This window comes from Pyrgilauda ruficollis, unplaced genomic scaffold, assembly GCF_017590135.1.
Source record: "Pyrgilauda ruficollis isolate IOZ18807 unplaced genomic scaffold, ASM1759013v1 scaffold142, whole genome shotgun sequence".
Classification (NCBI taxonomy): Eukaryota; Metazoa; Chordata; class Aves; order Passeriformes; family Passeridae; genus Pyrgilauda; species Pyrgilauda ruficollis.
In genome coordinates this window covers 648,882-792,063 of record NW_024512766.1, presented here as the reverse complement: position 1 = coordinate 792,063, position 143,182 = coordinate 648,882, and the positions used below count along the sequence as shown (strand labels likewise).

Below are 143,182 nucleotides of genomic sequence, written 5' to 3'. Positions count from 1 at the left end.
TCTTTAGTTTGGTGAGGGGAAGAAAGCTTTTCCAGCAGAAGGAGTCATTCCCCACACGCCCACCACCACCCACTGCTCTGTGCCTCTCTGTGCTTCTTAGCTGGTCCTGTGCAGCTTTTCCTTCATCCACTCAGGGAGAGGGGTGAGGGAATTTACCTGGCAAGGGCAAGGAAGCAGTGCACTGCAGTGCAGAGACAGGAATGGAGCAGAGAGTCAGTAGGCAGGAATCCCATAGACTGGTATCCCTGCCAGAATTCCCCATCTGGTTCTACCATACTTAGCTCTAGACGACTAGGGAGGGGCAGAGGAGCAAGGATGAGAGTGAAAATGAAGGACTCTGTACCCTGTTCCTTCACAGAACCCAGGGCTTGCTGCAACACTGCCGAGAGCTCGAACCCTCTGTGTGGCAGCTCCAGCACAGGCCATGAACTGTATTTAGTCACCTTCGTGAAGAAGTTGGTGTGCAGTTAGCCAGGCTGTGAGTTCACAGCATCCTAGCAAACCTGTGCAGATTCCCTGCATGGAGTGTCCTAAGCCTTATTTCCACCGGGGACTTCAGGAAAACTAATCCGAATTAATGAAAGGTGTGCATTTAAAGGAGATTTGTTGAACTGCTTTAAAGCCCAGCATGGACATTCTGTTGCAGTTTTAAAGCAACCTTAATCTGATTTGGAGTCATTCTTTTTTAAAGGGAAGTAACCTGAATTGAATTAAGGCTGCTTTAATTCCGAACACAATGGGGCTTAATGCAGTTTACCTCATCTGCCTCACAAGCTCATTCAGACAGATAAGCCTGTAGTAATCATTACATGTGCTGTAAGTGACCCCATTGTGCAGGGGGTGCCCATGTGCACCAAAACTCTGGGTAAATGAGTGCTGCAGATTCACAGCCTGGCTTACTGAGGGCAAAACTAACACTTGATCGTGGTGCTAGTTCTGGTGAGTCCCTCCCTTTGTTGCTGGTTTACACCTTTGTGAGGATAAGCCACCCTGCTGCCTTCAGGGAAGCCGAAAACAATTGTGGCCGAAGGAAATTCATTTCCACTTTACAGAACTGCACAGGTGCTAGCCTGATGTACTGTTAGTCACATGGACAAGAACTTGTGAGACAGAACGAAGCACTGGAGACAGGACAAAATTCAGCCGAAGTCGTCTTGTTTGCAGCAGTGGTTTTTGCCCATGCAGAGATTTCAGAGATCAGACCCTTCTTAGCAAACCAGCTGTGTGTCGTTCATTGTAGGCTGCAGCTGCCCAAACTGGCAACAGGAGCAGTGGCAACTTGTATTGACAGGGTTTTTTCTATACCAAGGGACAATAGTTTTCATTAGGCAGAAGCACAGGAAGTTAGTTTCTCGTTTGAGAGAGCTGCAGCCCAAGTGTAACCTCAAAACCTGCTGATTTTAAGGAGCTGAGGGCAAGTTTCACTTTTTCCACAATCCACACTTAAACAGTGCAGTTTCTTATATGTGCATTTATTAAACAAAACACAACAAACACTATGTCAGAAACATCTGAAATTTATTAGAAAAAGGTGGAAAGTTGTATTTTAGAAAAAAATCTTTGCATACATATGCAATACATAGACAGAATGTATTCCTTTCCAAATACTACCTTGGTAACTGTTGCTTGAGGGGTGCCATTCTGGATTAATCTTTTCCTCTAACCTGAAGAAGAGGGAAGTACTGCAGCTTTTCCAGGAATGGTCTGATCCTGTAGGCTTCCAGCAGACTACAGTGATCCTCAGAGTAATTTCATGCCAGTGACCCTCAGAGTAATTTCAGACTCACAGGGATGCAGAGTCAGCTCCAAGGTGTGATTCAGCCTCAGCAGCCACAGAGCTGGACAGAACTGGAAAGCTGTCCTTGCAATTGCACAGCAGGGCAAGTTTGTCCCAGACCCACCTCCTGCAAGTCTGGAACAGGCTCCTTTTCTGAGATGCTTTAACCAGGGACCTACATTTCAGTTTTGGTTGGACTTAATTCAGGCTGGGTTTCTTTTTCTTTTTTCTCTTGTTCTGGCTTTACTTAATCAGGTGTAGGGAATTTCTTTTTCCTGAAATGCTTATCAAGTATTCTTAAAGGTGTCAGTATTTGTATCTGCAAAAAAATAAAAAACAAACTTCAGGGTCTTCTACAGTTTCACTCAGTACAGGTGAACTTGCCACCGGTGAGGTCAACAATTTATGCTGTCAAGGCATAGCATGCTTTGATATTTTCAAAGGAAATAAAATGAAACTGAGGTCTTAATTTAAATTTGTCTCAAGTTTTCTGTTAATATCTGTGTAATTCTGTATATTTCACCTGTTCACAGGCTCTAGCAAATGTCACTACAAGTTATATATTAAAAAAATCATCTTCCATTTCTAATTTCTATAATAAAATGAAGACACTGCATTAAGTTCCTTTAGGTGCATCAGTCTTTGATCCATGTTATTGTTTCAGTGGCATTTCTACAATGTAATTGGGATCAAACATATATTTTACTTTTGTACAAAAGTAAAAATGATATTTTTATGACTAAATTCAGCAAATCCTTACCTATAACCTGCTATGATGAAATATTATTTTTCCTTTCCTTTACATGTAAAACATTGGGTTTTTTGCAGTATGTCGGTTTGAAATGAATAAATAACAGCTGTCAATAGAACTGTAAATGGCCTCTCAGACATACCTCTGACTTTAAAGATCAAATATTGCCGATGTGAAATATATAAACTGAATAGTCTCCATATGAAAGTGCACCATCAGGGCAACAAACCATTTAAGCTGACACAGCTGTACTTATTTCCACCATTTACCAATTGCTTATACTTTGGGTCAAGTATGTACTTCATTGTCACATTACAGCTCAGTTTACTTCCAAATAGTGAAATTGTTTGACTTAACGTTTTTAGAACATCTGATGTTATGAGTTCTTGAACTATTTGAAATGCATAGTTTTCACCTATGCCTTCTGTACTCGTTCATCTGTTCATACTTGGCATCAATTAAAGATAATTTTTAAGGATCTTACCCAGGTTTCTTCTGTCTGGTTATTTTCTGGAGTCTGGTTTCTCTGCTGTCACTATTGGCCAGTTCTGTCTGAAATGAATGGTTGCTTTATTGATGTTTTTCCTACCAAGTGATATAAGAAATGGCAATGTAGTGAGTGGGAAATGTGACTCTGGGCTTTGAGAGGCTTATAAATGATAACTCCAGCTTTAGAGTGCAATTAATTCAAAGGTTTGGCTTGTGCAGGCTTTGGACCTAGCCCTGCATAATGTTCTGGGGCGAAACTGTGCCGCCCTCACTTCTGAGACATCACTCAATCCCACCAAAACTCAAAATCAGGTAAAACCAACTGGCCATGAACACTGACTGCACCCTCCATAGGTTTGTGGGTATTAATTAACATTATCTGAGTCCAGATTTGTAACCAGGTTCAAACCGCTGTGTGACCAACCATGGGCTTTGGGTTGGGTTGAATGTCAGCAAATCCAAATGAGTTGATGAGTTGATGTTTTCCATGGAAAATTGCTTTATCAAGGTGTATTTCATGCAGAGCGCGCCGAGAGAGCCATGCATGCCGTGTCCCAGTGCTGTGTTTTTCACAAAGAAGGCAATGACATAAATGCTTGTTATTTTGTGCCAAAGCTGTTGTGTGTTGGGAGTCCATCTAGAGATGGGTTTTTCAGGAGATAGGGGCAGTTTTCAACAGTGGGATGCACACAGAGCGTTGATCACACACTGGTGAAATGAAGTGAAAATATCCTTATCTTACACGAGGCAGAACATTTTGTGTGGCCTGTCCTGTGATTTTATTGCCTGACTTGTTTTGCCTTCTTGGTCGAGAAAAGCTTTTGTCAATGAAACCCTCATTCATTTGATAGCCTGGAGTGTTTAGTCAGTTGATTGAATATCACTTACAAACTGTCTGAAATTGTTTTGTTGAGTTGTCAGTAAGGATTTGCAGTGTTCTTAAAGGGGTCTGGTCCAAGTTGTTTGTCTGTTGTTGGCTGCTTTGTGGTGGTCAGGGGGGTGATCACTGTCATTGAGTTTTGCTGGCTCTAGGTGTGTCTAAAGTCTCATTGCTTCTTTCTTTTCTCTTTTTTGTGTTTAGAAAAACCAAACCTCAACCAAAAAAAGTTTGTTTATCATCTCTACAGCAGCAATCTTCTCTCATTTGCTCTTAGCAAAGCTCCTGTTATTTATTTCCTGTTGAAACTTTGTGCATTCAGAACCAGGTCCTAGGACATGATTTTGCCCTCTAAAATCACTCCATAAAAAAAACAAAAACAAAAACAACAAAAAACCCCCACAACAAACTAAACAAAAACAAATTTAAAAAAATCCAACCAACCAACACTGTGTACTGGGTTAGTTGAATCTCTGTGTTAACTCCTTACTTAATCTCAAAAGTAAATGTGTGCGATTTTTTACCCTAAAATACAAATCCTCCTATGTTCTATTTTGTACTTCATAATTTACAAGAAAGTTGTATGTTGAGTTCTTCCTTTGGTTACACCAAACCACCTCCTATATAGGTTCTCTCTAGAGCATCCTACACTGAGGGGAAAAAAATATGTCTCTGCAGGTATAGCTTAGGTAACAGACATGAGGATCCATGGAATAAGCTCCTTTTTTCTTCAGCTGCTTTGGCAAGTGTGTTCTAAGAGGAGCAATAATTCAGCAGACTTTCAATACAGAGAGGGACTGAGTCCATTCAGTAACAAGGTGCAATTTTCCTGTTACCTTCTTTGTATAATATTGTTGATTTCAACATAAATTTGATTTATCTGTCAGGTAATCTTGGAAGTTGGTCAGTTTTTGTGTATTGTTTGATTAATGGCTACAAAACAATCGCTTTATGGAATCCTGTGGATCTCAGGTGTGAATATGCACTCTCTCGCCGTGCAGAAACCAGGTCTTTCTTCTTCAGTGAATAAGAATCCTAAAACTCCTCCAAGCCATAAAACAACTTTTAGCTCTGAAAGCAAAACCAAACTTTTCTGATGGGTGCACCCTTCCCCAGTGTTAGGGTATTGCCCATCCCATCCTCTGCAGCATCTGGAGCAGGTGCCTTCAGGGCTGGCAGTTTGAGTCAGATGGTCTGACTGCCAGAGCAGATCAGACATCTGATTCAGGGCTGTGCCCAAGAGCAGCTGCTCTGGCCTGCAGCAGCCAGATACAGGCTCTTGAAGTCACCCAGAGCCCACAGGAGTAAACAGGGTTGTGTCTTTTCCCCTCAGAAGGCTGCAGAAACACCACGATTTCGTGCTCTTTCTCAGCCTGTGGAGAAAAGGAGATGAGAAACATTCTGTGCTCAAGGCTTCTACTGGGTACTTTTGGAGTTGAATTATCTCCCATGGCTGGCCTTGCTATAAAAATGCTCACTTCACAGAGTGTTAGATTAAGCGTTGGAAAATCAAAGAAGCTTTAATTAGCACAACAATGCTTCAATCCACTCAGCTCCCCTAAGAGCTTCCTAAAATACCTCACATCTTATTCCAAGGAGAAGACAATTGCAACTCTTGAATAGAAACCTTTTACAGCTAGCAGAAGAAACTGTAATTGTAGGTGGTATATTTGGTGACCTCCTCTCACTAGGTAGGAGCAACAGCACATTTGGCTCTGGAGCAGGGGAGCCTGTAGTTGTCACTGTTACAGGGAGAGTTGCAGAAAAAGCACTAGTTGATCCTTAGGAGGAGGACAAGTCAAGGACAGGTGCATTTCATAGGTCACCCTTTTCATCCTACCTCATCTGTTTTCAGTTCACATAAGAATTTTGCTGAGTGAAACCCAGGTGCAGTGGAAGTGGCATTTAGAGTCCCACATCTCCTAGGCTGCTACCCAGATGGATCCTCCAGTTCATTTGTCATGAATACTGAGAATACACAATAGCTTTGAACTATTTTTTTTCAGGTTGGGGGGAAAAAGAAGTTTTTTAATTTATTGAATGTTTAGCTCATTGCTGTGTGGCCATTCTGAACACAAATCTGCGTGCAGAATTCTGCACTAAACTCTGAATGAAGGATTTTTTAGTTTCCTGTGGCAGCTGGGTCATGACACAGTCTGGATTGATGGTGGGAGCTGAGACTGGCAACAGGGTCCTGCCTTCAAGTGGAATCACTAAGGCAATGATAGGTGTTTAGATGTATCTTTGCCTTCTTCTTTGAGTCTTCTGGTTTGTTTTCAGTGTGTTCCAGTATTCATCTTCAGCCCCAAACAAGCCAATTCCATCTTTCAGGGACGTAGCTTTCCTTTGGTGCTTTTCTATTTGGCCAAACAAACCTGATTTGCTGGACTTTGTCTGTTGTTGTGGCTTTTAATGCAAATAAATCACTTGCAAATGTTCTGAACTACTCCTGGATATTCTTATCCCTCTGCCCTGACACCTGCAACTTCAATTAGTATCATTAAGTTTGGCTGTTTCAGTTGCAATATAAAAAAAAAAAAAAAAAATTTGATGGAATTTGGAAAGTTAGAAGGAGAAATTAAAAATGATCTGGCTACTTGGGGTACATACCCTTGTTATGATTATTTAGATGATAAAGAAATGGCTTGAATTGCAAGAGAAGAATATTTACAGCTAATGAGGCTCTAAACTCTTGTGGTATTTAACATTTAAGTCCTGAAGAGGATAAGATGTGAGTACTGCAGGGTTTGTGCAGTGACAGTGTGATGTTCAGAGGGCTGTGCACTTCTGGGGTTACATTCACAATTGCTCACTGGAGTGCAGGGATGCAGCTGGAACTGGGTGTTGCCAGCTGAGCTGAGTCCCCAAAGTCACCCTGGGGGGTTGGTTTAGTTCAACAGAAGGATGGATTAACTTTAAGGCTCCAAACACCAAATGGGAAATCTTTTTGCCTATGAGGAAAACACTGCTCTGACACAAATTTTCTTGTCTTGAACAAATTTGTGCAATAAATCACAATGGGTTAATGTCGTCCTGTGGACTTCATGCCATATTGGCTTCTGGCATTTTCACTCTTAGCATTTTGCACCTTTTTCCTTTATGTTTTTATTGATCCTCCAGTGTTTGAGACATAAAAGTGGCATGAACCAGACCACTGCCTTTTGTTGTCCTGTGGCTAGTCTGTCAAAACCACAAAAAAAGTTTGTGTGAAGCTTTTGCTGAGTCTCCAGCAAGTCTGTATGTTTGGTGTGGAGATTTTGAACCCACTGCTTTCGTCTTCCTGGGGGTAATGTTCAATTGATCTCCAGCACGGCACCTTGTTGCCTCTTGGGATGAGAAATGCAATAAGATCTTGGTGTTAGTGCAAATTGTGAAGCCTTCCTTGGGTCTGGGCAGGCCTGGATTCTGCTGTGATCTGCTTTGGCTCTGTGTCTGTTTGCCCTGTGAATATTTCATGTGCTGCTCTCATCCTTTGGTAGATTTTCAGTGTCAGAGAGAAACCATGTTGTGTCTTGGGAGTTTCAGAAATAGGAAGGGAGCTTTTGTGTCAGTCCCTTAGACCAGTCAAGGGTCTGGGGATGCTCACGCTGTGCTATGTTAATCCAGGGTATCAATCTATTTATTGAGGATCCTGAACAGCAGCTGGAAACAATGGGACCAATACCTTCAATTATTAATTAAAGGTAGCAAATGGAAGCTGGATATCTTATCAGGGTATAGAGCCACTATTGCTAATGACTATTCAAAGCCTGCATTCTGTCTGACAGAAATGGGATGTTCTTCTCCTGGCCTGCAGGTGTCTGTGATCTCAACCATTTGTGACACCTTTCAAAGGCTGCTGAAATCCCCCAAGACAGAGAGCAGCCCAGAACAGATCAGTGTATCCACACAACCTCACATCCTGGCTGGAACATTTGAGACTGGCAGACAGGTAGCAGAGTTGGGGAGTGTTGGTCTTTTGATTTCTGTGTCTCTTTTTGGTAATACTTAGTTCTTACTCCTGTGACTTGGGTACCAAAATGAGTGTGAGGAACATGGGAATAGAGATTTCACTGGCTGCATTTGTGCAGCTCATTGCTTCTATATAAAATGAAAAATGCCCTGGTGCAAGTCAACATAACTAATTTCTTCTGAACTAACCAGCTAAGGGTCTTCCTTTCCTATTCACATCTGATAAAGTTTTACATAAATAAGAGCTTCAGTTTGGCCAGAAGGAAAGAATCTTGCCTATCAGTTTCCACTGTAATACAATATATGGGAAAAACCCACCTTTTTTAAAGGAGAGATGTGTTAAAGTGACAACAAATATATTTTCATCTGTTGGTATTACATGACTGAACAGTGTTCTATGATCACACAGAGTATATGCTTTAAGATAATAAAAATTAAAGCAAATAAAGACATGAGTATCCTTTATTTTGCCCATTTTGCTGTTTTAGTGAAGACAAATTGTTCTCTTTTCCTGTGCATAGATTTGAACTTAATATAGAACAGTTTGTGAAAAACATGAGTGAAGGATGGAGAAGTAATTTTATACTATTTAAGATACATGGGAAAGGTCAGTTTTCATGGAGACATCTACAAAGCAAGCAAACTTTTTAATTCCTGCTCTTCTCCAGAATTTTTAACACTCCTCTGATAAAGTTACTGTAGCAAATATCAAAAAATGTGATTTACTGTACTGGAAGTTAAATATGTGTCAGGCTTTATTCACTTTTACAAGAGAACCTAAAACCTCCTGCAGATAAATACTATCTGGAAGTGTAGGGGAATGAAGTCTTTATTTCTCTCACAGTAATCTCTGTTGTGATACTTTAAGTCTGTTTGTGTATCTCACCTTGTGCAGACCTTGGTTAAAAACACCAGATTTTTTTTTTCTGCAAACATAATCTACACACACTTTGGAGATGAGTATCCTCCATTTAAGTGTGAATTGCACCAAAAGTTATACCCAGCTCCAGGACTTCTTACTCTTCAGGGTGAAACACTGAAGTAATTAAAACAGCTGGATCTTTTCAGAGCATTGTGGCTGTAGACTCCTCTACATCACATTGAGAGTTATTAAATACATCCCAGGGGATTTTTGTTTGTTTGTTTCAGGGTGGGAGAGGATCACAGAACGGTCTGGGTTTGAAGGGATCTTAAATTTCACCTCCCTGCCATGGGCAGGGACACCTTCCACTAGCCCAGCTTGCTCAGAGTCCCCTGGAACACTGCCAGGGATGGGGCAGCCACAGCTTTTCTGGGCAACCTGTGCCAAGGCCTCAGCACCCTCACAGGGAAGAATTTCTTCCCAATATCCAATCTAAACCTGCTCTCTGTTGTTGGAAGCCATTCCTGCTTGTCCTGTCACTCCTTACAGGTAGTTGCTATGGGAGGGAATGAAGCCCCTACAGAATGTCTCTGTAGCAGGAAAGGAGACTAAGGACCACTGAGAAGCTCAGCTGGTTGAAATGGGCTGGGTTCTGGGGAAGCCAGTGTCCCTGTGAGATTATCAGTGTGAAGTGAATGAGCACAAAACAGCCATGAAATTGTAGTACAAAAGCCGCTTATGGCAGCAGGGAGCAATTGAGGGCATTTGTCTGTGAGTCCCCGTGCATTTCCAAGCTGATCTTTCCAAGTGTCCTAAATTCCTGTGGAGTTCAGCACCTCTTAATATGTTACTGAGCAGGAATTACATTAACAATGACATGTAGGAAGGCAGTAGATGCTGTTGCTTGAATGATGTTCTGTGGTTATTCCAAATGAAATTCCAGTGCTTTGTCACCCAATCACGACAGGAACCTCAGGTAAAAAGCACCTAGAAGAATGGAGCCCTTGATCCCAGAGTGTGACTACACTAAAAACATGAGTAAAACCATGTTTTTTTCATTTTTTTAAAATAATATAATCTTGGTGATTAGTGTTTTAAACAAACCCCTCTCTGATTATTTCTATTCAGTAACATCTGGAGTGAGGCAGGTGTTTTGTGGCTAAATGAGAGAAAAGCTGTATGACTCATTTTATTTATAGCTTGTGTGAGCAGTATCTCTGTGGAAGATGAGATTGTGACTGATGGGGAAACTGAGACATAAAAAGGTCTTGCAATTTCCATTTGTTTTAACTTTTCCAGGCAACACTTTTTATTGCATTAATTGAAGACTGATTCACCCTTTGCTGCACTCTTTCTTTTAGGGTTTCTGTTGAGCCACATGATGTGAAGCTCAGTAGAAGCAGCAAGTATATGGGCACGCTAGGAGATGCCTCTCAGGTGAATGTCTCCCTGCTCATAAATATGGTGAAGGGACATTATAATCCACTGATGCTGTGAGCAAGTTCCAGCCTTCCAAGTAATTGTCTGAGCCTTCCCAGTCTTCAGGATAAATAGCTGTGTAAAGAAAAGCCACATCTACAAATTCACTGTCCAACACACATGACAATTTGCCCTGAGAAAATCTGAGTACCAACACTACCTTCATCACTACCCGACTCTGCAAAATCCCTGGGCATAGAGGTAGAGAGAATTCCTGGTGTTCTGGACTCCAGGACACACAGGAGATGTTTGAGGTCTGTGTGGTTGCTTGGACTTCAGCCTTTAGAGCAGAATCACCATGAGGGGTAAGATGAAGGCCTCTCCCAGCGCTCCCCTTCTCCACAGCTCTCCAAGGAATATGGTACTTGTCCTGCAGCCCTGGGCCACATGGACATCTTGGTTTGTGGCTCATAGAATCACTTTTGTCTTCTTAGGAGGGTGAAGAAATGTTACCATTACAGTTTAAAGAGTAGTTAAAGTGCTGGGCATCCTGATCCTTGCCCTCCTGTCCCCTTGCCTCCCTCCCCACCCTTTCCCTTGTTATTCCTTGTGTTCCCAATTTTAGAATGGATGGTATCTGTAAATAATTCATCTTTGCACTCTTTAACAAATGATTGTAGTTGTCAGGTGATGTTTTCATTTGTGTTGGGCCAGGTACTGAAGATTGTTATTTTCTTGCTCAGCAGTAGCACAGAACCACAGAAATGCTGAGTGTAGAGGAAATCTCTGGTGATTTCTAGTCCAACCTCTGTGCCCAAAGCAGGGTTTCCTGGAGCCAGCAGCAAAGGACCATGTGTTTTGAGTAGCCCCAAGGATGGAGATTTCACAACCTCTCTGAGGTGCTCAATCACCTTCACAGCCAAAACCAGTGTTTTTCTGATGTTTCTGTGGAATTCCTTGTCGTTCAGTTCGTGCCTTGGCCTGTCAGTGGGTACCACTGACAAGAGTCTGGCTCTGTCTTTACACCCTGCCTCATCAGGGATTTGCCCACACTGGTGGGGCCCTCCTCAGTCTTCCCTTCTCCAGGAACAGTCCCAGCTCTCCCAGCCTCTCCTGGAGCATATGGCAGACTTTCTCAGTCCTTTGATCATCTCTGTGGGATGTGTGATCACAAGTGGGACAGTGTGATCATGCGGAACTGTGGATCCAGACAGAGGCATTCGCAGGCCCATCCCTGCACATCCATGCCAGATGAGGAGCTTGGAGTTTGTCCCATGCTGGTGTGACTGGCAGCCCTGTTGTCTGTCCTCTAGCACTGGATGCCACAGAAGGCACAGAAACCCTGGAGAATTTATATGTATGGTCATCTAAATCACCTTATAGATATATTCTCATGTGCAGCCTGGTTTCTGGTACATAGAGTTTGCTTTAAAACTTAAAAGGTGATGGTCAGCATCTCTTTCAAAAGTTAAAAAGTAGCTATAGAAATGAGAAATACCCTTGATATCTATATATAAATACACAAGATTCTTTTTCTCTCTTTCTCTCTCTCTTTCTTTCTCTCTCTCTCTTTCTCTCTCTGTCTGGTTAAAAGGCCTTGGTCAAGGCAGGTACCAAAATGCAGTACCTGGAAGCAAAATCTTTCATATTTCTTGTCCTTTAAGGAATTATTCACATTAAGGACACCTGTTTGAGCTGCTACTGATTCAAATCACTTGAATGGAATCAGTTCTGTGCAGATTTACACACATAAAGATTAAAGCAGAGATTTAAATAAGATTCTGGGAAGAGAGGTTCTCAGGTCTGGACTTTACTTGGTAGACTACTGGTCAAATGAAACCTGCTTGGTTTATAATAGGGTATGATTAAGAGATCTTGGGCCATGGGAACTGCTGTATGTCCACTGATATCCTGTAAGCTCTGCCACTTTACAACAGCTCCAAATGGGAACGGGTGATTTCAGCAGCAAAAATAAGCTGGAGAGAAGAGAGGGGAGCTGGGTGTGTAGGCTTTTCAGCAGACATTCCCTCCCATTCACCATGCTCTCACAGATCCACTGATTATTCCTGGGAATTTGAGATAAGTACACTTGAATATGTAAGCGTGCTTATGTAGTACCCCTCTAATTGTAGCAAGAAGAAATATTACAAATTAGCAAAAATAAATCCCCCATGTCAAAGTCAAAGGAGCCCCTGGCTGCAGTGCATTACAGAAATGGAAGCTGGCTGAGGAGCCCAGACCTGAGCTCAGCCCAGGCGGAGAATCAATACAAGAGAGACTGAAATCTCTTGGGTTTGGACTGTATTTGGGAGAAATTGGGAGTGAGGGGATGAAGGACGCTGGTTGATCTGCCATAGCACCTATAATGATGTCAGACACTAAAGGTACCTGGTGCTGTTACATCCCCTGTTTGGGCTTCCCCATGTTTACAAGGATGATTATGGAACAGAGGGTGTCACTTTTAAGGCCCTTCTTCCTCTGAAAACAGAAAATCACTTGGATGCCTCATCCACACTGTTTTGCTTGAGTTGGGGTCAAGACCTGGAGATGAATCTGCCCTTCCCCTCAGGGTTTCTCCTGGATGGTACAGATAACATTTTTGGCCATGACAGTGTGAGGCACACATCCCAGTGAAGACTATGCCTGCATGCTGTGGAAATATCTTAATTATTTGTGTTTGCTGCTTTTGATAATTGCTGATTAGTGCTGTGTGGGATTCAGGCAAACATTGGAAAATTACATTCATCATAGCCTGAGGAGAGAGTGGAAACATCACTGTGATTTGATGGCAGCGTGAAACAGATGCTGCCACTGTAACAATCCAGGCACAAAGGACAAACTCTGTGCTGGAATGCGCTGTTAAAAATCACTCATATACCCGTTCCAGTCAATCATTGTCTATGAAAAAGAACATGGACAAAGTTACAGGCTGGGGGGTCCTCATCTAGCACTAGCAGTTTCTGCAGAATCAAGGGACAAAAGAGGATGCTTAGATTCTTCTGGTTTAGGGAACCTTATGACCTGAAGTCTGATTTCCTGAGGAGTGAGAGGAGGGGTGATGGGTTTTGTCCAGTTACAGAAGTTTTGGGGTGAGTAAAGAGTCAGGGAAAATAAAGAGGTCTGGAGCCACACAAAGCAGTTGTGTCACAGAACAGAACTCACTTCCCTGCTTGTCAGATGGAAGAGATGTGAAACTTTGTCCTGAAGGATATTCCATCAATATTCTGGAAATAGTAATGTTTTCACAAACCACCAGCTGAAGCAGAAGAGAGAGGAACTCTCCTCATTTTAGTTACTTTCAACAATATGAAGAGTCTCAGCTAGGAAAAAAACTAGCTGAAAAGATTTTTCAAACATGCAAAAACATGATTTGAAGTAGAAGCTTTCTCTTTTCTCCATAATTTTTCAGCAACATATCCAAGAGTTCTCTTGTTGGCAGAAGAAAACATTTGGCTGGCCAAAGTCAAGGAAAAAACATCCCCTAACAAAAAGCTATTTTGTCTTCTAGTCTATGGACAAATACCTTTTTGGTTTTGGAGGGAAAAAGGGAACTGAAAAAACTGTTCACACACTTGGTAGGCTTCATTCTAGTGAGCTCCCTGATTTATTAAACCATTACCTATGAAACTGACTGTTTTCCTGCCAGAAAGGGAACTGTGTAGAGCTGCTGCAGCACAGAGTCAATTTTTCCAGAGGGTACCACCTCCCACAGCTCCAGTTGAGCTATATCTTTCTCTGCTTGCTGTGGGGGAGAGAGCAGAACTTGTCAAGTAGAGAGAACAGAACTCACTGGGGGGTCAACAGAAATTCCAGTCTTTACAGACTCTCTGAACATCAATGTTTTATAGACAAGATAACTCAATTTTTATCCCATTTTTTCTGGCTGAACAAGGCTTTGATGGATAATTTTCAGCCAGACAAAATGATTAATACTTTGATCCTTTTCAGGGTTTACATGGATTGTAACCGTAAGTTTCGAGTAATGGGAATCCCATCAGCATAGTGATTAGGCCTAAAGAAATTCCCTGCTCAATGAACTCATTCTTGCTCATTCTAGAGAGCATTTTAATTTTATCTCAGAGTAACTCTTGATTAATACGTCTGAAAGATACAAATCCAGTCCTTTGAGCATGGGACCTTTGAGTTGAGAGTTTTATGTGAGAGGCAAAAATCCTCAGCAATCCTTGTTGCCATTCAGACATCTTCAGAAAGGGTTTAATCACTGGAAAATGTGACATTCGACATTTTCTTTTTCCTGTGACTTTTCACTGTAGTGACAGTTAAATCCCCACTCTTCTCCTTGGTACTTCCCAAGTGCATGGCAGATGTCAGTCACTCCCCTTTGCTTTTTTACCTGAACTCAAAGTAACATTTTGTCTGGGAGAGACAGGGCAGATCTCTGAAAGCAAAAGGGAGAGTAAAATTAGGGCAGAAATAATTTCTTCATAAACAGAGCCCTTGAAGTCCTTTTTGTCACACTTGAATGGAGTTGTTCCAGGTTCCTTCTACGCTTGCAAGAGAGATGATCCCAGAAATCAGTGCAATAATTTGAGGCATGGTCTCTCTCTCTCTCTCTGTGCAGTTTCTCTACATGGGGCCAGCTGGAGAATCCATAATGTGTGCTATTTAAGGCACTGTGTAGACATGGACCTTATGTCTGCAGAGGAGCTGTAGCTTAAATTAGTTCATTGACTTCTGGGCACTTCATTTGTGATGTGGCTGTAAAGCTGTTTCTGTAGCTCCCTGGCAAAGTGAGGCTCTCTACCCACTCTCTCATTTCCCCACGTAGAGAAACCCTGAAGAGGATTTAGACAGCTTGGCCATGTCAGGTAACAGGGTTCATCCATGTTTTCATTGTCTGATTTTGCCAGATTGTTCTGGCAAAGCATGGCTCTCCTTTAGCGTTGATGTCCTGGTCAGTGATGAACACGATTTTGTCATTACTCTCTGAGTTTTCCAGGCCGCTCCTTTCCATTCTGATTTCTCTTGCTTCCCTCCTTTGAAATCCAGGTGTTTACATGGATGTGATTAAAGAGCTCTTATCACCTCCAAGGCGTTGGTGCTCTCTGATACAATTCCATTTATTATGTCCAAATTATATTTCAAGCGTAATTTTCAAAGTGCTGTTAAATGCTGGGCTGAGCATCACCTACACTGCATCTCCTGCCTCCTTATGCCCATCCATCTTGTTCTTCTGTCAGAATGCACAGTCCAACATGGATTTTAGGGTTTGGGGCATTTTTTTCCCTCCAAAGCAAAGCAATGCTCCAAGAATCACTGCAACGTCTCCAAAGTGTTTTCCCCTGTGGTCCTGCTGGCTTCAAAGGGAGCTGCACAGTGTGACCAAGGACAGTTAGAACATCACAGTTTTCAGACTGCCTTTGATTTTTTGTCTTCTACTGAGAATGCAGAGACAGGATTTGCCAGGTTGCTTCTTTCATACTTGGAAGGGCTGGCATTGCACTTGGTGCTCCTGGGACTCAGATCTCTTGACCTTTTTCTCTGTGATGCTTTTGAAATAATGCTGGAGGTGTCTGACAGCTCCATGGGGATTTTTGATGCAGGCAAGCCTGAAACAGAATCATTTGGCTGTGTGAAACAGCCAAATGGTGCTTGGTAACTTTTGGGACCATAGAAACCCTGGAAAACAGTGATCCCCTGTAAATACCCTCCTCTGGAATGCCTTTCTGAAAATGTTGCACTTGAATGCCATTTCATAAAATCACATGGCTGCACTGCCAAAAAGCCCGTGAAATTCCCATCCCTGAAAAATGTCCTGGTAATGCTAAACTTGGAACTAAATTAGGTCATATTTAACAGGAGCTTTACAGCTGTATGTCCTATATAAACCTTTGAAAATGTAAGGGCAAAGCAGCATGTGTTAGTGTGGGAGTTCAGTGGATAAGGCTGGGAGTTATCTGAAAGGGGAAACATTAAATTGGAGAGAAACCCCTGTGTGAAGTCTCCAGTGAGATTACTGAGGTTCAGAATGGACATGAGAAAAAAATAAAAGTCACCATGTGGGTAGTTTAGCAGTGGAATGAGTCATCTGAAGAGCTGTTGGGCAACTCCAGCCTTTGAAATGCCCACAATTTGGCTGGATGAAGCTGCAGGTGGCCTGGTCTAGCATTGATGGTGATGCTACTCTGAGCAAGAGGTTGGTCTAGATGACCTTTTGTCATGGTTTAGCCTCAGCTGGCATCTGAGCCCTACACAGCCACTCACTGCCCTGCAGTGAGAGATGGGGGAGAGAATCGGAAGGTGAAAGTGAGAAAACTCATGGGCTCCAAGCAAAGCAAAACATGGAATTCATTCACCACAGCCCATGGCTCAGCTCTCTGCAGGAAAGCAGGGCTCCATCACTTGTAACACGGACTTGGGAAAACAAACACCATCACTGCCAACATCCCACTTCCTCCTCCTCACATGTACTGTGGTATGACAAGTCCTTTTGTTCAATGGGGATCAGCTGTCCCAGCTGCGTCCCCTCCCAACTCCTGGTGCACACCCCAGCTCCCTGACTGGAGAGAAATAGAGAAGACCTTTGCTCTGTTCAAGCCCTTTTCAGCAAGAACTAAAACATCCCAGGGTTATCCACACTGTTTCCAGCAAAAATCCAAGACATAGCCCCATACTAGCTCCTGTGAAGACTATTATCCCAATGCAAACTCCCTCAATTCCAGCCAGCACTCCTGTGTTGAGAATAGGTGCTACATGAGTAAAAAGGGGCAGGGGAGATAGCAAGGTATCACAGTTTGTTCTGAGAGCTGCAGGCTGGAGCTCAAAAATAATCACCTTTCCTATCCTTCCCATGCCAGAAATGAAGCAGGAGAAAGGTCACACTGTGGGATCTGCCAGGGACAGGGGAATGCTGAGGACTTCAAGGCTGTGCATCATCTAGTCATGCTGGGGAGAGAGGCTGTGCCTTGGCTTGTGCCAACTGCTTCAGCCCAGGGTTTGTAGTCCATGGCTCTCAGCCCTCTGGAGGTTGGGGTGTGCGAACACAAGGCAGGAATTTTGCCCACCTGTAGCAATTCTCTGTGTCTTCATTTACAATTTGCAGCTCTCCTCCCTCCTGCTCTTGGTGTCATCATCCTGAGAGCAGTAAGGAGACTAATTAACCTAATCACCCGATTACCACAACACACCTCATACGGACTGACAGCTCTCTGTCAGCTCCGGCTGGAGGCACCAGGCTCAGTCTGACTTGTGTTGCAGGTATGCTTGTGCCTTATCTTGTGTTTTACTCTTCTGGGTGGATTTTGGATGTGTGCTGTCAGTAGCTTTGGCTGTTTTGAGCACAGGAGTACTCCTAGAAATGGGGTATGGACAACTTTGTGCTTGTTAACTTATATCAAAATGCAGAAGGGGTACCTGTCATAAAATAAGAGCTAAACCTCAATGTCCTCCCTGTTTCATTCAGCCAAGTTGTTCTTTATGTTTTAGGAACTGGTAGGTGAGGAAGGATTTCCTGGTTGATGGTGCACAGCATTTAGGTTTCTAGCCAGCTCTCTGTTGTTGGAGAGAGGTGTTCAACACTTTGGGCTCTGCTCTAGAGCTCACTGAAGTCACCCAAAGCTCAGTTGCTGCCTTCATTGGAAATTAAATGCAAAGTCAGAAGAGACAGGTTTGATTGCAGTTAGCAGGACTTCACAAACAGTGTGAGAAGTTTAGGCTGAACTTTAATTCACAAAACAATTTGTATTGTCACATAAACAGCACCTGAACAGGAGATTCCTAAGTGAAACTTGAAGAAGTTGTAGTATTCGTAGCTCTGGTTCATCAGATGCACTGTGACTGCATATGGGCACTGCAGTGGTGCAGCAGTGTGATATTTGTGTTATCAATGTGGTTTTGAGACAAAAAAAATCCCCAGAAGGTTTTGGCTCCTTGTGGTCAACAGACCTCTCAATACAGAGTAGCTGTTCATTGTGGACACCTGTGTTTCCTTATTTAAATGTGCCTCTCCCTCCTCTCTGATGCTGCTTGCCCAGTGGTGTGCTCATCTTAATGTGGTTTTCTCCCCAACAGCCTGCCTCAGCAGCTGTCAGCTTACCCTGTGAGGACCTGAGTTTCTGGGGTGGGCGATATGGCAGCAACTTGGAGTACATGAAGTGCAGTGAGCTACTTCAAGGTGAAAAGCTCTCCTGAAACAGCAGTTCCTGTGCTGCTGAGTGTTCTTCAGCCTGCAAAGGGTCCCTCTTCCTTGATTTCACCATCCTTTAAGACCTGGGAGCTTTGTGGCTTTGGTGGGGGTGAAGAAGACAGCTTTTCTACCCATGTTGATCCTTGGAAAAGAGGGCAGTTTTCCTCTGCTGAGCAAGATGAGGTGCAGAAAATGTGTCAGTCCCCTCCCAGGCTGGGCTGGGGTTGCCTGCAGGATGCTGCCCACCACCAGGGAGCTTCCATGGCATTTTGGATTTGTAGCGATGGTGGCAAACACAGGTGAGCTGTGCTGCTCCAGAGCAGGGTACCGTCACGTGGGAGAAGGGTCTGCTACAGCCTTGGCAATAATCCTTTAAAGCTCCAAAATATCACCCTCAGGAGATGTTGTCCCCTCCCTTCCCTGCTAAGCTTTGGAGGACTTGTGCTGAGGTGTCATCAGTCTTGGGAATACTTCAACATAAAAGATGTTTTTAGTTTACCTTGCTATATTTAGGATTCACTTACAATAGGAGCACTAAACTTGGAATGTTTGGAGCATACGGGGGTGTTGATATCTTATATTTAGCTTGATCTGTCAGTTATACAAGCATCTGTCACAGACATAGCAGATGGCAGAAAGCCCTGATAGGGTTCAGAGGGAAAAGAATCAAGATCTTGGTTATTAGGGGCAGGGTATGCTTAGGAGTGAAAAAAGCTCATAAAACATATGTCTGTTTTCTGCAGGGAAGCAAGAGCTGGACTCTGATGTGGCATGATCAGCGTGATTGCAATAAAGTTTGAAAGCTGAGCTAGCTCAAGAATGTCACTGGAGTTGGGTGCCTTTTGGTTCTGGGGGCTATACAAAGACAAATGAAAATTCGGTCCTTAGGCCAGGGAGATTTGCAACCTGTTGGCTCTGTGGATTTTGCTCTGTGGCTGCAGCTGTTGGAGCTGAGGTAAAAGAAGTGTTTGACTGGGAATTTGGCTTCACAGCCAGCTCCCCCTGACTGAATTGCGTGTGATGTGCTGCCAAAAGGAGCAGCTCCCCTGCCTGCGCTCAGCTAACCCTCCCAACAGGCCCAAATCTACTTGGGTGTTCTGGAAGCTGTGCTGTGACTCACATCAGTTCCCCGAGCTTGGCCCTTTGAGCATGTCCAGAGGAGGCAACAAGCCTGGAGAGGGGCTTGGAACACAAGCCCTGTGAGGAACAACTGAGGGAGCTGGGGGTGTTTAGCCTGGAGAAAAGGAGATTCAGGGTGACCTTATCACTCTCTACAACTTCCTGAAAGGTGGGTGTAGTCAGGTGGGGTTGGTCTCTTTCTCCAGGCAGCAGCTGACAGAACCAGAGGACAGTCTCAAGCTGCGTCAAGGGAAATATAGGTTGGATATTAGGAAAAAAAAATTTTATTGAAAGAGTGATAAAGTACTGGAATTTTCTGCCCAGAGAGGTGGTGGAGTCACCATCCCTGAATGAGTTTAAAAAAACTGGATGTGGCACTCAGTGTCATGGTTTACTTGAGGTGTTAGGGCATGGATTGGACTTGATGATCTTGAAGGTGTCTTTTAGCCTAGTGATTCTGTGAATTCTGTGAATACAAAACTCAGCTTTCAGCTTCATCAGCCTGTGGATGCAGTCACCATGGAACTGGAAGATTGGTGGTGCTGGTGGAAAATGGGGGAGTGGGAGAAGAATGGGGTATCTGAAATTATGGGCTGGACAGAAAGTGAGGCCCAGTCCTTTAAGTGGTAACAGGGTTTCAGATGGGTCTCGCACGGCATTCTCCTGTGGCTGCTGGGGACAGCGGCTGAACACAAGCCCGCTGTGCCCAGGTGGCCAAGAGGCCAATGGCACCTGGCTTGGATCAGCAATGGTGCGGCCAGCAGGACCAGGACAGTGATTGTCCCCTGGGCTGGCACTGCTGAGGCCCCATCTCAAATCCTGCCCAGTTCTGGGCCCTCACAGCAAGATGGACATTGAGGGGCTGGAGCATGTCCAGAGAAGAGAATGGAGCTACGGAAGGGTCTGGAGCACCAGGAGGGGCTGAGGGAGCTGGGGGGGCTCAGCCTGGAGAAAAGGAGGCTCAGGAGGGACCTTCTGGCTCTGCACAACTCCCTGGCAGGAGGGGACAGCCAGGGAAGGGTCGGGCTCTGCTCCCAGGAAACAAGGGACAGGATGAGAGGAAACGGCCTCAAGCTGTGCCAGGGGAGGGTCAGGTTGGACATCAGGAAGGATTTCTTCACAGAAAGGGTGTTCAGGCATTGGAAGGGGTTACCCAAGGAAGTGGTGGAATCTCCATCCCCATCCCTGGGGTGTCCAAGAAACAACTGGATGTGGCATTTAATGCTTTAGTTGACAAGGTGGGGATTATTCCAAAGGTTGTACTCAGTGATTGTGATCCTGTGGTTCCATTCACTGATTCTAAAAGTGACTGAGATCTTGGCAGGGTGTGTTATGTGCTAGGATGAGGCTTGGGCTCACATTGCTTTAGCAAAAGATGAATAACTGTCCTAGGAATGCTTTCCCCACATCACACGAAGATGTGTTAAGTGGTTCATTGTGGTCATTTTACTTTTTCACTAACATGCACTTGCTTAGACAGATTCCTTGTACCATCAATTAGGATGAATTATGAATTAAGTTGAATTGGCTTAAAACTACCCATTTTTGTAGACCGTACCAAGTGGATTTTCTTCCTCACAAAAATGCTTTCATTCTTTTTGCTCAAAAAGCAGGCAAACAAAATCCCCATGATAAACTAATTGATGTAGCAGATGTGGTATGGAGTCACCATGCAGGAAAATCAACCCCATCTGAAATGCTGAGGCCAGGCAGTTCATGTCACCACTTCCTTCTGATTTCAGTGCTGAACCAGAGCAGGGGCACCAAGATGATCAGAGGGATGGAGCAGCTCTGCTGTGAGGGAAGGCTGAGGGAATTTGGATTGTTCAGCCTGGAGAAGAGAAGGCTTCGGGTGACCTCAGTGGTAGGAGGAGGTACCATTTGCAAGCTGCTGAGAGAAGTTTAAGGACTGGGGGAGGTGGGAAGGAAATAGGGAGAGAGGGGAAAGGATGAAGTCCTAAAGCTTTCTGTGTACCTGTTTACTTCAAGTGTGTGGTGGGAATGAAACGTTTTTATACAAACCACTTGGCAGCCAATAGAAAGGAATCAGTGACTATAATTTTCATAGAAGTGCTTCATTTTCTATCTGGCTTGTCTCCAGGACTTAAGGCTTTCTTGGAAATGTTGGGTTTGCAGTCAGTGTGAATGCATTTCAGAGGCAATTTTTGGTTTGCTGCTTGCTTTCTGTGCATCTGCAGGGATGTGTTTGAGTAGGATGCTGCTCTCTGTTCTGTTGATGGCACATAGCTTTTCCATATATAGGTTAGTGGGAACCTGCTGAATCTCAGGAGTAGTATTAGCCCCTCAGAGGCAATTGAGCTTTTGTGCAAGTCCCAACTGTTGGTTTTGAGAGCAACTTCTCTTCTGAAGAGGTGAATGAAGCTTTAGGTTCTTTAGCAGTAAAGACAAAAGTTGTTCTGGTATGCAAATAGATTTGCAGTGAGTTATGTGACAGGTGACACTTGATACTGATGAAGGTTCTGCCATGAAGAAGTAAGGTTTTCCACTGGAAGGACTTAATGCAGTGCCCTTTTCCATTTTAATGGTCTTTGGAATAAAAATGATTAATCGGCCTTTCTTGCTGCCAGTCTGGTGATAATACCAGTTAGATAATGCTGAGTGCCATTGTTCTGATGCAGACAAAAAAAACAGAGCAACACTTCACTCTCCATACCCTGACGCATGAAGCTGTCATCTCTGCTGGTGATAAATAATGCTGCAGAAGTAGCTGTGCCATTGCTTATAGCTGCACCTTGCAGATAGTAAATATTTGCCCAGCAGCAACTGATTGTGTGCACATTTCCAGGTAGATTTGAAGAAATGCATCATTTAAGTTGATACCATCTGCTAATTCAGGTGCCTAAGAGAAGTATTTAAAATGTCATTTGATTTGAATTTGGTGTGGACTTATAAGCAAAAAGAACTCCCCCCATGAAACCCCCCACAAAAAACCAACCAAATGCCAAACCTGCCACATTCTGTAATTCTGGCTTGTTTATAGCAGCAATTAAAACACCAACTGATGATAATTAATTTTTCTTTGTTTTCTCTGGGTTTGCCTCCTCAACTGATAGAACATGGCTCCTTCTTCCAGAATATCTTCTTACTGAAGAAAACATTTTTGGCTGACCCCAAACAGATCAGCCAAAGGAATGTTAATAAAAGGAGTTATTAAAATCCTTGCACTGAATAGACTTTAACTTCAACAGGAATACTATTTCAAGATGCAGCAGCTCAGCCTAAGGACAACAAGCCATGTTTATTTTGTAGCTGATTCAATGGTTGGAGTTCAGTTACCTCCAAATGCTTTGAGGAAAATTAATCAAGTAATGGGGGATGGAGGCAGTCAGGGGGAAGTCTGATTTTATTTCAGACTCCAGACCATCTGCTTTCAAAAAAGGCATTGCTCTTAGATGGAAGATACCTTTTCTTAATTAATTAACTTTCTAGGTACTTTTTTTGTTTGTATGTTGCCCTACCACAATGTGTTATCAGCATGTACAGTTCCTTGTTTTCCTGAGGGCTGCTGGATGCCCGTGGCAGACATTTTTGGTCTCATGGAGGGAAAAAATAGTCACTTCTGGGGCAGTTCAAACTGAAGTAGGTTATTTAGATGGCACTGAAGTCCCCAAGTTACCAGTGGAATGCTGCTGAGGATATAGCTGGACCTAACAGTCTCTCCTTTGGAACACAGGGTGGATGCCACACACTTGTCAGCTTTCTTTTCTTGAAAAAAAATATCCTCATACTCTTCCCACTCCATTCCATGAGCAGGCAAGAAGGAGGAGCCCAGGAAACTTCAGGGTGGTCATGCTCACCTTGATCTCTGGAGAAAGTGATGGAACAACTTGCCCTATTTCCAAGGCATTTCCAAGCACAGGAAGGTGACCAAGAGGAGGCAGCATGGGCTTACCAAAGAGATGTCATGCTTTACCAAGCCGGACAGCCTTTTGTGATGAAATGAATAGGTTGGTAGATGAGGGGACAGCAGTGGACATTGCCCACCTGGACTTTAGTACGGCTTTTGATACTGTGTCACTCACAGCAGAGCAAATGGAGGGTGGGGTAAATAAGACAGAGAACAGGCTGAAGGGGATGGTCAGTGGCACAAAATTTAAATGGAGTCCAATCCTGTCCTTATTAATGATGTGGATGATGGGCAGAGTATTCCCACAGCAGACAGAGAGAGAACTGGGAGTAGTGGCTGGTGTCCTTGGGGCTTGTGCTATCATCCAGGGACGCCTGGGCAGGCTGGAGAAATAGGTAGCAGGAACCTCCTGGAGCTCAGGAAGAAGGAGTGCAAAGTCCTATGGACCTGGGGAGGAAGAGGCTCCAGTATTTGCTGGGGACTGAGTGACTGGGAAGCAGCTTGGCAGGAAAGCACCTGGCAGGCACCAGGATGGATGTGAGCCAAGCGTACTCCAGTAGCAAAGAAAGTTAAAAGTATCCTGAGCTGTGTTAGAAGGATCATTGTCAGTGAGTCAAGGAGGTGATCTTTCCCCTCTGTTTACAACTGGTGAGGCCACACCTGGAGAATTGTCTGAAGTGCTCTTACTGGGAACCCAGTAAGAGAAAGACATGGATGTGCTGGAGAGAATCTGATGAAGGGACTGGAGCATTTCTGCTGTGAGGAAAAGCTGGGAGCTCTGTAAATCTTGAGAGCTCTCAAGGGGATCTTACCAAGGTGTAGAAATATCTGATGGGACTAGGTAAATAAGGTGAAGCCAGGCTTTCTTTCCAAGATGCCCAGCCACAGAACCAAAGGCAATGAGTACAAACTAGAACACAAACTGGTTTTTTGGTTGTTGTTTGGTTGGGTTTTTGTTTGTTTGGGTTTTTTTTTCAAGTGACTTGAAACAGAGTAGAAATTTAACAGAGTAGAAATCTATTTCAGATTTAGGTGCCATTTTGAATTATTTCGTTTGTAGCTTGCTTGCATAGATGAAATATGCTGTTTTAACTTGTTTAGTCTGTTAACTCTGCTGTGCTCGAGACTACCCGTTCTCGCAAAAAGCCTGTGTTCGCAAAACTGCCTCAGCCAAGGAAAAAGAATGCAAACTTCTGAGCTAAAAGGAAGATAAAGGGGGCCCCTTGAACGTTAAAACAAAGACAAGAGACAAAGCTAAAACTGCAAGAGACGGACAGAGTAACTAGCAAGTTCTCTCTGTGCAAAGACTGATAAGAACTAGTTGCAAATCGCAATATGAAAATGCACGTAAAATGAATATGCATGAACCTATTGTGAAACTCAATGCATACGTACAAGTAAGGGGGATAAAAAAGGTTCGAGAATTCTCAGGGGTGCACATGTCCTTTGAAGGGAACGATCCCCACGTGCACCCAGTGCTGGAATAAACATACCACCTTTATAACGTTTACAAGTTGTGGAGTTAGGTTTTTTCCACAAATCATTTTGGTAAGACCAGCCAGGAGACAGTCTCTGTCCTCGCAGGGGCAGAGAGGGGTGCGGATGTCCTAGGTGCGCCCCCGCCCCGGGATTTTCCCTAGAGGAGCTCCGCTTTGTCTCAGCTTGCCTCCTGCGGAGACAGACAAGGACCTGCTGGTGTGCAAATGAACAGTAAGTATCAAAGGGCCCTGGGGGGCGGAGATAGGGCTGCTGGTACGCCGCTCAGACGTCTGAGTGCACAGCCTCGTCCCTGTGCCTGCAGGCGGCCATCGGCCAAGCGCAGTCCGCGGCAAAGGTTCCCTAGCTGATAGCACAACTAGGGACAAGTTCCTTCTTCAGTACAGCAACTGCTAGTGGCTCTGGGGCTGAGCGAGTGAACCCGAACTTTGTGTGCTTGTGGTGTCCAGACATTGTAGTTAATGTGTTTATAATCGTGTGAGTGCGTGGTGTATGAAAGAGGGAGCGAGTGAGTGTGCCCACGCCACTGGGGGTTCTAGCCGCATCTGAAATGGCCAGGTGAAGCCCGGGATGCCAGCTGGGACAGGCTGTGGGGGGACAGGGAGCGCCCCGCAGAGAAGTAGAACAAGTGGAGAAATATGAGTGAAGACATTTATTGTGTTTAAAAGTAGTAATTTGTGTAGTTTGTACACATTTTAACTGTAGCTAGACAAACTCAAGAGGTTCCTCTGCCCCAGTAGTTTAGACTTGATCCCTGAGGGTTTATGAATCCTGTGAGTTATTAGATAGATAGAGGAGAGGGCCGAGTTCATTTAGAGGAGCTTTATCAGACTTCAGCTAGTAATATAGTAAGTCTAAACTAAGAACAACCCACCATAGAGGATTTAGAAATCCCTGAAGTGATAAACAGAATAGCCTAGCTCTGTGAGCAATTCCCGGGAACCTTTAGTGCATCAAGAGGCTGGCACCCTACATGGGTACTATTGCAGTGCAGAGTTTGTAAGAGGCGCTAGTATTAGTAAGTGCCAAAGCATATGCCCCAAGGGTAAATTGAAGTTTCATAATCAAGCTGATTCAGAACCTAAGATCTTAAAGCTTGTTTGTAAAGGATCACATCTGATACCTATCACCTGGGGTGTATGTAAGAAGAAAACTGAAAAAATAGTATGAGACTCTGTGAAGAGAGGTTTGGGTGAAAACGAGATAGAACAAGGAAAAGGAGATAATGAGAACTAACCAAAGCAAAGAAGTTCCCTGAGCTAGCTCCTTAGGGTGTATCTTACCCCACTAGAAAGAAGTCACCAGTAGGGTTGGCATCAATCTATTGTAAAACTCCATACATAGGTACAAGAGATAAAAAAAGTTCAAGAATTCTCAGAAGTACGCATATCCTTTAAAAGGAACAATTCCCACATGCTCCCAGTGCTGGAATAAACATACCAGCTTTACAACTTTTACAAGGTTTAGAGTTAGTTTTTTTCCACAAATCATCTGAACACTGGCACAGGTTGCCCAGGGAGGTTTTGGAGTTTTCATCCTTGGAGATATTCCAAAGCTGACTGGTCATGGTTCTGGGCAGGCAGCTGTGGCTGGCCCTACCTGAGCAGGGGGTTGGACCAGGTGACCTCCAGAGGTCCCTGATAACTTCAATCTTTCTGTGATCAATAGTGAAAATAACACCCTAAGTTTCTTCTCAGTGTATTGACAGAAGGTCTGATTTGGGAAAAGCTTCTGCTGACAGTGACTGCATTTAACTCTTGAACTTCTTCCTAATTTCTCTGTGCAGTTCTGCAGAACAGGAGCCTGAAGGGACTCTTGTACCATTCACTCTGCTGTTGTCACTGATGAAAGATAAAGTTCAGGAATACACTGGAAAAAATGACAGGAATCACCATTTTATAAATAACAACATGACCTATATTCCTGCATTAGATATCTCTTTAAACATCTTTTCTTCCTTTTAAGAAAAGACTGCTTTGTAGAATGCTTTTCATATTACTTCATACGTCTCAAGAGGCTGTTTTCCACATCTTACTATTGGGACATTTTTATTGACATATGTGCCACTTTTTGCACTTAAATTCATCACTTTTAGCTGTAGATTCCCATTTAAATTCTCCATCCTGTGTCTGTCCTGTGAGAATCCCAAATGCCTGGAGATGGTCATTATTCTTCCTCGCTTGAGAGTCTGCCTGTGTAATGCTGCATGATGTAGATAGTGGTGGGTATGGTTTAGGATCTTTGTGGTGTTTTCAATTTTCAGAGCTGATAAGGTACTTATACCCTCCTACACAACCTGGCTGAAGAGTCATTTGGTGGCTGCATAATCAAACTGGTTGCTCTGTGTATTTCCCTTTTTGGCTTTCAGTACTGTTCTTCAGCAGCACCATGATCCACTTCTTCCTGCTACCTATCTACCTTTTTAAGAATCCAGCTTGTTAAAACAATTTGTGAAAGCATTTGGTGACATTCACTGCCTTCTTGAAGTCTGATAAAAAAAAAAAAAAAGAAAAAAAAAAGAAAATTCATAGTTACAGAAGCAGTCGGAGCTACAGTGTGGGTAGGAAGTTATTTGTGTATATATTTGTATTTATCTGGCTAATGGCTAATATACAATATCTGAAGATCTGAGTTGACCAGGGCAGCACAGTCATGTTAACTCTTTTGTTGGGAGAATAAATGACAGAGAAAGCATTAATCTTGCTTATATTTCTCTCAAAGACTCTCTGAAGTCATTTTTGTATCCCTCTTTGTAATACTTGGGTTTTGGGGGTCCCATTTTTGGGACTTGGTTGCCCTGTGAATGGTAATGGGGAGCCAGATACAAATTAGCACTCAACTATTACAGTAATTAACATTACTTAATAATAGAATCATGGAATGGCCTGGTTTGGAAGGGATCTTAAAGAGCATGTTGTTCCAGTGCCCCTGCCATGAGCAGAGACACCTCCCACTGGACCATCTTGCTCAGAGCAAAGGATGATCTCCTTCCTAGACCATGAGCACTGCATTTAGCTCACTCTGGTTTTTCACAGTCAGTTGGGAAGAAAAGGAATTGCTGGGTGTGATTCATGGACAGCCTTAAATGTTGCCCAGACAGTAAGTGGGTTGTGCTGCAGAAATATCAGTTTGCCCTCAGTGACTGTAATGGGAGTTTAGACCACTGGTTGAGTAGTTCAGTGAGTCTATAAATCACTGGAGATAACCAGGGTAAATCCAACCCCTAGTTTTGAAAATCTGTGAGAGATTAGGTACAGGTTTAATGCAGATTTTCAGCCTTGTGAGGAATGCCAGTGCCTTTGAGCAGGCCCAGATGATCCACGAAGTACCTGGGAAGCTCTAGAGCAGAATATTTGAAACATCTGCAGAAGAGCCTGTGATTCAGTTGATGTAGTGGTATTTCAGAATCACCTTTTAGGTTTCAAGTATATTTTTCATTTTTTTGGTCTCTGTATAAATATCAGAGTTCTGTTTGGCTTGTGCTTGATGGTTCATTGCTAACTTAAATAGATAAATTAATTCATTGCTTGCTGTATGGGGTTTTTTTGGGATAGATCCACCAAATGATGGGCACTGAAGTGCTCAGTTACTGCTTCAGCTGGGGCCACAGAAAGACCTGGGATGGAGTGGGTGGTGAGATGGAGAGGATGACATCGTTTTCTCTGTTCTCTAATTCCCTTCTCATGAATTGTGTTAATATTGGATCTCACATTTTGCATGAGTCAGGAGTGCTGTAGTGGTAAACATGAGTTTCTAGTCAAGCACAACTGCAACAAGAGAGAGGATGAAAAGAAAATGTGGAAAAAAACCACTGACGACTCAAGTGAGGATGGCAGAAGGGGAGAGTGTGATGGTTCTGTTCTCTGGCCTTCCAGAGATCTCCATGGAAATGAGTCTATCAAGTTAAAAAATAAGGCTGAGCTTTATTAAATGCTTTATTAAAAATACACCAGTTTGAGGTGGAAGAGAACACTTCCCTAAAAAAAAAAATATAAATAAAATAATATTTTTGTCAAAGAGAGGGAGGTGGGAGGAAAGTCCACTAATGCTTTGCAACTTGGTAGTAACAAGCACCCACAGGAGCAAAATATATCTGAGTGCCACTGTGCCTGAGGAGGAATGAATGTGTGAGCGTAGATGTGGGCTAGCTTGTGTATGGAATGGACTGGTTATATCTTTGAGCAGTTGGATGGAAGGGGTTGTTCTGCTGCCTATGAATGAGCAAATTGGCTTTCTAACCTTCTGTAGGGTTATTTTTTTCTCTTGCCCTTTGGAGCACCAAGCCTGATAATCACCAGTTTCTGCTGGTGGCTTCTGTGTGTAAGGTGGCCTTACATAGATGAAAGAATTAGAATAATTGCTGGCACTAATCTCCTAAAAAAGGATCGGGAGGGCATTAAGAAAATGTGTCTGGGGAGGTGTAGTCCATGTGCACCATCACAGCCATGAAGGTTAATCTGAAGTTCTTGTTGTGTAAGAGCTGGATGTGATTGGGCAACCAGAAGGACACCCCTGTATGTGACAAACAAAAACCTGCTGGGTTTTCTGGTGATGTAATATGAGTTCACAGCAAGTAGATTTATGTGCAGTCAGTCCCTATCTCCTAAAGCATGCAAAACAGATGGATGCGGACACCCACTTCCCCAGTATTTTCAATGCTCCTACAGAAAATCAGTATTTCTTCAACAGTCACAGAATCACAAAATGGCCTGGGTTGGAAGGGTCCGTAATGACCATCCAGTTCCAGCCCCCTGCCATGGAATGAGGCAGCCACAGCTGCTCTGGCCAACCTGTGCCAGGGCCTCACCACCCTCACAGGGAACAATTTCTTCCCAACATCCAATCTAAACCTTTTCTCTGACACTGTGAAGCCATTCCCCCTTGTCCTGTCACTCCAGCCCTTGTCAAGAGTCTCTCTCCATCTTTCCTGTGGGTTCCCTTCAGGCACTGCAAGGCCACAATGAGGTCACCCCAAAGCCTTCTCTTCTCCAGGCTGAACAATCCCAATTGCCTCAGCCTTTCCTCCCAGCAGAGCTGCTCCATCCCTCTGATCCCCTTGGTGTCCATGCTCTGGCCTGGCTCCAGCAGCTCTCTGTCCTTCCTGTGCTGGGCCCAGGGCTGGATGCAGCCCTGCAGGAGGGGCTGAGCAGATTCCCAGGCTCTGTCGCTCATGTACTTCCCACATATTTGCATCACTGGGTTTCCACTGTTCAGGGTTTTCCTTCTTATCTCATCAGTGAAAATAAACTTGATGTTTATCCTCTAAGCTCACAGTGCTCAAGGTGTATCAATAACAGCTGTGAAGCTGCTTGAGTAGTTTCTGTTTGTTGGGTTTTTCTTTGTTGTGGTTTTTTTGTTTGATTGGTTGTTTTTTGGGGTTTTTTTTTGTTTTGGTTTTTTTTTTTTTTTTTCTTTCTGCCTTAAAGAAAAGGAAGGTGCTGTGTTGTGGAATAACTAAAAGGGGCTTTTTTACCTAGCAAGGAATGCTGCTGTCCTCCACTGATGCAGAGAGGTAGGAAACAAGTGTGGAAGGAGAGGTACTGATGGTTGGTTAGAATGTTTTACCTGAGAAAGAGCCCAACTCTCTGTTCAGCTGTCCCTACTTCTGCATCACTCTGAAGTCTTAAGGATCTTAATGTTTACATTTTAAGTCCAGGAGTGTTTTTCACTGACGTTTGCACTTGCTTTTGCCTAATGATGTAAACAGCATGGTATTGAAGTCCTCTGTGCCAACAGAGAGCCCAGCCCAGCAAATATTGATCCCAAGAGAAGCCTTTGGATGCTGCTGCACAGCAATACAGGAACAGGAATATCAGCTCCTCTCATGTCTCTTCCATGGTGGGAGAAATGTGGAATATTCCTTCTTGCTGTCTTCCCAACAGATGGAAAGCTCACAAAGAGAAAAGCATGAATTTTAGATTTGAATGGGGGGCGGGGGGAAGTAATAACTCGGAGGACAAGCCACAGTCATTGTCACTCCAGGACTTTACATTATTAATTGTCAGCTTCTGTCCCTTTTTTTTTTTCCCTAATAAAGACTCCAGAAGGCTTTTCCACTTAGTGAACAACCTGTTCTACACAACAGGGAGTAAGGAAGATGAATTCATCTCTATCTCAAATTTGGATGAGGAAAGAGTGGAACATTTGGTCTGTAGTGAGGGGACACAAGCTGCTTTTTCAAAAATGATCTTCCACAAACTCCAATTAAGTGGAATGCTGTGTTTTGTGAAGTTGTCCCAAGGCTGGAAGTGTGTGTGTGTGCATTTTTTTTTTTTATTTTAAAGCTGTGAGTTTCATGCCCAAAAGCACAGAGTCTTAAAAGCAACATTTAAAAGGTTTGAAGCACTGTTTGAGACACAGTCTTTGTTCAAGCTTCTCTTGTTCTTGCTGTCTAGGTTGTATATTTTGACCCTGCTTGAGCACAGAGGTGGGACCAGATGACTCACTGTGGTCTCTTCCAAATTTACCTATTCTGTGATATTTATCTATGCTGGTGACATGACTTCTATTTTTTCATAATTTTTTGATGGGTGACCTTAAGAAAATGTGCTGCTAATGTTTATATCACTCATTTATCTTAGTCTTTAAACAGCAATTTCCTTCTCTACTACTTTTTCTGTCTGTCCATTCACATCCCTTGTGATGCCTATTTGACTTGTGCACCTTTCAAGGAAGATATGGTCCTAGGGCAAATTCAGCTGCTCCAATAATCCATTAATATTGTAGTCTTTCTGTGGGCTATAGTGCCATGTCTTCATGAACAGAGGGGTGTTTTTTTTTTTTTCCTTCAAAAGCATCAGCTGTGTTTTCTGGTATATCAAATTAGCAATAATTTACTTAGGGAAAATAGTGAGTTACAAAGCAGGATTGTGTCTAATTGCACTGGCCTTCTTCCATCTGGGATTTCACCAGCCTTTTGCCTGTGATCCTTGTTGGATCAAAGCTTTCCTCTGAAGTGGGAAGGACTGGAAAATGGCAAGAGGGAGGAGGATGCCATACAATTCCAGCACCCTGGTGGCACCACTCTGGTATCCTGAACCTGACAATCACAGGAGTCCTGTCAACTTAAAGGGCAGCATCAAATTCCAGATCTCTGGAAGGCCAGGCCAGGCACCCAAGTATTGTACCAGGGTTTAGAATAGGCATCCAATGCGTTAAATTTGTCTATAGAGTGATGAATGTCCTTCCACTGGTCTGTTTTGCACCATAAATATAACTGATTCTAGCAGTGCCCAGAAAACAGCCGTTGGCTGCTCTTTAGACCCTATTTATGCTCTAAATACCATGGGCAAGTGCTAGCCATTAACAGGAAAAATGTACTGTGGTTTCTCTGAGCCTTTAGAAGTGTGCCAGTGCTCCACCTGCACCCCCTTCCTCCCTATTTTTGAGTCTCTCAGCATTTGAACTTTTGTGTGCCCTGCTATAATTCATGTGTCCTTCTTTCTTAAAGGCTATGGACTCCTACATTTCCAGTCCAAAACAGTGGAGTCCTTCTTAAGAAAATCCAAAAGCATTGCTAAAAGTAGAGGTAGAAATGCACAGGAGTCCAATTCTAGTCCAGCCAATAATATTGCTGTAAATAAAATTTATCCAGTAACTATCAGGATATCCTTATATAAGCTTTAGAGATCTCCTGAATTAGCTGTTTAAAAACCAACCAAACCAACCACTGTGGTTCCTTCTAACCTACCTATCCTGTGATTCTGTGAGCTGGTTTTATTTCCAATTCATCACAAAGCTCAGGATTTTGGGAGGAGGGTAGGTGAGTTAAGGTGAGTTGGGCTTGCCCGCCTGCCCCCTGTGGCACCTGCAAGCCCTGAGCCAGCTGACATTGTTTCAGTGCAGAATGCTGAGACAAAATCAGAGGATGAGCAAACCCTGGCCTGCAGCCTTTGTATGTAATCCACCTGTCCAACAGCACTGACATCATCTCCTGGAGAAGGAACTGGGAGGAACTTCAGTGTAGAAACCTCAGAGTTCAGTATAGCTCTGTTGGATTGGGTCTCCTGCCCCTTGACAGGGGCTAAGATCAAGTTCTTTCACATATTTAATACCTTTTACATACACAGCAGAAATTATGCTTCGAGAGAGTCTGTTTTTGAAATGTGACATTGGCTTTTTCAGCGCTCAGTTCCATTTTAGTTCCTACACTGATCCTGCCCTCTTCCCCACATTCTCTGGCAAGATGAAGGAGATCAGTGCCTGGCAGTGAGTGTTTTATTGGCTCCAAAAAAGGTGGGCTGAGGGAATGCTGGGGAGTGCCTGGGAGATGCCGGGAAGTACAATGGGAATGCTCAAGGAATGTGCAAGCACTGCAGAGCTACATGCGTGGTGGTGGTGGTGATGCCTTGTGAAGGCTGACCTAGAACAGAGGCTAGATGGAGTTAAAGAATACAGTAGGTATTTATTAAGAGGCCTCAACAGATCCACCTTGGGCAGCACAAGAGCCCAGCCTGGGCTACACCCCAGGTAAACCCAAAATGGTCACAAAAACGAACAACCAGTCACGGGGTCTCACACTTTTATAAGTTTTGGTCTATTAGCATATTGGAGTTAATTGTATAATTACAACTCTAGCCCATTAAGTCCCATCCTTCTTGTTTTCTTCAGTCCACCATTGTTTATGCTCTTGGGCCTGAGATCTGGATTGCCTGTCCTTGGGTCCCCAGCTAGAGAAGGAATTGTTTTGTCTACCTAGTCTGTGAAGAGAGCTTACTATCCTCTTATATGAAACCCAGACTCACACACTAAAGCAGCACAGAATCTGAAAAATAAAAGCTAATACCTGAGGCATCAGTGGGGCAGGAATTTCTGAGAGATCCCACCAAAAATGCTGCAGTAACACAGAATGGGAATATTGGAAGTGGAAGTGAAGTGATTTGTCCTGCAGACTGCAGACAGTGGAGATGGGTCCCACAAGGTCTTGTGGGACAGAAAACCTTGTTTTTAAAATGAACTGAGCATAGCTTGTTCTAAAAACGATCAAGATTCATGCTACAGAATCCAGCAGAAGGAAGAATTTAAAAGCAAATGAGTTAAGCTGGGAAGAAGAAAAGTAGGATGAGAAGGTGTAACAAACATAGAGAAGGGCTGCATGACAAATGTCTGCATCATCTGTCTTTTTGCTTTAAATTCTGTCATTTCTGTGTTTTCTCCTGAATACCAGCATTAGGAAAAAGAGAGTTATGGTGTAAGTTCTTGGAGTGGGTGATTAATACTATATTGCCGAGCTCCACAGGGAAATTTTGCCTTTATTGTTTGCATTACCATATTACCAAAAGGCCTTTGGGAATCAAAACATATTATTTTTTTAGGCCCTACGTGGCAGAAGTTTCTCCACTATAAGCAATAACTCTATAAAGAAAAAGTGCAGTGGTAGGGAAGATAAGAACTGGAAGCAATACTAGGAAAATCTGTTATGCATATTAATATTGCATAGAAATCTTGGTGGGAGATGAAACTGGATTTTAGATTTGGATTTTACTTCTGAAATAAAAAATGCTGTGCTTAATCTGTGGAGATAGCTTTAGATAATTAGGCTTTCTGAGCTCTCTTTTTTTCTTTAATGCAAGAAATATGCTACTAGTGCTGTTCCTGGGCTCTGTGGACTAGGGAATGCTGATGGCATCCTAGAGAAACTTCCTCATGTCACTGGAGAAAACCGGAATTGTGGAATATGCTGGTAAACAGATTTTTTAAAAAGCCAAACAGACTGGGAAAATGTTAGTGACTTACCATAGAGTCACCAGCATTTATATAGGTCAGATTCCAATAGGATACCTGGGCCATTGGTAAAGATTCCTGAAGGGAATGGATGGCAGGTTTTATAATCTTAATTTCAGCACAGCTGCTATCTCTGTGGAAAAGCTGCCTTCATAATAAAAGAGATTTGTATTTAAGCAGCCAAAATTACATACTGTTCCATCATCAAGTTCAACCTTCTCCCTCCCCAGGATTCAGGGGATGCTGGACTTCTGAAGGACAGAGCAAGAGAGACTCCTGAAGGGAATGTGTAGCTCCAGAAGTTGTGGTGGCCTGGCTCATGCCATGCACTACAGTACTTGCAGGGAGCACTGGGTGTGCAGCTCCTAGAATGTGTTTTTTCACTTAAAAGTAGCTTTTTTTTTTCCGTTCAAAAAAGTCAATTTCAGCCATGTCTGAAATGAATCTGAGAGATCTTGGTCACAGCAAAGCATAGACATTGTTCCACCATAACTGAGCCTGCCAGCTGCTGGATTTGGGTTAAAATTCAAGCAACCCAGAAATGACATTTATCCATTTTGTTGATGATATGGCTGTGCATTTGTCCCTGGGAAGAGAGGGAATTGTCTTTCCTGCTTATTCAGTTGAATACACACAGTTCTTTGACTCTTTTCTTTAGAAACAGGGCAGGGCAGTTCCTGTAAATTTAAGTATGTCATTTAAAAATCATGAGGAAGTACAGGCAAAGCTTCATGGCCTGCACTGAGTGGAATTTGATCACTGTTTATTGTACTGGCATATTGGAAGAGGTTTTGTTATCTAATGTGGTTGCTGATTGATGCTGGCATTAGTATATGATTGCCTCTGAAGGTTTCATGTCTCCACAAGATCTCAGAACAGAAAATTATGGCAACAAATTTTAGAGAAACTAAAGGGTTGGGCTTAATGAAAAAAAGTACAAAATAAGGCTGGGGTGGAGCTAGATGGTGATGAAAAAATCTTATGGACTCCAGTTTTCAGGAGCTCCTGTACCTATTTCTCTTGCCAGAAATGCACAAAATAACAGGGAATTGGGGAATCTATTCAAGGCTCTCTGTTTAAACCCTTTCTGGGCATTGCTTCCATATCTGCTTCCCTTGTGAAATCAAGGCTTTTACTTTATTAAGGATTATATCTCGATAAGGCCATATCTGTGGAAGGACCTTTTTTTTCTCTTTCTTCACAGAAAGGTGTTCAAATCAGGAATCTCTCAACAGAGACCCAGGAATAGAGTCTGCTGGTAAACTATTCCTGCTGTAATGGGTTCATAGGCGAAACTTGTTGCCTTTCTCACTGCTGCTCAAGAAAGATGATTTGCCTTGTAACAAGGACTCTGAAAAAATTTAGAATGTGATATTACCTTTATTATAATTTTCTGTTTTGTTTAGGTTTGTTTTTTTTTTTTTAATGCTACCTTAGTGTGTCTGCACTTATAACTATAGAATATATACAGGCTATCTTATAGAAAGTAACATCTGCTGCCTAGGGTTCACCAAAAAGATCATCTATTTTCTCCTTAAATACAGTCTTCACAACTTGAAACATTTTGTATTTAAGTACCTAAATTTGTTGAGAGTTGCTTCAGCAATTGTCACGAGAGCATTTGAAAAAAAATTTTTGAGGGGAAATTTGACTTGCAAAAAAGTAGATTTGAGGTTAGAAAACAAAGAGACATTTCACCCTATTTAACCTTTCCAAAGTGCTTTCTATTTGGTTTTTGTCAGTTCCTGTCTCCAGTAGCTGGCACCTTCTCCTTAGAGCATTCTCACACATGGGACAGACTGTGAAATTGTACAGAAAGACAGCAAAAGGCTTTAAAACACTTTAAAATACCATTTTAAGTGGCTTTAGTAAAAATGTAGGATGCACTGTAGTGACTGGATGCAGGCTTGTTCAGCCAAATACACTGATCAGTGAGGGGTTACATTTGACTGACCCTTCTTTGTACCCTTTCATGTCCTATTTTTAACTTCCCTCTTGTTTTGCCCTGACCCACTAAATGTTCCTTAAGTTCAGTCTCTCAGGCCCACCTCAAATATCCTCAGTTGTCCTGTTCCTCTTGTTTTCTCCTTCTTAGCAGTTACAAATTCTTCTCAAAAGCTGTGCCTGACGATCCTTGGTGGTTCCATCAATGAGTGGCTTTTGTTTTTTCCCAGTGCCCCTCTCTCTCCTCTGCACCTAGCTTGGGTCTCTGCATGTTCTTGTTTACAAATTCCTCCTTCATTTAATATTCTCTTGGAAGTGAAAGGGTTCTTGAGTTGATAAAGAAGCAGAGGCCCTCACCTTCCATATGCCCTTAGAGTGGTGGCTTCTGTCTTGTACTGAAGCTCTTGATGTAGCTCTTGAGTGCTTCAGGGGCTGAACAGCGAGGCAGAATGTGTGCTTCTACTATTTCCCCTTCATCACAACTGATTAAACGCTTGTTTAATATGGCACTCAGAGCACTGCGTAGTATGGGCAGTACTTCAGCGTGTTGTTTGCTTGGCTATCTCAAAACCTATCATCATCCCTGAGACAGAATTAATTTCTGAAGCAATGCTCTGGGCAACGATTCTGGTGCTGTTGCCCTGAAAAACAACAGCCAAAGTCTAATTGTGGTGGGAGCAAACTTTCAAAAGATAGCACCAGGAACTCGCCTGTTTTATAGTTATAATATTTTTATTTCACCTGGATAGAGAGAATCAAGTCCTTATTTCATTCCCTATTTACACATTATTGTTTTCAGCAGAAAATGGCTGCAGATGGCCCTGTTGAGAACAGTGGTGCAAAGATATTTTCTCATCAGCACAAACAGAGCCTTACACTGGCTCTGAATGGGAGAGCACTCCTGAGATTGTTGTCTTTCTCTTCCACACAGATAATAAATCTGAGCTAGAACTGCCAGTGCAAATCAGAGATTAAAATCTGCCCTTTGCCCCCATGTGCCTGTTAGGGGCAGAAGGCAGTGTGTTCTCCCTGTGGAAAGAGACGCAGAACTGTGCTGCCAAGCTGTAACAGAAGAAGAGCCGTAATGAGCATAAAAGAAGTTGGAAGAGTATTAACTTACACAAGTGACCAGAATCTGTAACTGATATGGAACAAAACAGCATCTGTGTCCTCTCCCTGCTTCAGGGCCAGCAAATCTCTTCACACTCATAGCAACAGCCACACTGAATAGACCTGCCGGAGCTTTCATCACCTCTACCAATATGTGACCCTTGTCCTGCTGCTCTTGTTAGCAAGGACTCTATTTTTCATAACCTCTCTTCAGGCAGGTTGGACTGCCCTTCATTCTTTTGATGAACTAATCACACCCTTGGATGACAGGCCAATGAGAGGGGAAGAAATATGGGGAGCTCAATATCATCCTGTGAGCAGGATAAACACATACAAGAGTTGGGAAACTGAAACTGACTTCTGAAAATGTCTCTATTGGCAGGAAGGGGAAGGATTTGACATCCAGCCTTCAAAGTCACGATTCAGAAGGGGGTCAGAAGGGGTCAGTCTTCTTTTCCTTCCAGGGAAGGCTTCTGGAGGCTGGGAAAGAAAACAAGATATGCTCTGCCTCTGGCTCCTCTTGTTGGTTTGGTAGGCTGTGACTCCCAGTACTTCTCCTGCACCAGAACTTCTCTGCTTTGCAGAAGCTGGGCTGGGAGTGTAATTTGTTGTAAATAGTCTCTCCATTTTTCCTGCAGCCTCCCTTCAGGCCCTGAAAGGCCACAATCAGGTTCTTTAGTCTTGCCCATTCCCTTTCAGGATTGGGTCAGAGATCTTTATCTTGGACTAAAAGCATCTGGAAGAATCGGGGTTTATCATAGTCAAATCCACTGTTCCTGTATAATCTCTGTGTCTAATAATCATTCCTGTTCTTATCCCAGTCTGTGGGAACAGAACTTTACTGCTGCTGCCCTTGGTCTTTAGCTAGGCACCTCTTGCACAGAGTAAAGAAAATATGCATTTCTGAAAGTCCAGTGGCTCTGTTGCCCTTTGAGTCTTTAAAGGCATCAATTCCATCAGTAGGATTGGTCTTCAAAAGTGTTTCAAGCATCAAAGAACATAAAATCCACTGCAAGACAAATTGGTTTAAATTTCAAACAGTCCAAGTGTTATATGAAGACTCCAAAGTCTCTCAGATTGCTTAAAGATTGCTTGGAGATAATTGGTTGAGAGTTAGGTGCCTTTGAGAATCTGAAAGTACCTTGACCTTATTTAAGACTGTATTCTGAACTGACACTTACATGTAAAGCCATTTTGGTCTTCACTAGATGGAATTCAAACAGAAAATAACAAAGCAAACTGCCGAGGATGCCTTCAAAGTAAAAGACAGGTTATTTCTTGTTCATTTTCTGAACTGATAAAAAATTGTAATGTTTTACCAGCTCAGCTACAATATTTTTTTCTTGGTGTATTACTGTCCAATCAGAAGTTTTTTGAAGAAGCAACAGTTCACCTGAGTAAAATCTGTTTCATTTTCAGGAAGAGTGGGACAAAGAATTGCTCTGCTTTTGAAGCCTTCCCCTTTTGTTAGTGAAGGGTGTATTTACATGCTAAATCTTTCTTAAATTATTAGATGCCTATATATAGGGGTTTTTTAATATGGACATACCTAGGTCTTGCAGCACATTTGGGCGTAGTAATTAAAAAAAAAAAAAAAAAGAGGGTTTTTTCAAGGGAGAGAATTAAATCTGCATTGTCTGACTTTTATTAGCATAGTACTCTATATCTGGCATCACCTTTTCAGTGATAAGACTTCATGCCTTTGTCTCATTGTGTGCAGCAGCGTGTCATGTGATTTTGTCTTGCTTTAGAGAATCAGAGCTTGCTGGTGCTTCATTTGTACCCTGAGAGCTCTGGAAATCTTTTCCTCCCTTCTAGCTCAAGGTTGCTCCAAGTGCATTGCTGATTTTATTTTGCTCTGTTCAAAGAAATCAAAAGGAAAATTTTGCAAAGATTTCTTGGCGACTCTCATCCAAAGTTTATGCCCTGTTGTGCTCTGAGTGGGTAGATTCAAGTTTTTTCCTCTATAAATTGAACTGAATCACACCTGGCTGAGGTTATTCCACAAAGCTGAACCAGAGTGTTGCTTGTGTGGAATATTGATTCCAACAAGTGAAATGCTCTTCTGGAGCTCTTGAAGGTGATCATCCCCAAACCTGAAGGGTTCAAACTTAACTTGAAATTGCTGAATAAGATTTGTGTGATATCATCCCTTCCTGGGGACTACCAGGAGACAAAGCAGCTGTACTTGCACAATAGTTCTGCAAGGAGGTTAATCTTTCCGGTTGATACATTCCAAGACTATAGAAAGACTGGATAGGATTGACTTCTAGAGTACCAGTAAACAAGACTGTCTCTTCTGATTTCCACACTTATTTTCAGCATTTTTTTCCTGATCAAAATTAGGTACATTCAAATAGAGTCTCTGGGGTGGAGAAGGGAAACAGATTTGTGAGGCATCATCATTATCTACTGTATTTTGTCATGCTAGGAGGGAAGTAGGAAGAAGGAGTGATAAGAAATTTATGTCTTGTATTTTATTATTCATCCAAAGTCTTCAATTATTAGTGCTATGCTAATGAAGTCTTTTTGGATTGTCTGACAGATCTTATGATAATCTCCTTAACAAGACAATAAAACTGGGAGGATGGCAATTGGGTAATTAGCTGATAATCAATATCCAGCAGCTGTGATGAGATGGCAGGCAGATATCAGGCCCTGCTCCAGGCTCTGGGTACTTTGTCAGTTCAAGTTTCAGGGAAGATGTTGCCAAAACAATAATAATTGCATTGTGCAACAAGAGTTGGGATAAAGGAATAGCAGCCTAATAGTGACAATAATTTAAACTGAATATGTAGAAATCCTTTCTCCTACACAAATCATTATGAAGTGATTTATCCTGACAATTTGAGTTTTTTCTTGACATGGGCATTAGACAGGGAAGATCTGAAATGCCCTCAGTAAAACCTTAAACTCCTAAATCTCCAAAGAGCCAGGGATATCAGCCCGTGTTACATTAAACATTTAATTATAACTTCATGGATGCAAAGCTGATTGGACCACTCCTTTACAGTCTCAGAGGCAACTTGAACAGGATTTACTTCATTGATGTGTAGACATCAACAGCAAAGACATAGACATAATTCTGAGCAAGATAACTCCCATGATATCCAGAAAGAAGGAGCAGGGGTTATCTGGTGTAAGGAGCTGTCCCCATTCTGATGGAGATGTGGTGCATCCTGGAAGTCTCTGGTTCTGTTCATTACCTCTAGAGGTTAGGATGGCCACATCATATGCCTGAAGTTCAGAGAATTGAACCTCACTGTGATTAAACACATCACAGACACCAATGAGAATAAGAACTCTTTTGGAGAGAGTCTGTTTGTATGGCAGATCCAATGGCACAATGATGTTTTGTTTAATAATACAAAGCTGGGACATTGCTTTGTAAAATTCAGCTAATTCCAAGTATAACTTGGAGGTAGAAAAGGGAGAGCACAATTTGTCCATAGAATGGACATTTAAGATCATCCGTTCCAGCCCCCCTGCCATGGGCAGGGACACCTTCCACTAACCCAGCTTGCTCAAAGTCCCATCAAACCTGGCCTTGGACACTTCCAGGGATGGGGCAGACACAGTTTCTCTGGGCAACCTGTGCCAGGACCTCAGCACCCTCACAGGGAAGATTTTCTTCCTCATATCCAATCTAAACCTGTTCTCTGACAGTGTGAAGCCATTCCCTTGTGTCCTGTCACTCCTGGCCTGTGTAAAAAGTCCCTCTCCACCCTGCTTGCAGGCCATCTGTTACCTTTCATTGCCAATCCATGCAGATCCCAACATGGTTTCTCTATATGGTTTTCCATTGTGCTCCATTGACCTGGGTTGGTGAGATACATACGGTATTGTGGACAGGATATTTCCTGTGAAAATTAGGACTGAGCCCTATTCTTGATAAACCACCTAAAAATGCACGGGTTTTTAGATTTTGGGTGGGTTTTTTTTGGCAAAATTCCTGAATGTCACAGAATTCCCTCCCTTCCTAGCTCAGGGAAGTTTGGGGGTTTCTGGACTTGTGTGAGGTAAAAATCTGGCTGGAGGAGACAGGGTGGGCAGGCTGTGCTGGAAGCATTTCCCTCTCGTGTAATAGAGGGGGACTTTAAAAATGCCTCCTTCAAGTTTCTGCTCTTGCTAAAACCTCTTCTGAGGACTGTGCTGTGCTGCAAAGCACCTCAGTAACTCCTTCCCTACAGCTTGTGTCAAGCCTAGCTCACACTGGTCAGCTCAAAGCAGAAAAGGATGATCACTGCTTTCACAGAACGTCCCAGAGGCTGGGAGATCCTGGCTTGAGAATCAGCTCAAAAATAGGAAATAAGGATTGGGGAAAATAAAGAAAAACACAAACAAAACAAAACAAAACAAAAAAAAAAAAAAAAAAACAAAAAAAAAAAAAAAAAAAAAAAAAAAACCAAAAAAAAAAAAAAGCAACCTATCAGAAATAGTTGTCACAGCTTCTTGCATAATAAAGCAGGTTAGTGTTCCAGGGTTGTACTGCTGGAAGAGTTTGACAGGTTTACACTGAAAGACACCACTTAGAAGTGTTAACTTCTTTTAGCTTAGCCTTGTGGAGTCTTTTCACTGCAGACTATAATGCTGGCTACAGCCTTCATCATTCATTCTTAAAATGTGAGGTTAATGTGTAGCTACATTGGATATTAAGGGAAACAGATGGAGCAAGGAACACAGTGAATCATAGGGAATCTGTTCAAGAATTTTTCTCACTAACAGATTTTTTCCTTACTGAGCCTGCCTTAAGCATCAGAGCAAGCTCAAATCATCACCTAAATGCCAGTTCCACTGCTCCCTGGTTGGGATTCAAAGCTTCCACTTTAATGTTGGGGTTGTCTGTTTGGGTTGGGACCCACCAAGAAGAAGAAGAAGCAAATTCTTTCTCATTAACTTTAAGCTGGATCTTTGTTCCTTGTCTCTCCTGAAAGTCCCAGGCTTGATTTCCCTGACGACCTGCAGTATTGTGCTTTGTAAACCTCATATGCAGGCCTGCTTATGTCAGCCATAAGAAGGCACTCCCAAGTCCTAACAGAAGCCATACCTCATATCTAAATTTACTGTAATTTCAGACTACCCATCAGCCTTCTGGCCAACTGCCCCAGGGCAGGGGATGGCTCTCTGGTTATATAAACAGGGTTGGAAGCACCAAGGGAGGTCAAACTGGCCTGATTCCCACAGGCAGAAAGCCCAGACAGGATTTCCATTGCTCTTTCATCAGATAGGATGGAGGAAGAATGTCTCTGATGCTCTCAGCTGGGAGCTGATAACCTTCCAGAGCTGGATAAATAATAAATGGCTCCAGTGATAGTTGTCTCTGAAATGTGCTAATAATTTTGGTACAATGTGCGGATGGCATAGGTGTATATCTGTGCCCTCCAGGTGATCTAGAGTTTGTCACTGGTGTGTAAGAGAACAGAAAATGAGGGCCTGTTCTGAATCCAGTGGTTATTCCCTGGAGGACATGATCAAGGGAAGCATCACCACATCTTGATTTTCTTAAAACTGGATGGCTTTCAGAAAGTAGAAGCTTTATCTCAATATCTCTCGTGTTCAATGAAGAAGCGAATGGATGAAATTGGAGTCTGTGGAACACAAAGGGATGGCACCAAGAGATCAAATGGCTCCTTTGTGCTCACATCTTTCAGAAAATCTTTTGCCCGTATTTTCTGTTAAGAGTTTGGAGCAAAACATTTCTAATCAGCTTCTGAACTGGTGAAAAAAAGAAAAGTGATATTTTTTTTTTTTCTTTCTATCATTACCCATTCTGAGAAAAATGTTTTGGCTTGATTTGTTGTCAGCTGGTTTTCAAGTCTTCTTTTTTTTTGGTTGTTTTTTTTTAATTTTCCCCATGGCTCATATTGCAGTAATCTGTACCCTTGCAACAAGACGATCAGAGCTTAGTATCTGCCCTTACTGCACTAATCCTCTTGGCTATGATGTGTGGCAAAGTGGCAGCTCTGAAAGACTTTGATATCTTCTGCCCTCACCCGCTGGGTGGGATGTTGTGAGGAGCTGTGCTGTTTTGCATGGAGTAAGAGCAGAATATTCCCTGCTGTTCCCTCTGCAGGAGGGAAGGACATTGCACCACCCCTTCAGCTGGAACACCCTGCTTCTCTTGGCTTACCTCCACACAGGCTGGGGATGAGGGAGAGAGAATACGTCAGTCTTCCCATCCATCTTCAATTCCACCTACATTGTCTTTGGAGTGCAAGGTACACTCAACCAATTTTAGGACAGGAGATAAAAATCTAAGGCCTTTTTTCTTTCTCTGTAGTAAGGAAAGGAAACCCAGCTTCTATTAAGAGGGTACAGAAATCTGTGTTGGTGTCAAGGCTCCCACTTAGCTGACACAGGTAGTTTATTCTTCCAAAAGGCTCCATCTGGGCTGACACTTGGTGTCTCCTGAGGCAGGAAAAGGCAGAGTTAACAGATTGGCAAAGTCAGAGCAGGAATCCTGTTCCTGTTCTGCATAAGACCACAGGTTTGCAGTGTCAAGTGTCAGGAACAGACTGGGGGAGATGCAGGAAACCTCCTTCCCATTCTTTGCAAGGGGTTGGAATACTGTCCATTTACTGTGCTCAGGTGGTGGCACAGTGGAAAACTGCAGCTCCTGGGCTGGGCAGACAATCCCCCGTGTGATCCTGCATCAGGCTGTGTGTCTGTCTCTGCTTCTGTGGGGTCTTGGCTCTTGCAGTCATAGAATCATAGAATCCACTGAGTTGGAAGGGATCCACAAGGATCATCCAGCCCAACTCCTGGCCCTGCACAGACCCCCCAACAATCCCACCCTGTGCATCCCTGAGAGTGCTGTGCAAATGCTCCTGGAGCTCTGGCAGCCTTGGAGCCATGACCATCCCTGGGGAGCCTGTTCAGTGCCCCAGCACCCTCTGGGGAAGAAGCTTTGCCTGATATCCACCCTAACCCTCCCCTGACACAGCTCCAGCCGTTCCCTGGGTCCTGTCCTTGGTCACACAGAGCAGAGATCAGGGCCTGCCCCTCCTCCTCATGAGGAAGCTGCAGAACTGCTGTGAGCTCTGGCCTCAGTCTCCTCTTCCCCAGCTGAACAAACCAAGTGACATCAGCCACTTCTTTTGTGTCTTCACCTCCAGGCCCTCACCATTTCCCGTAGCCTGACTGGATCCCTCAAAAGGAGTTGGTACTTACACAGGCCTGTGTTGTATTGCACTATTGTGTGGCACTGTTTGAGATCTGAAGTGTGCCAAGTAAACAGCAAAAAAGAAAAAAAATGCCTTGTCCTCTCCCTGTTCTTGCTCCTTGTAGAATAGGCAGTGGCGTTATCCAGTGAGACAAAGAATCGGGCTTTTCTTCCCTTTTCTGTGTGGTGGGTTTTGGTAATGGTGTTTCTGGATCACTTGACATATCTCTGCCACCTTTAAGGATTCATGTCACTCCCCAGTAAGACCCTCTGGGTGCTGGCAGGAAACAGTGCAATACCAGACCTGTTGGTGACCTGGACAGGTGGCCAAAGTCCTTTCTAGACCTGAGGTGGCAGGAACCCTGCTCCTGATATACACTGCTGGAATTTCTGTGGCTCAAGTGGAGGCTTTCCTCACCTGTGAAGTGATTGGAGAGACAGGGTGAGCATTTCTCCCCTTCCCTGGCAGATGGGTGTTATGTGGCATGTGGCTTTGGTCCCCTGTGTCACCGTAGTAACAGCAAGGCATCGTTTCCTGGCAACTGTCAGGGTTGCTAAGAGAAGAGTCGGCAGCTTTGGTAGATGTGACATCTCTGACATCCTCCACTCCCATTACATTGGGAAGGGTTTGATGGAGAGAAGACAACCTGGTGACCAATTCTCATCTCCTTTGACCTGGCTGAATGCTGGATTTCAGAAATAATGGCAGTGTCCGTAAGGCAATGGAACAGCCTGTCTGGGAGATGGGGAGCATGGATCCTGTTGTTTGCCATGCTTGCCCCATTCAATAACTACAATTGATACTTCCTGCCCTCTGCTAGGAGATGAAATGAGTTCTGGGAATAAAAATCATTCTCAAGGCAATGAGTGTTATCACTGGTCTTTGATGCTCTGGTTCCCCAGTCCATTTCAGAGGTGGCTTCACTGAGAAAGAAACTTTCCTCAAGCTGTCTGCTCTGACAATGATTCATTCTTAAAAGAGTTTGCTTCCCAAACCAACCTGTCCATGGGGTGAAAGCTGTGATTGGAGTGGGGCATGTGTGAGTGTGGGTGGGAGAAGGAGCAGCAGGTTCCCTGAGGTATTACTCTAACTCCAGCTCAGCTTGGTGGAATTCAGTGCAGTTGTACCGAGGCAAAACTAAAAAGCAACACAGTGATGAATTGATAAATCCTATTTGCTCACATCTGCCCACTCGGAGCCAGAGCTGGGGACATTACTCGCTGCTGCTGCGTGCCAGAGCATGTGCAGAGGGAGTTGTTGTGCTCTCTGCAGTGCTCAGGAGACAGATGGTGGAGCCCACCCATTCTCTACAGAGAGGAGGATTTCTACAGTGCCATGGTGCTGGCAGAAGATGCAATAGCAATGTTCTTACATTTCACAGAACTGACGGGTCTCAGAAGTGATATTTTACCAGTGTTCTCTTCTGGAACCTTTTTTTTTTTTTTTTTTTGTTCCACAACTGCCTGGACAGCTTTTGGCGCAGTACTGATGGAGAATAGGTACTGCTCTGGCTGGACCAGCTCTTCCATTTAGGGTGAGAGTTGGGCTGCAGGGAAGAAATAATCTCAGCTGCTGGGGTGCTTTTAGGAGGGGAAAACAAATGTTCTTATCCCTTCTAAAATTCCAGCAAAGCCTCTGTCTTAGCACAGTATGGGAGAGCTTCTGTTGGTTGGGAGTTGGGGCAGATCAGATTAATGGAGATGTCTTCTCTTCCCTAAATGGAAAAAAAATTATTTAGCTGCATAAGTAGGACTTGTGACAAGAGAATGAAGCCCAGTGCGATTTTGCAGAGGCCATCAGAAATCCTGGGGACATTCAGAAATGCTCAGTTTCCCACCAATTTCCTGCAGCTGACAGCACATTTGCATTGACCTTGGTGACAGTGCCAGCCTGGCAAATGAAAAGGACATGTATCACTAAGAGGAGAATTAAATTTGCAAGGAATGCCTTGTATTTCATTTTCTGTTACTGACATTTTTATCTGTTCCGGCTAATCCTTGTGTCCCTAGAAAGCCTGCCCTAGCGTTCCACTTTCTACAGCAGGAATGGTGTCTGTGCTCACAGTAGGGGTAGCTTTCTCCAGCTCTTTTGTCAAACGCTGTCATGGACCCCCTGAGCTCCTCATTCCTTTGCCAGCTGTGGGGAGTGTGCAGCTCACTGATGTGGAGCTTTCTGTCTCCTTCTTAGAGCAAGGAATCAGCCCTGACCTGACTGGTGCCTGCACGAGCAGCTTAAGTGGAAGATTGTTCCCAGTTTAGCAGATTCCAACACAGGTTCCTCTGTGGTGGAATAAGGGGGAAAAGTAATCTCTTCTCTTGCAGTCACTTCAGAAATTTTCATCTGTCTTATATAAGCATGAGAGCATCATAGGCACAAGAGGTGTGGGTTACGGGTGTGTGAAATGGCTTCACACAGCAATTGTGAGAAATGTGATATTAAAGATATGTGATATTAAATTGTGATATAAAAGAACCTATCATCTTCTTGATATTTAAAAAAAAATGTACAAGTTTGGCGTAATTACCAGTACAATAATGACACTGTGGGTGCATCCAGATGTCATTAGTGTTTTCTTCTTCTCCTCCCTTCCTTTTTGGTTGTATAAAACATCACTGCAGCTCGTTTTTCAGAATTGTGTGCTCATTATTTTGTAGTGAGTGACTCTGCTCAGAAGTTTCTACCTAAAGTATCCTAGAAGGTAAAGTTTCTTAAAAAGAAAGAACGAGATGACCAAGAACAGTCATCTCTAAAGAACTGGTCCAGTAGTCTGAGCAACCTAGAGCTGTTTGGAGTTGCAGAGACTTAGTGCTCCTGAGTTGTAGGGGAAGTAAATGATTGGATAGCAGACCTGCGTCCTTGGCTTTTGGAGCTGGGCCAAGACAACTTTCTATAATTAAACCGCAGTCGTCATGGGCATGACGACAGCTGGACACGACCAGGTGATCCAGCAACCTCTCCTGTCCTCCCCCAGAGACGAGCAGGGAAAGGGGGCAGAGCGAGAGGGGAATTTAGAATGAACGATGTGACAGGTTGTGCCAGGGAGAGCCTGGGGTCCTCTGCCCCTCTCCTCTCCGGCGGACTTTGCAAGGTCACGGCGAGGCTGCCCGTGCTGCCGGAGCCTGTTCCTGCCGGCAGGAATGCGCAGTGCCCGCGGAGCTGGGCTCCGGCTCGGCACAGCACTCTGCAGCCAGGGCTCGATGACTTTGCAGATGCTTGTGCTGCGCACGGAATGACCTGACCTGAGCCGAGCCACGATGCAGTCCCAGCCCTGGAGAGCTCTGCCTGCAGGAACGAGCCAGCGGAGCTCAGAGCGGAGTTCCTCAAAAAGGATTTGCTTTACAAAAGGCTCGAGACTGATGCAGCTGGCTGAGGTGAGGATGTGTTTGTGTTGCAAAGGCAATGGGAACGTTCTTTTGTTCTCTGTGGAGACAGAGGAGCTTGGGAACCATGAGGAAAATGTCACCAAGAGCTCTGCGGGTAGGAGACATTTTGTAGCTGCAGCTCCATCTCTTTATCCCCAAACAGACCTAAGCCAGGTAAACCTGAGTACAGCAAAGTCCTTTTTTTGGCAGTATCCAGCAGCATTTTCTCTCTGGAGAAGTCCAGGTCTCTAGCTGTGTGCAGACAAAATGCCAGGGCTTCATCTGTCTCTCTCCCTCCTACCATCTGAGAAGGCAGAAAGTACCTCTGTAATGAGGGATTAACTGTGCAGTCAGATCTTCATGCCATCCCCACATCCAAGCACAGTCACACCCTGAGCATAGGAAACATGCTCACAGAATAAATCCAGATCAGGTTTCAGGCTGCTGGCTTAGCTGTGGCCCTGACTTCTTGAAGCTGGAGTTTTGACTTGCTTAGCAACAGTAAAGCTGTGCTGCAAGTCCAAAAAGCAGGACTGGAAAGTGCCTGGAAAGATGACCTTCCATCTGAAGGACATAGCTCCTGCCACCCTTTGTTTCTCAGTTATGATCCACAGAGAATCATCATGGAATCCTAGAATGGCCTGAGTTGGAAGGGACCTTGAAGATTATCTCATTCTAACCCCTGCCATGGGCACAGACACCTTCCACTAGCCCAGGTTGCTCAGAGACCCATCCAGCCTGGCCTTGGACACTTCCAGGGATGGAGCAGCCACAGCTTCTCTGGGCAACCTGTGCCAGGGCCTCACCATCCTCACAGGGAAGAATTCCTTCCTGATATCCAATCTAAACCTACCCTCTTCCAATTTGAAGCCACATGCAGCCTCCAGCAAAAGCCCTCTGGCATTTCACCCCCTTAGTAAGACTGGGAATGTGATAATTGGTGTGGGGTGGAAGAAGAACTAGGGAGGCAGGACAATAGAAGCCTGTTTTGAATCTGTATTCTTGGATGCCAGGCCTAGGCCAAACCTAAGGAAGGGGACATGGTGGCTGGGCAACGTGGGAGCAGAAATGGAAATGAACTCTAGGCCTTTTCTTTTTACAACATATCACCCTAGCAGTAATCCTGTAAGGACTTGTGGGCTCCCTCATCCCAAAAACCAGCATTTCCAAGCCAGGCAGTGCTGATATATGTCCTTGCTTTGCTTGCCACAGGCACGGAGAAAAGAGCCTGAGAAAAACAGTAGCTCCTGCTGCCAGCTCTGGAAGGCAGCAGACATCTCAGATGTCAGGCAGATCTGAAACATCAAAGGGGCTTCTCCTGAACTAGCTGACCTTTTATTACCCATACCCATCCACTAATACCCAGCAGATTATCTTTGCCTTGTTTTTGCTGCTGTGTCCCTGACCTGTGGAAACCCCCATGCTTTGAACATGCTCTGTGATGACAGAGAGGTGGCATTTGCAGTGACTGCTCTGTTTCAGGTGGCTCTTCTGTGAATTTTCTCTTGGATTTGTGCGACTGGAATTACCTCCAAGCATGTGTCACCGTCCCCACACCTCCATCTGATCCTAAGCTACAGGTGAGCACAAGCTCAGCAGACACTGACAGGGGGTTTAGCCCCAGGGGAGTCGTGAATTGCTGTGAGTACAAAGTGGCTGTGCTTACACACAGGGTAAGCTGCACTCCCAGACTATGAAGGATAATTATTTCCAGTGGTTTTCTTTCTCTTTTCAGCAGTCTCTCTGAAATCCAGGGGAGTGCTGGTAGAAACAGGTACAAAAATGGTGGTTTTGGGGAAGATGTTGCTGGTAGCTTCTGGATGTAACCATGTTCATGAGATGAGGCAGTGAAGGAAAGCCAGCACCAAGGAGAGAGACCCTGTGCTTGCAAGCACTGCTCTGCTGTGTCTCAGATGTCAGTCACTGACCCCGTCACATGGTTCCTGTGGAGATGCACGACGCTGCCACACAGACTGCATCTGGCTCTGCTCTCTGGGCTGTCTGCAGCTTTCTCCTTCCTGGGTCTGCTGCTCTGGTCCTGGGCTTTCTCCAAGCACTGCCTCCCACCAGCTTTGTGCTGCTCTCAGTGGTTCATCTCTTGTGTTAGAATCTGGTGGAATAACTTGTACTGCATGAGCAATTCTTGAAATGTGCATTAAATTTATCCTTAAGGCAAAGGACAGGCACTAGCAGAGAATCACCAGATTAACACCAGTCCCTGTAGGGAACGAAGGGTAGAAACTGCAATGTGTGGCTCAGGCCATTAGGAAACCCTGATTTCTAGGGGAAGGGAGGAGTGAAAAATGTGGCTGTGTGAGCCTTGGCAGGCTGGACCAAACAGTGAGGATCAGCTCCAGTTTTCCAGATCCTGGAGGACTGTTGCATCCACTAGCTATCATGTCATGGTGTGGAAACCAGTGGCTTGAGGCTGTGCTTGCAAAATTACATGTCTGGTTCTCTCCTGCTCTCCTTTTGCAGCCCTCAACATCCACACTACTTGAAGCCTTCCAGCACCCAAAGGGAGCCTACAGGAAAGATGAAAAGACTATTGACAGGGGCCTGGAATGACAGGACAAGGGGGAATGGTTTCACACTGACACAGAGGAGGTTTAGATTGAATATTAAGAGTGAATTTTCCCAGCTAGAGGTTAGTTTTTAATGCTGGACCAAATCCTTGAAGAATGAGGTGGAACACTTCTACAGCATCTTTGTTCCAGGAAGGATGGTCAGGTGCTCTATAGACAGCAAATCCATGATGATTTTTATTGTTAGCAGAAACACAGATAACAATGGGTTATAGTTACCTCACTTTTGCCATCTCGTAAAGAATCCGGGAGCTGCTGGATGAGACATAGAAATATCAGGCAAAGCTGTACTTGTAGACATGAACTGCATGAAAATTAGCCTGTTAATTTGGCCTAGTCCCTTAAATATTATTGAAACAAAACTGGAACAATCCAGTTGGGCCATGCAGTGAGATGTGTGATTTATGAGGGTGAAACTAACTCAATATCATCTTAATGACATACTATTAAATACACATTACTAAATTTGATATGTCCAGGAGCACACTGCCTGAGGGCCAGCATTCCCAGCTAATTCACTGGTTTCCACTCTTTTTCAAACATATCTCATCACCACAGAAAAAGAGAAGAAGCACTGTTTTGGAAGGTTTGTTTGCTGGCTACAGATAAAGGTAAAACTGAACAGTCATAGCTAATATAATGTCATCTCACAGAATCTCAGAATATCCTGAGTTAGAAGGGACCACCCACAAGTACCATCAAGTCCAACTCCTGGCCCTGCACAGGACCAGAGTCAGATACAAGCATAGAAATGTTTAGACTTTCCCTTCTGGAGCAAGGAAGGGAAGGAAATGGTGTATGACTTCCTGTCCTTCACTTACCTAAGTTTCTGTGAGATGACCTTTCCAATGCTAATTAAGTTGAGTCAGAGTCTGAGCTGTGGCCGGAATAATTCTTGAAAGAAAAAAAAAAAAAAAAAAGCAATAAACATGTAGACACATTTCTGAAAACTTAAATTGCTCTCCCTGATGCAGAGAAATATCTGTCCCTGAAGGTAAATGCCACCAAACAATGCTGGATTCCTGTCAAAGTGGCAGCTGATGGCCATTCTGGGAGTGCGACTACCAGTGGTTCAGCAGATGCCAGCTTGGCCAGTTTGTTTCTGCAGCATTCAGGCAGCAGTTCAAGTTGGACTCTCTCAGCAGAGCTCAGACTGAGGGGTGGAAAATCCCTTGCCCATTACATATCTCCAGCTCCACAAACTGCCATTTCCTCCTGAAAAGGGAAAGATGTCTTGCACCTCAATTTCTGCATAGGAGGAGACAGCACTTTCCTGTGCCCATAAGGTTTTGCCCCAAAGATCAAAAAGCTCATGGAATGGTTTGGGCTGGAAGGAACCTTAAAGATCATTTTGTCAATGCTGCTGCCATGAGCAGGGACAGCTCTCACTCCAAATTCTCCCATGCTCTTTTCATGGGAATCATATAAGGACAGGAGCTTATAATTGCTTATAATTGTGGCTTGCAGTTTTCATGTTTCTTAGGAACAATAGCCAGCAAGGGGAATGAGCAAGTGGTTTATTGGTATGGGAACTTGGAAAACCCATGGTGTGCACAGCACTCTGCATCCAAGCCAAGTGACATCTGGTAATGAATCAGATGACACCTGAAGTACAGGGGAATTTGTGAGGATCACCACAGCATCCTAGAAAGTGCCCTTGGGCCTGCACAGAGGACCTGCTCCATAACAAAGCCAACTGCAGTTTCTAGGTATGATCTAATCATGCAAAGGGAGACCAGGCTTAAACTGCCAGGTCAGAAGCCATCATCTGGAGGAGGCAGCTGAGGTGTAAGTAGATAGCAGCAGCAGGGTGAGCCAGAGTTCACCTGGGTTACAGGGCTCTGTGCTTGGCATTAACTGGGTTTGATGCAGAGCAGGAGGGATGGGCAGCCAGCAATCCCCTGCAGAAGTGGGATGGCCAGGATGTTGTGTCTGAAGCATGGCAGGAGGTGGTCAGTCTCTAGGGACAAACTGTCAGACTTGCTGGGTTGGGTCCTAGAGAGATGCATAGCAAGGAGGATCCCTGCTTGCTACAGCAGAACTGGTGTGTGATTCTGCTCTGGCAGAGAAACTACAGTAGGGTCCCAAAGCACTGCATTTGGAGGAAGGGGTGCCTTGGTAGGGGTGGGATTAGTGGGATGCTGCAGGGGAGATCTGGAGATCATGGAAATACTGTCAGCATCAGCAGATCTCCATCCTCTTCCTGCTCATTCTTGACAAACACACTCCATCCATATTCTCTCCTCATTCCCTGCCCCTAATGGTACAGAGAGAATTAAACAGCTCTTATTTTATATACCACTCTGCCCTATGACCCCTGAAGGGGAGGCAGTTTGTCTCTCACTAGAATTCTGGAAACATGGGGAAAATGAATTTAAATGCAATGTTTTGGGGTCATGTTCTCTGACGGTGCAAATCAGCACTGCCTCAATTAATTCAATTAGCAGTGCTGACTCTAGAGTCATAAATATTGGTGAGTCTCACTCTGAGCTCTGTGGCAGCAGTAGAAGATTTTTATGAGAGCAATTTTTGAGGCCCCCCGCCCTGAGTTTTTATAGAATTCAAAAAAATGCTAAAAAAAAAAAAAAAGTTGTCAGTCTTTGGGTCAAAGTACTGGAACCAAATATCAGCTGTACTGACTGCCAGTCTGCATCTTAGAGCAACCCTCACTGGATGCACTAGACTGTCTCATTCAAAGGACTTTTTTCACATTAAAAATCCCCTTGAGTTTGATTAACAAATGACAAATAAGCTGCTTCAAGTCCTTACAGGAATCCTGAAGGATAGATCAGTGTAGGGGCATGCAAGGACTTTAATTTCCTTTCTTAGAGGAAATTCTGCCACCTCCTATGTGTGGAGAACTGCAACAGAAGGATTCATATCCACATATCCTGTGCATTTGAGACGGCAACAACTGACAGGATTCCCTCTCAGCATGCACACATCCTCTACAAATGCATGGGAGCCCCAGAAGGTCTTGGTGTCCAGTATTTTGGGAGGTTTATTATTTTGGGGGAGGGACAGACTTAATTTTAGTTTGTAAGTGCAGCAGGTCTCCTCCCAGATGCTGATAGTCAAAATCCATGAGAACTGGATGTCATTTACCATCATTTTTCACAAGAATTTGAGGGCCAGTACAATCAGGGTCAGATACTGAAGTAATAGCAGCTTTCACAGTAACAACCAGTCTTTCATTTCTAAATCCTCATGCCTAGCTTACTCGAGCAGCTTCAGATAAATCCTAATTATTATAGAAAAGAATTCCAAGTCAACTTAGCCAAGTGGCAGAAATCCCAGGCTGGTAAAAGGGTTGAAAGGAAAGAAAGCAGTCATTTCTATGCCATCTTTCCCTCAAATATGCACATAGGAAAAAAAAGAAAGGAAATATGAGAAATTACTGGTCTTCATTCAGCCTTTACTTGGGAGTTTCCTTACTTAAATTTAATAGTTGATCACAACAACAAATATCAGCATGAACGATGGCACAATGGCAACTGTAGCTTAAATATCCAAGTCTGTTTTTCAGAGAAAGGTTTCTCAGGACATTTATCCTTCCTTTTCCCAGTTCTCTGTCTCTGCAGTAGCAGAAAATGCAGCATATTACCCTGCCCTGTGTGATTTTTAGATTGGACGTTGGGAAGCATTTCTTTACCAAGAGAGTGGTGAGACACCGGACCAGGCTTCCTGAAGGGGTGGTCAATACCCCAGGTCCATCTTGGTTTGAGAGGCATTTGGACAATGTCCTTAACTTTTGGTCAGCCCTGACGTGCTCCAGCTTTTGGACTGGATGATTATTGTGAGTCCTTTCCAACTGAAATATTTTGTTCTATTCTGTTCTATTCCATTCTATTCTTGCAGTCATTGTATTCTCTGTGAATAGGGGGAAATGAGGGAATGAGGGTCCCAAGGATATGGCTGTTCCCTGAAGCTGTGGGCAGCAGATTTCAAGTGAGGTGGATGGCAGAGCAGTCCCCACATACCAAGACGTTAAGGAACTGCAGATCAGCAGTGAAAGGCATTGACAGCACTGCAGAGGATGCTGGCCCAGCACCTGCCTGCCTTGAACCTGGCTCAAAACAAATGCATAAGCTGCTCATGAGCTCCAAATCTGAAAGCCAGAAGGAACTTTCCTTTCTCCCTTCCTTCCCCTTCTCCTGCATCCAAGCCTTTTTCCTCAGTGACTTTGCTGTGTGGGCTGGGAGCAGGATGCTGGGAGTGGGAGGTCAGTCTCTGCTTCCCACCCTGCTCCAGGATGGGAACAGGAAGGGTGCCACTGTGATGGGAGTGCCATCACTTCCCTGTGCAGGCTTCCACATCCAGAAAAGACAGAAGTTGTGTTTGTGTGCAGGGCATCTCTGTTTTACGTGTTCAGTAACTGTACCCCATCTGAGTGTGTGTGCTGAACAGAATGCTGGTAAGTAGCAGAACTGCCATCAGCTTCAGGAGGGTTGTCCCTTATTATATCCATAAGCTAAGAAATTGAAATGGGGGGGGAAAAGAAGCTTGGCATTTTTTCCCGTGTCCATATGTTTTATTGCATGGACTCCAGCAGATCAAGGGATGGGATTCTGCCCCTCTGCCCTGCTCTGCTCAGCCCCTCCTGCAGGGCTGCCTCCAGCCCTGGGATCCCAGCACAGGAAGGACAGGGAGCTTCTGGAGCCAGGCCAGAGCAGGGACACCAAGGGGATCAGAGGGATGGAGCAGCTCTGCTGGGAGGAAAGGCTGAGGCAATTGGGATTGTTCAGCCTGGAGAAGCTTTGGGGTGACCTCCTTGTGGCCTTCCAGTGCCTGAAGGGAGCCTCCAAAAAAGATGGAGAGAGACTCTTGACAAGGGTCTGGAGTGACAGGACAAGGGGCAATGTCTTCACAGTGTCAGAGGGCAGGTTTAAATTGGATATTGGGAAGAAATTCTTCCCTGTGAAGGTGGTGAGGCCCTGGCACAGGTTGGCCAGAGCACCTGTGGCTGCCCAATCCCTGGCAGTGCCCAAAGCCAGACTGGATGGGGCTCCGAGCAACCTGGGTTAGTGGAAGGTGTCCCTGACCATGGCAGGGGCATGGAACCGGATGATTTTTAAGGCCCTTTCCAACCCACACCTCAGCCCTGGGTGTCCCTGTGTGCAGGGAGGGCTCCGAGCAGGGCCCAGGCTCTGCTCCGGGGGCCCAGCGATGGCACCAGAGGAACGGGCAGGGACTGATCCCAGGAGGTTCCACCTGGACAGGAGGCAGAACTTCTTCCTTGGGCACTGACCGAGCCCTGAACAGATTGTCCAGAGAGGCTGTGGAGTCTCCTCACTGGGGATATTCCAGAACCAGCTGGGCACAATCCTGTGCCATGTGCTCTGGGATGGTCCTGCTGGAGCAGGGAGGTGGGACCAGCTGCCCCACTGTGGTCCCTTCCAGCCTGAGCCATCCTGGGATTTTGTGATCCTTTGAGTGCAGGTGTTCTCATCATCTGTGTTAAAATCCTAATTTAGAAGCCACTTATAAGTTCAATGTTAAATTCCTGGTGTGTTGTACAGAGACTGAGGAATGAGGGGGACTCTCCAGAGCACAAAAGCTTATATTTGCAGTCTCCAGTGAGACAGGAGGAACACCTCCCCTCTCAAAGAAGGTGTAACAGGATCAGAGAAGGCGATACTATATATATTTCTGTGGTGGTCTGAACTTGTCTAAAGGACATTGGTGTGAATAACCATCTTGCATGAGAAGGTAAGGACTTTCCAGAAGGGCTAAAGCAAGCATTAGAGAGTTGGTGCTGAAAATGAAATTTGGGTGGTGTTTCTCATCCCCGGCCCTGGTTTCTGGATTGTTATCAGCTCCCTTTTTTCTGATGGTTCCCCATACTTTTTGAGGAGCAGAACAATTTGCAATGGAGTCACGCTGAGGTGTTCCACCTCCATTGCCAGAAGGCTCATTTTTGCTTTTTATTAAATACAGGAGTTGAGTGACTGCTTCAAGTGCAACAGTATAGCCCCGGTGTCCTGTGAAACATATGGGCCCAGGAGAAAGGCCTGACCTGAGCCTCAGCTGGTGTCTCCTGACATCAGACCAACCACACCTGCTCAGGGCAGCTGAGGGAGCCTGTCTCTGTGTGCAAAGCTAAGCTGTTTGCCTCAAGGGCAGCTTCAGCCAGGCTGAAGGACTTGTTTTAGAATGAGATGGATGCTTCTGTGCTTCCCATGTAGTTTTTTGAAATGTTTGCATCAGCCTACTGATGTAGCCTTGAGAAAGAGGAGGAAAGCCTTCCCTGATGACTCCAGGGGTGTGTGTACCCTTTAACAGCCCCAGGAAGGGAATGCTGGCTTCCCATGCTGAGAGTTTCCTGGAGGGAGAAGCTGATCAGCTTCCCAGGGTCACTGAGTCCTCTGGCACTTCTGCTTTGTTAGGATGAGTGTGCCAGGGACACCGAGGCTCGGATGATCTCTGTTCCAGAGAGTTACAGCCCCAATTCTACAGCAGGGGAGAGGCAGCATAATTCTGCTTTACTGCCTTCCCCTGTTTGAAGGCTCAGCCCCGAGAATTTGTTTATCAGCTCTTCCACATGCCACATTTCAGCACGAAAATTCAGCGTATTACAATGCCAGCGAGAATGACGTTTAATTTTAGCAGACACCTCCTTGCTGTGTGTGGGAAGATGGACTTTGCTGGGCACTGAAGCGCACAATAAGGCAGTTATCGAACATTCCCATGCTGGTGGGAATTAGAAGCAGCACAGTTTTAAAAATCAGCAAAGCTGTGCCCAGTTTAAACCAGTTTGCTTTCCAAGTCTTCACCAGGGACATTTTGCATTTGCTGTTCCAAGAGACAAGGGAGGACTGAGGGTCATATTTTCTCTGGAGCCACATCAGTTTATATCTGCTGAGCCCGTGACTTGGAATGCTTATTCCACCAAGTGTGTCAGATTTGCTGCCCTGTTCTGCAGTAACTCGTGCAGTGCCTGAAGCAATGCATAAAACCAGGGCTGGATACACCAGTGACCAAGCAAAAAAAAGGCTCAGTTTCTGGGGAAAGAAGAACTTTTTGGATCGCCTCTACAGGGAGGGAGAGGAAGGGGAAGGAAGGGAAGAACAGCGCGTGAAGGAGCTGTGCCGAGAGCGGGTGCAGAGGAGGATGAGTCACCTCCAGGCTTCAGCTTGGGTGGCAAGGGAAGCACTTCCACCTCCAAAATGCCTCCTACCCTCGCTTTTTCACTGCCTTACTGCGCTTAGGCTCTGCAGTGACCCTGGATGTGGGCTCAGGAAAGGACAGTGGCATTGCCCCAGCATGGGAAGGTCAGGGCAGGAAAGCACAGCACCTCCTGTGGGGATGTCACAGCCCTGTGCCATCAGTGGCTGGCACAGGACTGGCCACCGGGCTCTGGGTAAGTCTGACTCCCTCATGTTTTATGTAGTCACTTAGCACTCAGCACTGGGGGAGGCAGCACCAGCAAATCAAAGCATTGCCAGGTCTTTACACTCCATTTTGCTTGCTTGATGTCCCACACAGAGAAATTACCTCACAGAGCCCTCAGCCAAGAGCTTCTCAGCTGCATACTGCCAGTACTGCCATCGATACCCAGCACTGAGGGCAGCAAAAGGGATATTTCCCCTTATTTGAACAATGACACTCAGGCATAAAGTCTCAGTTAATTGTCTGGGCTCTTCTGGGTGCTTTATTTTGTTACAAAACCACAGCACTGCTAACTGGTGATTCCTGGCAGAGCTGACAGGCACGGTGACTCACCTCCCAATACTACTGGTTTGTCTCCAGAGTCTGTAGGGTTGCTGAAGACATCCAACTTTCAGGTGGGTAAACTTAGGTGAGATGAATCTTATCCCAGGAAGCAATTTTTGCTGCCATCTCTTGCCTTCCTCTGCAAACATCTCCAGTGAGAGTTGTGCGGTGACTTGTGAAGAGATGTTCTCTTCAGGATGAAACAGCAGCTCTGAAAAGAATATTGTGAAATGTCAGTGCCTCTGCCCTTGGACCGATGGCCAGCTAGTAAGAGAGTAATTATTAGAGCTGGACTGGGGGATGTCAGGAGTAGAAAACCACCAGTCTGAATGCTCAGCTTGTTTTTACCCACAGAAATTCACTTACAGACAGATCTCAGGGGTTACTCTGAAATCCACAGAAAAGTTGTCTCTATATGAACAGAAAATTTGCCTATCGGAGCAAAGCAGAGTGATCAGGTGGCCAAATCAACATGAAAAATAACCAAACCAAAACAACCCCCCCAACACAATATAAACAGCACTATTGTTTTGGAAATACCCATCTTTTATGACTACTTTAGAATGAAAAAGTATTTATCTGATAGCATTAATCCTTCATGCATAGGTGAGGTACTTTTTCCAGATCACCAACACCAGTTAAGATGTCAGATATGCTATACTATCAAAACAAATGCACAAACACACTAGATGTGAATCTTTAGTCCTAAATTTCTATTTATTCCTAACTTGAAACCAGCTGGCTGGGTGTCTGTTCAGTAAATCCCAATCTAAGCAATATTACACAAGAGATCAGTCCATGGGTTTTAAAGGGAGCTGAAGAAAATTGCTCATACTCATAAATATTAAATGTTTTGCTTATTAAGTGTTTTCTGTTATTAAACTGCTGAAAAGTTGCTTATTTGAACTTATTCTGCCATTGGCAGAAAGTTGTCTTCAGAAGCTGAAACTGAATACTAGAAACTTCTTTACAATCATGGTGCAGATTTGTACTTATGGTACTCTTGTGCCACTGACATAATGTGGAGTTTTCTAAATGTGCAGCACATTACAGGCCTCTAGTGGTGGAAATTTAAAAAAAAAAAAAAAACCCCTAGCTTAGGATCCATCCTAACTGTAACAGTTCCTGATGATACTCAATTCCGCTCTTAATAAATTACATAATGCTTTCTGTTTATAGATTTGGCCTTGTAGTTTGCTCACCTGAGGGAAATGGAAATTCAGCAGAGGTCAGAGATGTCAGTGACAATTCTCTGCTAATCTGAAGGAAAAAAAAAAAAACCAAACAAAAAAAAAACAAGGAAAAAGTAAACCGGGTTTAAAAAAAAAAAAAAAAGAAGAAAGAAAACAAGGTTAAAAAAAAAAAAAAAAAGAAAAGCATATGGTGCATAGCCCTAGTCTTGCTCAACTAATTAATTAATTGCTGTAGTCAAAAGAGGCAGGATGCTGCGAGTCTGGCAGGTTACAATCATGCCACCACACCTGCCTAGGCTCCAGCCTTACCACCCTTTTTTCTGCAGGTCTCTGTGGGCACAGGACTCTGCCAGTCCATCTCAAAGCCTGGTTGCTATCACCTCCCTGTCAGATTCAGGTGACAGTTGTCCAGGAGCATCCTCCTTTCAGCCCTTGCAAAAGGAGCATATCCTCCTGCCAGGGCTGATCTCGCAGCATTTAACGTTTGATTTACTCAGCACAATTTTTTTTATTTTACACAAAGTACAAGGCAGTGACTAGGTAAATCCCACAGGGTTGTTTGGTGATTTGGTTTGGGTGTTTTTGTTTTTTTTTTTTGTTTTGGTTTGGTTTTTTAATTACAATTTTTCACTAAGATTACTAATAATATTCTCAAACTCTTCATTTCTGAGATAAATATGATGCAAACTTACACTACTCAAAACTCTCAGCATTTTACTACATTTTTAAGGAAGTTAACACTGTGGAGAGGAGAACTGTATGAAAAAACCAAAAAGGTGAGAAGTGCCAGAAGTGATTGAAGGTTTTCTTCCCCCTTGGGTGTTCTTTATTGGAAAATGGGATTTGGTGACTGGTCACTGCATTTTGATGGAGGAGCAGGCAAATTTGAAAGGCTTCAGAAGAAGTCAATTGAAATGCTGTATATCTGGGGACTAAAGAGCTGTGGAGGAAAAGCTTAAGGTCATAAAAATCTCTGTATGAACAAAGACCATGGAAGAAGTGATGGCAGAAGAGGGTGAAATTCTGTTGAGGGTGGCATTCAAATCAGAACATCATATTTGGCAGTGAATGCATTCCTTTAAGATGCATCATCTCGGGCTTAAGCATCTTTAGGCCCTCTCTTGGACCTGTGGAAAAGACCTGGTCTAGTGGAAGGTGTCCCTGCCAATGGCAGGAGTGTTGGAACGGGGTGATCTTTAAGCTGCCTTCCAACCCAGGCTATTCTATGATTTACACTTGCCAGTCCTGTCCAGGGGATGTGTGAGTTGGACCACTTTGGTACAAATAGTGCCAACATATCTCAAACATTCCCTCTCATGACCCACAGTGAAAAAAATATCTTTAATTTAGCACAATAGTCCAGCTGCAGGGCATCCTGAGTGACATCTCACAGCAGTTCTGCAGCTTCCTCAGGAGAGGAAGAGGAGGGGCAGGCCCTGATCTCTGCTGTGTGTGACCAGGGACAGGACCCTGGGAACGTCTGGAGCTGTGTCAGGGGAGTATTAGGTTGGATATCAGGGAAAGGTTGTTCCCCCACAGGGTCCTGGGGCACTGAACAGGCTCCCCAGGGAATGGTCATGGCCCCAAGGCTCCCACAGCTCCAGAAGCATTTGAACAATGCTCTCAGGCACAGGGTGGGATTGTTGGAGTGTTTGTACAGGGCCAGGAGTTGGACCCAATGATCCTGGAATCCAAGAGAGTCTATGATTCTATTGCTAAATCAACTTTTAGAACAGGTTTCTTGCAGCTATTAAATGTTCCCAAGTATGGAAGAAGAGACTGTGATGCCTGACTAAAGACTAAATGGCTACATGGCAAAAAAAAAAAAAACCAAAATCAGGTAATAAAATAACTGGCATATGTCCCTAGTCCACAGCTGAACCCTGGCATCTATAGCTGATTTCCAGGTAGCTCAGAGAGAATGAACACTTGCCTGGGATCTACATGATATTCTGATAATCCATTTAATTGAGGTCTAAGGGCCCCAACAGAAGTGACTTCCTCATAGTGCTGAAGGATGTGTTATTCTATTAATTTAGGGACACAGCTGGTCTGTCCTCTCTATGAGAAATTGCTGCCATTCATGGGGTGGAAACCTTGCTGCACCCCTCCCACAGTGCTGAAGGAGTGTCACCAGCTCCCCAGGATACCACTGCGAGCTCTCAGATGTGACATGAGGCCCTTCCCTCATTGTCTCTTACTGCTGGCAGCTGTTTTTTGGCTAAGACATTGTTCCTGGGGAGGGGGCTGGGCAGGTGAGGTCATGAAATGCTGAAGTGAATACTTTTGTAAGCAGATGGGAGGGATCTGTTGGTGACTTGTGTGGAGGGCAATTCTGGCACTGCACAAACCAGCCTGGTGACTGCCTGTGCTGGGACTTAGCAGAGTCCTAAATGCATGCCTTTGGAGATGCTTTTCCAAGGGGCAGCAGGAAACCTCCAAATCTCTCTTCAAATCTTCTTCCTTAGCACAGAGATGGAACTATCATCCTGGAGCTCAGCAAATTATCCTAATTTCAGTGCACAATCCTGTAGTCTTAAGGAAGCCCATGAGCCATGTAGACATTCTTTTACAAAAGGAGGCCCCTTTTTCTTCTGCCTGCTTTCTTTATATCATTAGTTTAGGCCTTGCTAGCTACAGAGTAATTATGTTATATTCTAATTGTCTAGATCTCCTCCTGACAGAAAGTCACTAAAAGGATTCCTTCATCTGCTGTAAAACAGATGAAGACAAATTGTAAACGCTCCATTTTTCTAACAGATAAGACAGGAGTGTGTGACCTGCATAGTCAGAACCAGGCTTTCTTTCCAAGGTCAGTGCCTGCTCTGTACTTCATCACATCTCCCGTGGCAGATATCAGTGTTTTCCTCTCAGAGGGGTGGTTTGTTGCCTTCAAGCTAGGAGAATCCTCTACCATTGTGTTTTTCCCACACTGGTGTGTAGAAGATTGTGTCTTAAAGCACTGTAGGGCAAGAAGGACTAACCCACAAACCAAAGCAGCATGTACAATCCCAAATGGATCAGTTCCAAACTTCTCACAGTGGTCAAGATAAAAAAGGATGAAGTCTACTGATGTACCTTGAGCTAGCCCACATCATCCCTCAGAATTTGGCCTGCAGCCTGGAATTATGACAAGACCAGTGCCTGTAGGCCAGGTTAACTTTCCCTATGACTTCATGCAGTTGCAGGGGAATGGAAAGAAGGAGGAGAGGAAATTCCTGAGTGTTACTCTGGCTCATTTGTTGCCACCTTTACCAGGACTGTACTTGCCAGCAGCAGCGATGATATTTACAGTTCTTGTCATGAACAGATTGCCTTTCTGTAAGGATCCCTAAGAATAAAACAGTAATTAAACTTCATGATGCCTTGGGGAGCTGCAAAGGAGTCATGTCACTTTTATGGTGCAGCTCTGCAGCTGTTTGACTGTGTATGGCCCTTCTATTATTTACTGATTAACCACAGGCTCAAGGAATCTGAACTGGAGGAGTCCCAACCACGTTCTTTTTCTGCAATAAATGGAGGGGCAATGGCAGTTTTTCTCCAGTTAATCACCCATGCTGTTTTCAGAGAATCACAAAATTGTTTGGGTTGGAAGGGACCTTAAAGATCATTCAGTTCCAACCCCCTGGTTGGGTAGGACACATTCCACTAGCCCAGGTTGCTCAGAGCCCCATCCAACCTAGCCTTGAACAGTGTTCATCACTTTGAGTGCAATACATAAAATCCAGCCAAGATCCTGCCCAGTAGATATGTTGCCATTTTTTCTGTGTGGAGGAGTTTGTTGCCTCAGTAAGGATTTCATGTCACTGTCTTTTGTCATGAGTTACTTTAACTCAAGGTGAAATTTTCTATTTTACACAGAGATAGAGATTCAGGATGGGCCATGACAAAATTGAATCTTTTTTGATATTGTAAATATAAGGCAATTTCAGGAAGGTGTCTGCTGTTCTCCACACAGTAATTGCTTTAGAGGGCAGAGATCAGAACACTCTGTGCTGCCTATTGGCTCCAAAATCCACCATTGGAAGTTGGAAAGTCGAACTGCTCATTTTCTGGCTCCTATAAATATCTGCTCTATTTGGCTTCCAGATCACTGGGAGCAGATGTACCAGATCATTAGAGGAGGAAAGAGGATTTTGCATCCTCAGTTTTTATTGCTGCCATAAATTGGTAGTCACTGCACAGGGAATCAGACTCTGCAGAGCCTGCAATCTGCATGTTAGACACGATCCAGTGCTTTGCAGTCATGGGCAGGAGAAAGACAGGAGCAGACAAAATGGCAATAAAAAGTGAAGTGGAAATAGTTGGGGATACATGGTCTGGTTGACCACCAGCGATTTGCAGGCATAATTCGGGATAAAGGTTTGATGATAAAAAGGAGCCATACTAATTTCTCCGGGGAGGTTTCTCCAGGTGTAGGGCAGGAACAGAAGGGGATGAAAGCACAGTACCATCCTAGAGGGATCCAGATAAGTTTAATTTGGTGGACACATCTTTGCAGAGGGAGGATGATATGGGTATCTGCCAGGCAAACAAAAAATAAAAGGAAGAGTTGTCCTAGACTTCCAGAATCCCCATGAGGCTAACAGATGTTGATGTGGTAATTCAGAACATCTGATGTTAAAAACAGAATACACATTATTTTCTTTCAGCAGCAGCATTACAATTACAAGAGCATCTTCTTTCCTACAGTGTGAACCTCAGACATTCGCAGGTGGCCTGCACAACATTTGTGCACCATTTAATGTCTCTCTTCAGCTTCTGAAGCAGCATCTGTTATGACTGGCATGTTTGATCAGCTGAGTGCACATACTGGAGGAATATCAGAAACTAGAGAGAAAAAAAGAAAAAAAAGGAAAAATAATCCCTTCTCCAATGGCAGTAGATGTTCAGTGGCAAGTTCTATTATGTGCTTTCCCTGCAATAGGAACAGCTGGTCAAAATTAATTTCTCAGCTCAGTGCTGTTGGTGGGTTTGTGTGGGAGTGAAATGGAAGAGGAAAGCTCTCAGAAGCACTGAAACATTCAAGTATTACCAAGAGACAGGTACATGGAGATTCTGTATTCCCTTGATTAGATGGGAAAACAAGAGACAGCAGTCATCAGCACTGTACTCTCATTACATGGGTACTGCACTAACTATAGCAGGAATTCAATCTGTCCTCTACCCGTGGCTCCAGCATATTGGAAATGCCATGAGGTCTGGGTTTGGAGATCCACAGGCTGCTTCTATTGGACAATCAAGTTTGTTCTGTATTCTTTGTAGAGCTCTAGGACTAGAACAATATTCCTGGCATCCCTTGGATGTCTAAATGAAGGCTCATCACCTTCTCTTCCTTTTGGCTTCTCACTCCTTTTATGCCAACATCTTGGCATAAAAACCTTGTTGCTACCATGATGCCTAAGGTTTCATTTTTGGTTTGGCTGGTTTTTTGTTTTTATTTTTGGAAGAAGTTTCTATTAGCCAATTGATCAATACATAATTTTAAGCTCATTTCTGGGAGGTTTTTGGATGATGCTTGGGATCAGCATTAAGTCCCTTCTCCTTGCCAGTCACAGTGCAATTTTGAAATAACAATGATTCAAGGCATGCTGAAAAGACAGCAGATTTTGAGATGAAAGCTGAAAGTTTTTGAGTTCTCTAGGCCTAGGAGCTACTTGGGAAGGCATTTTTGGAGACAGGGATGTTTCAGGCTCCCACAACCAAGACTAATGCTTGGTCATAAAAGCACATCATGAGAGAAGGTTCTTATCTCAAAGAACTGATCAAGTAAGTAGGCAAGGCTGGAAAAAGGTGGGTCTAGAAGCAAAGAGGACTCAATTCAGATGCCTGTACATGGATAGGTGTCCAGTGCCACTGGAGATGCCTTAAGATAGCTCTGATATCCACATGGATCTCACAGATATGACACAGAACTTGCAGGAATCCTTTGCCTACCAGAACAGTGGGAGCTCAGGTGAGATACCTTGGGGCACCCTGAATGTCAGCACATTCCTCTGTGTGGACAGCTGGATCAGCCTCTAAAACTCCCTTAAGCCTTGCAGAAGTTCATTAGGTGTAGACACCTACGTTTAGGGCTTTTATTAAATGTTTCACACTTGAAATTAATGGCCCAAGGTCACACATCAGCCCCAGAGCCAGAAGTACCCTAGTTTGTACCCAGATGGGTGGAACATGGCAGATTTGGCTCTCCACTCACTGCAAGTCACCTTCACCACACTCCTGTTGGAGAGACAAGGTTTCCTTCTCCTTCACAGCCCTGGGAACTGAGGCATGGAGAGGCTGAAATTACTTTTCTGAGACCCCCATGGGTTAATTAAACTGAAAAATCTGTGCAGGTAAAATTAAAATACTGGGGTTTGAGACCGTAATTTACACGAGAGTTGATGCAATCTCCCAGTCCTATGCACAGAGACAGTCTGCTCAGTACCTCTGCCAAAAATCCCTTCCTGTAATCTCTTCTAAACCTTTCAAGGTCTGTGTAGTTGATTGCATGGTGCATAAGTGAGGCAATCAAGAAACAGAATCCCTGTGCCAGAAACATCTTCAGCTGCTTCACTGGGCCTCTTAAGGGCTTCTTTCTGCTGTGAGTTTGGATTTTTTCATGCACAAGAGCTTTCTGGACTAGACCCAGATGTACTGGAAAGTTTGGTGAGCTCTTCCGAGTGTTTTAGTGGTGGCTGATTGTCACCTGAAACCACTGTATTTCCCCAGAAACATATATAAACTGGTAATTGCATATTAGCAAAACTAACTCAGCCATTCAATTATTATTCTGTGGGAAATTCTACTGCTGTGAAAACATATATTATTGTGTTCCTCATTGTTGAGAGAGTACTCATATAACCAGCTGTCATTTATTTCTGTTGCGAGCAATTGAAAGCTGAGGTGGTTGTTAAAAAGCATGAATTAGGGAAGATGACATGAACCTCCCTTGGCAATATATTCACAAACATACCATTTCAGGAGTTCAGAGCTTGCTCTGGAGCACGTTTGCCAAGGACCAAGGTAGTGCTTCATTTGCTGGAAGTGTTAACAATACGATGCTTGAACTTCTCCTGACTTGTAAATGTGTTATCCCATAAGCAGCTTGTTTAGCAAGAGTGCAGATGTAGATATGAGCTGAGTAAGAGATCTGTGGGTTTGTCACCTTCTTTCCTGTTCTGTGGCATCCTCAGCTCTGATATTTACCTCTCAATGAAGCCAGTTCCACACATAAGTTACCAGTATTTTTTATTATCTGCATATAAAACACTACATCTGAATATCTGCATGCATCAAACACTTGAGCAGTTTGATGATCCACTTGAATTGCATAGGAAGTGAATTTGATGCCATTCAGGAGTTCCAAGGGCCGTATGTGCAAGTTTTGAGAAGGTATCTGGCCATATAAAATCTTTAAGTGTGTGCTGGTAGCTAAGGTTGTGGTGCCTTAAGTGGTTAGATGTTCTTGACCCAGCTAGAAATTCCTGCTGCTATTATTTGGTGTTTTGTTGATATCATTTGAAGGTGTGTTCTGCTGCAGAAGGGATCAGAGAATCACAGCATGGTTTTGGGATGGAAGGGACTTTAATCATCTTCTTCTACCTGGAGAAGAGAAGGCTTTGGCTCTCCCTTTTTATCCCTGAAGGGAGCCTACAGGGAAGAGGGAGAGAGACTCTAGACAGGGGCCCGAAGTGACAGGACAAGGGCCAATGGCTTCACACTGACAGAAAGCAGGTTTAGATTGGATATTGGAAAGAAATTCTTCCCTTTGAGGATGGTGAGACCCTGGCACAGGTTGGCCAGAGCAGCTGTGGCTGCCCCATCCCTGGAAGTGTCCAAGGCTAAGCTGGATGAGGCTCTGAGCAAGTTGGGCTAGTGGAAAGTGCCCATGCCTGTAGTAGGGGGTGGAACTGGCTGATCTTTAAGGTCTCTTCCAACCCAAACCATTCTGTGGTTCTGTAATGTGCCAAGTCTCTGCTGTGGGGTTCAGAGCAGCACCATGACGTAGCCTGTGTATCCAGATGAGAGTGGTCCCCTGCTCCTTGCCTTTCTCAAGCATTAGAACAGCTGTCCTTTGGTAATTTGTGCTTTTAGTACAGCTGTGGTGGGAAGCAATAGCAATCACAGGACAAAAAACTAAAAGCTGCAGAGTCTACAAGCCCTCAGGATTGTTTTACTGCTGGTACTTGCTATTGATAATGATTTTGTGGCAATCACCTCTAAACTATGCTGGAGATAGCCAGGGTTTTCACTGGTTAATATATTTTTTAATCTCTGATGGAGTTGTCTGAGCTGTCACACATTCTACATAACTGAGTTCCTTATTACTGTGCCTGTCACTCATGTCCCTGCAGTCCCCTTTTTTCTTGCCAAGTCACTGAATGAAAAACCCAATTCATTCTGGCCCTAAGAGCTCCCCCAATACAATTTCAGTGAAGGAGCAATGGCGGGGGTTATTTTTCTACTGAGTTCTTGCTGAAAGTGAAAGCCCTGAAGCTTTTGTGTGCAGTCCCTGCAGAGCTGCCCTCACAGTTGTGCTGACATTCATCAAAGGACATCCATTCCTGGAGTGTAAAAGTACCACGTTGCTGAGGACATCTCTCCATCTGCCAGCCATGCCAGTGAACATCTGCAACAGTACCACTGGGAATACTTCAGGAAGAGGGAAGGTTTCAAAAAATAAAAAAAGTTTCATGATATTAAAAAAAAAAAAAAATCCAGTTTATGTGAACAATGAAATAGTTTGCCCCAAATTAAATTTGTGAAAATTCACTGCAGGTGATTATTTTTTCACTAGGGTAAAAAAACATTTGATGCAAAAGTTGTGTGTCTGTCATTCTGAGTCTTATACATCAATATAAATAACTCAACAAACATTACTTAAACTACCAGATGGATATAATAAAATATAGTCCCATCTACATGTGATAGATAGAAAGGACTGGTCTGATTTATCACTTCCATTGATTCACACAGATAAATCACTGAACCCTTTTTAGGACTGGGGCACCAAAAATATAGAAATAAAACGTACTGGTTCATGAGCATTTAAAACTTCCAGGAAAGGTCTTTATAGAAAGCTCTGCAAGAAAGAACAAAAAAAAAAAAAAAAAAAAAAAAAAAAAAAACAAAACAAAACAAAAAAAAAAGTGTGTAAAGTTCACTGTGATTGTGAAATTCATTATAATCGTAAAGTCCACAATAATTGTCTCCCTCACCCTGGGTCAGCAAAAACCCAGTATGCTACCAAAGGTCAGTCAAACCCTCTTCTAGACTGGATTGCCCTTCTAACCCCCTGAGCCCCCAAATTCAAAACCTTCATCCTAAATCACATTTCCCAAAAATATTTGTTTAAATTTTTCCATGGTTTCCATAAATCATAGAAATGCAGTAGCTGTCCAGCAGCATCAGCACATGATGTCTTTCAATGAAAAACTTCCAGCACATGATCTGCCTAATTCCTAAAGCTGCTTTGAAAAGCTAATCTTTGGTGCTTTGCCCTTCAAAAAGGTTTGTCACGGATCTGGTGACAGACACAACGCAGTGGTATGAGAAATGGTGCTACCCTCTAGTTTATTTGGAGTTTGCGAATGATCTGTGCCCACTGGGAAAAGAAGAGGATGTATCCACACCCCAGCTGGCCCCAGGTGACCAAGCTGAACCCTATCACTTGGCTTTGGGCTGTTTCTTGGAGGGTGGGGGTCCAGGGTCCTGGTTCTGTACTGGTCCCCCAACATGGGACAGAATCACTGCAGCTCTCTGCATTTTCCCTTGATGCAGTTGCTGGAGACAACTCGGTATCTCTGTCACACCCCTCCAAACATTCTCCTGTCATTAAAAACAGTGACTCCCCCAGGGACACAAGCTGGATATGAGGCGATGACTCCAGCTGAGTTTTCCCTGTCTTGAGTGAGTGAGTGTGAGTGAGTGTGAGTGAGTGTGAGTGAGTGTTCCCACTGTTCTCTGCCCCCTCATTTGGTGCTCTGGGCCTATTTTGAGCACACAAAAGGCTTGCTGTCAGCTCCTTGTGCTGGTCTGAAGGAGTGCTCCAAACAGACTGCTTTCCAGCTGTGATCCCTCGTCTTTTACTGGCTGCAAAGCTGTCATGGCATCCTGAAGAAACCTGCAGAAGAAATACTGGCCCGGTTCCCACTTGGCTGGGCTGGGCTCTCCGAGCCTGGCACTAAAGGTCAGTGGTTCACTCCTGTGGAATGCCAGGAATCCTCTGTATTCGTTTCCCTCTTCTTTCCAGTCCCCTAATCCGATAAACTGTGTGGGGAGAGGCAAGGGAGGGCGGGGAGGAGTATGTGATGTAACCTCTTATTCTGGCAAAGTTGCGTGACAACCCCACGGTGCCTGCGGCTCGCGGTGGAGTTTTGGTGGCTGCCGCTGGGAGACTGAAGAAGAAGGCCTGGAGATCCACCACGGCTGTGGGAGACCTCGCAGGGGATGCACTCACCTCCCTTGTGGAGAGGACGGCTGAGCGCAGCCTGCAGCTCCTTGTCTTGCCGGCTCCACCTGCGCCGCGGCCGGCTGGGGACAGCCTGGAGAAAGGGATGCTCGGAGATGGCTGCGCTGCTGCCGTGAGTCTGATCCTCCTTCCTGCCTTTTCCCGACGGTTTTGGGGGGAAGGAAGGGAAATGGAGTGAGCTGGAGTGCGTGTGGATTTTTTGGGGACTTGTAACCGTGTGGAATCCCTGCGGGATTGACTCTGAGCCCGTTGATAATCGCCGACTAATCTGGGCGCTGGCAGAGTCCATCCGGATTACAAGGGCATGTGGCTCCGGGTCAGGATGGGTGTGACACCTCCCAGGGGTCTCCGGCTTTGTGTCAGAGGAACACCCCAAAAATGAGGTTGACTGCAAGGATTAACTGTAAAAGAGAAATTTGGGGGTGTCTGTCACCGACACGATGTTGGGCATGGGTGTCACAGTCTGTGAGGAGGGGGGTCAAAGGAGAAAATGTGCTTTTCTCAGTGCCAGCAGGAGGTGAAACTGGGAGGAAGCTGGTCCTGTGTATTTGCTAATGGAGAGAACTGGATCAGATAGTTCAAGCTGTTGAAACTAACTGCAGAAAAGTGTTTTCTAGGAGAACTTCCAAGTGCCTTGAAAACACCTCCCTGCTAAAGGAAAGAAGGGAAGAGGAGGATCATCATAATATGTATGAATATTCTATTTTATATACTATATTACAGAATCTATACAAGATGAAACAAAATTAATGTATAAACTGGGGCCTCATAAAACCAAATAACCAGCTCTGTTAACCTCTGGAGCTGCAGCAGTGCTGAATGAATCCCTAGCTGCCTTCCAGCACTAGAATATCCAATACTACCTCCAGAAGGATGCAATTAAGACACTTGGTGTATGTCCTCACATTAATGTTGTGCCTACACTGCTTTAGGAAAGAATGCCATGTGACTGATTTCTCAGTGGTACCGGCAGTTCCCTCCTGGATCTGGAAGATCACATGCAGCTGCTCAGAGCATTTTTTTAGAAGTGAAAACTCCATGAAATATCAAAAGCTGGAAATGAAATAATAAGTCATTTAAATTTATAAATAAATAAAATCTGGAAGTTAAATAGCTAATAATTATGGCAGGAGGGGGTTATCTTTCTTCCTTTTTTAAAGGGGACTTTAATCCTAGTCTAAACATTAAATTTTTAGAAAACAAACTATTATCCTTTCATTAGCTGTAGTTCTGAGCCTTTGTCTAAAGAGCCTCCTCATTCCTGACTCAGTCAAGTTAATTTCTTTCCAGAACTTGGGATGGCTTCAACTTGGCAGAAAGCTCAGGAATTCTACAACTGGATTCTTGAAAGTGGAGGTAGGTAGAGATGCTGTCTAAAATGGGAATTTCTGCATAAACAGCATGATCATGAAAACCAAACCTAGAAGGAATGCAATCCTTACACTAGTCCACATTTTCTTCACTAAGCAGATTTCCACTTTTCCTTCTCCATGATCATAAACATTCCTGAAGTCTTGAAAAACATCTCATTCACCCTTCAGTTGGATCACAGTAAGGAACGAAAGGATGGGGAATTTCCCAGTGGGCTCTGACAAGACGAGGAGCAATAAATGTTTGGGATTGCCTGTTGAGTCTGGAGTACTAAAGGAAGTGATTTTTTTAAATGCATATTCATAGGTCATGGGAAAGCTTAGTTGGCCAAAGAGTTAATACTTTGGGGTTTAAACTCTTTGTGATGTCAGGAAAACCTGTTATCAAATGAACTATTGGCAGTAACCACTCCTCAGTGCTTGAGATTTGACAGCTTGTAATGAGGAGGCATCAGATTTTCAGTAGTTAAAGGCTCAATTTGGTCCCAAAGGGCTCTGATGTATCTCTGGATGTAAAGAAAAGCCACAAAATGCCATGAAGGTAGAACAGCAGGCTTGCAGGAGGAGGATGTGAGGCATAATGCTCAGACTTTACATAATGCTCAGTAAACGTTTCAGGACTTGAATTTCACAAGACAGTGTAAATTGGGATTCAGGACTTCTGATGAACTGCTAAATCTAGAAATGGACTACCAAAGAGCTCCTGACACAGCCCATAATGGCTATCATAAAGAACTGGAAGGTTTAGAAGGGAGGGGGATTAACAGAGTTGTCCAGACTAGTATGGCATTTATAAAAAAATGAAGGAGTTCAACAGAGCAGTGATCACACAGGAAAGGAAAGCATGAATGGTAGCTGGGATGTTTTTGCTGACATAACATATCCTGGGTGATAGCAGGATTAGGAGGAAGTAGCATGACAGAAAATCTCTTGAGTTTCCCTTTGCTGTGGGACCAAAGAGCTGTTTCAGCAGGGATAAGTGTATTGGCATTTCCCAGCGAATTCATGCTTCTTAAGAGAGCCCACTGTATGAGCAGATATAAAAATGAAGGAGTGGAGAATTTCAGATATCCTGAGGATTGTAAGGAAGTAACACCAGTGATTGAAACACTTTTATTATTTAGCTGTAAAGATTTACACTCCTGAGGAGCCACTGTTGCTTTGGCTGCTCCTGTGCCTCCCCACACTGTGTCTGGGATCGCTCCTTTCACCCAGGGAGGGCTCCAGCTCATCCCAGGAAAGATCTGCCTTCCAGTACTGCAGTCCATACCCAAAAATTGGGCTAAAGCCTTTACACTAAAGCCTTTTGGCAGAGTCAGAGAAGAAGAACTGAGGTGCAGCTTTGCAGAGACTCAAAGACACCAATTTTCTTTCTGCAGCGAGTGCGCCGAAGGGAAGTAATGAACTACAATTAAATATATCCACCTTGCACTGCGTGGAGGTGCCAGCTGTGGCTGTGTGTTTTGCTTCTCAGATCCAAGGACAGACCCATGGCCACTGGTCTACTCCCCACTTCCAGTGACCCTGGTCTTCATCTCCTATCTCTTCATGGTGGCACTGGGACCGTCCTGCATGCGGCAGCGGTGGCAGCTGGAGCTGAGGGCTCCGCTACTCATCTACAACCTGGCCATGGTGGCATTATCTAGCTACATGTTCTACGAGGTAAGGAGGCAGGATTGGCTCCTAGGTAAGCACCTGAGAAGGGTTTGAATTCCAGAACCTCCAGATTCCAGGGTTTGAACAGTTTTGCTGATGGACTCCGCTGAAGGGAGTAGGAGCTGTCTTGGACATGTCCATGTTTTACCACAAGAGGAGCAGTATTGTCCTGCTCTGCTTGATTTCCTCCCATTTCTCAATCCTCCTTCCATTCACTAAATTAACACGGGATTTCATTCATCCTGAATGAATGAATTGCAAGTTGAGAATTCCCTATTTGGCACAGAGTGTGTGGAGGATGTAGAACTGCCTCATTTCACCTCAGGTCTGGCTGGTGATGGATCCATCTCTGAAGATGAGAACCACTGAACTAGTGGAAGGTGTCCCTGCCCAAGGCAGGGGGTTGGGACTGGGTGATCTTTGAGGTCCTTTCCAACCCCTTAACATTCCATGATTTTCCAAAGTTGGCAGTTTTCTCCTGGAGTGCCAAATACTCTCTGTCTTCCTGCTGCTGAGAGTGCCAAGAACTTTTTTTCCTGCTTGTTCTTAATGCATAAGCCTTTCCACAAGCCTGTTCCCCCTAGTTTATGTAGGCCACTGAAAACTCTTTGAGGGAACATGGCCAAATAGGTTTCAAAAACATTTTGATGCCTACAAATATGCCCTTTTAATTTGTATCACAAGTGTCACATTAACACAAATTGCTTTTGGTTTTTTTTGAACAAATGCTGCTCTATCTGAGGACAGATGTGCAAATTGCTTTTCTGTGCTTGATTGTTCAGTTGTATTGGTTACTTGGTCCCATTTTTGGCTTTACAATGAACAGGCAAATGCAACCTACCAAAACAGAACAGCCTGGGATCTTTGCAAAGGAGAACAGAGTCTCTCAGAAAGACTCAGCAGCCTAGAATTCAGTATTCTGATGAAGTAGTTTTGAGCCCTCCAGTGATTACACAAAGAGTTACAAGTCTTCCCAGGACAAATTTGCTTTTTTTGAGATTTCAACCAGGATGTGAAGCACTTTGTTTTAGGTTTTTACTATTTATCCATGGATTTTCTGACAGCAACTATAAGACTGAGACCCTACCTTAGCATTAATATGCCCATCTTTTTTGGAACACATGGCATTGAACAAAAATTTGATTTCTATTTGCTTTTTGTCTGTTTCAGTTTCTGGTCACTTCAGTCTTGGCCAGCTACAGCTACCTGTGCCAGCCAGTGGATTACAGCCAGAGTGAGCTGGGAATGAGGGTACAGTTCTGGAGAAAGCTTGCCTTAGGCCCTGCCCTCCTGTGGCTGTGCAGATTCTTTTGCAAATAGCAATTTGCATGGCTAGGAAGGCTTTGACTCCAGTTGGTTGTTACCTGTAAATCTATTCCACTAAATTGTCTCCTTCAACAGTTGTTGCACTTTGTTTTAGTTTTCTAAAATTAATCATCTCAGTCAACCCAGCCATCTAAGCTTTTTCTTTGACCACTGCAGAGAGGGTGATCTTACCGTTGAAGTATCAATTTTGCATATTGATTATTGAAATAGCTGTGATTCTTCGCATGGATTAAAACGATTCTGGTTGAAAACTGATTTTTATATCCTCTGCCTTGTATGACAGAAATCTAACTCAGCCCTTCTTTTAGCAGAGGGGTTTAGCTAAAACTATTCCTTGGTCATCACAGGGGTTTAGGTCCCACCAGCGTCAGCTTTCCAAAAAAGCTGCATGAGTTTTTTTCTCTTTGAAATTTGGAATTACGATGCCTTGCTTTGAAGAGATGCAGGCATCATATTATCTTTTTGGTTTTTCAGGGTCTTGCCATCTGGACAAAAAAAAAAAAAAAAATGGAAACCCTTAATTTTACCCCCTTGCTGCAGACCCCGGGTGGGCAGGGATACAGCGTGGTTGAAAATGTGTTGATTTTGGGTAAAGCTCTAACCGCCGTACCTTGTGCTGCCCAGCAGATGGCAAGAGTGTGTTGGTGGTTCTTCTTCTCCAAAGTCATCGAGCTGCTGGATACGGTAAGGAGGGCTCAGCTCCTCAGCGGGACCGGGGCTGGACACAGATACTTCTTTGGCAGAAAGAGGAAGCATGCCAGAACTGATGTCCTGGGTTGATCCTGTATTGATTCTCTGCTTGTCTCCATCCCTTGGCTGCACACATTCCCTCCCCAGCACCCTTCCTGAGGCTGGGCACAATGCTAGGGGAGAGGCTTTACGCCCCTGGCTGCGCCAGGTGGGTCCCCAAAATTTTAGCTGCTGGTGCCACACAGGTTCTGCTATTGCCTGGCTGGCTGATTAACAGTGGGGCAGAAAAGGAGCTGGACAAGTCCTGGCATCTCTGCTGCCATGGATTTTCCCAGAGCTCTGCACTAAAGGTTTGTGTCCTGGGGGAATTGCAAGTCCACCTCTTTATAGCTTGTCTTCAGGTATCCTTCTGCACTGTAAATGAATGAAGTAACTGAACAAGGCCTCTGCTTGGCCAGCAGAAGACAGCTGTGTCCTAGCCTGAAATTTCACAGCTCTCTGAGGTGTAAGTTGACAACCCACTGAAATGTGAATAAACATGTGGATCCTTCCTAGGCCTATTGCCAGGGTTTTGGTCAATCCCCTCTCTGTTTGCATCAGCAACAAAAGCAGGTTTTTGCCAGTCCTGAGTGCCTGAAAAGCAGATTCACTGTTTGTTGTGTGTGTGTATCAATGTGCATGGTGAAATGCAGTGACCCGACACGTATTCATCTGGCAAAACCATTCTCTTTACTAATACAAATTCCAGGAGGATTTGGCCATTCAACAGAGTGGATTTTCTGTGGGTTATTTTCTGGTAGTAAATATAGAACCTATGTCCTGAACAGGAGCAGATCCAAGCAGCTGTGAATTGTATGGAAGCTCAGTCAGAGTCTCAGAAGATGCGTCCTCTTTGGACCTTGGGCCCTGAATCCAGACATAAAAATATTTGGGGCTTCGTGGAAGAAATTCTGTCTTCCAGCTCCCCCTATAATTTCACCAGTTTTTGTCAACAGCAGAGGAAATGGGTTTAGGAGATTCAGACTCATCATTAGCTATTTTTATAACTTTTTACTGTGAAATTTTTGTCTAAACACATTGACTCAAGATTTTACTTTTCGTGGCTTCTTTCAGGTTTTCTTAATTCTGCGCAAGAAACAAGAGCAGGTGACTTTTCTGCATGTGTACCATCATGGGTCTATGCTCTTCAGCTGGTGGTCAGGGGTCAAATACGTGCCTGGAGGACAAGGTATGCTTGTAAGAAATGCTGCTGCAAGAAAACCTTGTGTTTCTCATGGCTGTTTTGGGCCGTGGAGGTAGCATTAACAGTGCAGATGGGCTGACTGGCAGATAGGAAGCTCACCTACTTCCAAAGGTGAGAAAAATGTGCATTTCAGATGATCCCATCTGCTCAGCTCTTGGGGCTATTTAGGTTGCCATGTTCACTGCCTCACCCAGAATAAGAGTGTGCCATCAGAGTGAGTCCAAACAGAAAAAAACAACATCCCACAGAAGGTGTATGTATATCTCCTCCCAGAGCAGTGCTCCCTCACTCCCCGCTCAGCCCAGGTTCTGGCTCTGTTTCCTGCTCTGGCTGTGCCCATTTCTGGGCTGCCCCTTTTTGCTCAACTGGAAGAGAAGCATCTGGGTGCTAAGCCACTCTAGGTAGGCCCTATACAAGATGCTGGGGCATCCTTCTTTTGGGAAATCATTCTGGCTACACGGCCTTGACACCAGAATGGTGTGAAATGCTTAGGTCAGATGATCAAAGTCTCTCCTCTGTCTTTGAAGCCCTAACTGTCTCTGAACACTTGATATGGGATGGGTGTATCATGGATGCCCCAACCCTGGGAGTGTTCAAGGCCAGGTGAGACAGAGCTTTGGGACAACTCTAGTGGGAGATGTGCCCCGGGGGTTGGAGCTGACAACCTTTAAGGTCCCTTCTGACCCAGTCCATCCAACGATTCTGGATGCTGAAGGAAGGGAGAAGCTGATGTGCTTCCATGGTGTCCTGGTTTTGCATGGGAGGTATGAGATCCCAGGTGGAATGTTCATGCACAGAGGTGGGTGTAGTGTATTTTGGAAGCATCATCATAGTGGCTGTGAGCCCTTCACAGGGTTAGCCTGGAATGGGTCGTGTGCCTTGTTCACCCTCATTTCTTCACTCCTCAGCCTTCTTTGTTGGGATGCTGAACTCCTTTGTCCACATCTTCATGTATGGCTACTATGCCCTGGCCAGCCTGGGACCACGGATGCGCCGGGACCTGTGGTGGAAGCGTTACCTGACCATCCTGCAGCTGGTAATTAGCTCCAGGTGTTCACCCCTACCCTCCCACAGCTCAGGTGTGATGGCCCCTGCTGTCTGTCACCTCACTGGCTCCATCTGACTGCTGCCCATGGAGGGCAGCACGTCCCCAGGTGCCTTCATGTGCCACTCTGAGAGGTGAAGCCATGGGTGACCTGCTCCAAATGCTCCTTTCACAAGACTATCAGAGGCCTTCAGTGACCATCTCAAACTGATTATCCACAACTTTGTAACGGGAAGGGAAGAGAAAAATTAATAATTGGAGTCATCCTTTTTATGTTGTATATGGAGCACTGAAAACAGAGCTTGATGTGGAGAGGTGGGGGAATTGATTCAGGGAAGCTTTGGATTGATTCTCAGTAGGGCAGCAGATGGGGGAGCCTTGATTCAATTCCTTCAGAAAGGAAGGGGGTCTCTAACTGCAGGCAAACAGGCAAGTTAAAGAGAAATATGTGAATCTTACTCTTTCTCTAGAAAATCCCTTTGGGTTTTCTTTCCCTCATCTCTGATGAAGTTACAAATCTGGAAAACTCTGTGTTTTTTCAAAGATACAGCATAAATGCAATGGTCCAGAGAGGGACAATGATTGTAGGAGAGATTTTTCCCTCAAAGAAAGGCTTTGCAAATCAAAAGTATGCAGTTACGAGGGAAGAGGAAGAGGATATGTGTAAAACAGTGGTGCAGTGAAGGCTGCTCCAGAATTCTCACTTAGCCTGCATGGCAAAGCAGAAAAAGAAAATATTGCATGAAATAAAAAGGTATTTGTAATGCAAATTATAGCACAGGAAAAAAATATTTAATAGCTCTTTGTTAGGTAGAACTCATTGCTTCAGGGTATTGAGACAGGTGACTTAGTAAAATAAAAAAAAAATATTAATGTTGAATGTTTAAATTAATAAAGGTAATATCTGTAGTTCCTCTCTGCAAGTTAAAATACAAATCAAAATAATTATGGGTATAATAACCTGATTACCACTGGAGAAGAGGAATCTCCCACCTTCAGTTTACATATTCCAGCATCTCAGTTACTGCACTGTGGCAGAGAAATGGGCCAAGGGCAGGACAGGCTGGGTTGGTTAAACCTCCAGGTTTGATGGACATCTTTCCTGGTGGGAAAACACTGCTAAACGTGACAGGAAGGTTCCCAGGGATGTCAGGAGAGACAAGCAGGTGATCCTGTGTGTTGAGGACACTGCTGGGATGTTGTGATAGCTGTGATGGTCTCAATGGCCAGCTGAGGTGTATCTCATGTAGATTCCTTAATCTGGCTGCTTCTTTTTTCCATCTCTTCCAGTGCCAGTTTGTGGCCATTGCTGCTCATTCTTCCTACAACCTCTTCACAGAGTGCCCCTTCCCTGATGGCTTCAACACTGCAGTCTTCCTCTACATCCTCAGCCTCCTGGCTCTCTTCCTGCGCTTCTACTATCAGACCTACATCAGGGGAAAGCGGGAAAAGCTGACTTGAAGGAAATCAAAGAGGACAGAGAGCACAGCCTGATGAACATGAGCATTCTCTGCTGCTTGTGACCTGGTTTCAGGAAGAAAATGTATCTGGGAAGTGTGTGTGAGGCTCATGTCTTGCCTTCAAATCTCCCAGGTCAGGGAGAAGAAAGCAATGATGTAAACTCAGGGACTAAGGAACTGAGGGGCACACTTAATTAAGCTGAGGCCAAGCTAAGTCAAGTAGCCACCACCATTGCAGGCTTTGGGGACATTTGCAAGATAAGGTCTTTTTCCCTTCCATCTTTAACTCGGTGTCCAAGGTCTAGCAGCCAGCTACAACTCCCTGCCTCATTTCTTAGGCTGTAGAGGGTTTCTTTGCATCTACAAAACTATCTAACCTTGGTGTTGTAGGTCAGGCAGGGTCATGTGCCTCCAGCCTGGAAATCAATGTCCAGGCAGCAGCAGAGGCCAGGAATCCATAGGGACTGCAGGATGTACACTGAATTCCACCCTGTTCTGCTAAGAAAGCTCCTACTAGGCCTGGGGTGGTCCTGATGGTTTAACTTCTTATCAGTATAAGCAGCAAGGAAATTGGACATTAGGTTGTCTGGCTGGACAGGTGTCTTCACTGTCCTGAAGCTAAAGAAGGCATTATTAGCACTTTCATCCTAATAAGAAACCAGTGTGCTAAGAGTCACCATGTCCCATTTTCTGGAATGCTTATTTCCCTCTGTTTGCTCTCATAGCAATAGAGCATTTTAATGCATGACAATACTTGGTATTTCTCCTTGTAGGTGCCATATTTGAACTAGAAAGAATAGATTGATGTTCCCTATTCATAACTTTTTTCTCCAATATATTATTTTTAATACTGTTATTTTTAAATTTTGCTTATTGTCAAACATAAAGCGTTTAACAACATCATAAGCAACCACCTCCACTACCTACTTGTATAAGAATTAATATAAAATGTATAAAATCAATTCATTGGGTAGTGCAAAGCTGCACAGCTCCATTGATTTTAAGACATCACTAACTGGTTTCTTTTTTTTTGCTCCTAAATCAATTACAACTAGAATTTGGCTTATATTTGAACTTATATTCATCTGCAGACTGTTAAATATTGTTAAAGTTTTGATGTGGTAGTACTTTGAAGATCCTAATTAAACTACAAAGTGGTAATTATTGATTGAATCCTGCTCAGTTGATTATAACTGGTACTACAGAGTAGTGGTATTTTGTGAAACACAAAGGTGTTGAAGGAGAGGGTTGGAATTGGTGACATGATGTGTTGCCATTGCCAAGCCAAATCCAGCTCAAATATAAGAAAGTCCAACTCCACTGGGAATGTCCAGAGGACTAGAGCTGGCCTGAACCTAGCAAATGGATGTACCCAAAAGACCTGTGTGCTCTACAACAATCTGGAGTCGAGTGGCTGCAAAAAATAAATTCAATTTGTTCGTCGCTGCTCTGTGCTTGTACCCAAATCCTTTCCTTCAGCCCCTCCAGACACGTGTGGAAGATAAAACAATATTCTGCCATTCCTTACTCTCCTCCCCTTCACACACAGACACAAAGGATTTGTTCACACTGTCACAAGGTCACATCATCAATGTCCTTCCTTTGATTTAAGCAGTCTCTCTTCTGGTTGTCACTGGTGAGTATGAGAATCACTGCATCTGTGCTAGTTGGTTTTCTTCCTGTCAGCTATTTTTCCATGCTAATAAATTAATACATAGTGACACTTTCAAATACTGGAGTTCTTCTTCTGTCAGAATTTTAACTAGCAAATCCCTTTGGTGGGTCCTTCATTCCTCCCTTTGTTTGGAAAGACAGGAAAATGGGATCTGCTATGTATCTAACATATTCATGTGGAGGGTTTCGCTTGGGGGCTGTCCAGAGCTGGAGACTCAGTGCAAGTAAAGCTGTTTCATTACTCCAGTCCACCTAATGATTCATTTATGACCCTCTCCTGCTTAAACATCAGTACCTTTGGCCCCCTAGTTTTGTGGTAGAGCATTTCCTGCAGCTGGCTAAATTATCTGTGCTCACAAAGCAATCTAATGCTCTTTTTCCTATACATGAGTAGGTTTCAACCTCAGTTTCCCCTCACTTTAATGTTTTCAGAAAGTAGTAACTAAGTTCACTCATAATTTTATACCAGAATAAGTATCATGTATTTTGATTTTCCTTGATTCATGACTGCTTAAAAATTGGAAATGAGTGCGAAATCTGAATGAGATTACACCTTGGTTTTCCACTCTTAAAATACATTAATTTGTAAATGTTCCATTTACCTTTTTTTACGGCAGCCTTTGCAGCTTAATTTGTGTCCATGTATGACAAAGCAATGGATTCTGGAGTGTCACTGGCCACATAGGTGGTAACAAAACATGAAAGTACAAATCTGTCACCTGACAGCTTGAAGTGACTGATCACCTAAATCAGACACCACTGTCACCACTTGTTCTAGACATGAAACCTTTGATTTATTCCTGTCCCTCTTCCTCACTCACAGCCTGAGTGAGTGGCCTGATCTTGAAAGAGTAAGAGCTTTTTGCTGGTGTGACTTTGATGGCACAAGATGAAAATGAAGTATTTTCAGTTGACTGATAAGGAGGATTGAATTTGCCCAGAAACACCATGCTTTCCATACAGGAACAAACACTGGCATGGAACACAGCTGTTACAGAAGCATTGATGCAAGCAAAATTCACTTGTGAGAATATTTGCACTGGCAGTGAAGAAAAAACTGCAGTGGTATAGCTGAGTGGCTCTGCAGGTTACTCCTTCAGATTGCCCGTGCTTGTCTTCATTCTCCTGTTTTAAAATTGGGTTGTCCAGTTGGAACTGTCCAACTGGGCAACCCTGTTGTGACAAAAAACCTGAGAGCACAGCTATGTGCTTCTGGAATTTAACAGAGAATAAAGGCATCGAATGGGAATTCGCCTCTAAAATCAAGTCCCTGGAATTAAAGATTACACCACAGCAAAGAACTGGAAGTCAAAAGGGGATGGACATTATAAATTGTAAGCTTGGATGGCTCATGCTATCTGATAGAGTCCAAAGCTTTGAGGATGGGTTGAAAATGCCCACAGCTGGATTTGTGAAAAACCTCTGGGCCAAACGCTACTTCTACATATGAGTGACAAAGGCTGCAGTTCCTCTGGAATGAGGCTGGCACAGCTGTGTGGAAAGCAGCACGCTTAGCTCCACAGCCGCGTTTGCTGGGAGCAGGAGTGTTATTCAATCTTAACAGATGACTTTTGGGGGTATGGTGGTGTGTAAGTCTTCCCCTTACAAACTATGGGTAATTCGATGTTCGTAGAGCAGTTTACGTGAACAAGATTTAAAGCATAGTGCAAGTAGGCTGCTGAAATGAATAAGCTTGATATCTGGTAGTGCTCAGCATCTTTCCTGCTGTTCCAGTCAATGTAAATTATGGATGTTCAGATCAAATTACTTTTGAATTAACCAGACCATTTACTCAGTGCTTACTTTCTCTCTGAAGATAAATGAGAGGGATTCTCATTTTAATCAAAACAAAATACAGAAAATAAAATCAATTACTATTTAATGTTTTTTCCATCCCTGTGTGGTGGAAAGTTTCCAGAGGAACTTGGGCTTAAAATTGCAAAGCAATATAAAATGCAGGGACATGGTTGGGTTTTAGCTATTGGATATTTTTATATGCTATCAGAAAACATGGCTGTGTTGTTTTTTTTAAAAAGGCAAAAGAATTATTCTAAACAATTAAACAAGTAAAAGCAGAATACAGTAGATTGCTTCAACCAAAAAATAAAAATCTGTTGATACAGATGTAAACCACCTAGAAGCCAAACATTTAGAAAGATCAGCCAGCCCTATATATAGAACAGTGTGAATGTGCTGAATTCATTAATGAATAGTTTCATGGATTAGGGCTTGATAAATGGAGTGCTCCATCCAGATGTTTACTGTGATTTGTCAATGGTCTGGTACTTAACCCTCCTGGAAATACGAGTCTTTTCTCTAGGATCTCTCCTGGGGACTGTGGCAGTGCCTCTCTCTGGCCTGAATCATCTCAGGACAGGATCAGGCTGCCGAGGAATTAACCAAGTGGCAGAAGCATGGATTTTCCTTTAACCCTTTTGGTTTCCTCTCACCTTCACATGATTTCCTCACCATCTGCCACAACCTTGCCATTATTTAGTCAACACATGGAAAAGGAAAAAAAGGAGTCATCCATGTCACCCCAGGGTCCCTGTAACCACAAAATGTGCCGAGGGACGCACATGGAGTCGCATCAGCACTGAGGAGGAAAAGGGCTGTGGGCAACCTCAAGAGCTTGGTGTGCCCCTCTTCACCGCTCAGCGTGTTTTTATTTTTGTGATGCTACCACTCCCTTTCAGTGACAAGGATGACCCAAGAGGTAGTATTTGTGAGAAGACTGATGTCCTCAAGGTGTCCTTGGTCAGAGTACCAGAGAGTGTAGTGTGTGCAGGAGTGACTTTGGGTGTGGGTAGGTGAATGCAGCCCCTGCAGACCATCCCCATGGCTCATTTCTCACCATGTGGGACCTCTCCATGGGATGGGTCCTTCATCTCGCTGTGGGACACTGAAGGACAGCTCCCAGCAGCCACACCTGCTATGGAATGGCACAGTGGGAGCTGCAGTGAATGCTAGGATGTGGATGTGCAGGACTGTAAAGGACCGATTTTCTGTGTTCAACTTCTGGCTAAATCACAAGTATGTAGACAAATAAATTATTTTCAGGGACTGCCTGGTTAAAACATTAGAAGCACATCTCAACACTATTCTTCCCTAGTCTGCTTGCCATCCTTTCTCTCCAGTACCTTGTCTTTCTGCTGCTCTTCAAGAGCATGTCTTTACACTGAGCTGAAAAAATGAAGGCTATTAAATAAAAATCGCCCTTTAAAATTCCCTGCTTGGAGTAGATATTCCTTCCCCTTTAACATCATCCTCCCACTTTCTCTTGAACCTTTTTTCTGCTCTTCTTTTGTACCCACACATACAGACACCGTAATAGATTCTCGGACCTTTTAAAGCTGCAAAGAAAGTAGCTACAAGTTACTCAAATACTGTACAAGCAGCTGCATTCTTCTGATCTATCAATTAATAAGGTACATTTTCTTCATAAGGTTTTCTGCAAGGCTTTAATCCAAGTGAATTTGGGCAAGTTTTATTTTTCTTTGCACTTCAGCATAATCCCATCTGCCTTCAAATTCAGGATGTGAACACTGCAACTTGATACTTAGAAAAGCTAGAAGCTTGAACTAGAACTTAAATTTGGCATAGTCCCTGCCAGGCATTCCCTTCTATTGATGAAGGAATGAGAGGCAGCAAGTTACTGCTCTTCTGTGCACTTTATTCTGCTCTGAGTGGTGCCCACCGTCACAGATATCTGAGGATGTTTTCTCCTGAAATAATGAATTGTTATTTCCAAGGCAATGTTTGGAGGAAGAATGCCTTTCTGACAGAGCTGGAAAACCAGAATAGTTTTTGAGTATGCAAGGCCTGCTCTACTTGTAATCCCTGATATGCACTGGTAGCAGATCCCTTATTGTGGTGCACAGCTGTATCTGTGGTGTGTCTGTATTTATCATGGGTTTTGCTAGTCTCAGAGGGTGTTATCCTACATTTTGCAGGTTTGATATGTTATCCCATTAAATAGCTGTAAATCAAAGGGCCATTATTTTGAAAGAAGAACTTATCTTCTACATAATTTTGCTTCTTGAAATTACTGGTGTGAGTAAAGCTGTCCTTTATTCACTGGAACAGTGGCAAAACAGGTTGGCAATTCTGTGTTTAGTTCTTGGAGATAAAATGCAAGCCACCACTTACAGAAACCATTTAATACAATTATGGTTTTCTATTTTGGCACTGCTTTTAATATCTTTGGGCAGATTTCATACACAGAGGTAATGTTTTAAATTAGGGGAAAGCCACTAGTCACAGTGAATCTAGGTGAAGTGTTTGATGGAGCTATGAGTAGTAACATAAGGATTTAGGAAAAAATGTCACTGTGATGCCAACTGGAAGGCAAAATCGTCACAATCAATTTTGTTAGAAAACCAGAAACTCCACAAGACTGGAGTGGTGTGTATATACCTATAGGTTCTAATCCTACAGTATTTATATACATATTTAGTGTATTTCCCTGCAGACCTTGAGTAGAATAGATGAGTTCATGGCTTGAATATAGCAAGTAAGATCTTAGCATTGGCTGTATTACTGAACTGTAATTGAAGTCATTGTGTCAAGCTACTCGTTTCTCTCTAATAAAATGTGCATCTACTGAAATGTTTTAGCCTTGGATGTGGGTTTAAGAATGCATCAATGGGAAAGTGTTTGCAAATGTTAACATGAAAATAGCACGGCAGAAATGTCGTTTGCTGGCTTGGGAAGCACCTTTTGAAGCACAGTAATTCAGCGAGAAACTCGAGGGAGCAGAAGCGGGGAGAGCAAACGCAAAGTGGAAAACAAACAAACAACAACAAAAAAATATATATACCCAATCCCTTCCTTTGTTCTTATTCCGCTGGGGAATGGGGAGGTGGGGGACACACACGCCAAGAGGAGCCCGGAATCCCCGAGGCTTTCAGTTCTGATTTTCAATAGAGGTTTGCAGCCAGAAGCGCTCGCTGCGAGCAAATCCACTGGCGGGAGCCGCTCCGTAATCGCCCGGCGCGGCGGGGGCGCGGGCTGCGGAGCGGAGAGCGCTGTGCCCCGCGCCACCGGCCCGGAGGGCAGCCCCAGCCCCCTGCCCGGGCGCACGTACTGCCGGGCCGGCCTCCCGCACCTCCGGAACGGTGTCCCCGCCGCGCATCTCCCGCCCGGGCACCTGTGGGTATCCCCACAGCCGGGCCCCGCTGCCCCAGCACGTCCGCGCCCCGACGCGCAGCCCCTCGGCGGGGCGGAGCGCGGGGGGATGCGGTATCCCAGCTCCCCGGGGGATGCTGCCGCTGCCTGCGTGGGGGCGCGGAGCAGGAGGGATCCTCTTTGACGTCAAGCGACCATAATATAATGATCGCTCGTTCATATCCGGGTCCCCGGGCGACTCCCCCGGGCCGCGCTCGGCCGCGCTCGGCGGCGCAGTGAGGGGAGGCGGGTCAGCAAGGACAGGGCAGGGCAGGGCAGCGCAGCGCGGCCGCCCGCAGGTGGCCGGCGGCGGCAGCGGGGCGGCGAGCGCAGCATGCCCGCCGCCTCAGACGCGCCTGCCTCCCGCCGCCGCCGCCGCTCCGCGCAGCCCCCGCGCCGCCGCCGCGTCCGCCGCCTCGCGCAGCGCGCCCCGCCGCGGACATGGGGCCGTCCGAGGAAGGGGGACACCGCCGGGGCATGGCCATGGCGGCGGCGGGCGACGAGGAGGAGGAGGCGGCGGCCAACCCGGGCGCCATGCACCACCAGCGGGTGCGCCTCCCGCCGCCGCCGCCGCCGCTGCTGCTGCCCATGGAGATCGCGCTGGTGACTTTGGAGAACGGCGGCACCACGGCCATCGCGGGAAGCGACGATCCCGCCGCCGCCGGCGGCCGGGCGCGCTGGCGGGGCCACTTGCTGCACGTCGCCGGCTCGCCCCAGCTGCTGATCAACATCTCGGGGCTGCGCTTCGAGACGCAGCTGGGCACCCTCAACCAGTTCCCCGACACGCTGCTGGGAGACCCCGACAAGCGCATTCGCTACTTCGACCCGCTCCGCAACGAGTACTTCTTCGACCGCAACCGGCCCAGCTTCGACGGCATCCTCTACTTCTACCAGTCCGGGGGCAAGCTCCGCCGGCCCGTCAATGTCTCCATCGACGTCTTCGCCGACGAAATCCGCTTCTACCAGCTGGGTGAGGAGGCCATGGAGCGCTTCCGGGAGGACGAGGGCTTCATCAAAGAGGAGGAGAAGCCCCTGCCCCGCAATGAGTTCCAGCGCCAGGTCTGGCTCATCTTTGAGTACCCCGAGAGCTCCAGCTCAGCCCGGGCCATCGCCATCGTCTCCGTGCTGGTTATCCTCATCTCCATCATCACCTTCTGCCTGGAGACCCTGCCCGAGTTCAGGGACGAGAGGGAGATGCCCGTACCCTTGCCCCCACAAGGTGGAGGTTTGAATGGCACGCCTGGGGACTCCCCACCCATGCAGCCACCCAGTAGCCTGGCTGACCCCTTCTTCATCATCGAGACCACCTGTGTGATTTGGTTCACTTTCGAGCTCCTCGTGCGCTTCTTCGCCTGCCCCAGCAAGCCTGAGTTCTCCCGCAACATCATGAACATCATCGACATCGTGGCCATCATCCCCTACTTCATCACCCTGGGCACCGAGCTGGCCCATGAGCAGCAGCAGCCCGGGGCTGGCAGTAGCAATGGGGGTGGGGGCCAGCAGCAAGCCATGTCCCTGGCCATCCTCAGAGTCATCCGCCTGGTCAGAGTCTTCAGGATCTTCAAGCTCTCCAGGCACTCCAAGGGGTTGCAGATCTTGGGGCAGACTTTGAAAGCCAGCATGAGGGAGCTGGGCCTCCTCATCTTCTTCCTCTTCATTGGGGTGATCCTCTTCTCCAGTGCCGTCTACTTTGCTGAGGCTGATGACCCCGAGTCTCATTTCTCCAGCATCCCTGATGCTTTCTGGTGGGCAGTGGTAACCATGACTACTGTGGGCTATGGGGACATGAGACCTGTCACTGTGGGGGGCAAGATTGTGGGCTCCTTGTGTGCCATCGCGGGTGTGCTCACCATTGCCCTCCCTGTCCCTGTCATCGTGTCCAACTTCAACTACTTCTACCACCGAGAGACTGACCATGAAGAGCAGGCTATCCTCAAAGATGAACACAGTAGTGCTCAGGGCAGCACTGCGGGGGGAGAAGTGAAGAGAAGACCCAGCAAAAACTCTCTGAATAAATCTGTTGTGCACTTGGAAAACAGTGAGGAGTTCAACAATGGCACCAGCTCCTTAGAGAAAGCCAATATCAAAGCAAAAAGTAATGTAGATCTCAGAAAATCCCTCTATGCTTTCTGTCTGGACACCAATAGGGAAACAGACCTGTGAGGAGAGGAGATGGTTAGAGTTCAGAGGGGCAAAAGGATTTTCTGGTGTCAGAAACTTGCTACTATAATTATTCTTTTAGTACCAATTAGTTTTTTAAGTCAGGCTGTATTTTATAAATTGATCACTGTCCTGAGCAATCCTCCAGGAATACATGTTTTTATGTTCTTTTTCCATGACACAAAGGGTCACTTATTTTTAAAATAGACTAAGAATAAGCTACACTCCATGATGCAGGAGCTGGTAAATTATGACAGTGAAAAATCTAATTTGTAGAAACTTATTTTAGCAAGTGGTCATTGGTTTTGAATGGGTAATTTGTAACCAATTCAGTTGCTCCGCGTTTAGTGTAAAGAACTGTGTGTGGAGGGGATGTGTGTGTGGAGAATGAATGGATTGGGGATGGGAGGGGGGAGGTTGAGGGATTTTGTACTGTAGTTTCAAATTGAAATTATTCAAATATATTTTGTATCTGTATGACTGTATTTATGGTTGAAAGGAGATTTCTAATTCCTGTGAAGTATGATATCATTAAAGCACTAGGAACATTAGCAAATCAGCACTTTCTGAGTTTTCCACTTGTAATCAGTACAGATCTGGTTATCTTGTATGTGAAGTGAATTTGGTGCTTTGAACCCTAGAGCAGAAAACTTCTGTTGTCATTGATATGTTAGTTTCTTGTGAGCCTTAAATTATTAAATATTGTAGATATACTTCTTTATAAATAATTTTATTAGTTACCTTCCTGTTTCAGAATTTCCAAGTAATTCAGTCATGTGCTTACTGGCCTCACTCAAAATCAAAAAAGTATGTGCAGCTTTTGTTTTGTTGGTTTTTTTTGGTTTTTTTTGGTTTTTTTTTTTGTTTATTTGGGTTTTTTTTTGTGGTTTTACAGTTTTATATCTTTGTTATATTTTGAGACCTAAAGGAAAAAATACACTGTCTGCTGTTACTGGTTTCAATCCAGTGCACAACAGATCGAAGGTGATCTGAACAGATTTTCAAGTGCACAACAGATCAAAACCATGAGGGAGTGGATAGGCACAATGAGAAAGTAGAGTATTGAGTGCAATACCTGCAGAACTGCTTTCATTGTACACTCCAGATTCCTTGAGCGTGTGTATCAGTCACCTTTATGTATGCACGCACCATTTGTGTACACAGTTCTCTGGTTTTAGTTCTCTCAGACCAGGAGTGGATGGCACTTCAGGAGTCGAACGTGGTGTGCTGTGCTGCTTCAACAACCATCGCATGGCTTTTCTCTTGGACACAGATGGAAAGCACCATCTTTTCATCAAAACACACCCCTGGTTTCTTTTATTTCCAAACAAAACCTTCTCAGCGCTGTGGATTTTGCAGTTGAAGTGTTGTTGAAAGACGAGTGACACACTGCCTTCATCAGGATCACAGCTAACTCTGAAGACTGACACAAAGTTGCTCCTTTAGCTCAAAGAGCTTTCTTACAATTTCTCTTGCAAAGGACATCTCTGTTTCCCCCTCCAACTTCTGTTGTATTGCTGAAAGATGTTCCATTCCTTTCCCACATCCTGTGGCACAGCAAGAGTAGCAGAGAAGGCTTGATTGTCAACATCGCTCAAGGTTTGTTTCTAACAAATTTTCTAATATAAATAAGTGCTAATATAAATAAGTTGGGATTATAATTTACTCAAGTACCTCATCTATATCCTGAGATAAATTGAGATCAGAGCAGCACTGTGACATTCTCTCCCCCAGATACAAATGCTGTTTTCACGTCCCTGACCGTGCTCTTTAATGATAATGCCCAAATGTGTGATGATTTTTTTCTCTCCTAGTCAGTAAAATAACTGCAAAGCAAGTCATACTTTTCATGAACAGAGTGCTCAGCCCAAAATCCAGGGCTGAGGAGGAGTTTGAATGTCATAATAGAGAACAGCATATTTCTCATTAATTTTAGAATTTTAGATGTTGGTTTCTTGGTTGGTTTGCTTGTTTATTTAGATGTGGAATGAGGCTGTAATGTGCTGAGGAGCTGTCTGAAACAAGACTGACGGGAAAAGCACCCAGTGCAGCTGCACTCCAGACTCGGGGAGGTCTCCAGTTTGCCTTGGTGGGAGTTGTTGCACAGGGAAGTGCACAGGGAAGTGCAGAATCAGCTCTTTGGTGAGGCTGAATCTCAGATGAAGCAAAGAAGTGGTGTAACTCTGCTGCACATGCTGAGACCTAGGTCACTGATGGACTTAGAGTAAGGCTTTTTGCTCAGACAAGTGCTTTGCTTTGCTCTCGGTGATCACATCCATCTGACTCGCCTGAATAAGCACCAAACAACTGCAGTGACTCTTTCAGGATAAAGTTTTGGAGTGGTCTTTCTGGAACTACTACCCTCACCTGCCTGACCACCAAACTGTGTGTTCCAACTGTGTGTTGTGTTGGGCTGTCAGCTCCTCGGGGCAGGGGCACTGTGTCCACACAGCCACTTGTTTGGAATCCTGTGTAAGGATTTTAGGGATCTGGATTACATCTCTGTAGTAAGTGCAGCAAGCTGATAAAGGTGAAAGTAGATCCAGGGCTATGGGGCATGCGTCAAGCTGATCTTGGTGACACAAAGGGAAGACCTTCCTCCCTTCTTTTTTACTTTTCTTCTTCCCACCGTGTGTCTTTTTGTTGCTTTCACTGAACTGGTTCTCTCCTCATGGAAGTACAAGTTCAAGTGCTGCCTTCTCTTCCTGAGCTCACTCATCTGACAGGAAATTAAATTCAGCCTTCTGTTTGAATATGCTGTGTTTTTCCATAACAAAACAAGAGAACTTTCCAATAGAAAGAAAACAAATAATTTTCACAGTATGATTAAAAATATTTGCTTGGCTTGGGTTTCTAAGCACTTGCTAAGCACAGTTCAGGCAAATTCAGTACTGACACCTTAAATACATAATTTCTATTGGCTTATAGGGCAGTAAAGGATTTGCTTTCTAATGACAGGTACTGCTGCCAATCACTAATGTGACCAGGAACATGGTCAGAGCCCAGTTCAACAGAGCATTTAGCACAGACACATGCTTAAACCAACACAATTTTCAGCAGGTGTTTTAGATGCACTGATTTTTATGATTTTGAGGTTTGAGATCATGAGTTGAACTTGGATGTTCCTTGTGGGTCCCTTCCAGCTCCAGGTATTCTTTGATTTTCTGATGGTTATTTAAAGATAAGTTATAAACAGGGCTGAAACCTTGGAGCCATGGGTTCCAAATGGATTTTGGGGTAAATATGTGGGTACATGGTACAGTCACATAATGTGCTGATGCAGATTTGTGCTGCAGAAGAGTGTGAGAGTAAGAGAACTGAATCCCTCCAAGAAGGCTCCTGGAAATGTGAGACAGGAAGAGAGTTTTCTCTTCCTGGCCCATCACAAGACGGAAATATACCCTAACCACTATTGATTTTATGTTAGCTGACCTGCAATGAAGAGCAGGCTGAATCAGGCATTTTTGCCATATCAAAAGCATCTATACCAGAACTTAATAGCAAATCATTGCAGACATCAAAACCCCAAACAAACCCAGCCAAACAACAAACCAACAGTTTCTGGTAAACTCTTTCGGCTAGGAGCTGCAACCGAGAAGCTCCCTCACCCCACACATGCTGTAATTATTAATGGCTTGTCCTCTCACGTGGGACACTGCACTAAAATGCATTCTTGGGGGTGCTGAAGTGAATGTTCATTTGGGTCACCAATAATGTAAGTTTAATTTGCTTAGCCTGGCCCCAAGGGGAGTCCCCATTTCCCTTTTACTTTTCCATCATCCTAAAAAACCATAAAACAGTACCAAGCAGTTATATAACACCATTCATCTCCCAGAGCTCTATGAACAATTGCACCACGCACTATATACAGGCAGGGTAAAGAAAAGGCTGTGGAAGGGAAGACAAGCCTTTCAAAGGGGGACAGGGCTCAGAGAGGCACAAATAGGAGTGGGTTTGGCTGGACTGAGAGGTCTAAAATGTGTATCTCAGGGAAGAGAGATTCCCCCCATGGTCTCTTGCATGACTCTGGGTGGCTCTGCAGGCAAGGACTGGATGCCAGCAGCTGTGCGCCATGGTCCATCTGGTGGGGTCACTGAACACAGAGGGGACTTAATGGTGCTCTGAGCAGCACAAACAAATCCCTCTTTTGTGTGCTCTTTTCATTTGGGCTCTGTAAGGAGAACGTGGCAGTCCTTCTGGCTGTTCCCTGGCCTCTCCAGCTGCAGACACTGCTGATTTGTGGAGGTGGTGCTGAAACATTCTCCAGGCACTGCCCTTCACCTCCCATTAGGAAGCAAAGGTTAGGGTTAGGGTTAGGTTACATTCAGAACACTCTCTGGGGGATACGTGTGTGTGCACAAAAAGTCTGGCTCTTCTGAAGCCTACCCCAGAATCACTGAGGTTGGAAAAGACCTCAAAGGTCAGTAAGTCTGACCTGTGACAGATCACCACTTTGTCAACTGAACCAGAGCACTGAGTGCCACGTCCAGTTGGTTCTTGAACACCTTTGAGGATGGTGACTCCACCACCTCCCTGGGCAGCTCATTCCAATGCCTGACAACCTTTTCTGTGAAGAAATTAATCTTCCTGATCAGTGTTAGTGAAGCTGGTGCTGAGGTCAAATCGGGAGAGCGTTTAGTGGCATGTGACAGTGCCACTGAGCTGTGGTGAGGGACGAGCTGCCTAGCTGACATCTGATCCAGTCATTCAGCAAGATGCCATGAACAGGAGTGGAATTTGGCAGGAGCCTCAGGGTGGTTGCTGCCATATTTAGGGAATAACGGAAGGAGGGCTTTAAGCACCTCATCAAGGCTTTGGCCTTCCCACTTGGCCAGCAGGATTGGACTGTTGTGTGGCAGGCAGGGTGTGGGGGAAGCCACAGGAATAATGAAGCTGATCCCCTGCAAGACAGAGGGTCAGCAGGGAAATGGGGAGATGAAGCTCTAACAGCATCTGCCTGCCTTTGGTTCAGCTTTAGCTGTGTCACTGTGTGACCACCAGACTCACTCCACAGCTACAAATGTCCAAAAAATGAAATAGAAAAGGTGTTTATAATAATCTAGCCTGTGACCAATTAAAATCATTGTTCCAAAATCATTCTGCCATGACATTTGCTATATACAGCACCACTAAATATTTTTTTAGATTGTGCCATTTAGTCTTTTCACAGGTTCCGTAATGTTTGGTTTTTGGTTGCTTTGTTTGTAGTTTGTTTCTTTTGTTTTTAGGGTTTTTTTTTTACTTTCTTTCTGTATGCATTAACTGGTCCCCAGTTCTTCTGATCAGCTTGCTAAAGTTCTGTTTCTCTAGCCTAAATTTGGGACCTCAGTGTGCTGACACTCTACAGTGGAACTGAGTCATGCCACCTGATGTCAGTGTGTCAGCTCATTACATGGAATTTCTCCAGTAACTCTGTGGGCCCATTGACCAGAACATACCTAATATTTATATGATTAAATATTGTGAAAAATGTGGTTATAGCAGCCATTGAAATAATATGAAATAAAAAATTTTCTGTTAATTGGAATAGGAAAAAAATGATATGACTAAGGAATTAATTGGAATTAGAAGTTTTGAAGAGAAATACCAACTTGTTTAAAGAAAAAGAAGGCTTCAAACTGACAGGAAGTAGGTTTAGACTGGATATTAGGCAGAATTTTTTCCCTGTGAGGGTGGTGAGGCCCTGGCACAGGTTGCCCAGAAAAGTTGTGCATGCCCCAGAAATTACCTGATGGAATAGTAAAATGACTATCCTTCCTAGATGGCAACAAAGTGTTTTCATTAGAGCTTGTGCTTCCTAGCACACAGTCTTTATGGTTACTGCAGAATTAATAATTTTCCAGATAGAATTTAGAATTTACCAAAAGTCATCTGCAAGTTGTCTTCTGTATAAATAATTCACAGTCATCAGGGGGATGAAATCAGTTTTAACACTTGATTGACAAGAAGAAGAGAAAAAAAATAGATATATCTTATTTCTGTGCTTTAACTGTGGTGTGTCATGGAGATTGTCATTTGCAGTATTCTGGAAAACAGCTGTGATTGTCTTAAAATTGACATTGGAAAGAATGTTGCTGGAGAATCACCTTGGATGAAATCATACAGGTAATAATTTCCCTCTCAAGAGAGTGATTACTCTGACCTTCTCCAGTTTTCTGACAAAGCCAGGTTGGACATAAATGTTGAAATATAAGGTCTCTTCTCTCAAATCCCATGTCCAACCCTGGCCAAGAATGGTGGTTTCCTCACTCCTGTGGGCAATGGAACCTTGCAGCTCTTCTCATGACAGTACAGCTGCATAATAAATACTCATGTCAGGGTTGATGTTTCCATGAAGATGCTGGAGGAAAATACGGGATTTAAATGGACTACATTGGTCTAAGGGTCTGGTGTGTAGAAGGAGTAGGTAGAATTTCTTCCTTTGCATGAGTTTTGACTGGAGTGAGAACTCCAGTGGTGGTGTCCTGGCATGCAGTACTTCCCCTACAAAATATCACAAAATCCGTACCAGGGCTTGATCTCCCTCTCCCTCCTCCCTGCTTAAATATAGGTAGAAATGCCTGTGATTGGAAAGGTGAAAAATTATTGGAATTATTTAAGCAATGTTAACTTATAATTCTTTTTTATGTCTTGTTTAAAACTATTTGAAAGTCTAATGGGGTGTGATTGAATGTGATTCATTTAACAGGAATTTGCAGAGCAAATTGTATGAGTTTCTCCGTTCAGAAAACACAGTAATTTTCAAGGCAGTGCTGCACAAGGGGGCTGTTAAAAGGAAGGCTATTGTGAAAATACATGGTGTTTTATTATGCAAGAGAATGGTGCAAAGAAGCAGGGAGTCTGGAGGGTGACAAAGCTTGTTCTTGGAAGGAATGCCCGCTAGCTTAAGCTTGGCCTCTGTGCTTTGAAGGAGAGAGCATTCCTTGAGCCACAGAGGAAGCAAAGGGAAGAGCAGGAATCTGCAACTGAGCTATCCGAACATTTGACTGAGAAAGGGATGGTGGCTCCCACAGTTGTCTCTGGGGGAGAGATTTCAGCCACTGGGCAAAATACCTGCACAGTATCTCTCAGGATCATGTTTTAAAAGTCTGTCCAGTGCATTGAAAGGATACAGGTACTTGCCTTTAGGACAATGTGCTGAAGTGTGGATCTAAGGCCAGCACTGGCATCTTCCTGCAGGCCTGGTGGAGTAAATTCCAGTAACCAACAAAATTTGGGTCAGATTCCCCTTTCCCACTTGTCTCCTAGAGTATCTCCATCTCAGTGATACATACTTAAAATGGAGCAGAATCTGAGAAGTGCAGAATTCTGGAGCCTGAGAGAGAAATCCCTCTGGAAGGCTTGGAAACCCTGGGCATTTCAAAATAGCATTTGCACTGCTTCTTGCTAGTGGAAAACGGGGTAGCTCTGTTCTTAAAAAGGAAGCTGGATAGTCCACTGAGGGGGAGATAAAAATTCTCATAGACATCCTGACTGCATCTATATTAGAAAACGAAATGTGCCCAGGACCATTCCCTGGCATTGAGGCCAGCTGGCAGGAGACAGGCTGAGCTCCTGCTGCCAGAGGCTTGCTCTGAAACAAGGTGTTGAGCACTCAGCCTGCTGGGCTCCCTTCCTGGCCTCTGCTCATGCCCACATCGTGCCTGAGAAGTATTTTGGGAGAGAGTGCTTGGCTACAGACTTAGAAGTGTGACCAGGAGCCTTGAAGTGTAGTTGATTGTGATTAATTGCTTGGGAACATTCTCTCAAACTCTTGAGGTGGCAAGTGTAGATACAACCCTGCTTTGATGCCTCTTGCCCTCAGGTATTTTGGGGTATCTTAAAAGCTTTACACATTTCCCCTTATTGGCACATTCTTAAACAATAATCAGTCTCTATTCACTGAGAACAGTTATTCCTGCCAAAATCAGTTCTCATCTAATTCTGCTTCCACCTGCACTCATCTATATGCAACTCTAACTAAAAATCATCACGCTCTTCCAGCTGCACACAGAGGAGCACAAGTGGATCTGACAGTGGGAGTGGGATACTGTTGCTTTGGTTTTTGGCTGATTTTCCTGTTTGCCTGGTCCTAGTGTAGGTATCTTGTGTTTCAGTCACTACATCTTCTAACTGCTTAGAATTACAGTTGAGGCCCTGGTGGCCATGCATATGCCCTGGTCTTGCTGTCCAGCAGGATGCACCACAAAATGACTGGAACTTTAAAAAACCAACCAACCAACCAAACAAACAAACAAACAAAAAAAAAAAAAACAAAACCAAGGAAGGGATGGGGACACACTGCATCTAGTGCTGGAGAAACCAAGGACCACCCAGCACAGGGAGAAAGTGGGCCAGCACTAGTATTCTTCTGTGGCTTCAAGGTGAGCCTACATGCCAGTGGTCCCCAGGGAATGGAACATGAGTTAAATTCAGTCAGAGGGAGAAGAAAAAGTAAAGTTCCTACTTCCTTCTGCTAAAGTAGAAGTAAACTTCCATTTAAAATCTTTCCTATATCCATGGGTCTTGACAGCTCCAACTACAATAGTTTAAGATGTCAGTGCTGTCAACCACCCTAAGAAGACAGTGAGAAGTAAATCACTCTGACGGGACCATTAAGGACAAGTGAACCTATTGATGGGATTTTTTCTTCAGCGGATGAGTGGGCACGTGGTTTAGTGTGGGTGTCATATAGAAAAGACCACCAGAATGTGGAGGTTGGAATGCTGAGGTACACCACTTGGGAGAAAGTGATGGAATTTTTTGTGCCAGGGTATCACTCCATGAGATCTGTTTCATCAAGTAAGGCTGAAAACTCTATTTATTGTATTTATGTGTTAATATTTAGAGACAGGACACATAGTGCAAATGCACATGTAGAAAACACGAAGATTTGCAAGAAAGCAAAAGTGTAATTCAGGTGCCAAACACATCCTGGACGTGAGCAGATGCAATCATCATCAGAGCCAGTAAAGAAAGGAGGGCTTTGTTATTATTTCCCAGAGGGACAGCAGTTGTAAAGTCATTTTTGTGGCATTCATGGAAATTTATATTTAAAATATCTCAGAAGCACGCCCTGCACTCTGTTCACTCTGTAGCTGCAGATTAGTCCTACTGAAGGCAAGTGGATTCCATTCCAGGAATCCTGCTCAGATAGACTTGAGCTCTGCAGTCACATCCTTTGTTTTCCTTGACTCCTGACAGCCCAAATTAAACAGAGATCTCTCTTAGCAGTGGGGGAATGCTGACGGCATGTGCTGTGGGCACAGTGTGGGAACAATATCACTTCTTGCCTAGCCTCAGTGTGGCCAAATGGCAGCATGGCATGTCCTGGCTGCACTTGTCCCTCAGGCGAGGCAGGTGATGCTGGGGAGGGGTGTGAAGGGTCCGAATTTGGAAGAGAAAATAATCAGAGACTGATGACTGGAACAAAATGCTCAAGCCAAAATGCTTTCTCCCTAGGGAAGCTCTCCCACAGCCAGATGCAGTGTTGTTTAACTGTCTGGATTTCATTCCAGGACTGCACATGGCTCTTAAGGTCCTGCCTGAGACTTTTTTTGTTGGGTAGCAAATCCAAAGAAACAGGAAGTCAGGCCTGAACAGGAGTGTCACATATCATCCACTTCTCATCCCTGTAAAACCCATCCTCATTCCCTTGTCTGATTTTCTAATTGAATCATCATGGCTGTAAAATCACACTGTAAAATTTCCTCCTCTCATTTGCAGAGAGCCCAGAGGCAGGAGCTAGTGTAACATATTTGGAATTTGTTTTCCTTTTTAGAAGGGGCTTGCATTTTGGGTAATTTTTTTTCGCGGGCTAATGTACATCTGATGTCAGACTCCCCAGATGAGAATGGTTAGACTGGAGTTGACATTTTTAGAAATATGTGCGAATGGAAAAATATCCTGGGAGTGCTGCCAATGGCTGATTTTGTAAAGGCTTAGTCTCTGTTGGATAGGAACCATGAGCCGGGTACCTGTACTGAAAAGAAGCCTTACTCATAAAGTGCCTTCTCAATTTAAAGAGAGGGCAGGAGTGAATTTCAGCAGGCTGTGACTCAGCCAGGCACTATTCAATTCCCCTTTCTGATCAGATGACAAACAGCCAGTTAGCATCTTTCCCAAAGGGAGGTACAGAGACAGCAGAAGTTCCTGGCGAAAAATGGATTTTCCAAGGTTGAACTGTGAAGTTGTGCAGAAATATCTGCCTGACCTGTGGCTGTTGCTTCCAGTTTGGTACTGACATGACTGGGACAAGACAGCTTAGAGCTGAGCTGGTTTGCAGCAAGCCAAACCTGCAGCTTTCTAATTCCCGGCAAGCTGGTGGAATTTGGAGGATGAATGCAGCCGATTCATGGTGCTGCGAATGTCAGCAATTTTTATAGGCTTTGTGGGGGGCTGGCATTTGCTGCCTCATCAGAGCAAATGCCTTGTTGGCAGGTGGCAGGCTCATACTGAGCAAGCAGGGGCTGGCACAGGGGCTAAGGCAGCGCAGGGCGGGCACTGAAGGGCACAGCATCAGCTCGCTGCAGACAGACGGCTCCATCTCCAGCCAGGGCTGCAGGCAGCCCCTGCTGAGCTGCTGGCTCAGGATCTTGGTGGGAGCCTGGAGCTGCTGGCTCAGGATCTTGGTGGGAGCCTGGAGCTGCTGGCTCAGGATCTTGGTGGGAGCCTGGAGCTGCTGCTCTCTGCTGAGGCCAGTGCTCAGGGAGCAGCTCCATGCTGAGCCTGCCCTGCTGCCCAGCAGGATCAGGATGTGCTGAGCCAGCCCTGACTGGGTGCTCCAGAGAGCCAGCACGGCTCTCCTCCAGCTTTGGTGGGCACATCAGCCATCCCAGGACAGTGGCAGGGTGCTTTTGTGCACACCATCCTTCTCCCATCCTGTCCTGGTTTAGGGCAAATTTGGGAGGAAACATCCAAAGGGGTTCCTCTAGAAAGCAAATTCAAGCAGCCCCTCGCCCAACCAGGTCGGGAAAATATTTCCTTGGAGAAAAGTGGAAAAACCCTGTTTATTTAACAGGCAAAGCATTCACCAGCACAAAAAATTTTAACAATATTAAACCATAAAACATCTTGCCAATCTGAAGAGAAGGCAAACTCAGACAGTCCCCTTGGTGGGCTGCAGCTCGGCTCACTCAGTCTCTGGTCAGTCCCTCCGGTGCTGGAAATGCCGCGGCCCAGGCCCGGCCCGGTGGCAACAGGTGGAGCTGCCGGTGCTCTGCTGGGTGCTCAGTCCAGAGCAGGCTTGAACAGGTCCAAGAAAAAGAAAAACCACAGTCCAGGGAACTTCTCTGCCTCAGCTAGCTAAACACTAACTAAAAGCAAAGGAGAGCTCTGTCCTGCTGTCTGTCTGTGCTGCACACAACACAGTCCAGGAGAAGGATGCAGGGGAGCAAGTGCAGTTCCTGAAAACAAACTGTGCACTTCTTCTCTCCCTGATTTGCTCTCAGAACCAGTCTAAAAGATGCAAAACTAATTTCTGGGCTAAACAGACAAATGGGGATACAAGCATCATAAAGTCACCGCAGGACACATCCCTCTCTCTCTTCTGCAGGCTCAGCAGGCTCTGCCTCATCATCATCTCCCTGCTGATTCCCATACTCCAGGCTGAGTGGATGGGGCTGTGCCTGGTGCTCCTTATTCAACAGTTGTCTTCAACGTATTTATCAACCACCTGGATGCAGGAGTTGAAGGCACCTTTCAGCAGGGTTGCTGGTGATGCCAATATGTGCCATGGAGTCTATGTTCTGGCCCCGGCAGCACTCCCAGGCTTGGCTCCTTTTGGGGATGGTTTCCCACACAGGGGCACCATGGCTTAGTGGTGGCCTTAGCAGGAAGTTTAGGTACAGCTATTTTCACACACGGTTGGCTCTGTGGAGCACTGCAGCAATAAGTTTATATCAGCTCTGTAGACATCAGTGGACTGAGCTGGGTTCGATCTGGAGAAGGTTTTGGTGGTTTTTTAGTCACTCTTTTGTTCATCAGTAGCTTTTGAACTTGTTAGCCATTTGCAACCAGCTTTGGCAAAAGAACACTGGCCTTGAGGAAGATAAGGTTTCTTCTTTTTACAGCTTTTGGAAAGGTAGCTGGCTGCTTAGGGGAAAGAAAGACTGAAATTCAAGCTGCTTCTCTTAGGCAAAAGCTGTGGCATGACCTGTCCTACACTGTTGCTCTATCAATAAAGGAGAGACAGACATATGTTCACAGACTTTTCTGAAGTGCTGCAAATGCTAATTAGATGGGATTTACAGGGTAACAGCAAGAAGCAGAGTTGTGCTTAGAAAAAAGGCAAACGGTGCCTTGTATCTTGAGGCAGAGTTCCTTCCTTCCTTCCTTCCTTCCTTCCTTCCTTCCTTCCTTCCTTCCTTCCTTCCTTCCTTCCTTCCCTCCCTCCCTCCCTCCTTTAAATGTTGAGGAAAGAAAACCTTGTGCTTAAAGCTTCTATCCTTTCCTGCTGCACTGCAGGAAAGTGGTGAGCTTGGAGGGGCAGGAGGAAGAGAGGGAAGGCTTTACCAGGGAAGAGTTTACAAGAATGGATCTTTGTTTACATTCTTAGGCTGTGCTCATCATGGATTCTCTGGATGAGACCCTGCTAGTGATGCCATATAAAATGTGGCTCGTAGCCCTCATGTATTGGCTCTCTGTGAGCAGTGAAGCAGCTGGGTGTTTTAAAAAGAAAATACAGGTGCATATATACTAGAAATGTGTGACTTCTGAAAGGAAAGTGCATCTCAGAGCTGCCCTTTGTCCTCAAAACTTTGGTCCCTGAAGGAAGTGTCACTTCCTGGTCCCTTATGGTGGGAGGGTTTGCTGTGCTTGAGGAAAAAATACCAATTGCTGTAAGTATTTGCTTGGGGCTCTGAGCTGATGGCTTTTTATGCCTTGTGCCTTGTTTCTTCAGGGCTCAAGTCTAGGGCCAGTCCCGTTCAATTGTTTATCAGCGACCTGGATGCAGCAGTTGAACACATCGTGCGAAATTTGCTGGTGGCACCAATCTGGGAGGCGCTGTTGACTTTCTAGAGGGCCAGAAGGCCTTGAGAGGTTGGAGATTTGGTCTGTGAGCCATGAGGTGAAATTTAACAACAACAAATGCTGGATTCTGCACCTGGAACAGGAGAATGCTGGGCAATATACATTGGGCAAGGGGTGCTCAGACAGTTGGGCCTTTCCAACTGAAAATACTCTTATTTTTTTGTTCTATTTTCTAAAGCTATGAATCACCCTGGAGAGAGGGGCAGTCATGCTTGATTGGTTACACACAGGCAAATCTGGGAGAGGATCAGAAGGCATTTGATATGCTGCTATTGTTAAGAAAGGCTGCAGAATTTTGTCAGTGGTGGATTTCTGGTGAAATCTGTTCAAAACCAGTGATGAAATGCTCACCAGACCAGACAAAGGCAACACTTCTGACTTTATGCCGTGCAAAGCACATGGTATCTGTACCACATCAGTGGGGAAGAGGAAGAGCATCCTGTTTGAAGTCTGATTTTTACATTATTCTTACAATGCTGTGCAGTCTGACTCATGACTGTTGAACACTCAGCCTGTGTTGAACACGCAGCCTCTCTCAAAAAGCAACCTTATTTTGAAAGGTAGGAACTTCTGCAGAAGAGAGGCAGAGGCCCAAACATCCTCACCTTGAAGTCTGTCATGGCTTCCAGGTCTAGAAAAATCTTCAGTGAAAGCCATGTATGTGTTTTATTTTCCCTTTATGTTCTTTTACCATGGTAAAATAAGTGTAGCAGCCTGCTGCAAAACAAATGGAATGTCATCTGCCAATTTTTCTCTTGACCATTTTGAAATAGCCTGTTCAAATAGCTAAAGAATGGCATGTAGGCAGTTTGTGAAATCATTTTGCATGAAGGGATTTCAAAAAGCTTCCCCAAAAGCTACCTACAAGTTATTAATTCACATTTGGGGACCATCTGCCCAGTGGCTTTTCAAAATAATGCTATAAGCACACAGGCTAAAAGCAAGAAATGTCTTACAAAAGCATATCTTCCAGAAAGAAAAAAAAAAAAAAAAAAAAAAAAAAAAAAAAAAAAAAAAAAAAAAAAAAAAAAAAAAAGAAAAAAAAAAAAGAAAAAATAAAAAAAATAGAAAATTAAAAGAAGAAAAAAGGCAAAATCCACCATAACTGAGCCTTACCTTTTGTTATATGCTAGGTGATAAATCAAATTTGGGAACCTATTTTGTATCTGGGACCTATTTTGCTCCTGCTACATTTGTTTGGGGAAAATACAGTTCATGTAAAAGGGACATTACTGTGGCTCTTCAGATTTTACAGGCAAGAATTTACAGCAGTTTTTCTTCTCTAGAGAATGACCAGAGATTGGAGAGGTTTTTGTCTAAATCAGTAAGGCTTCACCTACATGGGAACACTGGGCAAGCATAATCTGAATGTGAATCAGAACAATATACTTCTTAATTACAATGACTCAAATTGTTGCACACACCTTTGTGGATAATCACATCTGGAATAAGGGTAGGCCTGATTTATGTGTAACTGAGTCCACTTTGGAATACTAAAACAAATTTAATCTCTGTTATTTTAAAGAAGAATGGCTGTGCAGGGACTAACCAGGACAAACATGGCTTTTTCCTCGGTAGACAGTCCCCATTTTTAAAAGTCATCTCAGAAGTCAGGGAGGACACTGAAGTCATTGCAAACAGACATGCCATCTCCATAATTTGTTGTCCACAAAGGGAACACTTCAACAAGGTGCTGAGCAACATTTTTTTGATGTGCTGCATTCCTTTTATCACCTGTGGATGTTGAGGGCCATCAGTATCACCCATGGTGAAGTACAGGTGACATTGAGGGTGACCCGTGCTGCTCAAACACCACTTGTGTCATAGCTGTTATAAAATTTCATAGGCATTGAATAAAAAATAACTTAATTAAGAATAACTTAATTAAATTAAGAACAACTTAATAATTCCTAGAAGGAATGAAAAAACCTTTACCATTCTTAGCTGCAGAGCACTAACCCCTGGGATCAATCCAGGATGGGAATAATAAATATCCATACAAAAAGGCTGAGAGAATTGGGATTGTTCAGCCTGGAGAAGAAAAGGATTGGGGTGACCTCATTGTGGTCTTCCAGGTCCTGGAGGGAGCCCACAGGAAAGATGGAGAGAGACTCTTGACAGGGGCCTGGAGTGACAGGACAAGGGGCAATGGCTTCACAGTGACAGAGAGCAGGTTTAGATTGGATATTGGGAAGAAATTGCTCCCTGTGGGGGTGGTGAGGCCCTGGCACAGGTTTCCCTGAAGCTGTGAGAAGCTGTGGCTGCCCCATCCCTGGAAGTGTTCAAGGCCAGGCTGGATGGGGTTTGGAGCAACCTGGGGTAGTGGAAGGTGTCCCTGCCCATGGCAGGAGGTTGGAACTGGATGATCTTACCAACCCAAACCATTGTGTGATTCTGTGACTGGAATTTGGGCCAGAGAGATGCCCAATCCATCCTTTTTTGATTGAAATTGTGTTTCAACTCTGAAGACCTATTTTGCTGTAGAATTGAATGGATGTTTTGCAACTGGCTTCAGCAGACAGAGAGAGGATGAAATAGCACTGGTGCTGATTTTGGTAAACTTTCCCACTGCTGGTTGGATGGAGCAGGGGTTTGTCTGAGCCCTGTTTTGAACTGGTGGCAAAAATCACTTTTGAAAAGGATCAGGATGAGGCAGTTATTCCCCACTGTCAACTTGGAGCCTAAACTATGAATCAGTCTGTTTCTGTGGTCTCTTCTGTAAGGCTGGGTATCACTGTCAGTCCATAATGCTTAAACTGGGAAAAATGGAGCTGGAGAAGGTGGGAACAATTCTAGGCAAATGGGACTTTTGGACTTTCCTTAAGAATACTTTCCTGGGGAGTTGCAAGTGCTGAACTGAGTGTAAAGACCTTGTGTAGATTCACAGCATGCCAGATTAGTGCTTACTATTTGAAAAGATAGCTGGTATAGCAATCTATTCCATGTTTTTATTTTCTGCGATTTATAATCTGGATATTTCCTTCAGTGTCCAGGCCCTTTGGAATCCAGTTTTTGGCTTCTCTGATTACCTGTCACTAAGTTCTGTAACCTAATTACATCTTTTCTTAGAAAGTAATTCCTTTTCCTGTTTTTAAATTTTCTGCTGTGGATAATTCACACATCTCCTGTAAGGCTTCTTAGTCAGTTTTAAGCTCTAGCACCTAAAGCTGGATCCTAAAATGGGCTGATCCATAGATTACTGTAAAGATGATATTTTCACTTACACTTTCTTTTTCTCATGCTCCCTGTCACCGTTACAGCTGTGACTGCACCCTGTGTAGTGAACTCAAGCCTTCACTTTGCAGGTAGTGAAACTCTTCACTGGTGGTCTCTCACAGGTGGAATTTAGAGCACTGACTCTAAATTCTAAGTGGTAGCAGCCAGGTCTCTTGAATATTCACTGTTGGTTAAGTTTTAGTCTGATTAAGATTTAAATTTGGGCTGGCTTCTTTTTAACCAGTATCACTATAAATACCCAGAATGTGTTTTTTCAGAACTCAGACAAAAGTTTAGATCTCTGTGATACATGTGAGGATTTTTTCTTACACGTTATGCAGCTGCAAGCTTTACTGGCCATTTTGCTGTATGTTCAGCCAACTTTCTCCTCTTTCTCTGAAGAATCTCAACATTCCTTTTGTCCTAACTACTGTAAATGAATTATCATTTGTAGACTATTCTGTCTCATTTCTCTCTTTCCAAAGAAAATGAAAATATTCAGTGGAACACAAGCACCAGGGAGCCTTGCCTGGTCTTCTCCCATGATTATACCAGGTGTGTCACTCTCTGGGGGGGCATTCAGCCTTTCTTGAAGCAGGTGCAGGCTTCACAGGAACAAATCCCTTTCTGTACCTGAAGGGACAAAGATGGAGAGAATTTTTTTACAAATGTAGTGTCAGAACAAGGGGAAATGGCTTCACACTGACAGAGAACAGGTTTAGACTGGCTGTTAGGAAGAAATTGTTCTCTGTGAGGGTGGTGAGGCCCTGGCACAGTTGCCCAGAGAAGCTGTGGCTGCTCCCATGCCCTTTCCTGAAAGATCTTTTGTCCCTTTTCAGTTTGTGAATGGCCTGGTTCTTCCCACAGCCACCAGAGTCATTAACAGTATTATCTCACCACGCTGCCCTGTTAATTCTGCCAGCCTCCACGAGTCACAGCAACACCTCCCACAAGCTCCAGCAGCACCTGTGGAAGTCAAACACTGTCAGACTCAACACTGCCTTGTGCTAGCCTAAATTTGCCTTTGTCATAGGCAAGCCTGACCTGATGCTGCATTTCATGAGGGGAGTTGCTGTTGTTTGAATAAAACCTGTGTTTTTCTGATGGGAAGGTGCTCCTGGTCTACATTGCAAGTTCACAGAGCAAAAGTCTGTGCTCACAGAGCCTGTGTGGGAGCAGGAACAGAGGAAAGGCAATGCCACAAAAAGATTGCTCTAATACTGCTGAACATAGCAAGGTTGGTCTAATCAAGCCAGAGGTGAAAGTGTTAATCTAGACCTTGCCATGGCAGCCAAAGGGTGCACTTTAGGCATTTGCCAATATCTGACTCAAAACCAGTAAGTCACGGTCCTGACACAGTGGAAGACACTTGATGTGGTGTGACTGACTTCATGGGAGTCACAACTGGGCTCAGGACTCAGTTTAGACATTTTGGACAGCACGGTTCAAGTGTAGGATACTGATCTCTGCCAAGAACTTAAAACTGAATGCAGCCACCACAGAATCAGGAAGTTCCTTAGGAAAGTTTGTTAGACTTGTCAGTATTGACACTGGATTTCAGATGTGTATTTGCTTAATTACTCTTTTGATGAAACCCCTTAATAAGCAAGTCTGCTCTCCATCTGGTGCTGATCTGACTTAAAATACAGCAAGATTGGCAACTCCTTAATTTATGGACAGGATAAGGATAAAATTTGCATAAATCAGTTAATACTAGAAAGTACAAAACTTGTAGATTCTTGAAAAAGCAAACTGTGAACCTTTCCTCTTAGGACAGAAACTCTTTGTGAGATGGAGAAATATCTCACCCATTTCTCAAGACAAAATATCGAGTAGTGATATTTGGGTTTTTCAGATTCCTTTCCCCTTAATTCTTGTTCCAGATATAGAACTATACTTGTCTTGAAACTGGTGACACTTGGTATTCAAGGCAGAATTCCTTCTGTTTAATGATGTGGTTTTATGTTTAAGGCTTTAATCTTACATCAATAATTTTAAGTGCTTTTCAGTGATGCTGTGAGCGAGGAACTACCATCCTTCTTTGTTGTTTTCAGTGCCAGATGACATTTTTATCCAATGGTAGGCATCCATTTGCCATGAAGATTGAGTTCCAGGAATGCAATGTACGGATGTGAGGCAATTTTGATCATTGCTCTCTGGAAATTATCATTTTACTAGTTAGTTTACCCTCTGGATTGCAACTCCTGCTTCTGAATTACTAGAAGGAAATCATACTAGCTTTATCTTTTTTCTGGAATATTAAAAATCTTGTTTAAAATGAACCACCCTGCTCTAGCCTGTAGGAACTGCAAGTTACCGTCTGTGAGAGGTGGCAAAGAGCTCATCTCCCATATGACTGAGGAAACCTTTGCCAGAGAACTCTGGATTGAATCAGGAATGTTTCCATGAAAAATGTACCTTCCAAGCACCTAACAGCCTCCAGAAAAAGCAGTTAATGGAGAAAGTCCCTTGCTTTGCTCTATTCCATTTGACAAAAGTGCCCCTGCACCTTCCTTTCCTTGTGTTTGGAGAAGAGTGGGAGGAAGTGCAGCTCCATGTGAATGGAAAGCTGCTCTTTGCAAGTCATTTCCTGACTCTTCTGAGTGATGGCTTTCAGAGAATCCTAAGGGCTGGAAGGGACCTCTGGAGCTCATCCAGTCCAGCCCCCCTGCCCAGGCTGGGTCACCCAGAGCAGGTGACACAGGAACACACCCAGGCAGGTTGGGAATGTCTCCAGAGGGGGAACTCCAGGCCCTCCCTGGGCAGCTGTTCCAGTCCTCTGCCACCCTCAATGGAAAGAAATTCTTCCTCGTGCTGAGGGGGAACTTCTTGTGTTTAGTTTATGTCCATTGCTCCCTGTCCTGTCATTGAGCACCACTGAAGAGAGCCTGGCACCATTCTCTTGACACCCTCTTTGAGATATTTTTATGTCCTTTCTTGACCTTCTGTGCACCTCAAGTGATAAGACAGAGCTGAGAAGTAAGATATGGAAAGGGTTCCTCTGGATTCATAGAGTCTGCTTAGAACAGCTGCCGACAAAGGTTCAGGACAGGAGATTGCAGCAGGACAAACCTTACTCTAAAGGACTGCTGACAGGTGTTTGATAGCAAAAACTTGTTTAACTCAGTAGTACCAAGGAGCCTCTCTGTTAAACAGAAAGCTTACAGCAGGACACTGCTGCATTAACAAGATTAACAAGCATTTGTTGTCCTGAGGTGTTGATTCCAGTGGAAGAGATTTTAGTGGAAGCTTCTCCTGCAGTGTGCACAGGCTTCATTTCAGGTCAGTAATCACATCCTCCTCAGCCTCTCCTGGGGCTCTCGCATTGATCGACCTCCAGCTGGAGGAATTGTCTGAAAGGAAGGGCATGACTGTTGTGTTGAGGTCACATTTCTAGACTGAGGGTGTACTGAGGGAAGCTTCTGCCCTTTGGATTCAGGGGAGACCTGGCATTTGAATGTGGTGTGGGTGTGCAAGCTGTCAGCCTTCCTGCTCCATCATGCACATCCCCCCTCCAGGCAGCCAGTTATGCTGGGGAGGGACAAGAGGAGAGGGCGACAGGTGGCTTGAGCTGGTGTTTGAGTTCTGAGTAACAAAGTCTCTGCTGGATGAGGCTGTGTCACCAACAAAAGGCTCATTGACTGTTCTGAGTCATCAGCAGCAGTACACGTGAAGGACTTGAGTTGATGTGAGGGGGTAGGAAGTTTGCCCCAGGACAAATCTTGAGAACAAAACATCCATAGAAGTAAAACATGCTTTATGTTTTCCAGTGTCTCTCCTAAAAAAAAAAAAAAAAACCCCAAAAAAAAAAAAAAAAAAAAACAAACAAAAAAAACCAGGAGGCCAGGGGATCTAAAAGCTTGTGAGAAAGGGCTGTTTGACTTTGCTATGTTTTCCTGGGAAAGCTGGAATAACACTATGGATCACAAGTGATCATTCTGCTAAACTGACTCTATAACCAAGCAGACACCTTCCTACCTTCTCAGCAAAAAAGGGCATTACTTTGGCTAGATACAGTCAAAGGTACTGGAGAGCCCATTGCTTCAATACCTGTGTGAGGGGAATCTTCCTACTGAGTAGAATTCTCACAGCTGAGTTAGGATTTTATTCCCCTTTCCCCAGTTAAATGCTTTTTTTTTTGGTAAATATTCTGTGGACAAGGCTTCTTTGGCACCTTTCAATAAAGTTCATTTTTGAAAGTGGCAGGGCAAAAAAGGAGGAAACATCTAGAGTGAGATTTATCTGTTATTTTCTGGTGTGAATATTTTTTTGAAGGGTGCTATGGTGTCCAGTTGCTGCATGAAATACTCCCTCTAGCCTAGAGAATATTTGCTTGTTCACATAAAAAGCGAACATTCTGTGCTCTTGGCTTCTGACGGGTTTGGAAATGCCCTCAGGAAGATGGAGATGGAAGTTAGATAGAGGGAAAGGAGGGAATTGGGATTTTTGAGCAGGGGCTGTTACCACTCCATAAGGAGGTAAGAAAAAATAATTATGCTTCCTCTGATCAGCCTCATTTCTGGGAGGAGGTAGAATTTAGGTTCCTAATTGGCAAACTCCGTGTTACTTCTGGATTTAAAGAGAAGCCAGAGTCCGGGCACTTGGGGAACTGAATCCACTGGGAAGTGTGAGTGCAGGATTCTACAGCAGGGGACTCTACTGGGGTTTTGATATTCTGCATTTGGGATCACCATAGCTATATGTGCAATTAGTAAGGATTTCAGCATCTGATTCTTCCTGTGACCTGGCCTTCCCACCCCACATCAGGAGCTGTTTGGACTCAGGAAGCATCAACCCTGCTAGTGTGGCATTGAGGACCATATCCCTAAAGTGATAACGAAGAAATGTGTAAGGAGCAGCTCTTTTGCTTATCTTGAATTACATTCACCTGTCTCTCAAGAGCCCTTTCCCCCCTCACAGGTTGAACCCTGTACTTTTACTAAAGGCTGGTGCAGTGCCAGCTTTCCATGAGATTGTCTGGCACTGGGACTTGCATCCAGACATGTCACTAAGGCTGTAAAAACAAGGGAGAACTGCAACCCTTACAAGTGCTGAAGACAGTTTGGAACAGCCAGAGCAGGTGTGTGATAAACCAGTAAATTCTGCTGCCTCTCTGTGTTTTCCAGAGTGACCTGGAGCTCAAGCAGGAGCGGTGTTCTCCAGACAGCTCTCCACGGCTTCCCTAACACACTAGTGAGCCACGAGACCGAGGCAGAAATTCCAGTGTGGGGAGGGTGTGAGTCATGAGATGGTGAGTGAAGGAAACAGCAGGATAAAAATAACAGAGCCCAGTGTGATGCAGAATATTAATCTCCTGCCTTGTGTTATCCTTGCTTGTATTACAGGCAGCACTCTGCTGTAGTGTAGATGCTCTGCTGCTCAAAACAGATCCCTCCATGCTACTCAGAAAGATTATGGCTCAGGATGCCAGATTGCAGGGACTCCTAATACTCATGCCCTCAAGTTAGCTGAAAATTCTTAATCACGACATTCCTGCTGCAGAAAATACAGAGCAAAGGGCGTCAAAATGCTACATTTGTATGTTTAATGTTTACATGAAAATGTAAATTTTAGTTCATTAAATGTCAATTTCAGTCAGTTTGACATCAGCTGAAAAAAATTTATCTATTCGAAATTTAAATGAGTGAAGTCCCTTTCATTTTCCAACCTTTTTTTAGCTCTCCTTCTTCCTTCAAAAGGAGAAAAGGAGAAGAGTATGAAAATACCATGAAAAACCCACACAATACTCAAGTTTGATTCTAGCTAACGTAAATCAGTAGGGGGAAAAGGTAGGAAAAGTAGAATTGGTAAAATAAAATACAAAAAAAAGAGCACCAAATATTTTATTTTGAGATGTGAATCTTTCTTTTCTACTCAAATCTGCCATCAGATTTGATAGGCCTTGTTCCGAGATCACTCAGAACAAAATCAGGATCCCTTCTAGGGAGCATTTCCAGCTCAGCCACTGTGAGGTTTCTAACCCAGTCCCCTAGACATCTCCTCTAATCACTGGGCAGTGATCTTCAGAGAGCTGGTGGGAGCTTAGGGAGCTCTTACTCTGGTATTTTTCAATCCAGCCAGGAATCTGGGCACCATAAAGACAGGAGGAGCTTTTCCTTGACTTCAGAGGGTGCCAGCTCTGGCACTGAGGCTTCACTGCAGATTAACACGTGGGGAGCTCTTCTGGCAGAAACTGCCTTTGGCATTTCAGAGTAGGGAGAACTGTTTATTTTATTTCACACAGATTCACTTCAAAACCTTTCCAAAGGATTTCACTTTGCTGCTTTTTTTTTGTTGTTTCTTTTTTTTTATGTACGTCACCTTTGGGTTTAAGTTTCCCTTCAAGACTGTGTAAAACTTTATCAAAACTGGGGAACAGCCTTCTGAGACAGGCAGGAAGGTGGCTGTGTGGTCCCCACGCTGCAGGATTCACAGGGTGAATGACCAGTATTTGTTTGGCTCTCTCTCCTCTTTGCCCTTTCAGGTCTGCTTTATGAAGTGGAGTGTTTGCACACACGCTGAAAGAAGGCACTGTTCAATTGTGATGGATTTAAGGAGGGGGGGGGTGTGTGTAAAATCATGGGGTTCAGGTGTGCAGTTATGGTCACAGTACTCCTTGCTCCCTTTCAGACCCCATTGAAACCAGCTTCTTTCATCCCAGTGAGCTGAAAAATCCCTTTTTTTCTGCTTCTTTCTTTCCTATTTTGTCTTACAGAAGCTGCCTGGGAAGCTACTTGGGAATAACTTCTCTGGTTTTAAATATTTTTCTTAAGCAATCTCCTGTTATTTTTTACTTTTATATTTCCATGTATTTAGCTTATTCTTGTATACCACGTCTTTTTTATTTTCCAATGCATAAAGAAAGAAAGACTTATTTTGGAAGTTCTACAAAAATGGAAGTCATTGTAATAATGATTTGATGTCCTTGGAATGCACTTTATTTACTATTTGTTTTTATTAGGACATTGTTTGAACGTAACTTTAAGCCCAATAAGGTTCCAGGACTAATCTCCTGGGAGAGGATATTTATGGTCCATATTTTCAGAGAGGGAGATTGGAAGTAGAAAAAGGCTTAAGTATTTAGGCCTTGCTTCAGCTCTGAAGGCAGGGGAAATCTGCAAATGGTCACTTGACCAGTTGAAGGAGAGGGTGGCATGTGCAGATGCACAGCTCCAAGGGGCAGTTGCATTCCATGTGTGCTCATTCCAAGCAGAAACATGGGCCTCAGATTGTGTGCATTACTGCAGGGGAACTGACCTATTTTTCTGGAGAGGAAAAATCTACCAAAAAAATCTAATTTGCAAGGATTGTGGGAGTGGAAACAGGCCTGTTTGTTTTTTGCTTTTTTTTTCTCTAGGATATTTGGTTATGCAAACAAATTGATGAGGGAGAAACTTCCAGCAAAAAAACCATTGATGGTGCTCAGTGTCACTCAATTAATTGTAACACTCTTGAAAGGGAAGTGAAATAATGGTGAGTCTTTCAGAGAATCAGAGAGTCATAGAATGGTCTGGGTTGGAAAGGACCTTAAAGACCCTCTAGTTCCAACTCCCTGCCATGGGAAAGGACACCTTCCACTTTGTTCTAAGCCATAATTTTGTGTCCAGTGTGGAGCCTAATGGTTTTTCCTCCTTAATTAATGCAGCTTTTTGCATGACACTGTCCTGATTGCCTTCCTCCTGCAGACACTGACCATTAGGAAGACACTGCTGCAGAGTCTGAAACCAAACCAGCCTATTCCTTGTTCTCAAGTCATCTTGGGTTAGAAGCTGCTGAAAAACTTCCTTCTGGATAAATAACTGTGAGGTCCCCATCATCCCCAGAATTGGATTCCTTCACTGGGATTGCTGAAACAGTGGTCTCCTCCGAGGTTTCTCTCATAGAAGAATTGTTCAGCTTCACAACAGGAGTGAGAAAAGTTTAAATGCTTTGGGGCTTACTCCCAGGCACAAGACTTCATTACTTGAGCTTTTGCTTGGAAATAAGTTGAGTTCTTGTCATCGATTGGGCATCTTATCCCGTGCTTCTTACATATCAAACTTTCTCATAATTCTGGAAGAAGATTCAAGTGTTTGTTCTTTTTCTTTTATTGGCACTTGTCTTTGTTTATTTATTTTGTATTCTTGAGATGTGCTGCATCTCTGGAGTTTGTATTTCTACTTTTACCATAAAAATGTTGCACATACAGGTCTAGAATGCATCTGAAGATTAGTATAATTTTTCATGTGACTTTGACTTGAACATTGTTTATGTTTATATTGCTATTTCAAATATGTGCATTATCTGTATTCTTTATGCCTGTTCCCCATCCGTAACTTAATAAAATAATGTCCCCATCCTTCAGAACCATATTCTGTGTGCGTGACAGTGATAACAGTTTCTGAATAATAGTGACTGATAATTTTAAATGTGCTAATCTATATTTATATCTGTTTCTATATCTATATCTCTATCTATATCTGTCTGTCACAGCCTGAAATTCTTCTGATATGGGATTTGAGGTGGTGAAAAAATTACCAGGAAGTGGTAAGCTCAGTTCAGGAATAGTTCTTCACAAGTCTCTTTGGACTTGAAAGTTAAATTTTCCTGCTCCATAAAGGTTTATGTTCTTTATTTCAGTTCTCATCCATGGCTAATTTTAGAACTGATATTACATGAATCAGTGGAGTGTCACCCATTTCACCAGGAATTTGTGTGAGGACAGTACTTCCCTGTGCAGCTCTTGGAACTGGATGCTGTAGGACCTGGCCCAGCCTTGTCAGAGTCCTTTAGGCAAATTCTCAGCTCGCATGAACCAGCCTCATTTCCTTGCCATTAGTGAAGCTCTTCTGGTTTTGCTCACTGAACACCTCAGAGTTTACCTGCATTTAAATACAACTTGTTTCTGTGAATCACAAACTTTTTAAAGGAATTTGGTTGGGTTTTTTGTAACCCTCTCTACTAAGGGAAAGGATACCAAGACCTGGGCGATCTGTGGGCTGATGGAAGCCTTAGGCCTTTAACTAGAGAACTTCATACTTGTCATGTGGATCTTCCCATTCCTTCCAACTCCCCTGATTTTCTTTTGCTGGATAGATCCAGTGAGGTGCTCAGTTCTGTGCTGAGGCATAGCCTGACTGACATGAACAGATGCACAAATGGATGCAGGACTCAGGCTTTAATGAGGAGATTTCTGAGTCTGGAAACAGGCTTTGATCTTGGAGTGAACTAATCAAAATTCTGAGTCCTCTGAGCATTCATGGACATTAAAGTCCCTCAGAGCAAGGGCATGAAACCATTCAGTGCCTCTCCCGCTTTGGGGTGATTCAGCTTTTTTTGGCTTTTTCTTTGGAAAAGACATTCAGTGCCAGTAGAAACTTGAGGCCATTGTACAATGCTGTCTTTTTATTACTGTAATATTCCTTTGGGTCTCAAAGGTTTAGTGAAGTCAGTGGGAAATTTTCTATCACTTTCAGTGTGTTGGGAACATGTCCTTGCTGCAAGTAAGACTCCACCAAATACAACTGTTTACAAAGCAAAAAGAAAAGGACATTTCCAGTCCTTGTCTGTTTAATGCTGTATGCCAAGCCTCTGTTCAGGATTATAAATTGTACAAATTGCAAAATGTCCCATTTAAATAGAACAAAGGCTGAACCAACTCAAGCTGTGGGCTATTTACCACAGGGAACGGGCAATAGGACCCCCAGGGAGAAGCCTGAGCATTGTGAGTGGTGACAGTGGTGATGGGGACAGGTGGCTTGTCTGACTTACCTACACCTCCATCACTGAACTGAGTGGAGCTCTATTTTCTCATGTCCCCCAGAATGACAGCTCCTGATTGTTCTTACATCCTGGAGGCATAGTGTACACATCTAGACATCTCCAATCAGAAACAAGATATGTTCCTGTAAACAAACAGCTGGGGCTGGCTTATAATTAAGGTTTCTATTAATAAGGCATCTTCTTTCATTTAGGTGAGCTGCTGCTGCTGTTTTGCCAAAAGCATGTTCATTAATTTCTTTCCAGCTTCTCTTTGTCATTATTAGAGCATAGGAAGCAAGTCAATGGTTTAATAAGCTTGAGTTTCAGGCTAGGCTAATCAAATAATTTTTATTCTATTTATCAGCTTTTAATTTGCAATAAAAGATTAAATTTAGATGAAAATATCTTCAACCTGAAAAGGGGATTTTGCTTAGAAGTTGACTGTCCTTAACCAGCACGTAGCTCTGTGCTTGAACTTTGTGCCTGTAGTTACAGGAAAAAAGGTGCAAGGTAAACACAACAGAAGCCTCCTAATGTTAGGAAAAGTGATGGACTGAAATCCACTGAGGTGAAGGTGGTGCAAAGACCTGTCTAGGACAGGATTCTTAATCCCAGGATCCAGTTCCATCCCCTTGTGAGCATGTTTGCAGCAAAGGAACCTTGCAGACTATGTGCCTGCCATCAGCCCGATTCGGCTGCCAACACTGCTGAACGCCGAGTTCATTCATTATTATTGCTGGTTTTTCAGGAGGCAAGATGAGCAAAATCAACATCAATCTCCAACAGATGGGACTAGGGGAGGGCAGCTGCAGGCATTCGGTGCACTACATACGGCAGGCGAGTGCACGTGGAATCCTCTGCCCCCGGAGCTCCGGCGTTTCCGTTCCACGGGCAGCAGGAAAATACAATTATCTGAATTAACTGCCCACAAATCCCTGTGCTTTGTGCTGCTGCCCGGGAACACTGAGCACAGAGGTGCCATTCCTCACGTGGCAGCGGTGGAAAAGCACATTCCTGCCTACGTGAGATGAGCAGGGGCATTCCTGCGAGCCTCCTGCTTTTTTGTTGTTGTTGTTGTTGGTAGCTCTTTCTGTTTTGTTCTTACCTTTCAGGCTGGCAAATGAGATTACAGAAAATAAAATGCAGAGGAAACGTGTAAACAAGATTACTAGGGCAAAACAGTGCCTCTCTGCACATTAACTGCCCTGGGGGATGTGAGGCTGGGGCAGGGCTGGGAGCAGTTTTTGCCTGGGTACAACAGATGCAGACAGAAAATATTAATTATGTGCTCTCACCCTGCTCAGAGTGCTGACAAACAGAGTGGGAAAGAAGCATGAAGAGTTCAACTTGTTAGGGGTATTTTTATTATTCTTTCACCCCAAAACATCGTTTTGAAATCATGTTGGATTTTGACAACTTTCAAAGGATCTCAGCTGTCATTTTGCTGTCTCTCATGCCTGGACCCACACACATTTGGCTCTGTGGATAGGACACAAGAGCTGTCGTAAGATGAGAAATCTGATAATCTGACCAAAAATGTTTTGTGGGTGATAGAGAGGAGATACTTTTAGTTGGATTCTTTGCTGCTGGTTTAAAATGCTGGAGGTTGTTGATACAAGCCCTGTCTGCCCAGTCTGTCTCAAGAGCTGTGAACTCTTACCTGTGAGAGTTCTGCATGAGGAAGGGGCCACAAGAGAAATAAAACTAGCTCATGTTAAAAACAAAAACAAAAACAAAAAAAGCCAAAAAAAAAAAAAAAAAAGCCAAAAACCAAAAAACCAACATAAACACATCACGACACATCTTCCACCTTTCTGCTTGCTGGCAGAATCTCTGCTCCCTCCCACGCAGCCCCAGCTGGAGAGCCTTTACTTGCAGCAAAGCCACTCTGGTTGTGACAGTCCTTTCCACTCACTGCTCCCTTTTCTTGCCCTCCTAGGGAGCAGCAGCTGGCCACCACAGCCCCTCCTTTCTGCCTCCAAGGGGCTCCCCACTTATGTAATGTGCAGAAGGCAAAGGAAGAAAATATTGGATTGATGCTAGACAGTGTCAGGGTGATCTTCCTAGCGGCAGAGATTAGCAGGTCCAGTGCTGCAGTGAGCATCCTGCTTCAACTTCAGGTGGAGTCAAGTCTTTCACCCAGGCCCTGAACCTGCCTCACATACAAAGCCAGGGCAGAGGAGCTCTGTGCTCATGTGCTTCTGGGTTTAAAAGTGCCTTTCAGGCCAGAGTTGAACCTGGTATTTGGGGCGAGGCTAAGTTAATGTGTTAGGGGGATTGTGGCTGGGTGAGAGCTTTTTTGCACGTGACTGGCCAAAATCTGTTTCTTTGGCAGTGCCAGGATCAGTGCTGCTGCTGAGGGGTCACCTAGGGAGAGTGTCCCCTTATCCCCTCTCTGCCAGCCAGGGCAAGGAAGGAACAAGTATCTTGAGCAACCTGGTCTGGTGGAAGGTGTCCCTGCTCAGGCCAGGGGGTTGGAATGAGGTGGTCTTTAAGGTCCCTTCCAACCCAAATCATTCTGTGACCTTATTAAACCATGCTTAGTCCTGGCTGAGCCAAGGGCCAGTAGTTTCTATCCTTAAAAAGCAAAGCTCAAAGCAGCTTTTGGGAAGAAGATGGGGTAGAAGGCACAAATTAATTTTCCTCTGCTCACTCTGGGGTCTACCTAATTCCTGCCCATCAGTGAGATGGATGCCAGTGTGGAAGCTGGGAACAGATGTGTGGTCCAGTAGCTAATGAGGTGTGAGTGACTGCTTCCCTTCTTGTTCAGGAAGCACAGCAGAATACTCCTTTCTCAGTCACAGGCCATCCTGCAGGACATCTGAACAGGGATTCTAATGCTCAGGAAAGGAGAAGTGTCAGAGAGTGAGGAATGAGCGGAGCAGCCTTTGGGGACTAAAGGGGCAGCAGCAGCCTTAGTGCAATTTGCGTGTTGGCTAAGGACTGTTTTATAAATGGAGCACAGCTATCATCCCTCAGCTGCGTGGAGGTTACAAACCTCTCTGGAGGATAACCAATCATTTGGATTGGCTTAAACAGGACAACTCACTGCAACAGTGTGGAGCCAAGATACGCATGTGAGTGCCTCAGCAGAGAGTCACAAACAAGACTGAGGGGAAAAGAAATCCCATCTGTCAGGGAAGAATTTGCACAAAACCTCCTGATTGCTAGAATTCCATACCCTGGTATTCCATGAGTTTCACAGAATCATGGGATGGCTTTGGTTGGAAGCTTTAAAGCCTATCTAGTTCTAACACCCTGCCATGGGAGACGCTTTCCATTATGTTGCTCAGAGCCCCATCTAACCTGGCCTTGGACATTTCCTGGGATGGAGCAGCCACAGAAACATCTCTGGGCAAGTTTCTTTCAGCTCTTTCTCTCATTGACCCTGCACAGCTCAGGCTGACAGGCAAATAGTGTGTAAGAGCAAACCCTTTCCTATCTGGTTACAGATATTGCTACCTTTGCTCTTAAGCTATGAGAATGATGCACTAGAGATCAAAATTCTCCTTTCAGAGCCTTCCCCATGCCATTCTCCATCCTCTATCATGCATCCCTGGGCCCCACTGGCACTGTCTGGCTATGCAGTGGAGAGGTGGAGAACTCCCAGGCTCAGCACCACACCCATGGGAATTTCTGGGTTGCTTTGGCTTTCCTTGATTTTTCCATTATTTTTGTGCTTTTTTAGTGTGACAAAAAAACAGGCTGCTCCCAGCACATAATTGTTACACACATTGGCACACATAGAGGGAAGAGTACAGATCTTTAAATGTGAGGGACATGTTTTCCTCAGTAGCTTTTTTACCCTGTTTTGCCAAACTGGCACTCCCTGCTTAGCCTCATTTGGAAACTGCCACAAATAAAGCCCATACTGAAAACCTTCAAAGTACAAATAACTATGAAGAGAATAAGTCCAAGAGACCATAGCTGTCCCAACTTTTCTTCACTTAAATTGGGGTTTTGCTAGGCAAGGTTTGAGATTCCGGAAGAAAAAACTCTAATACAAAATAATTTCTTTTTTTTTTTTTTAATAAGATGTATTTAGAGCACTTTGATACACCAGAATGCAGTGCAGAAAGGCAGCTTTTATCACTTACCTTTGATCATCTAACAGGTTTTCTGTGAGGAATATGAGCAAGAGCTGATTGGAAGAAGAAAGGGACAGGCAACAGTTAATGACAGTTTTTAAAACTGGCCATCCAGACTAGTGCAGCTGAGTAAACGTGAACAGCTAAAGCTCTGACTTCCCTGGCTCTGTCCATATGAATTGCTGGTAAAACTTCCCTTCCTTGAGATGAGCACCTAAGAACTCCATGGTGAGTTTTGCCATTCTCTGTGTTTGCATTGGTATGAATCAGAATAAAAATTTCTCCTCGCAACTTACTTTATTCACGATATAAGATGGTTCTAAGAATAAAACCTAGCTAAGTATCTCCTAACCCACCCTCAAAAAAAAAAAAAAAAAGAAATTCAGGCCTGGAAGGGTCTTTACAAGTGGTTGTGTGGTGAAAGAATGTTCATCTTTTTTATGGTACCCATAGTTTGAAGATAGGCACGAGGGGAAATCATCCTCTGGAGAGATATAGTCCAAGGAAAAGCAGAAACACTGTAAGAGAATGGATGGGATATGGAGTAATAATAAATTCTTTTGCCATGGCTCCAGACCAAGAAGATGGGATTGCTGATAAGCAGGTGAATCATGTGAAAAAGAGGTAAGAATATTCTTTTGTTCTCCCCTTAGGCACAGGAAGTCCATTCTGAGGAAGGTGGTTTGATTAAATGGAAGTTGTTTCCAGGCTACACAACCTCCCTTTCTCTTTGTACAAGTGAGCCACAAAGATCCATCTTAGCCAATTAATGTACCAAATTCCCAAATGAATAGGCTGCTAACAGCCTTATAAGGAAGGTATGAAAGGCTTGGGGAAAGAAGGTTGTACATCAGGGAAGAAAGTAATAGGGAATGACTTTGGAAAAATAACAAACCCCGAAGCTCCAAAAATCCAGTGAAATGAATCTCCCAAAGAGAGTACTCAAGTCCAGCAAGCGAGAACACCCCTTGGTGACCAGCTTGAACCTCCCAAGATATGAGGATGGGGTGAAGTGAAAATCACCCCCAACTTCTGCTCCTTCACCGTTATCCTGTCTGCTTTGTGCTGGAAATGTGTCTCTGTTAGCCACAGAACAACAGCACACAAGGGAAGGGGAAAGAAGGAAAATCTGCACCAACTAGGATTCTGTGGCAAATTGATTCCATGCCACTGATCCCAGTGGATTTTAACAGGTTGATGCCAGCACAGTGTTATCTTTTTTCACAGGATGTAGTGATTTCATCAGCCATTTCCTTTCAGTAGAAGGCCTGACCAAAATGATGGCAATATCTCTAAACGGGATTCTGATGGTAATATCTCCAGTGAAAAAGCTGCAGGATGTGCAGGAAATTTCCATCTGTCTTTTGTCTCAGGTAGCCATGAGAGCAGTTTTTGTGACATTTCTGAAAGAAATGTCAATAAATCAGCTTCACTTAAGGGCCACATTAGCTGTGTAACCACTTTTTTAAAGAGTCTAGAAATAATATAAAGACCTCAGCTCTGTTCCAACATAAATTTATGATTGTGAGGCACACCAAAGTGTGTGGGACTTAAAACACAAACTGTTTTAAGAAATACTTCTGGCTGTCTCCTGATGTAGCTTGATGCATAAGAGTAGTTTGTAGATTGTGTTCCAACTCTTAAAAAAATTGAAAAGGAAGAATTTATATTTTTTTCTATTTCTCTTTTTTCCTATTTCCCCCCCTTATATTTTGTCCAAAACTTAGAAGTAAAAGTACTTAATGAAAATAACTGAAAATTTCGAAAGCTCAAACTGAAATGTTTTTATAAGCCAGCAATTTTTGTCCTAGCTGAAATGATAGAGTGCCATGAATAGAATATATAGGAAATTATGGTTACCTCTGAATAATATTATTTGTAGTAAGTGTCATAGAAAACAGACAACAAAGTGAAACAAAGCTTTATTGCTCTGGATGAGATGTTTCCAGCCACCTAAACCATCTTATCCAGCAGAACATTCTTATAATTTTATCCACTAGCTCCATTTTTACTCAAAATCCATTAGACACTTCCCATTTTCCAGGGAGTTAAAGGCTGAGAAAACCACATTGGTGATCAAGACAGAAACTGAGAGTAAATAAAGTGTGAATTTATCTGAGTGTGGAGGATGATCTGGTCTGATGTGTGTGGTCAGCTTTATGTGGCTCCTGTCCAGGATCCCCAGCAGCTTGTTTGTGAGTTTGTCTCTGTCCCTGTACTCCCAAAACACCTCTAGCAATCCATTGGAAGCTGTGGAAAAACAGGTCCTGCACTAAACACAATCCTGTGCTGAAAGAGTGATGTGGAAATATGAAGAATAATCTGTGAGGGGGTAGTTTTATATTTCTGATCCCCATTCTTGAAATGACATCATTCTTTTCCAGATATACCTGAAATTAGAGCCCATATCTCAAAGTGTGTTTGTCAATTCAATCATACAAGGAAGAAAAGTATGGAAGTATGGAGCAGCTGATACTTGTGAGAGAGTTAAGAATAATGAATAGGATTTAAAAAATACCAGCCCTACTGAGGTAATAGTTCTGTTGTGCTTCAGCCTGGTGGTACAGGCCTTGTGTTTGTTTCTCTGTTGCCAGAAAAGCTTAACAGAGATTAAGGTTTTTATCAGTACTTGAAATTTTATTTTGATATCTCAGATTCCACAAAACATAATTCAGGGAAATAATACAATTTTCTTCCAGTAGCATTGATCCAGTTTGGATCTCATGTTATTTGGAGTTGTAACAAGTCAGAGGGGTTATTTTAGTCACAAAATGAGGCACAGAAATGCCTTTGCTATAGATAAATTCAGATTAAATTGTATGATTGCCTCTCATTCCCTTAGGTAGTTTAAGGTTAAAACAGCCTGGCACCAGGGCAGAGCTCTGATAGTGGACATTTTTTCTACAGGCTCTCCCATCTTCCAAACCTCCAGCTTTCCCAGAAACCTGGTTTCTGAGCTTTGGTAAATTTCATAAGATGTTCTGCCCTCACCCTTCTTAATGGCCTTCAAAATATGTTTTTTTTTCTCTTGGTTGTAACTACTTATCCTTGTTCTTAAAATATAAGAAAAAGCTTTTATTTTTCTAATCTGACTGAGTACTTCGCCAAATTATTGTATACCATGACGTGTCTCTGTCTCTGTGGATTGTTCTTTATTTGCGCAGAAGTTTAGGAAATTAATCTTTCCATCTCTGGCTGTGAAACTTAGATTGAATGATCATGGTTCCCTACTAATGTCTGGTGCTTAAGGTGTCCCAACAATTCTTTTTTCCTTTTTTTTTCCCACACAGGATTTAAATTTAGACTGTCCTCCACCCTAACACTTATCTGATGATATGCAAATGCAAGATGAGTGTGAAAGACCACAAACTTGCACTCAATCAAAGTGCAAAAGTAAGGACTTTTTTCTTCATTTGTCACACTTAGAGAAGTTTAAGTGCTGGTCTACAGATAAGTCCACTCAGTTCACATCAGGTGAGTGGGAGAAGATTCCAGGCCAAAGAGATTGAACCACTCACCACATGATGAAAACTTGACCTGACAACCCCAAAATCTGCCCTCACATCAGTGACCTGAGTGGCTCTTTCCCCTTTCTCTCCAATGATTCTCTTCATGCTCCATGAAATGTGCATTGCTTTGACAGCCAGCAGATTACTGAAAGATGGAAAACGAATATTGTAAATGTAAAGTTCTTGACTCACTGAGTTGATCTCCCAAAGGAGATGTGTTTTGTCCTGTATGGGGTCTTCAAACTCAAAAACCATGAAATAACTTCTAGAAGAATTTGTGACCAAGAAAAAAAAAGGTTATTATTAGATGTCTAATTAGCCCTCTAATTTCTGATTCCTTTCTGTCTTGTCCACTGTCCTTTGCTCCCACAACACTCTTTAGCAGAAATCAGGTGAGAAAGCTCATACCGGTTGTGTTTGCAATAGAAATTTTGCTTCTAGTTACATGCAGTCCATACTGTTTGCTCCTTGTCTTGCTTGAAGATAAAAGATTTTCCTAAAAGCAGCTGCCTGGCTAAGAACAGAACAGGGAAAGCTGAAATTCCAGGGATTAAATTGGATTTTCCCATGCAAGAGCATGTACACAGTGATATTTGCCAGCCTGTTTATTCCTCTGTAGAGTCCAGTGAAGACAGCTTCAGAAGATCACAGATAGCTCACATACCAGGCAAAGTTACTTCTCAGTGATGAATCCATACTAAATTTATCCCAATTCCAGAGCAGCAGTTTATAGTGCTATAGTTTATAGCGGTTTATGTTTTAAAAAAGAACCTCCTTTCCTTGCCTTCTGAGACTTGAGTTTCACTTGGGAAACTTCTCTCAACAGCTCTGGGTTGTTTTTTTTCTTCTTCTCTTTCAAGTAAAATCATGAGCTGCTGAAAGGTCCCAATTTAAGTTCTGTGGGACAGCAGGGCCCTCCAAATGGTCTCTGCAGAAGTGGCTCTTGGCAAAGGCAACATGCCTGCTTTGTTATAGGGTTTCCTCTGTGAGGGTGAAATTCCCACCATGAGGGAAGCCATGGGCTGGAGAAGGAAGGTTTTAAAACCTTCTGGGAAGATAAATAGTTAAAATATTATTAATCTGAAAGTGGAAGGAGGGAATACAGACCCTAGTGGGTACTGGAGATAAATAGACAAGGGTGCAAACTGTGGGGATACAATGAGAAAGGCAGACAAAAAGAAGATGATGATGGACATTGTCCTCTGCTCTCTGAGACTCCAGGTATGCCACTGAAAGGAAGATCTGCAGGGACATAAGATAAAAAAAAAAAAAATTATTAGGAAGAGGCATGATAGTCAGATAACATTATGATAGGAAATCTGGAATGACTCACCTGTAATGTTTTTATTCCTCAGTGAAATAGGTGGAAAACACATGGGAGAGTTGTAATCACATCACTCTCAGAGTGTCCAGCTGAGTGTAGAGAAAGGAACCTGCAATCAGTCTAAGCACACAGCTGGGCTGATATCTCTCTGATATTCTGTTTTTGGGGTATTTTTGAGGCTTTTGTGTCATAAATAGTTGCCAAATTCACTTTGCAAAATGGGTACTCAGTAGCAATAGCTGGAATGTAAGATGGTTCTGCTTATTTTCCTCTGAGACTTTAGCCTGGAATTAGGTCACTGTAAGTGGACCTTTTTGGCCTGTTTGGAGTCATATTGTTCCCTCCTCCTCTAAGTCCCCTGATTTGGATGGATTTTGAAGACAAAATTATATCACATGCAGGCCTCAGGTGTAGCTTTTCAAATTTGCAATGTTTCAATGTGTAAAACAGTTTTGGTGTTCTAGGATAGCTATGGATAAGAAGGCAAATATTATTTTCAGGGCTGAGGCACTGAATTCCAGATAGTGACATCATAAATTTCAATGGACCTTGGATACATGGGTTCAATCATAAGCTTTAGGCACTGAGCACCTTCAAATCCTCAGCTGCAGAAATCAATCTATGAGAGGGACAGCTCCAGCTTCTGCTTGCCCATATTTAAAAGCCTTTCCTGTCTCTAGAAAACATGTTGGACATAAAAATGGATCCAAGGAAGCAATCCAAGGAAGCAAAACCCCATTATTTCCCCTAGATGGAATTAAGTGGTGTGAGAGTTGAGAATATCAAGTCTCAAGAAGGAGACTTGCTCCTGAAGTTTGTGTTAGTTATCTATTCTAACAGTGCTAATCCCATGAAAAGGAAAGAGCTCGTCATCTGCAACCATATAAAATAGTGTTAATAGTATGTACCAGACACACATATGCTTCCAATAGGATTTTTTCAGTGGTTCCCATGTGTGTCTGTTAAAAATGTGTCTCAATACCTGGAGTCACCCAGGTATTCCAGGAGGAAAGCAAAAGAAAATCCTGGTTGAAACTGAATACTGCTGACCATGTGCCTGAGGTTGCTTGTTAAAGCCAGAAAAGAGACAAGATTGAAATAATGTGAGATGAGATAATGATTGATGATGCAACTTCCCCCCCTAATTTTAAAAGGAAATAATGACGTGTTACATTCCTGCCTTGCCTTGCATTTAAATAACAAACGATTTCAGTCTCAAGATCTTAAGGGCTGCAATCTTCTGCACAGAGGAAACCATCTTTAGTTTAGTGATCAAAGGAAACAGATGGTCTCTCCTTTATGCACTAATCTTCCTGTATGTTTCAGAAAATTAACGTCTGGGGAGTGGAGTTGGGGGGGGGGGGTGAATCCTTCTCCTGGGACAGAATATTCAACAAAAATCACTTCAAGTGGGGGGGGGGGGGGGGGGGGGGGGGGGGGTGAATTCTTCTCCTGGGACAGAATATTGAACAAAAATCACTTCAAGCAGATTCACTGAAAATTGTATCTCTTTTTATGGACAATAGATTGCAGGCAGATTGCCTTTTGCTTTTCCAGAAAATTAACAGCTTAACAGTTCTCTAGCAACTTCTTTGTTGCAATCTTCTCTCTTCCCAACTTCATCTGGGTTGTACTGTGACAAAGCAATGTTGTCTCTACTGCAAGTTCTACTGTGGTTCACTACCAAAGTGTTCTTCACTTTAGGGTGAGGAAGGCAGATTTTCATCTGGGATTTAGTCTCATTCTGCTTCTTTTGTGCACTTGAGAGGAAAGACTTTCAGAATTAAATGTGTATCTAAAGAAATTTTGGAGAAAATTTCAGAGAAAATTTCAGAGAAAATGTGTATCTGAAGAAATCAGTCAATTATGTATTACTTTGTGTCTAATATACTTATTATCACTTAATGTTTAATCTAATAATTGGCAAGTATAGTATCAGACTGCCAGTGACCCTACAGGGAGACTTTCCTGAGTGAGACTTTCCTCTGTTTCCTGATTTTTGGCTTAGTGGTGGGGTTTTTGGTTGGTAATTTGATTGTGGTTGGTTTGGTTTGGCATTTTGATACGTGACTTCTTTAAAGAACTGCCCTTAAGGTCCCTCCACAGAACCACAGAATCATGGAATCGTTAAGGTTGGAAAAGACCTCCAAGATATCAAAGCCAATTTCTGACCTTTTCAACTAAACCAGAGCACTGAGTGCCACATCCAGTTGTTTCCTGAACACCTCCAGGGATGGGGACTCCACCACCTTCTGGGCAGCTCATTCCAGGCTTGGCAATAATTTAAAATTGGAGAGCAAATTCAACTTTGCTTCAAGAAATAGAAAACTGGCCAGAAATTCGGGAACATCAGGGTTGTATTTGCCTTGTGAACAGCAAACAGTCTGTACTTGCTAAGGAAGCACCAAAGGAGGAATTCCACCACCCATATTTTTCAATTCTCTGTTCAGAATTAGTGAGCAGTGTCGGTAGGAGACACCGAGCCTATGGCAGTGGATCTGAGAGGACACATGAGCCATTCTCAGTCATGTATTGGTACTCACAATTTTTTAGGGTGAGGCAGCATAAAGTATCACAGATCATTTCATGTTGTTGTGCCAGAGGAGATCGAGTGACAGTCTGGCGGCCAAAAGGTAACTCAGAGATATTGCAAATATGGGACAGGTTAGTAGTGACGTTTCTGCTTCTGAAAGGCTCAGCATGTTGGGCTTTTGGTCACTACCAGCAATGTCATCATCAGGTGTAAATTTGTTTTGAGGTTTACAGGCTGGATCCATGGGCTTCCCAGGGAACAAGGGACAGGATGAGAGCTGCGCCTGGAGAGGTTCAGATTGGACATCAGCAAGAAGAACAGTGTGCAAGTAACTTTGCTGATAAATATGCCATATCTAATAACATAGAAATGATCCTAATCTCTTTCATGAGTAGTAACTGTCCACCACCCAAGGAGAAGCATGAAAGCCCATACAGATCTGGAACTCCCTTGAATGAAGGGGAAAAAAAACCCTGATTCTATATCTGAAGCTTGCCAAAGCTGGAGGTAAAAATCTATAAAGGGGGAAAGTGACAAATTTCCCTCAGCAAATGTAGAAACAGAAGGGGAAGTTACAAATACTTGCAAAGTGTCAATACGTGCTTGTCTACCCACGTAATGGAAATATGAAAGCTACACTGAGGAAAGTCAGAGCAAATTTTCTGCTGTATTTTGACAGCCTTTTTTTCTGAGGACATTTCTGACTTTTTACTATGTGTGCAGGATAATAATGAGAGCATGCAGGTCTCTCTGGTCACAGAAGCCTGTTCATATTTCCTTACACGTTGACTGAACATGATCATGTGAACTTCAGGAAAGTTGTGGTTATTATTTTAGAGAAATGCTTCCACATTACCAGCCTCCTGATTTTAATACATACATGTGACAGAAGGATTGGTTAGTTCAGTGGTAGGATCATGCTGCAGGGCAAGCTGATCATGTTTCTCCAATATTTGATATGATGAGGCATTGCAGTGCCTTCCAAGCAGGCTTCTAACATGAGATGCACACACCATGACTGAGGAATTAGTGTTGAGATGGCAAAGCCCAGTTTCAAGGGCCTTTGCAATTAAGTTGACCAAGACTTACTTTTCTTAAATCCAGCTGTTGTGCTTCACTTCAGTCACCTTTGTTGCTGGCTCTAATGATAAACACTTGCAATGATATGTGATACAGCCTGCTAATGTCCTGCAGAAGTGAAAGGTAAAGGCAGGTGTGGGGTTACACTTAAGTGATTTCATAAATTAACTTTAACGTGACCTGTGGTTCCTTTGCCAAATAATAGGTTAGCAAATGAATTTGAATATGTATTATTTGTAAGATGAAAGCTAATGTTAGCATCTGAATGGGACCTGGAAACCTGACAGGTTTTTATTGAGTGACAGTCTTCTTATTATTTCTAATGAATAATTCACGCCCTGAAGGTGGCTGTGGCAGAAAGACTGCATCACCAGATATGAGACAAAACCAGACATTTTTCCCACACTTTAAGGTGTTCATTCAGATAAGAACAAGACTGAGAGCCTAATTCTCCTCAGGGTTCAGTAATTCACAGCATCTGGAAGCAGCTTGGTGTGGAGCAGGCCCTAGGGAAGACAGCAGGGCTATGAGGCCAAAATGTTTGAAGGTCAGGAGGGTGTAGTTTCCTACAGGGATAGCATTCCCCTGCTCAGGGACCTTCTCATGAGCCCAGTAATAAGGGTGAGGAGATTTCCTTCATGCACCTGACACGGCCTTTCAGTGTAATGTGCTCTATTGCAAATAACCTCCTGCCTCCTGGATATCATTTAGTGTAGAATTATTGAATGATTTTCTAAATTATATCAAGGAAATAAAATGCTGTTAAAGCACAGAAATGATGGATTCTCTTGCTTGAAAGCACCCACTGAAACTAATGCTGTGACTGAGACCAATTTTTTATTCAGCAAGTAAAATGTCAAATTAAACACAGCTCTATTGATACACCAAGAAAAGGGTTCTTGGTATAATGCCAACATCAATAATTATAAAGGGGAGACAGCAGGCTAAAAGGGATGGCTGGCAGCACTTTTAAAATATTTGTCCTTGGTGGGATCAGAGACTGATTTAGATTAAATTTAGATTCCAAAGAAAAACAACATCTCAAAGGGCATATCATAAAACTTAACTGGTTTATTTGTTGCAAACCAGATCAAACAAAATACAGAATAAACATTTATTGGTTTTAAAGCGGTGTAACAGCGCTGCAGTCAGATGAGTGAGTTGGTTCAGTACACAGTAGGTGAGGAGTTAGGGGATCAAGGGAGGGGATTGTGCCCCTCTATCCTGCTCTGCTTAGCCCCTCCTGCAGGGCTGCCTCCAGCCCTGGGATCCCAGCACAGGAAGGACAGGGAGCTGCTGGAGCCAGGCCAGAGCAGGGACACCAAGGGGATCAGAGGGATGGAGCAGCTCTGCTGGGAGGAAAGGCTGAGGGAATTGGGATTGTTCAGCCTGGAGAAGAGAAGGCTTTGAGGTGACCTCATTGTGGCCTTCCAGTGCCTGAAGGGAACCTATAGGAAAGATAGAGAGAGACTTGTGACAGGGCCCTGGGGTGACAGGGTAAGGGGGAATGGCTTCACAGTGTCAGAGAGCAGGTTTAGATTGGATATTGGGAAGAAATTGTTCCCTGTGAGGGTGGAGAGACCTTGGCACAGGTTGGCCAGAGCAGCTGTGGCTGCCCCATCCCTGCAATTGTCCAAGGCCAGGTTGTGAAACCTTGCCCATGGCAGGAGGTTGGGACAAGATGATCTTTAAGGTCCTTCCAAGCCAGGCAATAGTCTCTCTTCATCTTTCTGGGTTTCAAGTCTCTGTCAGTGTCTGTGAGCATGTGGTGTGTTCTAGACAGTTCCACATGTTGAAGAGAAGAAATTTAAATGGACAGATTCTGTCTCAGTTATGGCTCATCTCTTTATGACTTATCTCCAAAAGGAAGCAGGTCCTGCGTGTGGAGGGCAGACAAAAGGTCTCCAAGCAAATATTAGCTATTAAAGTCTATTGAGTGGAAATCTGCTTTTAGTTTATGCAGTGGTCATGCGCTTAGACAGTTAAGGCAGAGCTTATTGCCAGTGGGTGATCTAAACATTTTCTGGCAGATCCTGAGAGAAATGACTGTGACAGGTTTGTGAAAGAAGAAAAGGCTCGTTAGTTCATTCACCATTCTCCAACCAGTCGTGCATGAGCCCGTGGTGGTGCAGAGCATGTACATGGGTTGAGCTACATTGAACATTCATAAGTGACACTGGTGACAAGTACCTGGACAAGGCAACTTGTCCAGATAAGAAAAATAAAGTTTATTGTGACTTCCTGCTGCTCTGGCTCTGCAGTCTGTTTCTTTGCAATGAAGAGAACACATTGCACAGGCAGGGAGCTCATCTCAGGGGCAGAGAGAATAATGTCTCTGGACATGATGGAGATAACTCAGGCCTTTGGGACCAAGTCCAACAGGACTGCAGTGGATGATCTTTCCTGACCATTATTTGATAGATCCACACACTCAAAGTCATACCCCTCCAATAAATAAATCATCATTATGCTTTCCAAGTCAGTGCAAGACTCTTCCATGCAGAATGCTCTTGTAAAGGTATTTTGTCAAACTTTTGCTAAGAAAGAAATTTCTAAAACTCCCCTTAGAAAGACAGTTTTCAAGGGGAATTTCTCTGAGCTTTCTTATAAAACAGTCCTCTTAAAATTGATGTACCTCTATTTTGGGGGAGAAAACTGTTCTGAGAGTGCTGCAGCAATGTTTTTAGTTTGCACCACTATTTTGTTAATATGTACACTGGTTTCAAATGATCTCACATTCCTTGATACTTCTCAGGCAACTTAAAAATTACTAAGTTAAAAGAAAGTGTTTTGCACCAAGCCAATGCCTCCTCTGATGAGATGACAAATGCTATTTTGGGAATACTACATCTCTGTCAGAGATGTCTTACTGCAATGCATGGGCGTAATAACCCATGGAATCCTCTCCTTCTCCTACTGGAGTCAGATCAGTCCTGAACTTTATCCACTTTTTCAACTGGCAATCACCTGATCTTACATATTGTGCCTGGTCTGAACATTAAAAGAACATGATCCACTGTCTGAAGCTCTAATGATGGCAGAAAGGATATTTGTTTTCATGATCATATGCTCAAAAAATTATTTTCAAGTCTTAATTTTCATTCAAAATAGGAAAAAAATATGTCAAAGCACGAAGATCTTATGCTGTCATTTTAAATGAGTGCTCTAAAGTCCTAAATGTGACTGTCTAAATAGTAAAGTATAATCTCTTTCTGTCTAAACAGTAAAGTATAATCTCTTTCCAGTGGTTACATTTGAATTTGTAATACGTTTTTATAGTAATGGTGTCTTTATGTTTACCAAAAATAAGACACTGCCTACTTACTCCAGGACCTGTGTAGTCCCAGTGGAGATACCACGTGTTGGATAAGAAGTTTTTCCTGTGCAGCCACAATGTTCTGTAATCCTTCACTTTCCATGTTGTGAAATTACTCTGCAAGTGCACAAATTTTAAGGAATTATTTACAATTGTCATTTGTTTGTGTCCTTTTCCAACCCCCTGTGAAAATTTGTTTCCTTCTACCTACCACTAGAACTGGAATTTCCCCTGAAAAATTTCAAATATCCATAGCATCATGCCAGGTCACATCAAGTCATTCAGGCTTTCAAGACATAACATCAGCCCACACAATGTGACATGGTTGCTGCATCGTGTCACAACTCTTCAGAGATATTATAGTTTTTTAATAAATGATTGTGGAAGTTACCATGGCTACAAACCCTCTGTATTCTGTTCAGATTTGAAACATTTTTTTAAATATTGGCTAAACTACTCTTTCCTTCCCAGCAACAACACGAGTGTTTCAAATGTGCTTATTGTCAAGATTCAAGGATAAGGAAACTCCTAGCATATTTCCATCTGTTTTTTTGTTGTTTTGTTGTTGTTTTTTTTTAATCAGCTGTGATTTCTTTCCTTGGGATAAATGCAAAATGTGAAAAAATGGATTTTGTTGCTATTTAAATAGCACCTAAGAGGACTTAGCTGCTGTAGTCCAGGAAACTCCAGTAGACTTGTGAAGGTCAACATGGGCAGTGTCTGGAGTAGCAGGCAGTGCCCTGTGAATGACGCTTGTCTTTCATGCTCAGTAATCCTCATATTTTCCTTGGAGTTACCAGTGGCATTAAGCTGGAACATTTGGCAGGACACCCTGTGGAACAGCATGAGAAAGAGGCTTCATTTCCCACCCTAACACTGGGGAGGATTTGGAGGTTTTATCAATGGGTTTTATTTTTGGGGCTCCAGTGTCCACCCTTAGCAAGTCCTAAAGTCTGGTGGTCTTTCCAAGAAAGTTTGTGTAATTCTGTTCTGAATTTGCAGTCAGATTTTGTGTGTTTCAGAGTCTGTGGAGGAATACAGCCTGGGAAAATCACCTCTGCAGACAGTAAGTAACTTTCTCTTGAGTTTTGCTTAAAAAAAAGCAAAGACACATCTGGGTTCATCTTCCCCTTGTGTAGTTCTGGAACAGCCCATGGCTGGTCTTACTGGACTGAAAGGGAGAGAAACATATTTCTCTTTTGCCTTTTTGTCAAAACCAAGGAAAATAATTCTATCCATTCCCTCTGGGGATTTTGCATATAATATTTTTATACACATTATATTATTGGCATATATTTATTATATGCAATAATTACAACAATATATTGCTTATAAATACTATATGTACATATGCTTTTGTATGTACACATTTTGAAGTGATTTCCTTTACTGCTAGGAAAATCATTAGGACCAACTGCCAGAAAAGTAGCAGTTGGTAGGATGGAAGATCTTGCGGGACAGGTTTTAATAGAAAAACATCTATATTAGGAACCTTTTCTCTGTTCTTCCTCATTTTTATCATAAAAATGGAACAAATGCCAGTGATTAAAACTGTTTAAAAATAAATCTTCCTTTCTCAAATGTGCATGCAAAAGTTAATGGTCTCAGGGGAGTTAAGGCGCTCATGTGGCCAACAGCTACTGCATTAGATTTGCATCATTTTGTACACCCAGAGTCAGTGTGCAATGTCATTTTCCTTTGCCTTTTATTGGATTGTTCCTTCCTGTGGTTATTTCCTGCAAATTCTCATGACTAATCTGTTTCTGAGGTGGCTCTTTTTGTAGCCAAACCTCATTCCCTGAATGAATGAGACTTTGTGAATCAGTGGGGGTGATGGCACCCAAAAAGAAAGTCAATGAAAGTGATGCCAATTTAAAATGTCACAAAAGGGTGACCAAAGGTCTGACTTTTATCCCTTGGCAGTCACCTCACGGTTTGAAGGGACCAATTTTAGTTGGTTTATGATCTGTGCCAATGCCTCTCTTCATAATCCTTCACCTGGGCTGTTTTAGCTTCTGTAATTTTTGCTATCCATTTCAGAGGGAAACTGAGATGGGCCAAATTTAATGAAGGCTTTACTGGAATTGGAGTCCTTTCATTTCTAATACTCACTCTATCTGGGTATGTAGTGATTTAAGATTGTGTAATTTTAAAAAAAAGAAAAATGTTATTCTCCTCCATTAAGTATTTCTTTGGTTTGTGAGCAAAACGCAATTCTGAAAAGAAATAACAGAGGGAATGAATTTCATCTTTAGACTGTGATTCTCCTTGTGAAGCAGCAGGAGAACCTCTCCCATGCAGGAGTTCAGGTATTCCTCCAGGATTCCTGGTTTCCATAAAACAGGATCCCGACTCCTACCGTCACACTCACCTGTTAGACATTATTGTGTGCAGAGTTGTGGAAATGTGTTGATGATGTGTGCAACTCTGTGAGAGTCAGAGTGAACAGATGGATGTCAAGATCAGAGACAGGGCAACAAAACCCCAGCAAAATTACCTTTGCTTGGTATTTCCAGAATTCCAGAAATCTTTTTTTTTTTTCCTCCCCTGTGTCAGGGAACAGGAAGGGCAAGACAGATGGGAGTAGCACTCTCATTGAGTGCACAGTCCCACAGATCCAAACATCAGAGAGGACCTGGGATGATAACCAAGGTTCTTGGCTCAGGCAAGAATCCAGTGATTGGCACTGGATTCTGGGCACTGGTTGACAATCAGGTGAACATAAGCCAGCCATGCCCAGATAGCCAAGGGGCCAATGGCACCTGGGCTGTGCCAGCCCTGGTGTGGCAGCAGGGCCAGGGCAGTGACTGTCCCCTGGGCTGGCACTGCTGGGGCCACACCTCAGATCCTGGGGCACTTCTGGGAACCTCAGGACAGGAAACACATTCAGGGGCTGGAGCGTGTCCAGAGAAGGGAACGGAGCTGGAGCACCAGGAGGGGCTGAGGGAGCTGGGGGGGCTCAGCCTGGAGAAAAGGAGGCTCAGGGGGGACCTTCTGGCTCTGCACAACTCCCTGACAGGAGGAGACAGCTGGTAGGGGGGGATCAGGCTCTGCTGCCAGGGAACAAGGGACAGGACAAGAGGAAACGGTCTCAAGCTGTGCCAGGAGAGTTTCAGGTTGGACACCTGAAAGAATTTTTTCACTGAAAGGGCTGTTAGACACTGGAATGCGCTGTCCAGGGAGGACATAGAGTCCCTATCCCTGGAGATGTTCAAGAAATGACTGGGCATGGCAGTCAGTGCTCTGGGCTGGGGGACATGGTGGTGTTTGGTGACAGGTTGGACTCATTGATCCTTGAGCTCTTTTCCAGTCTTAGTGATCCTGTGACCCCCCCCAGGTTTGCAGCAGCGAGGCAGGGCTGAGATCAAAGCAGCAGGTGCAGGCAGTGACTGGGGACACGGGGGACACGAGACAGAGCAGAGGCACACCACCACGCAGCCACACCCAGATGAACTCCAGCTGCAGGGCGATGCTCCTAGGCTCTGGCACTTGTGTGCTTCCAGCACAAATGCCATCCACCCAGGAAGCTCTGGTGCAGGACACAGGATAGCAAATGAGGCTGGCTGATACTCACAGGACCTACCTCTGGACCCCTGACAGTGCTGTTTGGTTATTGTGACCCTGAGCACCACGTAGGCTTTCACTGCCCTGAGCTGCAGTCTCCCCACATGCACCTTCTGCTCATTGCCCCAGGACCTCTCTGAGCCCAAGCCTGAGCACCCACCTGTGGCTTTGGCTGAGTTAGAGGTGTTCCAGCACCCAGCCCCATCATGCTGAGTGAATTTTCAGGGCTGATCTTGGTCTTGATTTGTTTGCACCATCAAATGAGCATGTTGCCATCATCCATCCTTCTTGCTCTGCTCAGGCCCTGGGGGACGGTGCTCTGGCCAGGTGGGTGCTGTATCTGCCCATCTTTTGGTCACTCTTGCTTTCTTGCTGTCCTTCACAGAGCAGCTCTGTTCCTGTTGTTCCCTGGTGAAGGTCTGGGGCCTTTAGACCCCTCTTCACTGCTGGGAGAGACAGGTACATGCAGTGGCAGTTCTGTTCTCAGGGGGTTTGAATTATGTTTCTGGGGTGCCTTTATTCCCCCTGTCTCTGCAGAGGACACCTGGGAAGGTTGGGCCCCCAAACTAGGTTGTGTGAGCAGCAGCAACAGAGAGGGAGCAGAGTACACTGGCAGAAAAAATCACATGAGTGTCATGATAAATGTGCTGCTTTTGAGAAGGTGAAAAGGAAATCTAAGAGGAAGAGACAAGGAGAACAAAATGGTAAAATAATCTATAAAGAGAAGGTGTTGAATTGAGCTGAAAAACACTGCTAAGAGAATCTAAGCTGGAAATTGTCAACCAGCACAGGATTGAGCAAGCCCAGCCACAGACATGATAAATGAGAAAGTTTTCTGTTTCTAACATTGTGTGTGAACACAGTGTCCTCTTTCTGCAAATTTCATCTCAAACCAAATGTCACATCTTACTCTCAGGCCAGAGCAGTTACCACTCGTGTCCTCTTTGCTCTCAGAAAGCCTTCCTTGCTTAATTCTGGGTTTTGAATAAAAAATAATCCTACTGGGAACTCCCATCCAGTGATACTGTGGGTGCTTCTGCGTCTCCTACTGCCACATCAACCCTGTGTTCTAACCCTGCATTAAAAAGGAGAAAGATCTCCTGCCCATTTATTTCAGGTGTGAGAAAGATATTCCCACCCTCTGTGCTTGTTTGGCTTTTTGCTGGGAGACAAAGTCATCCTCCGCACAGAGTCAGTGTAAGATTCCGTTTGTCCATAGTAAGGTTACACATGCTGTTTAATATATAAAAAAAAAAAAAAAATAAGTAGCCCTGGCAGTGTTTTTAAAAGCCTTGGCAATAGGACATGGGAGGGATTTCCTTACTCTGCAGAGTGGTTCTTCTTATGAGCAAAATGCAAACAGAACCAAAACTTTCCATTTCTCAACAGGCACCTAATGGTTAAAGGGCTTGTTTTTTTAACACTGCACTGAATGATGACTGTACATTTCTAAATGACTGCTGTTTTGAAGGCCCTCAAACTAAAAGGTGCACTCACTAAAAGGTGCTCCACGTATAATATCAGTGTCATGGACTGGATACTGGCAGCCCTTTTCCTCTAACCCCTTAGTTAGCCAAAGATACAGAGAGGGGATAATTTCTGAGAGTCACAGTTTCAATTTTGACTAGAGACTAATTGTGGGTCATTCTGAAAAATGAGGTCTGACTTCACTATGCTTTGAAGTGTGCTGTGAATCTACTCTAAGTGTGACCAGACAGCTTTGTATTTTCCTGGAGAGAGGCTGAGTCACATCTGTAAAGTTTTTTTTGGTGGATGGTGCCTTCAGTTCCCAGTAAGGCGAGTGGGAGCATCTGCTGCTCCCTCAGAACACGTCCAGAACAGCTGGGGAGCTGCTCCTTTGCTCAGCAGTGAATTGGCCACTGATGCCAGGAGGCAAAACAACAACTGGCTGATGAGAGCCTCTGAGCCTCAGTCTCCTTTGAAGCACTACTCTGTGTGAAACTTGGAGAGAGCTCTTGAGAAATGTTAAGGCAAAGGGATGCTCCTATCTCTGAGCAAACTGTCCTAGCCAGAACATCAGCTGATTGCAGCCACTGCTCAGGAGCTGATGAGTGGCTCATAATGAACAAGAGTGGCTGCAGGGCAAATGCTCCCTTGGCAAACACAACTCTGAGCCAAGGAAGGGAAAAGGTCAGGCTGAAGCTGCATGCCACAAAATCAGGATGTTGCAAAGGTGGCTTTAAGGGAAACCTTTAAAACCAAGACTTGCAAACATTTTACTTTCCACCAGGATTTGATTTCCTGGTCCTAGCTCAAAGTCTGGCCTTCATAACACTGGCTGCCTCTTTTTCTTCTGCTGTGTGCATGTATTTTCAAGCTTTCATTCCCAGCCTACAAACAAGTGAATAAAACTCAAATTTGCCAATACCTGCTCTTGGATTGGTGGGGACTGACTCCACCAAAAGCAGCAGCACAACATCTATGCCTCCAATGTAGCGATGCAGAGCACTTTGTGCAAACAAAAACAGAAGATGACAATGGCAGAACTGTGCTGCTGACCTCTTCAAAACCAAATCCCTTCAGATGATTTAATGGCAGTGACAAAAGCTCTGTCAAATGATTCCCTTGTTTATCTGACAGCATCTAGATATGTCAGACATCCAAGTTCCATCACCGAGGCTGGGTGCTCCAATATGATAATAAATATTGTTTGCCCCAGAGCTCTCTGCGTGTCCAGGGAGAGAAGAGCTGCCAGGAGGGCTGCACGGGAGCTGTGAACTGATTGAGATTAGTATAACGAGCAGCAGCCATGGAACACCAGCTGTCTATCCTTCATCTAGAAAGGAGAGAGCAGGGAGTAAGCTTTAAAAATATATACCAAGAAAGATGTGGAATGCTATTTACACATTATGACTGGGAGCTTTCCCTATGCATAGAAGGTAGAATAAAAAAAAATAGAAAGCTGAGCAGGGAGGAAATCTAACAGAGAAGTCAGCAAAGGCAGGAATCAATATCTGCTGTAAAATCTATAACTGAAGGCTTGTTGTCTGAATTTCTTCCTTTTTGACTACAAAAAATTTTTCTGGGCCTCATTTTCTTCCAGTGTAACATGTACACCCAGCAAATACTCCAGCTAAATAATTTCCAGCCTCTAGATTGTTTGTGGACTGTTAAGTTTCTTTGCTTTGCTCTTATTCCTAAATCGCATGCCATTTTCTTGTCTTAATTACCTGAGTGAAGGAGGTTAAATACAGCAGCAGAAAGTCACTCCTGAACATTCCAGAGAGGGTTTTTTTATCCTGAATATCTGAAGTGCATGGGAGTTCCATTAATAATGACCAAAATGTCTCTATAACCAATAAAAAAAAAACAAAAACTGTACACTTTTTATCTCTCCAACCTCCCCAACCTCCTCTTTCATTTACTCAAAAAATATATATATATGTTTTATTATCCAACTAGCAGGGCCTGTAGCAACTATCTGTGTCCTAAAATATGCAGCTACAAACAGCACAAAAGTTAATCTAGGACAATAACCAGGATGAGGGAATAGAGTCCTGGGCTGTACAAGTCAGGGGTCAGCTGTGACATAACATGGACAAATCCCCCAGTCCCTGTTCCTGTAGCAATGGAACTGGTGTGATGCCAGAGTTCAGGTCTGGAGATCCTTTGTTGCTTTGGTAACTAAAACTTATCTTCATGCCAAATGATGTTGCCTTTGGCCAGCAGGACAGTGTGTGCTCTGCCACTGGCAAGTTTTTTGCTGTGAAAATAAACTCTGCTGCTAGTTCATCAAATGAATTAGCTTTTGCCTCGATTTCCAGGTTTTTTCCAGGCCTCTGGCATGACTAGTTTTAACCTTCTGATAGTGCTTGTGTGTCCTCCAGCATTAGTCTTCTATGATAGTTTACATGAGATCAATTTGCTTGTTTCCTTTGTATTGAATAAATTGGCAGCTTGCACTTCCCCCCTTTTTAATGGCAAAAAACTTGTTCTCTGTGTTCTTTCCCCCCAGACTTCAGGGAGGTGAAAGGCCCATTGCAAGTTACCCACAGCAGGAGCTCACATGGTGCTAAGAACCTCTGAGTAACACTGGCAGTGCTCTATGTGCACCTGCGGCCAGTATTTTATCGGGTTTTATAGAGTTATGGGGAAAAGAAACAAATCTGGTGTCTGCTCTTGGGGAGGAATATGTTGTGGAGTTGTGGGAGTGCAGATGGTACAGGGAAGTTTTTTGCTTTTCCAGCTGTGGAGAAAGTGTGATTCTGTGTTTTATGGCAAAGAATTTAGTGGGAAAAGGTTATTTTCGCCCTCCCCTCCCCCTCTTTGCCCTATAAGCTCAGGGAGAACAAGAAGGTAGGAAGTAAGGTAGGGGATATTTATGCTTGTGGAAGTAAAACCTGAGCTTAACTCTGTGCTTTTCTTCATGAACTACAGGAACAGCCAAACACTGGTGCATGAAAAATTATTACAATTTCTTTCTTTTTATTATTACCACCATCACAGCTTCTCTCAAAGCCATAGTAAGCACAAGTATTTAAACATTAGGCTTTTCTAAAAGACTGGATCAAAATATCTGGAAGCAAATTGTTTTCATTCTACTCACAGTTGTAAATTTAACAAGACAAGGTCTCCTTTTGCCCCCTTTACTGATCTTGACAAGTGTTTGGCTGAATGCAGAATCACGTTGCTGGCAAACATCATTGTTTTTTGCCAGACCACTCTGGCCTCTTCCCCGTGTGTGCTGACCCCATCCATCCTGGAACAGCTGCTTCTGCAATGGACTGGGAGGACTTTTTGTAGTGGTGGGGAATTTTTATGCACTTTACTGGCCTGTTTACACCTTTCACATGAACACGGGGGCTTTTTAGGCCTATAAGATGAGCTGAGGTTTAGAATCACAGAATAGCCTGGGTTGGAAAGGGACCTTACAGACCAACTCATTCCAGTGCCCCCCCCTGCCACGGGCAAGGAAACCTTCCACTAGCCCAGCTTGCTCAGAGCCCCATCCAACCTGGCCTGGAACACTGCCAGAGATGGGGCAGCCACAGCTGCTCTGGCCAACCTGTGCCAGGGTCTCAGCACCTTCACAGGGAAGAATTTCTTCCCAACATCCAATCTAAACCTGCTCTCTGACACTGTGAAGCCATTCCCCCTTGTCCTGTCACTCAGACCCTTGTCAAAAGTTTCCATCTTTCCTGTGGGCTCCCTTCAGGCACTGGAAGGCCACACTGAGGTCACTCCAAAGCCTTCTCTTCTCCAGGCTGAACAATCCCAATTGCCTCAGCCTTTCCTCTCACCAAAGCTGCTCCATCCCTCTGACCATCTTGGTGTCCCTGATCTGCACTGGCTCCAGGAGCTGCACATCCTTCCTGTGAGGCTATCCCAGAACTTTTCAGCCCCTCAATGAGGTACCCTGGATAATTTGTACCTTAATCATGGTTTAGTGCAGCTGGCCCGTTTTGAACCTGTCATTTAAGAACTGTTTAGGTGAAAACTTTTTAAAGGTGTGCAAGGGAGGGGGGTTTAATTGTGTATAGCAGAGGCTGTCATGGTCTTTGGAGAGCATGTTACTGACCATTTATAATTCCTGTAAATGCTTTTTGGACTGTGAAAGCATTTGGGTAACAGCCAACACTTTGATTGTGAGAGTCCATGAAAGGTGGACTCTCACAATCAAAGTGAGAGTTTCCTTGGCATTATCCAAGGAATATCTGTGTGCCTCAATGGAGTCAGGTAGGAGAGGGCTGTGAGCCCCCTGTGCTCAGATGGTCCTTCCCATCTCTGTAAGTGCAGGCACAACCTTGTGCTTCTCTCTGCTACCATTCTTCACCTAGCTCACCCAAAATCTGGGCTTGCTGGAAGGTGCCCTTCAAAATGTGCTGCACAACTTTCCTTTCATTAAGAAGGGTCAGTGCTAGTCCTAAGCAGCTTGGCTGTGGTACTGTTAATTAAGTAGCTGTCACTGATTTAAAGGATGAATCAGCAGGGACTTCATTTGTTGCTGCCTGAGAGCATCCAAACAGTCAGTAAAGCTGCCAGGATGTGTTTATTCCTACATATTCCTACACTGTCCCCTCCACGTGACACAGCCCTGTGTGGGGCTGAAACAAGTCTGGATTCATAAAGCTGACATGAAATGTCAATACTGCAAAACATTTCTGACATGCATGGGCTTATCCTAATCCAACTTAAGGTTTATGCAGACCCAGTCATTCATAAGTCCATCAGTCACCCAGCCCCTCATGTGTGCCCTGAGCCCCTGGAACAACACAGGGCCATCTGTTGCTTTAATGGAGGATTAATTTCTAGGAAAATCCAGTATCAAAGCTGATATGCTTACATCCATGTTTGGCCAATTTTTTTAGTATTTTTTTTTTTCTGGGCAGGAGTTGAATCTCAACTGAGATAAATAATGTACATGCATATTTTGAGATTGAGCCAGCATATGCAGTTTTCAGAGCAATGAAGTCAGATTTGCTCAGTCTTGTGACATCAGGTGAAGGCTTTGTCATTTTTTGTCCTGAACCTGTAGGTGTGTATGGATCTCGTCAGAAACTGTGTCCTTCTGAGGAAGGAAAGCCATGCAAAAAAAATTTAATGACTCATAGGCCTGGGTTGGAAGGAACCTTAAAAATCACTCAGTTCTAACTCTCTGCCATGGGCACAGACACCTTCCACTAGCCCAGCTTGCTCAGAGCCCCATCCAACCTGGCCTGGAACACTGCCAGGGATGGGACAGCTACAGCTGCTCTGGCCAACCTGTGCCAGGGCCTCCCCACCCTCACAGGGAAGAATTCCTTCCTGATATCCAATCTAAACCCACTCTCTGTCAGTCTGATCATGATATCAGTGAAATTAAAGTGACAGGTAAATCTATTTATTTACTTAATCACTATTATTTTTAGCAGCAAATCAGAATGTCAGTACAGCTAAACATAGAATGGTTGTAGGAGGACAATGAGCAAGCCACTGTCAGTGTAAGGTAGGGGCCTGCACCTTCATTAAGTGTCATGATAAACTTTACGGGAAGTATCTGTTTTCTTCAAGCTTTTTATTTTTCCTCAGGGAAAGTGGTATGTTTAGGGGCAGGCCCACATTTCTGGAGATTCTTCTTGTTTTTTTTCACCAGCCTTAACTGTGGTAACTTCTGCACTGGTGGTTTTCTGTGTATCTAATATACAGTTCTAGCTCTTACTCAAAAACTGTCCAGGTGAGAGTGGCTTTGAGTGCTGAGTCCCTGAGAGCTTGGAGCTCTGGCTGGTCCCTGGGATTCAAACTGTACTGGAGCACTCCACCTTCAGGCAAGTTTTAGCAGGATCCAGCATTAACACACAAACCCAGAAAATACTGGAATAGTGCTCACATAGACCCTTTTCCCTTTTTTTTTCATTCATAATACTCAAAATTAAACACCTCCAGTTTTGGTGTGATGTGTCTATTTTAACTGAGGGATTGAATGGTGTGCCATGATTTTTCTTAGTACCAAATCCAACAGAAACTGCTCTCTTTCTCTTCCAGAAACAATCCCCATCTTTTCCTTTGGATGTCCTCATTTACAGCTTGGCTATACCAGTAGATGGAAAAGCTTTTAACTAAGAGCTTGAGTACTGACTAGGAATAAATTTCTCTGATTCTGTGAAAGGCTAAAAATGCCTGTCTTCCTCCATGTGGTTCTCTGCCTTTTGTTCTTGCTTTTCAGTCTTTCAGAGAATCATTGAGGTCGGAAAAGACCCAAAACGTCGAGTCCAACCATTGAGCAAACATCTGCAGTTCAGCCAAATTATTTCCCTTTTTTCCCCCATCATTTTATCTGCAATAATCTTCTTCCCTCTCCAGTTTCAGCCACGCTCCTACTCCTGTCTCCTCCAGCTCTCAGTTGTTGAAAAGTCTGTGAGCCATCTTTCCTCACTGGAAATGAATGCAGGGGAAAATGCAGGAATGGTTCTGAGAACAGAAACTGCACAATCCTATTTGCAAGAAACTCCAACTTGGAGAACAAAACAAGGCACAAAACTAGGAGAAGGCCAATGGTGTTGGAAAGAAATAGCCAGAAGAGAAAACATTTTGTTTTGTTTTGTTTTGTTTTAGTAAGATATAGGGAATTGTTGCAAGAGTTTAATATGGCAGTAATATTAATAACCCAGGTTTTTATTTAAAATTGCAGTTAATGATAAGGAATGTTATAGAAAGGATATTGCGTCCTACTTCTTGGGCCAAGTTATCTTAGGGATCAGGATAAATTCATTTTTAAAAATCCCCTAAACTGAGCTTATATTTGATTAAAGGGGCAGTTGGTCAGACTAGTCTGACCTATCTCCTTTGTTTTAACCTATCATAAGCAGATTTCTTTCTGTGCAAACAAAAATCCTATTGCACCAGTCTGCATTAAGCCCAGAGCCTCTGTTAAAATACCTGAAAAGTAGGTTAAATTGATACAAATATAACTTCATTTTTTTAAATGGAGTGTTTTAAAATAGGGTGATACATGCTGCTTGAATTAAATTAAAAAACCAGAAAGAGGAATCATGAGAGCCCAAGTATCTGTGAACTGGGAATGAGAATGCTGAGAAAAGCTTTGCTTTGCCTTGATATCTTTAAACACTTCTTTTTAAAATATTCTTCCTGAAGCTATCAAAACAATCTCTTTTACTACAAGTGTATGGTTTGTTGTGCTGAGGCACAAACAGGAAACTAATCTGGGGTTATTTTATTTATCCCTGTCAGACAATAATGATTGCCTGACAGTGCCTGTATGAAGGAAGGAAACCCTTAGGGAACACGATGCATATCTTGCCATGAAATCCTAGACCTCCGTATAAGAATGAAGAGATATTTTAACTTCATTACACTCTTTGGAGAGTCAGCCCTCAACCCCTACTGCTCGACCCACTCTTGTGGTTTTTACTCCATCCCAAAGTGTGAATGGAATGATTTGAAAAAATCAGGTACATTAATATTTAATGTTATATAAAAAGTGAGGGATGCTTTAAGAACCTGTTATTAAGATATTATTGTATCTTATTATATACTAAGATATGTTCTGTCCCCCTGCTCCTCTCTGCTCAGGCCCCCCTGCAGGGCTGCCTCCACCTCTGGGATCCCAGCAGAGGAAAGACGGGGAGCTGCTGGAGCCAGTGCAGGTAAGGTCCCTTTCCAACCCAAACCATTCCATTATTCTAGGGTGTTAAACACACAATTTTTCCTCCTTTCCTCAACTCAGCACAGATGTCACCCATGGAAAAGGAGGTAAATAGGATTTTTCCCTTGAACTGCTTGGAGTTTGTCCTGTGAACCAGAGATGGCTGAACTGCACATTGACCTTGATCAGGGAGCTGATGCTGCCTCTTTGTCGAGACATGGCAGAGTCTCTGGGGGACTCATGACTTTTTAGATGGACAACAGGAAATGGAGGCTGATTAACACCTGCCACTGTCCTCTCTTGGTCACAGGAGTGGTCCCCATCAAACGGATTTGAAGGGGATTACAACCTGATCTAGAGGAAGGTCTCCCTGTCCATGCCTGAGAGATTGGAATGAAAGATCCTTAAGATCCCTTCCCACCCAAAGCAGTCCATGATTCTATGACTGAAAGTGATCCCCTGAGTTCAGCAATAGTGAAGTCCAAGCCTTTAATTTTCCTCACAGCTTGAAACAAACCTGCTGGGTTATGTGGTTTGCAGCACCCTCCTCGTCTTTTACACACCATGGAGAGCAAAGAGAAGGTTAAAAGAGGGGGTCAGATAATGGGAGAAAGGGGGGGAGTTACTTCAGGCTGCAGCCTGGGGAGCTGCAGGGCCGCTCAGCCGTGTTGACCTCGGTCTGGGGCCCTCTGCTGTGCCGTGATCCACACACCGCCATGCCCAGAGGATTGGGGCTGATGTGCACGGTGTGCTCCCCTAAAAGGGCTGAGAGTCCACGGATGTTTTTGGCCCCATCCCCGTGCTGGCACGGGGCATCCCTGTGCCGAGAGGCAGATGCTGGAGCTGTGCCTGCCTGGAACCAGGCTGGGCGGCTTGGGCAGGATTAGGAGCGGGTGACAGAT

The 143,182-nt window shown here is 44.0% G+C and overlaps 2 protein-coding genes across 15 annotated transcripts; both read left to right on the top strand.

Annotated features, from left to right (window-relative positions):
* Positions 1-47,661: 47,661 nt before the first annotated feature.
* LOC121349667 (elongation of very long chain fatty acids protein 4-like) lies at positions 47,662-80,507 on the top strand. Of its 11 annotated transcripts, XM_041460336.1 has the most exons (12): positions 47,662-47,725; positions 47,906-48,067; positions 49,541-49,638; positions 68,044-70,117; positions 70,623-70,694; positions 71,296-71,361; positions 72,850-73,037; positions 74,202-74,282; positions 74,982-75,041; positions 76,161-76,275; positions 77,199-77,326; positions 78,626-80,507. In XM_041460336.1, exons 6-12 carry the CDS (start codon positions 71,304-71,306, stop codon positions 78,794-78,796), a joined length of 801 nt encoding a protein of 266 aa, XP_041316270.1. In that variant the 5' UTR covers positions 47,662-47,725; positions 47,906-48,067; positions 49,541-49,638; positions 68,044-70,117; positions 70,623-70,694; positions 71,296-71,303; the 3' UTR covers positions 78,797-80,507. The 11 variants fall into 11 exon arrangements, with proteins under 11 accessions (XP_041316270.1, XP_041316272.1, XP_041316267.1 ...); XM_041460338.1 differs by having other exon boundaries at positions 47,691-48,067; positions 74,985-75,041; XM_041460333.1 differs by having other exon boundaries at positions 47,691-48,067.
* Positions 80,508-86,022: 5,515 nt separating this feature from the next.
* On the top strand, positions 86,023-112,348 carry KCNA5 (potassium voltage-gated channel subfamily A member 5). Of its 4 annotated transcripts, none has more exons than XM_041460355.1 (4): positions 86,023-86,184; positions 86,353-89,394; positions 109,149-109,273; positions 111,708-112,348. In XM_041460355.1, exons 1-2 carry the CDS (start codon positions 86,077-86,079, stop codon positions 87,796-87,798), a joined length of 1,554 nt encoding a protein of 517 aa, XP_041316289.1. In that variant the 5' UTR covers positions 86,023-86,076; the 3' UTR covers positions 87,799-89,394; positions 109,149-109,273; positions 111,708-112,348. The 4 variants fall into 4 exon arrangements, with proteins under 4 accessions (XP_041316289.1, XP_041316287.1, XP_041316286.1 ...); XM_041460353.1 differs by having other exon boundaries at positions 86,029-86,184; positions 111,668-112,348; XM_041460352.1 differs by lacking the exon at positions 109,149-109,273 and having other exon boundaries at positions 86,029-86,184.
* Positions 112,349-143,182: the final 30,834 nt, after the last annotated feature.

Excerpts from the sequence above, each read along its gene's own strand:
- LOC121349667 (XM_041460336.1), top strand. The coding sequence starts at position 71,304 with ATGGCTTCAACTTGGCAGAAAGCTCAGGAATTCTACAACTGGATTCTT. Across the intron at positions 73,038-74,201 it reads CTAGCTACATGTTCTACGAG|TTTCTGGTCACTTCAGTCTT; the intron begins GTAAGGAGGCAG and ends TGTCTGTTTCAG. Across the intron at positions 76,276-77,198 it reads ATACGTGCCTGGAGGACAAG|CCTTCTTTGTTGGGATGCTG; the intron begins GTATGCTTGTAA and ends TTCACTCCTCAG.
- KCNA5 (XM_041460355.1), top strand. The coding sequence starts at position 86,077 with ATGGGGCCGTCCGAGGAAGGGGGACACCGCCGGGGCATGGCCATGGCG. Across the intron at positions 86,185-86,352 it reads GCGCCATGCACCACCAGCGG|CTGCTGATCAACATCTCGGG; the intron begins GTGCGCCTCCCG and ends GGCTCGCCCCAG.